The following is a 144,179-nucleotide window of genomic DNA, read 5'->3' on the forward strand; positions in this document are numbered from 1 at the left end:
GCCCTTTTTTCCATGGCCAAAGCTTTTCTTCCCTCACAGTCTGATCTACAAATCTCAGCCCCCTTTCTATGACCTCATTCCAGTTGCACTAATCCTCCGCACCTCTCCTCGTCTTAACTCTTTCTCCTCTCCTGGGTTTAGTTCTGGGTGACCAGGATGGTGGGCACAGTGACCAGTGGTATTGCGCTGGCATCACAATGCTTGCCGGAGGTCAGTCTCATTTCAATTCTCAGGTAAAGTATCAGGAGGCAACAACACCTGTGCCCACCGAGCACAGAGAAGGCACATGCTTCATTACCTTCTGAAGATGACCCATCATGGAGGCGCTCAGGGTCGTCGCACTCTAACTCAATGGCTACTCAGGTAAAGTATCAGGAGGCAACAACACCTGTGCCCACCGACCACAGACAAGGCACAGGCTTCATTACCTTCTGAAGATGACCCATCATGGAAGCACTCAATGGCTATCGCTGCTGTTCATTTGGATCTGGTTCTATTTGGTCATTAATGGGTCAGAGGTTCATTCCCTCAACATCACTGGAGGTCTTATCACAGGGGACATTGGGCTGGTCTGACGTTGGTTGGTGTCACACTTTAGCCACGGCAGCGTCATGTGACAGCCGTGAATGGCGATACCACACATCGCCTAGTACAGGAGACCGCTCCCTGGTGCAGCCTTTACGTGTTCGTCACCTCCACAATACTGTGTGTCTTCTCTCCCAGTGTTTACTGTAAGAGTTCTGTGGTCCCTGTGGCACCGATCCCCCCCCCCCCCCTCGGGAGGCTGCACTTCATCAATTAATCGGCTCCAGTTACGAGGCTGCAACGTGGAGATGTTGGTCCCCTAAGGGCCCAGTCACACATTGTGGTTGTGATACAATCTTATAGTAACACTGTGTCTTGACCACGGGATGTGACTTATCCCTCATTAACCCTATACAAGCTGCTGTGAGGGGCGTCTATAGGTCTGCACCGGTCTAGTGAGGCACCGGTGAGGTTCAGGTATCACGTGTCTGCAGCAGCCCCCACTATTACTGACCCCGGGGACGAGCGGTCCCTCCTTAACCCTATACATGCTGCTGTGAGGGGCGTCTATAGGTCTGCACCAGTCTAGTGAGGCATCGGTGAGGTTCAGGTATCACGTGTCTGCAGCAGCCCCCGCTATTACTGACCCCGGGGATGAGCGGTCCCTCCGTAACCCTATACATGCTGCTGTGAGGGGCGTCTATAGGTCTGCACCAGTCTAGTGAGGCACCGGTGAGGTTCAGGTATCACGTGTCTGCAGCAGCCCCCGCTATTACTGACCCCGGGGATGAGCGGTCCCTCCTTAACCCTATACATGCTGCCGTGAGGGGCGTCTATAGGTCTGCACCGGTCTAGTGAGGCACCGGTGAGGTTCAGGTATCACGTGTCTGCAGCAGCCCCCGCTATTACTGACACCGGGGATGAGCGGTCCCTCCTTAACCCTATACATGCTGCTGTGAGGGGCGTCTATAGGTCTGCACCGGTCTAGTGAGGCACCGGTGAGGTTCAGGTATCACGTGTCTGCAGCAGCCCCCGCTATTACTGACACCGGGGATGAGCGGTCCCTCCTTAACCCTATACATGCTGCTGTGAGGGGCGTCTATAGGTCTGCACCGGTGAGGTTCAGGTATCACGTGTCTGCAGCAGCCCCCGCTATTACTGACCCCGGGGACGCCTCCAGCAGCAGGGCCCTGGGAGAGGCACACAATGATGCCGCCTCAGCAATTACCAGCAGATTTAACACCTCACTAGACTCTAACAGCTCCGGAGCAGCTGACGAGGTGCGCAGTGGATCTCAGGGGTCTCCGGGGACCCCGTCTTCTAAATAACTGATTTCTCATCAGTCTGTTCTGGTGACGAGTGTGAATGGAGCGCGAGTCGGGACTTGTCCTGGAAGCAGCCGATACTGTGTGCGCCGAATTCCCCCGCGCTCCCGACCTGCAAGGTGTAATCTGCGCTCACAGGGGGCTGAATACAAAGTAGCGACACAGCTGCTGCGGCTCCTCATGTGTCATCGAAGCTGCCAGTAACCGACGCTGTAACCCCTTCACTGCCAGGGAGCTGAAGTCCAGTCACATCCTCCACCCAGGACAGCGGTGAGAACGTCGGGCCCCTCGCAGTACAAGTAACCTTCAAGTTAGCGGAGGAGGCCACGGCCGACTCTGCTCAGGTATGGCGGTCCTCCATGGTGTGTAAGGTCATGTGACTGGGGGTCAGCGACATATGGGGGGAGTGGGCGCCAGAACCTCAGACCGAGGAGCTACTAATATAACGGTATATACATACCCATCCTACACCGTGTATACATACCCATCCTACACCGTATATACATACCCATCCTACACCGTATATACATACCCATCCTACACCGTATATACATACCCATCCTACACCGTATATACATACCCATCCTACACCGTATATACATACCCATCCTACACCGTATATACATACCCATCCTACACCGTATATACATACCCATCCTACACCGTATATACATACCCATCCTACACCGTATATACATACCCATCCTACACCGTGTATACATACCCATCCTACACCGTATATACATACCCATCCTACACCGTATATACATACCCATCCTAAACCGTATATACATACCCATCCTACACCGTATATACATACCCATCCTAAACCGTATATACATACCCATCCTACACCGTGTATACATACCCATCCTACACCGTATATACATACCCATCCTACACCATATATACATACCCATCCTACACGGTGTATATACATACCCATCCTACACCGTATATACATACCCATCCTACACCGTGTATACATACCCATCCTACACCGTATATACATACCCATCCTACACCGTATATACATACCCATCCTACACGTGTATACATAGCCATCCTACACCGTGTATACATACCCATCCTACACCGTATATACATACCCATCCTACACCATATATACATACCCATCCTACACTGTATATACATACCCATCCTACACCGTATATACATACCCATCCTACACCGTATATACATACCCATCCTACACCGTGTATACATAGCCATCCTACACTGTATATACATACCCACCCTACACCGTATATACATACCCATCCTACACCGTATATATAGAGTTGAGCGAACACCTGGATGTTCGGGTTCGAGAAGTTCGGCCGAACTTCCCGTAAATGTTCGGGTTCGGGATCCGAACCCGATCCGAACTTCGTCCCGAACCCGAACCCCATTGAAGTCAATGGGGACCCGAACTTTTGGGCACTAAAAAGGCTGTAAAACAGCCCAGGAAAGAGCTAGAGGGCTGCAAAAGGCAGCAACATGTAGGTAAATCCCCTGCAAACAAATGTGGATAGGGAAATGAATTAAAATTAAAATAAAAAAAATAAAAATGAACCAATATCAATTGGACAGAGGTCCCATAGCAGAGAATCTGGCTTCACGTCAGCAGAGAATCAGTCTCTTCATGCCATAGCAGAGAATCTGGCTTCATGTCAGCAGAGAATCAGTCGCTTCATGCCATAGCAGAGAATCTGGCTTCATGTCAGCGCAGAATCAGTCTTCATGTCATAGCAGAGAATCAGGCTTCACGTCACCCACCACTGGAACAGGCCACTGTCACACATTTAGGCCCCGGCACCCAGACAGAGGAGAGCGGTCCCGTAACAGAGAATCTGGCCTTATGTCAGCGCAGAATCAGTCTTCATGTCATAGCAGAGAATCAGGCTTCACGTCACCCACCACTGGAACAGGCCACTGTCACACATTTAGGCCCCGGCACCCAGACAGAGGAGAGCGGTCCCGTAACAGAGAATCTGACCTTATGTCAGCGCAGAATTTGTCTTCATGTCATAGCAGAGAATCAGGCTTCACGTCACCCACCACTGGAACAGGCCACTGTCACACATTTAGGCCCCGGCACCCAGGCAGAGGAGAGCGGTCCCGTAACAGAGAATCTGGCCTTATGTCAGCGCAGAATCTGTCTTCATGTCATAGCAGAGAATCAGGCTTCACGTCACCCACCACTGGAACAGGCCACTGTCACACATTTAGGCCCAGGCACCCAGGCGGAGGAGAGAGGTCCCGTAACAGAGAATCTGGCCTTATGTCAGCGCAGAATCTGTATTCATGTCATAGCAGAAAATCAGGCATCACGTCACCCACCACTGGAACAGGCCACTGTCACACATTTAGGCCCCGGCACCCAGACAGAAGAGAGCGGTCCCGTAACAGAGAATCTGGCCTTATGTCAGCGCAGAATCTGTCTTCATGTCATAGCAGAGAATCAGGCTTCACGTCACCCACCACTGGAACAGGCCACTGTCACACATTTAGGCCTCGGCACCCAGGCAGAGGAGAGAGGTCCCGTAACAGAGAATCTGGCCTTATGTCAGCGCAGAATCTGTATTCATGTCATAGCAGAGAATCAGGCTTCACGTCACCCACCACTGGAACAGGCCACTGTCACACATTTAGGCCCCGGCACCCAGGCAGAGGAGAGAGGTCCCGTAACAGAGAATCTGGCCTTATGTCAGCGCAGAATCTGTATTCATGTCATAGCAGAGAATCAGGCTTCACGTCACCCACCACTGGAACAGGCCACTGTCACACATTTAGGCCCCGGCACCCAGACAGAGAAGAGCGGTCCCGTAACAGAGAATCTGGCCTTATGTCAGCGCAGAATCTGTCTTCATGTCATAGCAGAGAATCAGGCTTCACGTCACCCACCACTGGAACAGGCCACTGTCACACATTTAGGCCCCGGCACCCAGACAGAGGAGAGCGGTCCCGTAACAGAGAATCTGGCCTTATGTCAGCGCAGAATCTGTCTTCATGTCATAGCAGAGAATCAGGCTTCACGTCACCCACCACTGGAACAGGCCACTGTCACACATTTAGGCCCAGGCACCCAGGCAGAGGAGAGAGGTCCCGTAACAGAGAATCTGGCCTTATGTCAGCGCAGAATCTGTATTCATGTCATAGCAGAGAATCAGGCTTCACGTCACCCACCACTGGAACAGGCCACTGTCACATATTTAGGCCCCGGCACCCAGACAGAGGAGAGCGGTCCCGTAACAAATAATCTGGCTTCATGTCAGCGCAGAATCAGTCTTCATGTCATAGCAGAGAATCAGGCTTCACGTCAGCCAACACTGGAACAGGCCACTGTCACACATTTAGGCCCAGGCACCCAGGCAGAGGAGAGAGGTCCCGTAACAGAGAATCTGGCCTTATGTCAGCGCAGAATCTGTCTTCATGTCATAGCAGAGAATCAGGCTTCACGTCACCCACCACTGGAACAGGCCACTGTCACACATTTAGGCCCAGGCACCCAGGCGGAGGAGAGAGGTCCCGTAACAGAGAATCTGGCCTTATGTCAGCGCAGAATCTGTATTCATGTCATAGCAGAAAATCAGGCATCACGTCACCCACCACTGGAACAGGCCACTGTCACACATTTAGGCCCCGGCACCCAGACAGAGGAGAGCGGTCCCGTAACAGAGAATCTGGCCTTATGTCAGCGCAGAATCTGTCTTCATGTCATAGCAGAGAATCAGGCTTCACGTCACCCACCACTGGAACAGGCCACTGTCACACATTTAGGCCTCGGCACCCAGGCAGAGGAGAGAGGTCCCGTAACAGAGAATCTGGCCTTATGTCAGCGCAGAATCTGTATTCATGTCATAGCAGAGAATCAGGCTTCACGTCACCCACCACTGGAACAGGCCACTGTCACACATTTAGGCCCCGGCACCCAGGCAGAGGAGAGAGGTCCCGTAACAGAGAATCTGGCCTTATGTCAGCGCAGAATCTGTATTCATGTCATAGCAGAGAATCAGGCTTCACGTCACCCACCACTGGAACAGGCCACTGTCACACATTTAGGCCCCGGCACCCAGACAGAGGAGAGCGGTCCCGTAACAGAGAATCTGGCCTTATGTCAGCGCAGAATCTGTCTTCATGTCATAGCAGAGAATCAGGCTTCACGTCACCCACCACTGGAACAGGCCACTGTCACACATTTAGGCCCCGGCACCCAGACAGAGGAGAGCGGTCCCGTAACAGAGAATCTGGCCTTATGTCAGCGCAGAATCTGTCTTCATGTCATAGCAGAGAATCAGGCTTCACGTCACCCACCACTGGAACAGGCCACTGTCACACATTTAGGCCCAGGCACCCAGGCAGAGGAGAGAGGTCCCGTAACAGAGAATCTGGCCTTATGTCAGCGCAGAATCTGTATTCATGTCATAGCAGAGAATCAAGCTTCACGTCACCCACCACTGGAACAGGCCACTGTCACATATTTAGGCCCCGGCACCCAGACAGAGGAGAGCGGTCCCGTAACAAATAATCTGGCTTCATGTCAGCGCAGAATCAGTCTTCATGTCATAGCAGAGAATCAGGCTTCACGTCACCCACCACTGGAACAGGCCACTGTCACACATTTAGGCCCCGGCACCCAGACAGAGGAGAGCGGTCCCGTAACAGAGAATCTGGCCTTATGTCAGCACAGAATCTGTCTTCATGTCATAGCAGAGAATCAGGCTTCACGTCAGCCAACACTGGAACAGGCCACTGTCACACATTTAGGCCCAGGCACCCAGGCAGAGGAGAGAGGTCCCGTAACAGAGAATCTGGCCTTATGTCAGCGCAGAATCTGTATTCATGTCATAGCAGAGAATCAGGCTTCACGTCACCCACCACTGGAACAGGCCACTGTCACACATTTAGGCCCCGGCACCCAGACAGAGGAGAGCGGTCCCGTAACAGAGAATCTGGCCTTATGTCAGCGCAGAATCTGTCTTCATGTCATAGCAGAGAATCAGGCTTCACGTCACCCACCACTGGAACAGGCCACTGTCACACATTTAGGCCCCGGCACCCAGGCAGAGGAGAGAGGTCCCGTAACAGAGAATCTGGCCTTATGTCAGCGCAGAATCTGTATTCATGTCATAGCAGAGAATCAGGCTTCACGTCACCCACCACTGGAACAGGCCACTGTCACACATTTAGGCCCCGGCACCCAGGCAGAGGAGAGAGGTCCCGTAACAGAGAATCTGGCCTTATGTCAGCGCAGAATCTGTATTCATGTCATAGCAGAGAATAAGGCTTCACGTCACCCACCACTGGAACAGGCCACTGTCACACATTTAGGCCCAGGCACCCAGGCAGAGGAGAGAGGTCCCGTAACAGAGAATCTGGCCTTATGTCAGCACAGAATCTGTCTTCATGTCATAGCAGAGAATCAGGCTTCACGTCACCCACCACTGGAACAGGCCACTGTCACACATTTAGGCCCAGGCACCCAGGCAGAGGAGAGAGGTCCCGTAACAGAGAATCTGGCCTTATGTCAGCGCAGAATCTGTATTCATGTCATAGCAGAGAATCAGGCTTCACGTCACCCACCACTGGAACAGGCCACTGTCACACATTTAGGCCCCGGCACCCAGACAGAGGAGAGGGGTCCCGTAACAGAGAATCTGGCCTTATGTCAGCGCAGAATCTGTCTTCATGTCATAGCAGAGAATCAGGCTTCACGTCACCCACCACTGGAACAGGCCACTGTCACACATTTAGGCCCAGGCACCCAGACAGAGGAGAGCGGTCCCGTAACAGAGAATCTGGCCTTATGTCAGCGCAGAATCTGTATTCATGTCATAGCAGAGAATCAGGCTTCACGTCACCCACCACTGGAACAGGCCACTGTCACACATTTAGGCCCAGGTACCCAGGCAGAGGAGAGAGGTCCCGTAACAGAGAATCTGGCCTGATGTCAGCGCAGAATCTGTCTTCATGTCATAGCAGAGAATCAGGCTTCACGTCACCCACCACTGGAACAGGCGACTGTCACACATTTAGGCCCAGGCACCCAGACAGAAGAGAGCGGTCCCGTAACAGAGAATCTGGCCTTATGTCAGCGCAGAATCTGTATTCATGTCATAGCAGAGAATCAGGCTTCACGTCACCCACCACTGGAACAGGCCACTGTCACACATTTAGGCCCAGGTACCCAGGCAGAGGAGAGAGGTCCCGTAACAGAGAATCTGGCCTGATGTCAGCGCAGAATCTGTCTTCATGTCATAGCAGAGAATCAGGCTTCACGTCACCCACCACTGGAACAGGCCACTGTCACACATTTAGGCCCAGGCACCCAGGCAGAGGAGAGAGGTCCCGTAACAGAGAATCTGGCCTGATGTCAGCACAGAATCTGTCTTCATGTCATAGCAGAGAATCAGGCTTCATGTCACCCACCACTGGAACAGGCCACTGTCACACATTTAGGCCCCGGCACCCACACAGAGGAGAGAGGTCGCGTAACAGAGAATCTGGCCTTATGTCTGCACAGAATCTGTCTTCATGTCATAGCAGAGAATCAGGCTTCACGTCACCCACCACTGGAACAGGCCACTGTCACACATTTAGGCCCAGGCACCCAGGCAGAGGAGAGAGGTCCCGTAACAGAGAATCTGGCCTTATGTCAGCACAGAATCAGTCTTCATGTCATAGCAGAGAATCAGGCTTCACGTCACCACCCACTGGAACAGGCCACTGTCACACATTTAGGCCCCGGCACCCAGACAGAGGAGAGGTTCATTCAACTTTGGGTTGCCCCGCAATATAATGGTAAAATGAAATTAAAAATAGTATTGAATGAGGAAGTGCCCTGGAGTAGAATAATATATTGTTAAGGGGAGGTAGTTAATATCTAATCTGCACAAGGGATGGACAGGTCCTGTGGGATCCAGGCCTGGTTCATTTTTATGAATGTCAGCTTGTCCACATTGGCTGTAGACAGGCGGCTGCGTTTGTCTGTAATGACGCCCCCTGCCGTGCTGAATACACGTTCAGACAAAACGCTGGCCGCCGGGCAAGCCAGCACCTCCAAGGCATAAAAGGCTAGCTCTGGCCACGTGGACAATTTGGAGACCCAGAAGTTGAATGGGGCCGAACCATCAGTCAGTACGTGGAGGGGTGTGCACAGGTACTGTTCCACCATGTTAGTGAAATGTTGCCTCCTGCTAACACGTTCCGTATCAGGTGGTGGTGCAGTTAGTTGTGGCGTGTTGACAAAACTTTTCCACATCTCTGCCATGCTAACCCTGCCCTCAGAGGAGCTGGGCGTGACACAGCTGCGTTGGCGACCTCTTGCTCCTCCTCTGCCTTCGCCTTGGGCTTCCACTGGTTCCCCTGTGACATTTGGGAATGCTCTCAGTAGCGTGTCTACCAACGTGCGCTTGTACTCGCGCATCTTCCTATCACGCTCCAGTGCATGAAGTAAGGTGGGCACATTGTCTTTGTTCCGGGGATCCAGCAGGGTGGCAACCCAGTAGTCCGCACACGTTAAAATGTGGGCAACTCTGCTGTCGTTGCGCAGGCACTGCAGCATGTAGTCGCTCATGTGTGCCAGGCTGCCCAGAGGTAAGGACAAGCTGTCCTCTGTGGGAGGCGTATCGTCATCGTCCTGTGTTTCCCCCCAGCCACGCACCAGTAATGGGCCCGAGCTGCTTTGGATGCCACCCCGCTGTGAACATGCTTCATCCTCATCCTCCTCCACCTCCTCCTCATCCTCGTCCTCCTCGTCCTCCAGTAGTGGGCCCTGTCTGGCCACATTTGTACCTGGCCTCTGGTGTTGCAAAAAACCTCCCTCTGAGTCACTTCGAAGAGACTGGCCTGAAAGTGCTAAAAATGACCCCTCTTTCTCCTCCTCCTCCTGGGCCACCTCCTCTTCCATCATCGCCCTAAGTGTTTTCTCAAGGAGACATAGAAGTGGGATAGTAACGCTGATAACGGCGTCATCGCCACTGGCCATGTTGGTGGAGTACTCGAAACAGCGCAACAGGGCACACAGGTCTCGCATGGAGGCCCAGTCATTGGTGGTGAAGTGGGGCTGATCCGCAGTGCGACTGACCCGTGCGTGCTGCAGCTGAAACTCCACTATGGCCTGCTGCTGCTCGCACAGTCTGTCCAGCATGTGCAAGGTGGAGTTCCACCTGGTGGGCACGTCGCATATGAGGCGGTGAGCGGGAAGGCCGAAGTTACGCTGCAGCGCAGACAGGCGAGCGGCGGCAGGGTGTGAACGCCGGGAGCGCGAACAGACGGCCCGCACTTTATGCAGCAGCTCTGACATGTCGGGGTAGTTGCGAATGAACTTCTGCACCACCAAATTCAGCACATGCGCCAGGCAAGGGATGTGCGTCAAACCGGCTAGTCCCAGAGCTGCAACGAGATTTCGCCCATTATCGCACACCACCAGGCCGGGCTTGAGGCTCACCGGCAGCAACCACTCGTCGGTCTGTTGTTCTATACCCCCCCACAACTCCTGTGCGGTGTGGGGCCTGTCCCCCAAACATATGAGTTTCAGAATGGCCTGCTGACGTTTACCCCGTGCTGTGCTGAAGTTGGTGGTGAAGGTGTGTGGCTGACTGGATGAGCAGGTGGAAGAAGAGGAGGAGGAAGCTGAGTAGGAGGAGGAGGAGACAGGAGGCAAAGAATGTTGCCCTGCGATCCTTGGCGGCGGAAGGACGTGCGCCAAATAGCTCTCCGCCTGGGGCCCAGCCGCCACTACATTTACCCAGTGTGCAGTTAGGGAGATATAGCGTCCCTGGCCGTGCTTACTGGTCCACGTATCCGTGGTTAGGTGGACCTTGCCACAGATGGCGTTGCGCAGTGCACACTTGATTTTATCGGACACTTGTTTGTGCAGGGAAGGCACGGCTCTCTTGGAGAAGTAGTGGCGGCTGGGAACAACATACTGTGGGACAGCAAGCGACATGAGCTGTTTGAAGCTGTCTGTGTCCACCAGCCTAAATGACAGCATTTCATAGGCCAGTAGTTTAGAAATGCTGGCATTCAGGGCCAGGGATCGAGGGTGGCTAGGTGGGAATTTACGCTTTCTCTTAAATGTTTGTGAGATGGAGAGCTGAACGCTGCCGTGTGACATGGTTGAGATGCTTGGTGACGCAGGTGGTGGTGTTGGTGGTACATCCCATGTTTGCTGGGCGGCAAGTGCCAACGTCCCTCCAGAGGCGGAGGAAGAGGCCGAGGCGGCGGCAGCAGCAGAAGAGGCCGAGGCGGCGGCAGCAGCAGCAGAAGAGGCCGAGGCGGCGGCAGCAGCAGCAGAAGAGGCCGAGGCGGCGGCAGCAGCAGAAGAGGCAGAGGCAGCAGAAGAGGCCGAGGCAGCAGCAGCAGAAGAGGCAGCAGGGGGAGCCTGAGTGACTTCCTTGTTTTTAAGGTGTTTACTCCACTGCAGTTCATGCTTTGCATGTAGATGCCTGGTCATGCAGGTTGTGCTAAGGTTCAGAACGTTAATGCCTCGCTTCAGGCTCTGATGGCACAGCGTGCAAACCACTCGGGTCTTGTCGTCAGCACATTGTTTGAAGAAGTGCCATGCCAGGGAACTCCTTGAAGCTGCCTTTGGGGTGCTCGGTCCCAGATGGCGGCGGTCAGTAGCACGCGGAGTCTCTTGGCGGCGGGTGTTCTGATTTTGCCCACTGCTCCCTCTTTTGCTACGCTGTTGGCTCGGTCTCACCACTGCCTCTTCCTCCGAACTGTGAAAGTCAGTGGCACGACCTTCATTCCATGTGGGGTCTAGGACCTCATCGTCCCCTGCATCGTCTTCCACCCAGTCTTGATCCCTGACCTCCTGTTAAGTCTGCACACTGCAGAAAGACGCAGCAGTTGGCACCTGTGTTTCGTCATCATCAGAGACGTGCTGAGGTGGTATTCCCATGTCCTCATCATCAGGAAAAATAAGTGGTTGTGCGTTAGTGCATTCTATCTCTTCCACCCCTGGGGAAGGGCTAGGTGGATGCCCTTGGGAAACCCTGGCAGCAGAGTCTTCAAACAGTATAAGAGACTGCTGCATAACTTGAGGCTCAGACAGTTTCCCTGATATGCATGGGGGTGATGTGACAGACTGATGGGCTTGGTTTTCAGGCGCCATCTGTGCGCTTTCTGCAGAAGACTGGGTGGGAGATAATGTGAACGTGCTGGATCCACTGTCGGCCACCCAATTGACTAATGCCTGTACCTGCTCAGGCCTTACCATCCTTAGAACGGCATTGGGCCCCACCAAATATCGCTGTAAATTCTGCTGGCTACTGGGACCTGAGGTAGTTGGTTCACTAGGACGTGTGGCTGTGGCAGAACGGCCACGTCCTCTCCCAGCACCAGAGGGTCCACTAACACCACCACGACCATGTCCACGTCCGCGTCCCTTATTAGATGTTTTCCTCATTGTTCCCGTTCACCACAATTTTGAGAATGGCAAATTTGGTTGAATAGAGATGTGAGACCTGTTTTTTTTTTGCGCTGTGTGACAGGTATAGGTTTAATCACAGAATCAGACTTCTATCTGCACGCTAGCGTGTGTCTTAGGTTTTTCTGAATGACACTATCAATACCTTCAATGTAAGATTTTCTTTTTGGGATAGATTTCAAGTAGGCCTCAAATACCACAAACTAGTTATTTTGAGAATGGCAAATTTGGGAATGCTTTTTCAACCCAGAAAAAAAAGTCTGCTTTTACGGTCAATACAAATAACTTGACCAGCTAAAACTGTGCAGATTTTGTTGAATAGAAATGTCAGGTCTATTTTTTAGGCGCTGGGTGACAGGCTCAACTTGCCCCTGATGTAATATATGGCCAAAAAATAACCACACTGTTGATGGTTAAATGCACTTGGGTGACACAGGCTCAGCCTGCACCAGATGTAGTATATGGCCAAAAAATAATCAGACTGTTGATGGTTAAATGCACTTCGGTGACACAGGCTCAGCCTGCAGCTGATGTAGGATATAGCACAAAATAACCACACTATCGATGGTTAAATACACTTGGATGATACAGGCTCAGCCTGCAGCTGATGTAGTATATGGCCAAAAAATAATCAGACTGTTGATGGTTAAATGCACTTGGGTGACACAGGCTCAGCCTGCAGCTGATGTAGTATATGGCCAAAAAATAACCAGACTGTTGATGGTTAAATGCACTTGGGTGACACAGGCTCAGCCTGCAGCTGATGTAGTATATGGCCAAAAAATAACCAGACTGTTGATGGTTAAATGCACTTCGGTGACACAGGCTCAGCCTGCAGCTGATGTAGGATATAGCACAAAATAACCAGACTATTGATGGTTAAATACACTTGGTGATAGCTCGTGCTGGCGCACCACAAGTCACAAAATGGCCGCCGATCACCCCAGAAAAAAAGTGATATAAAAACGCTCTGGGCAGCCTCAAAAAAGTGAGCAAGTCAATAATAGCACTTCAATGATCCACAGCTGCAGATTGATCACAGAATGAAGTCTTTTGGAGGAGTTAATCTGCCTAATCTCGCCCTAACGTCGCAGCTGCAACCTCTCCCTACACTGATCATAGCAGAGTGACGTGCGGCGCTACGTGACCCAAGCTTAAATAGAGGCTGGGTCACATGCTGCACTGGCCAATCACAGCCCTGCCAATAGTAGGCATGGCTGTGATGGCCTCTCGGGCCAAGTAGTATGACGCTTGTTGATTTGCTGCTTTGCAGCCTTTCAAAAAGCGCCAAGAAAGCGCCGAACACCGAACCCGAACCCAGACTTTTCCGAAAATGTTCGGGTTCGGGTCCGTGTCACGGACACCCCAAAATTCGGTACGAACCCGAACTATACAGTTCGGGTTCGCTCATCCTACACCGTATGTACATACCCATCCTACACCGTATATACATACCCATCCTACACCGTATATACATACCCACCCTACACCGTATATACATAGCCATCCTACACTGTATATACATACCCATCCTACACTGTATATACATACCCATCCTACACCGTATATACATACCCATCCTACACCGTATATACATACCCATCCTACACCGTATATACATAGCCATCCTACACTGTATATACATACCCATCCTACACCGTATATACATACCACTATATACCCATCCTGCACCGTATATACATACCCCTATATACCCACCCTACACTGTTTATACATACCCCTATATACCCATCCTACACCATATTTACATACTCATATACCCATCCTACACCGTATATACATACCCCTATATACCCATCCTACACTGTATATACTGTATATACAGTGTAGGATGGGTATATAGGGGTATGTATATACGGTGTAGGATGGGTATATAGGGGTATGCACATACAGTACAGACCAAAAGTTTGGACACACCTTCTCATTCAAAGAGTTTTCTTTATTTTCATGAAGGCATCAAAACTATGAATTAACACATGTGGAAATATATACATAACAAACAAGTGTGAAACAACTGAAAATATGTCATATTCTAGGTTCTTCAAAGTAGCCACCTTTTGCTTTGATTACTGCTTTGCACACTCTTGGCATTCTCTTGATGAGCTTCAAGAGGTAGTCCCCTGAAATGGTCTTCACTTCACAGGTGTGCCCTGTCAGGTTTAATAAGTGGGATTTCTTGCCTTATAAATGGGGTTGGGACCATCAGTGGCGTTGAGGAGAAGTCAGGTGGATACACAGCTGATAGTCCTACTGAATAGACTGTTAGAATTTGTATTATGGCAAGAAAAAAGCAGCTAAGTAAAGAAAAACGAGTGGCCATCATTACTTTAAGAAATGAAGGTCAGTCAGTCAGCCGAAAAATTGGGAAAACTTTAAAAGTAAGGGTTATTTGACCATGAAGGAGAGTGATGGGGTGCTGCGCCAGATGACCTGGCCTCCACAGTCACCAGACCTGAACCCAATCGAGATGGTTTGGGGTGAGCTGGACCGCAGAGTGAAGGCAAAAGGTCCAACAAGTGCTAAGCATCTCTGGGAACTCCTTCAAGACTGTTGGAAGACCATTTCAGGGGACTACCTCTTGAAGCTCATCAAGAGAATGCCAAGAGTGTGCAAAGCAGTAATCAAAGCAAAAGGTGGCTACTTTGAAGAACCTAGAATATGACATATTTTCAGTTGTTTCACCCTTGTTTGTTATGTATATAATTCCACATGTGTTAATTCATAGTTTTGATGCCTTCATAGTCATGAAAATAAAGAAAACTCTTTGAATGAGAAGGTGTGTCCAAACTTTTGGTCTGTACTGTATATATATATATATATATATATATATATATACACATATAGACTGAGGTGATTATATATATATATATATACACATATAGACTGAGGTGATTATATATATAGACTGAGGTGTATATATATATATATATATATATATATATATATACACAGTTGCAAGAAAAAGTATGTGAACCCTTTGGAATGATATGGATTTCTGCACAAATTGGTCATAAAATGTGATCTGATCTTCATCTAAGTCACAACAATAGACAATCACAGTCGGCCTAAACTAATAACACACAAAGAGTTAAATGTTACCATGTTTTTATTGAACACACCATGTAAACATTCACAGTGCAGGTGGAGAAAGTATGTGAACCCTTGGATTTAATAACTGGTTGAACCTCCTTTGGCAGCAATAACTTCCACCAAACGTTTCCTGTAGTTGCAGATCAGACGTGCACAACGGTCAGGAGTAATTCTTCACCATTCCTCTTTACAGAACTGTTTCAGTTCAGCAATATTCTTGGGATGTCTGGTGTGAATCGCTTTCTTGAGGTCATGCCACAGCATCTCCATCGGGTTGAGGTCAGGACTCTGACTGGGCCACTCCAGAAGGCGTATTTTCTTCTGTTTAAGCCATTCTGTTGTTGATTTACTTCTATGCTTTGGGTCGTTGTCCTGTTGCAACACCCATCTTCTGTTGAGCTTCAGCTGGTGGACAGATGGCCTTAAGTTCTCCTGCAAAATGTTTTGATAAACTTGGGAATTCATTTTTCCTTCGATGATAGCAATTCGTCCAGGCCCTGACACAGCAAAGCAGCCCCAAACCATGATGCCCCCACCACCATACTTCACAGTTGGGATGAGGTTTTGAGGTTGGTGTGCTGTACCTCTTTTTCTCCACACATAGTGTTGTGTGTTTCTTCCAAGCAACTCCACTTTGGTTTCATCTGTCCACAGAATATTTTGCCAGTACTGCTGTGGAACATCCACGTGCTCTTGTGCAAACTGTAAACGTGCAGCAATGGTTTTTTTGGACAGCAGTGGCTTCCTCTGTGGTATCCTCCCATGAAATCCATTCTTGTTTAGTGTTTTACGTATCGTAGATTCACTAACAGGGATGTTAGCATATGCCAGAGACTTTGTAAGTCTTTAGCTGACACTCTAGGGTTCTTCTTCACCTCATTGAGCAGTCTGCGCTGTCCTCTTCCAGTCATCTTTACAGGACGGCCGCTCCTAGGGAGAGTAGCAGCAGTGCTGAACGTCCTCCATTTATAGACAATTTGTCTTACCGTGGACTGATGAACAGCAAGGCTTTTGGAGATACTTTTATAACCCTTTCCAGCTTTATGCAAGTCAACAATTCTTAATCGTAGGTCTTCTGAGAGCTCTTTTGTGCGAGGCATCATTCACATCAGGCAATGCTTCTTGTGAAAAGCAAACCCAGAACTGGTGTGTGTTTTTTATAGGGCAGGGCAGCTGTAACCAACACCTCCAATCTCATCTCATTGATTGGACTCCAGTTGGCTGACACCTCACTCCAATTAGCTCTTAGAGATGTCATTAGTCTAGGGGTTCACATACTTTTTCCACCTGCACTGTGAATGTTTACATGGTGTGTTCAATAAAAACATGGTAACATTTAACTCTTTGTGTGTTATTAGTTTAATCCGACTGTGATTATCTATTGTTGTGACTTAGATGAAGATCAGATCACATTTTATGACCAATTTGTGAAGAAATCCATACAATTCCAAAGGGTTCACATACTTTTTCTTGCAACTGTATATAAAAAAGAAAAACCACCAGCAGCACCATCCAGGAGAGAGAAAAAAAAAAAAAGGACAAAAAGGGAGGGTGCAATTCCCAAGTATGGCAATAGGTGCTTACCCACTTGTATATGACAGAAATTGGACTGCACTCCAAAGGACTTTCCAATGAGTCAATGTACTTTATTTACCCATCAAGTGACACAGAGCGACGTTTTGGCTCATACATGAGCCTTTCTCAAGCGCTTGAGAAAGGCTCATGTATGAGCCGAAACGTCGCTCTGTGCCACTTGATGGGTGAATAAAGTACATTGACTCATTGGAAAGTCCTTTGGAGTGCAGTCCAATTTTTGTCGTATATATATATATATATATATATATATATATATATATATATAGTGGGGACTCGCTCTAGTAGGCAGGATTAGCGGACGCAGTACAGAGGCAACAACAAGTTCTTTGGACCAAACAGTTCAGTGTTTTATTCACACTTTAGGCAAGTGACAAAACAAGCCGTCATAATCAAGCAAAAAGTCACCTTGCGGTGTTGGTGGTAATTCACACCATGCGGCAATTCTGCCTCAAAGAGTCCTTGCTGACAGCAGCACCAACCTGTGTTCACGCCAAACAGGTAGCAAGCCTTCATCCAGACACAAGGCTCCTAGATCCCAACACAGAGACCTGGCTTCTGAGCCCAGCTGCCTATTTAAGGACAGCCAGGTGCTGACAAAACCCGGAACGGCATTTAAAATCCAGTCCACTATTTGACCTCACCTGGCTGTAAATCCGCCCAGCAGCACATGCTGGGAGGAAAATACCTGTTTTCCCAGACAAAACCTCTCACTGTGTCACAATACATAGACTGAGGTGTGTATATATATATATATATATATATATATATATATATACACTCACCTAAAGAATTATTAGGAACACCTGTTCTATTTCTCATTGATGCAATTATCTAGTCAACCAATCACATGGCAGTTGCTTCGATGCATTTAGGGGGGTGCTCCTGGTCAAGACAATCTCCTGAACTCCAAACTGAATGTCAGAATGGGAAAAAAAGGTGATTTAAGTCATTTTGAGCGTGGCATGGTTGTTGGTGCCAGACGGGCCGGTCTGAGTATTTCACAATCTGCTCAGTTACTGGGATTTTCACGCACAACCATTTCCAGGGTTTACAAAGAATGGTGTGAAAAGGGAAAAACATCCAGTATGCGGCCGTCCTGTGGGCGAAAATGCCTTGTGGATGCTGGAGGTCAGACGAGAATGGGCCGACTGATTCAAGCTGATAGAAGAGCAACGTTGGCTGAAATAACCACTCGTTACACCCGAGGTCTGCAGCAAAGCATTTGTGAAGCCACAACACGCACAACCTTGAGGCGGATGGGCTACAACAGCAGAAGACCCCACCGGGTACCACTCATCTCCACTACAAATAGGAAAAAGAGGCTACAATTTGCACGAGCTCACCAAAATTGGACTGTTGAAGACTGGAAAAATGTTGCCTGGTCTGATGAGTCTCGATTTCTGTTGAGACATTCAAATGGTAGAGTCCGAATTTGGGGTAAACAGAATGAGAACATGTACCCATCCTCTGATGGCTACTTCCAGCAGGATAATGCACCATGTCACAAAGCTCCAATCATTTCACATTGGTTTCTTGAACATGACAATGAGTTCACTGCACTAAAATGGCCCCACAGTCACCAGATCTCAACCCAATAGAGCATCTTTGGGATGTGGTGGAACGGGAGCTTCGTGCCCTGGATGTGCATCCCTCAAATCTCCATCAACTGCAAGATGCTATCCTATCAATATGGGCCAACATTTCTAAAGAATGCTATCAGCACCTTGTGGAATCAATGCCACGTAGAATTAAGGCAGTTCTGAAGGCAAAAGGGGGTCCAACACCGTAATAGTATGGTGGCACTAATAATTCTTTAGGTGAGTGTATATACACTGAACAAAAATATAAACACAGCACTTTCAGTTTTGCTCCCATTTTGCATGAGCTGAAACATTTTCTACAGACACAAAAGACCCATTACTCTCAATATTGTTCACTAATCTGTCTGAATCTGTGTCAGTGAGCGCTTCTCCTTTGCCGAGATAATCCATCCCACCTCACAGGTGTGGCATAGCAAGGTGCTGATTAGACAGCATGAATATTGCACAGGTGTGCCTGAGACTGCCCACAATAAAAGGCCACTCTGAAATATGCACAGTTTTGCCTTACTGGGGGTGGGTCAGAAAACCAGTCAGTATCTGTGTGGCCACCATTTGCCTGACACAGTACAACACATCTCCAGCATAGAGTTGATCAGGTTGTTGATTGTGGCCTGTGGAATGTTGGTCGACTTCTGTGAGAAGTTGCAGAATATTGTCAGGAACTGGAACGCGCGTCGCAGGCCTTCATCTACTACCATGTGTGGGGGCGAGACCTCCACAGATGTGAAGACACGGCTAAACAATCGCCGACTGTCCATACGTAGAAAACGACGTGACTTATTTGTCCCCAAACACTTCACAGACCTGAATCATTCAGAAAAAGACTTGAAATGTTAGATAATTGATCACAGACCGTTACCTAGGAGAGGTGGGAATAGAACGCCGTTACTAACGAAGATGGGATATATCCACTGAACACTCTCCGATCCTTTGGTTTGAACTTGGACTATAACAGGCTGCTTTGCCTTCTCAGCTTTGCGCAATGTGTTTCCGTAGCCTCAGGCGTAGAACCTGATTTGTAAAGAACACACTTTGAAACATAAAGAAAATTCTTCAGAATATTTTTATTTCATATATTTTTTCTTTTCCTTGCAGACACTGTGATGATCCTAGATATTGATTGGGAGGAGGATGTCTGGACATGTATCCGCCGGATGTATACTGGGACTTACGTCTACACTGGGATCTTGATTATGAATTTTTTCCTGACACCATGGTTGCGCCAATGTTATATCTGGCGTTTATCTAGCCCTAACAATATGAACCCTCCTGTTCATGGGAGCAGGTCCTGGTTTGTGGACCTGAGATATTAACGTACACTGTCGGTCCCTCAGGGGTGAGGTTTGTCTTCTTTGACAAGAGGTCACCTCCCCTATTCCAGGATGCACCTCAGTATACATCTGTGCCTCTAGAACAGAGGAGCGTTGGGCGATTTACCTACTCCAAGATGGCGCTCTATACAGCATCTGGCAGGTGCGCATGCGCCACTGAGTCAAACTACTAGTACCACTTCAACGATGGAAGAGCGCACACTCCTGCGACGGCTGCCGTGACTGGTTCCGGGGTGGAGGTTTGACGTAATGTGGCGCAAGCGCACTGAAGTGTTTGGTACGCTGAGTTTTCGGCTTTGGAGTACTCGAGGTCCCCGTCACATACATCATTCCCTTGATTTGTCCCTGACCATCATGTGTCACCCTAATTTGTATCACTTGTGATTAATGAACGCACAGATGAGGGCACTAATGATGTCTAGATATCTCTACGCCGCCACTTCTGCTATGTCTATAATATTATGTAGATGTCTATAGTCACTCGTTATTATGTCACTTTTTAACATGATTTTATCAATGAATTTTCACTTTTATCACTTATGTATTTGCTTGATTGATTAATTGGTTTGGCCATATATATCACTCGTGTTTTTTGCTTGAGAAAGGCTCTATGGATGAGCCGAAACGTCGCTGTATTGTACCACATGGGTAAATACATTTTTCCAGTTTTTCATATTTTTGGAAGTGCTGTCCATTTTTTGTTTTGGGTCATTTAGCCTGCACCCTGGGACATGGCACCCATTTGTAATTTGGATAGTCGGTGCAGCCATTTTTTTCATTTTACATATATACAGTACAGACCAAAAGTTTGGACACACCTTCTCATTCAAAGAGTTTTCTTTATTTTCATGACTATGAAGGCATCAAAACTATGAATTAACACATGTGGAATTATATACATAACAAACAAGTGTGAAACAACTGAAAATAGGTCATATTCTAGGTTCTTCAAAGTAGCCACCTTTTGCTTTGATTACTGCTTTGCACACTCTTGGCATTCTCTTGATGAGCTTCAAGAGGTAGTCCCCTGAAATGGTCTTCCAACAGTCTTGAAGGAGTTCCCAGAGATGCTTAGCACTTGTTGGCCCTTTTGCCTTCACTCTGCGGTCCAGCTCACCCCAAACCATCTCGATTGGGTTCAGGTCCGGTGACTGTGAAGGCCAGGTCATCTGGCGCAGCACCCCATCACTCTCCTTCATGGTCAAATAGCCCTTACTTTCAAAGTTTTCCCAATTTTTCGGCTGACTGACTGACCTTCATTTCTTAAAGTAATGATGGCCACTCGTTTTTCTTTACTTAGCTGCTTTTTTCTTGCCATAATACAAATTCTAACAGTCTATTCAGTAGGACTATCAGCTGTGTATCCACCTGACTTCTCCTCAACGCCACTGATGGTCCCAACCCCATTTATAAGGCAAGAAATCCCACTTATTAAACCTGACAGGGCACACCTGTGAAGTGAAGACCATTACAGGGGACTACCTCTTGAAGCTCATCAAGAGAATGCCAAGAGTGTGCAAAGCAGTAATCAAAGCAAAAGGTGGCTACTTTGAAGAACCTAGAATATGACATATTTTCAGTTGTTTCACACTTGTTTGTTATGTATATAATTCCACATGTGTTAATTCATAGTTTTGATGCCTTCATAGTCATGAAAATAAAGAAAACTCTTTGAATGAGAAGGTGTGTCCAAACTTTTGGTCTGTACTGTATATAAACTGAGGTGATTATGGTATATATATATTTATGGTCAGGGCTAGAGATAGCGAGAAGCGGGGGAGAGGGAACCCTAACCCTGAACCTAGTGGCTGGGGTGTGCCGGGAGCCACGACCGCGGGTACGCCAAGAAAAGGGGCCAAAGACTCCGAATAGGTAAATACAGATTTATTGAACATTACAAAGCCAGTGTACAGAAAGCCTGAGAAATTTCTGCCTGGGGGTCTGGTATATAACGGGCGAAACAAGACGAACGCCAACGCCACATGCAGCGAATAACATGTGCAGGGACCTGATGTTTAGAAGCTGCCGTTGCTGCCCCAATGCGGAAAGAATGACCTGAAATAGTACTGGGGTCGTGACCCAACCCCTGCATCAGAGACCGGACGAGGGACATGAATTTTGATGTGGTAAGTGGCTTACCTACGCACGGCAGAAGAGGGGAGTCTAGTGGAGAGACCATGAAGCAGGACGACAACTGCCACAGAACCTTGACCGGGCACCATTGATTATTTGAAGGGAAAAACCTAATCTCCGTGGGTGGACCAGACTGGTTGGTTTTGGAGGACGGGAGAAAGAGGACAAAATGGTCTTTGTTCCAGACTAGGTGGCGTTTCTTGAGGAAGCTATGATGCCCGGGGCCGGACGTGAATTCGCCAGGCCTGAGAAAGCCATAGAACCCGAGGTAAATAGCAGCCTTCAGAACCGTGCTAAGAGAGGGCCCAAAATGACTGACGTCTAAGGCCGAGGATAGGGCTCTGAACAACTCCCCTGACACTGGCTGTCTGCGGGTGCACGGACCTCTCCCCTTTTTCTGCAGACCCCTGAGCGTTGCCTTGATGGCTTGTGTGGCAAGGATGGAACCCCCATCTGACTTGGCGATCATGCGATGATGCTGGAGCCCCGCTAAATATAGCTTGATGGTAATGTGAGATAAAGACAGGTGGGTGTGGCAAAATGCAATGAACGCCATGACATATGAGGTTTCCTCCAGCTGACCCCTTGAAAACTCTCGAGAAAACTTGCTGAAAGCTGTGAACCCGGCCCGATAATTCCTGGCTGTGTTGCGAGATAATGAACCCTCGACCAGTCTCTCTGCCTGGACCACCAAGGATGCTAATCCAGGATGAATGAGCTGAGCGGTGGGACCTGAGTGCCAGTACGATCCGCTTTGGGCATTTCCTGGAAAAAAGCGGAAAAACAGAATCGGGACAGGGCGTCAGCGGCAGTGTTGGATTCCCCTGGAATGTGAGCACACCGAACATGGAAGTTGTGGGTGAGGGATAGCCACACTAATTTCCGCAGCAGGGCCATGACCCTGTGTGATCTGGACCTGCCGGAATTGATGATATCGACCAGGGACTGGCTATGCGTGACGAACAGAACTGGCAAGTTGGACCAGGAGCTTCCCCAAACCAAGGCAGCAGCCACGATGGGATATAGTTCCAGGAGGGGAGAAGAACTAATGGCACCTGGGTCCGCCCGGATTTCCGGAGGCCACCTGACCGCTAGCCAGTGGGACCTGAAGATTGCAGCAAAACGATGGAACCGACGGCGTCCGAGAAGATAATCGGGGAAGCCGAGTCCCAGCGGGGAACAAAGAGGGAAATGCCGTTCCAATCTGAAAGGAAGGTGTTCCACATGGCAAGGTCCGAGATGGCGTGGCAATCCAGGTGGACCACAGAATCCTGGTCATGAACTGTGGAGAGAAGATGCAACAGGCTGGCCAAAAAAGACCGGCCCTGGGGCATGATCTTCATGGCATGATTCAGCAGACCCAGCAAGGACTGAAGCTCCGCCTTGGTCAGGGACAGAGCGCTGACCGCCCTAGAGATGGCAGAGCGGATCTTGGCCAACTTTTCTGGTGGCAGACTAGCCTCCATCTTAACGTAATGCCTAGGAAGGTCACCTTGGTGGCTGGGCCCTCAGTCTTGGCGGAGGCCACAGGCACCTGGAGGAGGGAGAAGATATCCAGAAGAGTGGCGAGAATTGAGGGGACCAGATAACATAGTAACATAGTACATAAGGCCGAAAAAAGACATTTGTTCGGCCTGTCATCCTGCAAGTTGATCCAGAGGAAGGCAAAAAAAAACCCTGTGAGGTAGAAGCCAGATGGGGGTGTTCAATGAGCAAAAAGTCGTCCAGGTAATGAATTACCATGGGAAGACCGCCGTGGTGCACCAGGATCCAATGGAGAGCCCTGGCAAACTGGTCGAACAGCCAGGGGCTGCTTTTGGACCCGAAGGTTAAGCGATTGGCAAAATAAAACCTGTTCAACCAATTGATACCATAGTACCTCCAAAGATGCGAGTGGACTGGCAGAAGCTTAAAGGCGTCAGCTAGATCAACCTTGGCAAGCCAAGACCCAACCCCAGACTAGAGGATGAGCTGTATTGCCTCCTCTACTGACAAGTATTGCATAGAATACTCCTCAGACGGAATGAGAGAATTCAGGCTTGGGGTGGATGACATATGAGGCGCTGACAGGTCGTAGATGAGGCGTTTTTTTATTGGAAGATTGTTTAACAACCAGCCCAATAGTCCGCCAGGACTGAAACGGAATATGGAGGAAAGGACCAATAATGAAACCCTTCTCGACTTCGGAGCGAAGGAGGGCATCCACGGCCTCAGGGTCACTGAAGGCCGAACGCAAATTGGGACCCTCCCAGGACCGGTGAGGCAGGGTGATGAGTCCTGTGTGGAAGCCCTCCCAGAACTCGGTCAAGAGGAAAGCCACAAAAAGACGGTCTGGGTGATCCTGCAGCAGAACAGCCAGAAGGTCTACATCAATGTCGGCTAGTCAGGAGCTCTTAGATTTCCTGGTACAGGCCGAACGCGGATGAGCCCGAAAGCACGCCGAGCAGATATGAAGAGCTCGACAAGCGTTAAAGGCACAACCTCCCGCGTTGAAGTTGTTGCAGACCTGGCTGCTACCTAAATAGACAATTGGTCTGCCTAGCTTGTCTAAAGTCGCCGAGCTCTTGGCGGCCCCTGAAGTACTAGGAGCAGCTCCTGGCTGGGAAGGATGAGCCTGATCGGGACACCAGTCAGAGGAATGGAAGATAAACTGACAAGAGGCACAGGAGGGAGCTCTGAGACCGGCAAAATGACAGCAGAACAGTTCCATGTCGAGATCGGCCCAATTAGTTATGAACTGAAACTGCGACAGGGCTGCTGCAGCCTTGGCTGAAAAAGACCTGTGGTGATCGTAGAACGCTGAGCTTGTGGCCCAGGTCCGAAACCCGATACAGGTAGGTATCAAGCTCCTCCCTCCTGGAAGGATGGGCCGAACAGACAATGTCCCGATACAGGCTAAACGCCAGGACAAACTCGGCAATGGACAGTTTGCGGTTAAGTCTGGGGTCTTTGGCTTTCAAGACCACCGAGACCTCCCCGCAATTAATGATCCGATTCTCCGAGATGTCCTGGGAGGCGATGAGGATGGAGGCTAAATTCACATCCTTCCCAGCCAAGATGTCCCTTTTAATATGCTCGGGGATGAAGTGAGATGGGGCAATTTGAGGACCAGGAGCTGGCCTACCTGCCACATCCGGAGGTGGGGTGGGTACCACCACCACCGGCGAGGATGGTGCTGCATAAGGACTGGCCTCGAGAGCTGCAACCCTGGCCTGAATGTCAGATATAGAACAGGCCAGCCTGCTAATGGAGGACTGAATCTGGGACAGGGCTTGCTGGATGGAAGGCGAGCTAGACTGATCTTCTGCTGAACTCGGGGCCGTCATTAATAAGTGGTATAATTCCGCCTTGCGGGCTGATGCGGGATGACGGATCCCCCGACGGTTGAGCTCGGTGATCAGCCTAGGCACAGTCCAGTTCCTCAAGGGAGCGCTGCCGGAGTGACCAGAAGCCAATGTACCAGGAAGGGAAATATTGTCTTCCATCTCTGACACGTGAGACATCCTTGACCTGCGGAAAAGCCAATGAGAGAGGGAACGAAGCTGAAGGAGAGAGCGAAAGAACAGCCGAGAAGAAGATGAACGTGAAAGAAACGAGACAAATTAAGATACTTACCCGAAGAAGCCTAAGACCGCAGAACTGGAGACCCGATTCCGCTTGCGGACCGGCAAGCTAGAGAAAAAACCCAGACCTTCAGAAGAGGGGAAAAAGGAACACCGCCCTCAGCTGGACCGAGCTGAGCCTGAACTTACCTTAAAGAAAATTTAAACCTCGACGGAACGCAGGATAAAAACGGACCGAACCCATGATCTGAAGATAACACACATGAGGACCAGTTAATCGACAGCTGGGAAGAAAACGGGAGGCGATCTCCCAGAAGGAGCAGTGACAGGTGAAGGCACAGAAGAACGAACCGACTGGAAAAAAGAAGCATAGACAACCTGGACCCGTGACCCGCAGAGAAACGGGGCGGCCGAGGAAGCTGAAAACAGACCTGGACGATCCAGGAGGAAAGAAGAACCCTAGGCGAACTAGGGAAACAGAACCTGGGCGATCCAGGAGAAAAAGAAGAACCCTAGGCGAACTAGGGAAAGAGGACCTGGGCGATCCAGGAAGAAAGAAGAACCCTAGGCGAACTAGGGAAACAGGACCTGGGCGATCCAGGAGGAAGGAAGACCCCTAGGCGACCCTGGGCGATCCAGGAGATGAAGACGTGAACTGGGCGAACCGGGAAGAAACGGCCCTGAGTGATTCAACCTAGAACAGGACGACCCCCGTTAAAGAGAGTGACCCCGGGCGAACCGAGAAACCCAAGCCAATGATAAGTAATAGAGAGGGGACGCTGTGAGCCGGCAATACTTGGGAGAACCGGGAACCGAGGTGTAGAGAGGACAGAAGACCTGAAGAGAGCTGACACGGGAGGAAGCTAGAACGCAGGCCTGGATGACCCTGACAATACCGGGATGTGGAAACTAGAAACCAGGAGGCGGAACTACCCCAAGTGACGTGAGGTGACAAGAGGAACACAAAAAAAAAAAAACTGTACATACCAGGATATCCTGTGGAAGTGGCGGAGCCGGAGCGGCGACCAGAACGCACCGGGTGAGGGCGCTGGAGCGGTGGACAGCCGGAGCAGTGGAGGCCGGAGCGGTGACCAAAACGTACCGGGTGGGGGCGCTGGAGCGGTGGACAGCCGGAGCGGTGACCAGGACGTACTGGGTGAGGGCGCTGGAGCGGTGGACAGCCGGAGCGGTGGAGGCCGGAGCGGTGACCAGGACGTACCGGGTGAGGGCCCTGGAGCGGTGGACAGCCGGAGCGGTGACCAGAACGTACCGGGTGAGGGCGCTGGAGCGGTGGACAGCCAGAGCGGTGGAGGCCGGAGCGGTGACCGGAACGAGCTGGGGAGAGCGCCGGAGCGATGGTGAGCCGAACGATGAACTTGTCAGGAGGAAGCAGAAGGGGCGGACCCGGAAGTGAGGTAGCTGCTTGAGCGTGACCGGACAAGATGGCACGCCGCAGGAACGCCAGGCTGGAGTGAGGTAAGCGCGGGGCTAAATACTCCATGCCCCTCCTACAACTACAGGCTGAGCTTCAGCCTTAACTATATAAAATCACCTCTGTCCCCCAGGATTTCTCTTTTCCCCCAGGATTTCTCATTTTTCCCAGGATTTCTCTTTTCCCCCAGGATTTCTCTTTTCTCCTGGATTTCTCTTGTCCCCCAGGATTTCTCTTGTCCCCCAGGATTTCTCTTTTCCCCTGGATTTCTCATTTTTCCCAGGATTTCTCTTTTCCCCTGGATTTCTCTTTTCCCCTGGATTTCTCTTTTCCCCCAGGATTTCTCTTTCCCCCTTGGATTTCTCTTTTCCCCCAGGATTTCTCTTTTCCCCCAGGATTTCTCATTTTTCCCAGGATTTCTCTTTTCCCCTGGATTTCTCTTTCCTCCCTGGATTTCTCTTTTCCCCTGGATTTCTCTTTTCTCCTGGATTTCTCTTTTCCCCTGGATTTCTCATTTTTCCCAGGATTTCTCTTTTCCCCTGGATTTCTCTTTTCTCCTGGATTTCTCTTTTCCCCCAGGATTTCTCTTTTCCCCCAGGATTTCTCTTTTCCCCCAGGATTTCTCTTTTCCCCCAGGATTTCTCTTTTCCCCTGGATTTCTCTTTTCTCCTGGATTTCTCTTTTCCCCCAGGATTTCTATTTTCCCCCAGGATTTCTCTTTTCCCCTGGATTTCTCTTTTCCCCAGGATCTCTCTTTTCCCCAGGATCTCTCTTTTCCCCTGGATTTCTCTTTTCTCCTGGATTTCTCTTTTCCCCTGGATTTCTCATTTTTCCCAGGATTTCTCTTTTCCCCTGGATTTCTCTTTTCTCCTGGATTTCTCTTTTCCCCCAGGATTTCTCTTTTCCCCTGGATTTCTATTTTCCCCTGGATTTCTCTTTTCCCCTGGATTTCTCTTTTCCCCAGGATCTCTCTTTTCCCCAGGATCTCTCTTTTCCCCAGGATCTCTCTTTTCCCCAGGATCTCTCTTTTCCCCTGGATTTCTCTTTTCCCCTGGATTTCTCGTTACATTTAGGATTGTCGTTATCCATTCACAGCATGGACACACAGCTGAGTGGCAGGTGTGTAGACGGGCAGCTTGCTCTGTGGGCAGCCAATGACAGCGCTCTGCTCAGATCTGGGAGAAGCCAATCGTGTCTGGCCTTTTATGTTCTGCCTGGAGAAGCAGGAAGTGGGATGCAGAGCTCGGAGTCACCTTAGCATCATGGCTGCTGGTCCTGGAGATTGCAGGAGGAGACTCTGCTTCTTCTAGGCTCCGTCCAGCCTCACTGTGTGCTGAGGCAGTGGCTGCAGTGCTGGATCAATGCAGAGCCTGACAGGAGGAGGATGATGTCAAGACCCTGAAGGGTATATCAGTGATCAGCTGGAGATGTCCCTGCACACATCAGGGTGAGCTTCACTCCATCTCCTCAGGACAAGGCTGACAATAGACGTAGCCATGTTGGAAGAAGCAGAACAGAGGTGGCATCCCACCCATGTCCAGGTGACAGTGCTACAGGCCCGAGACCTCCACCCAAAAGGCAAGCATGGCACTAACGACACCTACACCATCATCCAGCTGGGCAAGGAGAAGTATTCCACCTCAGTGGTGGAGAAAAGCCTCAGTCCGGTATGGAAGGAAGAGGCGTCCTTTGAGCTGCCCGGCCTCATGTCCGAGGACAGCCCCGATCAGTACCAGCTGCTGCTGACCGTCATGCACCGCTCTCTGGTGGGCCTCGACAAGTTCCTGGGACAGGTGTCCATCAACCTCAACAGCATCTTCGAGAAAAGGGAGCGACAGAAGACAGAGTAAGTCAGGACTAATGCCCGGGTACATGGGGGATCGGCGCACGCCCAGCTGGTATACAGGCCTCCGGAATGTGGACCACGAAGCGGAAAAACCAGCTCCACAAGAGCTGAAATTCTTTCTGCCCCGGCCACATTCCTGACCCATCTCTTATCACTGCCGGACTCCGGCCACATTCCTGACCCATCTCTTATCACTGCCGGACTCCGGCCACATTCCTGACCCATCTCTTCTCACTGCCGGACTCCGGCCACATTCCTGACCCATCTCTTATCACTGCCGGACTCCGGCCACATTCCTGACCCATCTCTTATCACTGCCGGACTCCGGACACATTCCTGACCCATCTCTTATCACTGCCGGACTCCGGCCACATTCCTGACCCATCTCTTATCACTGCCGGACTCCGGCCACATTCCTGACCCATCTCTTATCACTGCCGGACTCCGGCCACATTCCTGACCCATCTCTTATCACTGCCGGACTCCGGCCACATTCCTGATCCATCTCTTACCACTGCCAGACTCCGGCCACATTCCTGACCCATCTCTTATCACAGCCGGACTCCGGCCACATTCCTGACCCATCTCTTATCACTGCCGGACTCCGGCCACATTCCTGACCCATCTCTTATCACTGCCGGACTCCGGCCACATTCCTGACCCATCTCTTCTCACTGCCAGACTCCGGCCACATTCCTGACCCATCTCTTATCACAGCCGGACTCCGGCCACATTCCTGACCCATCTCTTCTCACTGCCGGACTCCGGCCACATTCCTGACCCATCTCTTCTCACTGCCGGACTCCGGCCACATTCCTGACCCATCTCTTACCACTGCCGGACTCCGGCCACATTCCTGACCCATCTCTTATCACTGCCAGACTCCGGCCACATTCCTGACCCATCTCTTATCACTGCCGGACTCCGGCCACATTCCTGACCCATCTCTTCTCACTGCCGGACTCCGGCCACATTCCTGACCCATCTCTTATCACTGCCGGACTCCGGCCACATTCCTGACCCATCTCTTATCACTGCCGGACTCCGGCCACATTCCTGATCCTTCTCTTATCACTGCCGGACTCCGGCCACATTCCTGACCCATCTCTTCTCACTGCCGGACTCCGGCCACATTCCTGACCCATCTCTTATCACTGCCGGACTCCGGCCACATTCCTGACCCATCTCTTACCACTGCCGGACTCCGGCCACATTCCTGACCCATCTCTTATCACTGCCGGACTCCGGCCACATTCCTGACCCATCTCTTCTCACTGCCAGACTCCGGCCACATTCCTGACCCATCTCTTATCACTGCCGGACTCCGGCCACATTCCTGACCCATCTCTTCTCACTGCCGGACTCCGGCCACATTCCTGACCCATCTCTTATCACTGCCGGACTCCGGCCACATTCCTGACCCATCTCTTACCACTGCCGGACTCCGGCCACATTCCTGACCCATCTCTTATCACTGCCGGACTCCGGCCACATTCCTGACCCATCTCTTATCACAGCCAAACTCCGGCCACATTCCTGACCCATCTCTTATCACAGCCAAACTCCGGACACATTCCTGACCCATCTCTTATCACAGCCAAACTCCGGCCACATTCCTGACCCATCTCTTATCACAGCCAAACTCCGGCCACATTCCTGACCCATCTCTTATCACAGCCGGACTCCGGCCACATTCCTGACCCATCTCTTATCACTGCCGGACTCCGGACACATTCCTGACCCATCTCTTATCACTGCCGGACTCCGGACACATTCCTGACCCATCTCTTCTCACTGCCGGACTCCGGCCACATTCCTGACCCATCTCTTATCACAGCCGGACTCCGGCCACATTCCTGACCCATCTCTTCTCACTGCCGGACTCCGGACACATTCCTGACCCATCTCTTACCACTGCCTGACTCCGGCCACATTCCTGACCCATCTCTTCTCACTGCCGGACTCCGGCCACATTCCTGACCCATCTCTTATCACTGCCGGACTCCGGCCACATTCCTGACCCATCTCTTATCACTGCCGGACACCGACCACATTCCTGACCCATCTCTTACCACTGCCGGACTCCGGCCACATTCCTGATCCATCTCTTCTCACTGCCGGACTCCGGCCACATTCCTGATCCATCTCTTCTCACTGCCGGACTCCGGCCACATTCCTGACCCATCTCTTATCACTGCCGGACTCCGGCCACATTCCTGACCCATCTCTTATCACTGCCGGACTCCGGCCACATTCCTGACCCATCTCTTATCACTGCCGGACTCCGGCCAAATTCCTGACCCATCTCTTATCACTGCCGGACTCCGGCCACATTCCTGACCCATCTCTTATCACTGCCGGACTCCGGACACATTCCTGACCCATCTCTTATCACTGCCGGACACCGACCACATTCCTGATCCATCTCTTATCACTGCCGGACACCGACCACATTCCTGACCCATCTCTTATCACAGCCGGACTCCGGCCACATTCCTGACCCATCTCTTATCACTGCCGGACTCCGGACTCATTCCTGATCCATCTCTTATCACTGCCGGACTCCGGACACATTCCTGACTCATCTCTTATCACTGCCGGACTCCGGCCAAATTCCTGACCCATCTCTTATCACTGCCGGACTCCGGCCACATTCCTGACCCATCTCTTATCACTGCCGGACTCCGGACACATTCCTGACCCATCTCTTATCACTGCCGGACACCGACCACATTCCTGATCCATCTCTTATCACTGCCGGACACCGACCACATTCCTGACCCATCTCTTATCACAGCCGGACTCCGGCCACATTCCTGACCCATCTCTTATCACTGCCGGACTCCGGACTCATTCCTGATCCATCTCTTATCACTGCCGGACTCCGGACACATTCCTGACCCATCTCTTATCACTGCCTGACTCCGGCCACATTCCTGACCCATCTCTTATCACTGCCGGACTCCGGCCACATTCCTGACCCATCTCTTATCACTGCCGGACTCCGGCCACATTCCTGACCCATCTCTTATCACTGCCGGACTCCGGCCACATTCCTGACCCATCTCTTATCACTGCCGGACTCCGGCCACATTCCTGACCCATCTCTTATCACTGCCGGACTCCGGACACATTCCTGACCCATCTCTTATCACTGCCGGACTCCGGCCACATTCCTGACCCATCTCTTATCACTGCCGGACTCCGGCCACATTCCTGACCCATCTCTTACCACTGCCGGACTCCGGACACATTCCTGACCCATCTCTTATCACTGCCGGACTCCGGACACATTCCTGACCCATCTCTTATCACTGCCGGACTCCGGCCACATTCCTGACCCATCTCTTATCACTGCCGGACTCCGGCCACATTCCTGACCCATCTCTTATCACTGCCGGACTCCGGCCACATTCCTGACCCATCTCTTATCACTGCCGGACTCCGGCCACATTCCTGACCCATCTCTTATCACTGCCGGACTCCGGCCACATTCCTGACCCATCTCTTATCACTGCCGGACTCCGGCCACATTCCTGACCCATCTCTTATCACTGCCGGACTCCGGCCACATTCCTGATCCATCTCTTATCACTGCCGGACTCCGGCCACATTCCTGATCCATCTCTTATCACTGCCGGACTCCGGCCACATTCCTGACCCATCTCTTACCACTGCCGGACTCCGGACACATTCCTGACCCATCTCTTATCACTGCCGGACTCCGGACACATTCCTGACCCATCTCTTATCACTGCCGGACTCCGGCCACATTCCTGACCCATCTCTTATCACTGCCGGACTCCGGCCACATTCCTGACCCATCTCTTATCACTGCCGGACTCCGGCCACATTCCTGACCCATCTCTTATCACTGCCGGACTCCGGCCACATTCCTGACCCATCTCTTATCACTGCCGGACTCCGGCCACATTCCTGACCCATCTCTTATCACTGCCGGACTCCGGCCACATTCCTGACCCATCTCTTATCACTGCCGGACTCCGGCCACATTCCTGATCCATCTCTTATCACTGCCGGACTCCGGCCACATTCCTGACCCATCTCTTATCACTGCCGGACTCCGGCCACATTCCTGACCCATCTCTTATCACTGCCGGACTCCGGCCACATTCCTGACCCATCTCTTACCACTGCCGGACTCCGGCCACATTCCTGATCCATCTCTTATCACTGCCGGACTCCGGCCACATTCCTGACCCATCTCTTATCACTGCCGGACTCCGGCCACATTCCTGACCCATCTCTTCTCACTGCCGGACTCCGGCCACATTCCTGACCCATCTCTGATCTGCTGAGACACCCCGAGTGTTTGGCCCCTTTCACACGGGCTCCATTTACTTCAATCGGGCTGTGTACATGAGCGTTGGTTTTCACAAATCACTTTTGCGTTGCGTGAAAATCGCAGCATGTTTTTTCACGCAACGCAGGCCCCATAGAAATGAATGGGGCTGCTTGAAAATCGCATCACATCCGCAGGCAAATGCGTGCGCGATGCGTTTTCACAGATGGTTGCTAACAGATGTTTGTAAACTTGAGTTTTTTATCACGTGTGTGAAAAACGCATCAAAACGCATTGCACCCGCGCGGAAAAAACTGAACGCAATCGCAGACAAAACTGACCGACTTTGCTTTCGAAATTGCGCATTTTTCACTGAACGCATTCGCAACGCATCGGACCTAATCCGCTCACGCGCCTTAGAGATCCACCGAGACACCCCGAGTGTTAGAGATCCACCGAGACACCCGGAGTGTTAGAGATCTACCGAGACACCTGGAGTGTTAGAGATGTACCGAGACACCCCGAGTGTTAGAGATGTACCGAGACACCCTGAGTGTTAGAGATGTACCGAGACACCCCGAGTGTTAGAGATGTACCGAGACACCCCGAGTGTTAGAGATGTACCGAGACACCCCGAGTGTTAGAGATGTACCGAGACACCCGGAGTGTTAGAGATGTACCGAGACACCCCGAGTGTTAGAGATCTACCGAGACACCCCGAGTGTTAGAGATGTACCGAGACACCCGGAGTGTTAGAGATGTACCGAGACACCCCGAGTGTTAGAGATCTACCGAGACACCCCGAGTGTTAGAGATGTAACGAGACACCCCGAGTGTTAGAGATGTACCGAGACACCCCGAGTGTTAGAGATGTACCGAGACACCCCGAGTGTTAGAGATGTACCGAGACACCCCGAGTGTTAGAGATGTACCGAGACACCCCGAGTGTTAGAGATCCACCGAGACACCCCGAGTGTTAGAGATCCACCAAGACACCAGAAGTTCAGTGGAGCTTTGGAGGTGACTGGAGCATTAGACATGATGTTCCAGCAGAGGATCAGTGGAGCTTTGGAGGTGACTGGAGTAGAAGACGTGATGTACCAGCAGAGGTTCAGTGGAGCTTTGGAGGTGACTGGAGCATTAGACATGATGTACCAGCAGAGGTTCAGTGGAGCTTTGGAGGTGACTGGAGCATAAGACATGATGTACCAGCAGAGGATCAGTGGAGCTTTGGAGGTGACTGGAGCAGAAGACATGATGTACCAGCAGAGGATCAGTGGAGCTTTGGAGGTGACTGGAGTAGAAGATATAATGTACCAGCAGATGTTCAGTGGAGCTTTGGAGGTGACTGAAGTAGAAGACATGATGTACCAGTAGAAGTTCAGTGGAGCTTTGGAGGTGACTGGAGTAGAATACATCATGTACCAGCAGAGGTTCAGTAAAGCTTTGGAGGTGATTGGATTAGAAGACATGATGTACCAGCAGAAGTTCAGTGGAGCTTTGGAGGTGACTGGAGCAGAAGACATGAAGTACCAGCAGAGGTTCAATGGAGCTTTGGAGGTGACTGGAGTAGAAAACATGATGTATCAGCAGAAGTTCAGTGGAGCTTTGGAGGTGACTGGAGTAGAAGACATGATGTACCAGCAGAGGATCAGTGGAGCTTTGGAGGTGACTAGAGTATAAGACATGATGTACCAGCAGAGGTTCAGTTGAGCTTTGGAGGTGACTGGAGCATTTGACATGATGTACCAGCAGAAGTTCAGTTGAGCTTTGGAGGTGACTGGAGCATTAGACATGATGTACCAGCAGAAGTTCAGTGGAGCTTTTGAGGTGACTGGAGCATAAGACATGATGTACCAGCAGAGGTTCAGTGGAGCTTTGGAGGTGACTGGAGTAGAAGACGTGATGTACCAGCAGAGGTTCAGTGGAGCTTTGGAGGTGACTGGAGCATAAGACATGATGTACCAGCAGAGGATCAGTGGAGCTTTGGAGATGACTGGAGCAGAAGACATGAAGTACCAACAGAGGTTCAATGGAGCTTTGGAGGTGACTGGAGTATAAGACATGATGTACCAGCAGAGGTTCAGTGGAGCTTTGGAGGTGACTGGAGTAGAAGACATGATGTATCAGCAGAGGTTCAGTGGAGCTTTGGAGGTGACTGGAGCATAAGACATGATGTACCAGCAGAGGATCGGTGGAGCTTTGGAGGTGACTAGAGTATAAGACATGATGTACCAGCAGAGGATCAGTGGAGCTTTGGAGGTGACTGGAGCATAAGACATGATGTTCCAGCAGAGGATCAGTGGAGCTTTGGAGGTGACTGGAGTAGAAGACATGATGCACCAGCAGAGGTTCAGTGGAGCTTTGGAGGTGACTGGAGCATTAGACATGATGTACCAGCAGAGGTTCAGTGGAGCTTTGGAGGTGACTGGAGCATAAGACATGATGTACCAGCAGAGGATCAGTGGAGCTTTGGAGGTGACTGGAGTAGAAGATATGATGTACCAGCAGATGTTCAGTGGAGCTTTGGAGGTGACTGGAGTAGAAGACATGATGTACCAGCAGAAGTTCAGTGGAGCTTTAGAGATGACTGGAGCAGAAGACATGAAGTACCAACAGAGGTTCAATGGAGCTTTGGAGGTGACTGGAGTATAAGACATGATGTACTAGCAGAAGTTCAGTGGGGCTTTGGAGGTGACTGGAGTAGAAGACATGATGTACCAGCAGAGGTTCAGTGGAGCTTTGGAGGTGACTGGAGCATAAGACATGATGTACCAGCAGAGGATCAGTGGAGCTTTGGAGGTGACTGGAGTAGAAGATATGATGCACCAGCAGATGTTCAGTGGAGCTTTGGAGGTGACTGGAGTAGAAGACATGATGTACCAGCAGAAGTTCAGTGGAGCTTTGGAGATGACTGGAGCAGAAGACATGAAGTACCAACAGAGGTTCAATGGAGCTTTGGAGGTGACTGGAGTATAAGACATGATGTACCAGCAGAGGTTCAGTGGAGCTTTGGAGGTTACTGGAGTAGATGACATGATGTACCAGCAGAGGTTTAGTGGAGCTTTGGAGGTGACTAGAGTATAAGACATGATGTACCAGCAGAAGTTCAGTGGGGCTTTGGAGGTGACTGGAGTAGAAGACATGATGTACCAGCAGAGGTTCAGTGAAGCTTTGGAGGTGACTGGAGTAGACACATGATGTAACAGCAGAGGTTCAGTCCTGAGGTCCCAGCCCCCGCACACACATAATGGTATAATGGGGGGATTTGCGCCTTCCTTTCATGGCCCTGGGGGGCTCCAGCTTCTGTGATGAAGTGTATTCTGGGTAATGACTCCTCTCGGTGGCGGAGCAGCACTCGCTCTGGGCTCCATTACAAAGGGCTGGAATTTAACCCTTAATTAGTTCTGAGCAGGAATAATAGGGAGCAGCCGCCGCCACCGTGTGAACTGCGCTCTAAGGGGCCACAAGTATCGGCCCCTGTAAATGAGGGCGAGACGATGGCTGCAGAGGGGAGAGGATACATTGTTACTGGTGGAGTAGATACATAGTTACTGGAGTAGATACATTGTTACTGGTGGAGTAGATACATAGTTACTGACGGAGTAAATACATAATTACTGGTGGAGTCGAGAAGTGATGATACATTGTTACTGACGGAGTAGATACATAGTTACTGGTGGAGTAGATACACAGTTACTAGGGTAGATACATTGTTACTGGTGGAGTAGATACATTGTTACTGGTGGAGTAGATACATAGTTACTGGTGGAGTAGATACATAGTTACTGGTGGAGTAGATACATAGTTACTGGTGGAGTAGATACATAATTACTGGTGGAGTAGATACATTGTTACTGGTGGAGTAGATACATAATTACTGGTGGAGTAGATACATAGTTACTGGTGGAGTAGATACATTGTTACTGGTGGAGTAGATACATAGTTACTGGTGGAGTAGATACATTGTTACTGGTGGATCAGATACATAGTTACTGGTGAAGATACATTGTTACTGGTGGAGTAAATACATTGTTACTGGTGGAGTAATTACATTGATACTGGTGGAGTAAATACATTGTTACTGGTGGAGTAGATACATTGTTACTGGTGGAGTAAATACATTGTTACTGGTGGAGTAAATACATTGTTACTGGTGGAGTAGATACATTGTTACTGGTGGAGTAAATACATTGTTACTGGTGGAGTAGATACATTGTTACTGGTGGAGTAAATACATTGTTACTGGTGGAGTAGAGGAGTGAAGATACATTGTTACTGGTGGAGTAAATACATTGTTACTGGTGGAGTAAATACATTGTTACTGGTGGATCAGATACATTGTTACTGGTGGAGTAAATACATTGTTACTGGTGGAGTAGATACATTGTTACTGGTGGAGTAGATACATAATTGCTGGTGGAGTAGATACATTGTTACTGGTGAAAATACATTGTTACTGGTGGAGCAGATATATACAGTCAGGTCCATAAATATTGGGACATGGACACAATACTAACATTTTTGGCTCTATACTCCACCACAATGGATGTGAGATGAAACGGACAAGATGTGCTTTACCTGCAGACTGTCGGCTGTAATCTGAGGGATTTACATCCAGATCAGGTGAACGGTGCAGGAATTACAGCAGTTACATCTGTGCCTCCCACTTGTTAAGGGACCAAAAGTAATGGGACAATTGTCTTCTCGGCTGTTCCATGGCCGGTGTGTGTTATTCCCTCATTATCCCAATTACAATGAGCAGATAAAGGTCCAGAGGTCATTTCCAGTCTGATATCTGCATTTGGAATCTGTTGCTGTCAACTCTCAAGATGAGATCCAAAGAGCTGTCACTATCAGTGAAGCCATCATTAGGCTGAAAAACACTACAAACCCATCAGAGAGATGGCAAAAACATTAGGCACGGCCATAACAACTGTTTGGAACATTCTTAAAAAGAAGGAACGCACTGGTGAGCTCAGCAACACCAAAAGACCCGGAAGACCACGGAAAACAACTGTGGTGGATGAGCGAAGAATTCTTTCCCTGGTGAAGAAAACGCCCTTCACAACAGTTGGCCAGATCAAGAACACTCTCCAGGAGGTAGGTGTATGTGTGTCAAAGTCAACAATCAGGAGAAGACTTCACCAGAGTGAATACAGAGGGTTCACCACAAGATGGAAACCATTGGTGAGCCTCAAACAGGAAGGCCAGATTAGAGTTTGCCAAACGACATCTAAAAAAGCCTTCACAGTTCTGGAACAACATCCTATGGAGAGATGAGACCAAGATCAACTTGTACCAGAGCGATGGGAAGAGAAGAGTATGGAGAAGGAAAGGAGCTGCTCATGATCCTAAGCATACCACCTCATCAGTGAAGCATGGTGGTGGTAGTGTCATGGCGTGGGCATGTATGGCTGCCAATGGAACTGCTTCTCTTGTATTTATTGATGATGTGACTGCTGACAGAAGCAGCAGGATGAATTCTGAAGGGTTTCGGGCAATATTATCTGCTCATATTCAGCCAAATGCTTCAGAACTCATTGGACGGCGCTTCACAGGGCAGATGGACAATGACCCAAAGCATACTGCAAAAGCAACCAAAGGGAATGTTCTGCAATGGCCGAGTCAATCCCCGGACCTGAATCCGATTGAGCATTTCACTGCTGAAGACAAAACTGAAGGGAAAATGCCCCAAGAACAAGCAGGAGCTGAAGACAGTTGCAGTAGAGGCCTGGCCGAGCATCACCAGGGATGAGACCAGCGTCTGCTGATGTCTATGCGTTCCAGACTTCAGGATGTAATTGACTGCAAAGGATTTACAACCAAGTATTAAAAAGTGAAAGTTTGATTTATGATTATTATTCTGTCCCATTACTTCTGGTCCCTTAACAAGTGGGAGGCACATATGTAACTGCTGTAATTCCTGCACCGTTCACCTGATTTGGATGTAAATCCCCTCAGATTACAGCTGACAGTCTGCAGGTAAAGCACATCTTGTCCGTTTCATTTCACATCCATTGTGGTGGTGTATAGAGCCAAAGATGTTAGAATTGTGTCTATGTCCCAATATTTATGGACCTGGCTGTAGTTACTGGTGTAGATACATTGTTACTGGTGGAGTAGATAACCCTAACCGGTTATGATTGCTCCTCACTAGGGTCACCACCTTTCCAAACAAAAAATAACGGCCAAACTATGGGGTGTTAATGTCATGATGTGGCTCCCAGTAATAGTAATGCCCCCTTTAGTGCCCCCAGTAATAGTAATGCCCCCATTAGTGCTTCCAGTAATAGTAATGCCCCCTTTAGTGACCCCAGTATTAATGATGCCTCCATTAGTACCCCCAATATTATAAATGCCCCATTAGTGCCTCCCAATATTATAAATGCCCCATTAGTGCCCCCCAATATTAGAAATGCCCCCATTAGTGCCCCCCAATATTATAAATGCCCCATTAATGCCCCCCAATATTATAAATGCCCCATTAATGCCCCCCAATATTATAAATGCCCCATTAGTGCCCCCTTCTCTGTGCAACAGAAAATAAAGTCCTCCCCTCCTCCATTTGCTCGCGCCGCTGTGCACGCCCCTGGAAGCTCAGGACAGGTCCTGTCCTCCAGTCAGCAGTGTTCACAGCGGCGCCATCTAATGGAGGAGGGGGGTTAGTGGCTGTGCTGATGAGCGCCCCCCAATGGAAGCCTCATTACTAACAGTCCGCACTGGAAAATACTGGCAATTATTATTATTACCGACCTGGAGGCAGCACAACTCCCAGCATGTCTGGACCATGATTATGTAATATCTGAGCATGTTACAGGAGGTATAGGAGGAGAGGACTACAACTCCCAGCATGTCTGGACCATGATTATGTAATATCTGAGCATGTTACAGGAGGTATAGGAGGAGAGGACTACAACTCCCAGCATGTCTGGACCATGATTATGTAATATCTGAGCATGTTACAGGAGGTATAGGAGGAGAGGACTACAACTCCCAGCATGTCTGGACCATGATTATGTAATATCTGAGCATGTTACAGGAGGTAAAGGAGGAGAGAACTACAACTCCCAGCATGTCTGGACCATTATGTGATAGAGCACACTACATAAGGTATAGGAGGAGAGGACTACAACTCCCAGCATGTCTGGACCATGATTATGTAATATCTGAGCATGTTACAGGAGGTATAAGAGGAGAGGACTACAACTCCCAGCATGTCTGGACCAAGATTATGTAATATCTGAGCATGTTACAGGAGGAGAGGACTACAACTCCCAGCATGTCCGGACCATGATTATGTAATATCTGAGCATGTTACAGGAGGTATAGGAGGAGAGGATTACAACTCCCAGCATGTCTGGACCATGATTATGTAATATCTGAGCATGTTATAGGAGGTAAAGGAGGAGAGGACTACAACTCCCAGCATGTCTGGACCATGATTATGTAATATCTGAGCATGTTACAGGAGGTATAGGAGGAGAGAACTACAACTCCCAGCATGTCTGGACCATGATTATGTAATATCTGAGCATGTTACAGGAGGTATAAGAGGAGAGGACTACTACTCCCAGCATGTCTGGACCATGATTATGTAATATCTGAGCATGTTACAGGAGGTAAAGGAGGAGAGGACTACAACTCCCAGCATGTCCGGACCATGATTATGTAATATCTGAGCATGTTACAGGAGGTAAAGGAGGAGAGGACTACAACTCCCAGCATGTCCGGACCATGATTATGTAATATCTGAGCATGTTACAGGAGGTAAAGGAGGAGAGGACTACAACTCCCAGCATGTCCGGACCATGATTATGTAATATCTGAGCATGTTACAGGAGGTATAGGAGGAGAGGACTACAACTCCCAGCATGTCCGGACCATGATTATGTAATATCTGAGCATGTTACAGGAGGAGAGGACTACAACTCCCAGCATGTCCGGACCATGATTATGTAATATCTGAGCATGTTACAGGAGGAGAGGACTACTACTCCCAGCATGTCTGGACCATGATTATGTAATATCTGAGCATGTTACAGGAGGAGAGGACTACAACTCCCAGCATGTCCGGACCATGATTATGTAATATCTGAGCATGTTACAGGAGGAGAGGACTACAACTCCCAGCATGTCCGGACCATGATTATGTAATATCTGAGCATGTTACAGGAGGAGAGGACTACTACTCCCAGCATGTCTGGACCATGATTATGTAATATCTGAGCATATTACAGGAGGTATAAGAGGAGAGGACTACTACTCCCAGCATGTCTGGACAATTATTATGTAATATTTGAGCATGTTACAGGAGGAGAGGACTACAACTCCCAGCATGTCTGGACCATGATTATGTAATATCTGAGCATGTTACAGGAGGAGAGGACTACTACTCCCAGCATGTCTGGACCATTATGTGATAGAGCACACTACATAAGGTATAGGAGGAGAGGACTACAACTCCCAGCATGTCCGGACCATGATTATGTAATATCTGAGCATGTTACAGGAGGTAAAGGAGGAGAGGACTACTACTCCCAGCATGTCTGGACCATTATGTGATAGAGCACACTACATAAGGTATAGGAGGAGAGGACTACTACTCCCAGCATGTCTGGACCATGATTATGTAATATCTGAGCATGTTATAGGAGGTATAGGAGGAGAGGACTACTACTCCCAGCATGTCCGGACCATGATTATGTAATATCTGAGCATGTTACAGGAGGTATAGGAGGAGAGGACTACAACTCCCAGCATGTCTGGACCATGATTATGTAATATCTGAGCATGTTACAGGAGGTATTGGAGGAGAGGACTACAACTCCCAGCATGTCTGGACCATGATTATGTAATATCTGAGCATGTTACAGGAGGTATAGGAGGAGAGGACTACAACTCCCAGCATGTCTGGACCATGATTATGTAATATCTGAGCATGTTACAGGAGGTAAAGGAGGAGAGGACTACAACTCCCAGCATGTCCGGACCATGATTATGTAATATCTGAGCATGTTACAGGAGGAGAGGACTACAACTCCCAGCATGTCCGGACCATGATTATGTAATATCTGAGCATGTTACAGGAGGAGAGGACTACAACTCCCAGCATGTCCGGACCATGATTATGTAATATCTGAGCATGTTACAGGAGGTATAGGAGGAGAGGATTACAACTCCCAGCATGTCCGGACCATGATTATGTAATATCTGAGCATGTTACAGGAGGTAAAGGAGGAGAGAACTACAACTCCCAGCATGTCCGGACCATGATTATGTAATATCTGAGCATGTTATAGGAGGTATAGGAGGAGAGGACTACAACTCCCAGCATGTCTGGACCATGATTATGTAATATCTGAGCATGTTATAGGAGGTATAGGAGGAGAGGACTACTACTCCCAGCATGTCCGGACCATGATTATGTAATATCTGAGCATGTTATAGGAGGAGAGGACTACTACTCCCAGCATGTCCGGACCATGATTATGTAATATCTGAGCATGTTATAGGAGGAGAGGACTACAACTCCCAGCATGTCTGGACCATTATGTGATAGAGCACATTACATAAGGTATAGGAGGAGAGGACTACAACTCCCAGCATGTCTGGACCATTATGTGATAGAGCACATTACATAAGGTATAGGAGGAGAGGACTACAACTCCCAGCATGTCTGGACCATTATGTGATAGAGCACATTACATAAGGTATAGGAGGAGAGGACTACAACTCCCAGCATTTCCCTGGCCCTTACACTGAATCCATGTGTCTTCCCTTCTCCTCACAGACGCCATCACAAGTCTACAGCAGGACTCCTCTGTACTGCTAAGCTCCACCCCTCTGGGCGGGTCACATGACGATGACGTCATCAAAGGTCCTTCAGCAGGACTTCTCTGCACTGTTTAGCTCCACCCCCTGAATGGGTCACATGACGGTTACGTCATCACAGGTCCTTCAACTCTGAAGATGCTGCTTGTGTCAGAACTTCTAAATAGATTGCAGAGCGCAGCGCTGAGGTAGAGATAACTATATACAGGTGTAGTCGGGGTCAGAGGTCGTGATTGGTCCTAACTCTCTCTGTATATAATGCAGGCGTCCTATATACAGGTGTAGTCGGGGTCAGAGGTCGTGATTGGTCCTAACGCTCTCTGTATGTAATGCAGGTGTCCTATATACAGGTGTAGTCGGGGTCAGAGGTCGTGATTGGTCCTAACGCTCTCTGTATATAATGCAGGCGTCCTATATACAGGTGTAGTCGGGGTCAGAGGTCGTGATTGGTCCTAACGCTCTCTGTATATAATGCAGGTGTCCTATATACAGGTGTAGTCGGGGTCAGAGGTCGTGATTGGTCCTAACGCTCTCTGTATATAATGCAGGCGTCCTATATACAGGTGTAGTCGGGGTCAGAGGTCGTGATTGGTCCTAACGCTCTCTGTATGTAATGCAGGTGTCCTATATACAGGTGTAGTCGGGGTCAGAGGTCGTGATTGGTCCTAACGCTCTCTGTATATAATGCAGGCGTCCTATATACAGGTGTAGTCGGGGTCAGAGGTCGTGATTGGTCCTAACGCTCTCTGTATATAATGCAGGTGTCCTATATACAGGTGTAGTCGGGGTCAGAGGTCGTGATTGGTCCTAACGCTCTCTGTATGTAATGCAGGCGTCCTATATACAGGTGTAGTCGGGGGTCAGAGGTCGTGATTGGTCCTAACGCTCTCTGTATATAATGCAGGCGTCCTATATACAGGTGTAGTCGGGGTCAGAGGTCGTGATTGGTCCTAACTCTCTCTGTATGTAATGCAGGCGTCCTATATACAGGTGTAGTCGGGGTCAGAGGTCGTGATTGGTCCTAACGCTCTCTGTATATAATGCAGGCGTCCTATATACAGGTGTAGTCGGGGTCAGAGGTCGTGATTGGTCCTAACGCTCTCTGTATGTAATGCAGGCGTCCTATATACAGGTGTAGTCGGGGTCAGAGGTCGTGATTGGTCCTAACGCTCTCTGTATATAATGCAGGTGTCCTATATACAGGTCTAGTCGGGGGTCAGAGGTCGTGATTGGTCCTAACGCTCTCTGTATGTAATGCAGGCATCCTATATACAGGTGTAGTCGGGGTCAGAGGTCGTGATTGGTCCTAACGCTCTCTGTATATAATGCAGGCGTCCTATATACAGGTGTAGTCGGGGGTCAGAGGTCGTGATTGGTCCTAACGCTCTCTGTATATAATGCAGGCGTCCTATATACAGGTGTAGTCGGGGTCAGAGGTCGTGATTGGTCCTAACGCTCTCTGTATATAATGCAGGCGTCCTATATACAGATGTACTCGGGGTCAGAGGTCGTGATTGGTCCTAACGCTCTCTGTATATAATGCAGGCGTCCTATATACAGATGTACTCGGGGTCAGAGGTCGTGATTGGTCCTAACTCTCTCTGTATATAATGCAGGTGTCCTATATACAGATGTACTCGGGGTCAGAGGTCGTGATTGGTCCTAACGCTCTCTGTATATAATGCAGGCGTCCTATATACAGGTGTAGTCGGGGTCAGAGGTCGTATTTGGTCCTAACTCTCTCTGTATATAATGCAGGCGTCCTACATACAGGTGTAGTCGGGGTCAGAGGTCGTGATTGGTCCTAACGCTCTCTGTATGTAATGCAGGCGTCCTATATACAGGTGTAGTCGGGGTCAGAGGTCGTGATTGGTCCTAACGCTCTCTGTATATAATGCAGGCGTCCTATATACAGGTGTAGTCGGGGTCAGAGGTCGTGATTGGTCCTAACGCTCTCTGTATGTAATGCAGGTGTCCTATATACAGGTGTAGTCGGGGGTCAGAGGTCGTGATTGGTCCTAACGCTCTCTGTATGTAATGCAGGCGTCCTTCATACAGGTGTAGTCGGGGTCAGAGGTCGTGATTGGTCCTAACGCTCTCTGTATGTAATGCAGGCGTCCTATATACAGGTGTAGTCGGGGTCAGAGGTCGTGATTGGTCCTAACGCTCTCTGTATATAATGCAGGTGTCCTATATACAGGTGTAGTCGGGGTCAGAGGTCGTGATTGGTCCTAACGCTCTCTGTATATAATGCAGGCGTCCTATATACAGTTGTAGTCGGGGTCAGAGGTCGTGATTGGTCCTAACGCTCTCTGTATATAATGCAGGCGTCCTATATACAGGTGTAGTCGGGGTCAGAGGTCGTGATTGGTCCTAACGCTCTCTGTATGTAATGCAGGCGTCCTATATACAGGTGTAGTCGGGGTCAGAGGTCGTGATTGGTCCTAACGCTCTCTGTATATAATGCAGGCGTCCTATATACAGGTGTAGTCGGGGTCAGAGGTCGTGATTGGTCTTAACGCTCTCTGTATGTAATGCAGGCGTCCTATATACAGGTGTAGTCGGGGTCAGAGGTCGTGATTGGTCCTAACGCTCTCTGTATATAATGCAGGCGTCCTATATACAGGTGTAGTCGGGGTCAGAGGTCGTGATTGGTCCTAACGCTCTCTGTATATAATGCAGGCGTCCTATATACAGGTGTAGTCGGGGTCAGAGGTCGTGATTGGTCCTAACGCTCTCTGTATGTAATGCAGGCGTCCTATATACAGGTGTAGTCGGGGTCAGAGGTCGTGATTGGTCCTAACGCTCTCTGTATGTAATGCAGGCGTCCTATATACAGGTGTAGTCGGGGTCAGAGGTCGTGATTGGTCCTAACGCTCTCTGTATATAATGCAGGCGTCCTATATACAGGTGTAGTCGGGGTCAGAGGTCGTGATTGGTCCTAACGCTCTCTGTATGTAATGCAGGCGTCCTATATACAGGTGTAGTCGGGGTCAGAGGTCGTGATTGGTCCTAACGCTCTCTGTATATAATGCAGGCGTCCTATATACAGGTGTAGTCGGGGTCAGAGGTCGTGATTGGTCTTAACGCTCTCTGTATGTAATGCAGGCGTCCTATATACAGGTGTAGTCGGGGTCAGAGGTCGTGATTGGTCCTAACGCTCTCTGTATATAATGCAGGCGTCCTATATACAGGTGTAGTCGGGGTCAGAGGTCGTGATTGGTCCTAACGCTCTCTGTATGTAATGCAGGCGTCCTATATACAGGTGTAGTCGGGGTCAGAGGTCGTGATTGGTCCTAACGCTCTCTGTATGTAATGCAGGTGTCCTATATACAGGTGTAGTCGGGGTCAGAGGTCGTGATTGGTCCTAACTCTCTCTGTATATAATGCAAGCGTCCTATATACAGGTGTAGTCGGGGTCAGAGGTCGTGATTGGTCCTAACGCTCTCTGTATGTAATGCAGGCGTCCTATATACAGGTGTAGTCGGGGTCAGAGGTCGTGATTGGTCCTAACGCTCTCTGTATATAATGCAGGCGTCCTATATACAGGTGTAGTCGGGGTCAGAGGTCGTGATTGGTCCTAACGCTCTCTGTATATAATGCAGGCGTCCTATATACAGGTGTAGTCGGGGTCAGAGGTCGTGATTGGTCCTAACGCTCTCTGTATGTAATGCAGGCGTCCTATATACAGGTGTAGTCGGGGTCAGAGGTCGTGATTGGTCCTAACGCTCTCTGTATATAATGCAGGTGTCCTATATACAGGTCTAGTCGGGGGTCAGAGGTCGTGATTGGTCCTAACGCTCTCTGTATGTAATGCAGGTGTCCTATATACAGATGTACTCGGGGTCAGAGGTCGTGATTGGTCCTAACGCTCTCTGTATATAATGCAGGCGTCCTATATACAGGTGTAGTCGGGGTCAGAGGTCGTGATTGGTCCTAACGCTCTCTGTATATAATGCAGGTGTCCTATATACAGGTGTAGTCGGGGGTCAGAGGTCGTGATTGGTCCTAACTCTCTCTGTATATAATGCAGGCGTCCTATATACAGGTGTAGTCGGGGTCAGAGGTCGTGATTGGTCCTAACTCTCTCTGTATATAATGCAGGCGTCCTATATACAGGTGTAGTCGGGGTCAGAGGTCGTGATTGGTCCTAACGCTCTCTGTATATAATGCAGGCGTCCTATATACAGGTGTAGTCGGGGTCAGAGGTCGTGATTGGTCCTAACGCTCTCTGTATATAATGCAGGCGTCCTATATACAGGTGTAGTCGGGGTCAGAGGTCGTGATTGGTCCTAACGCTCTCTGTATATAATGCAGGCGTCCTATATACAGGTGTAGTCGGGGTCAGAGGTCGTGATTGGTCCTAACGCTCTCTGTATATAATGCAGGCGTCCTATATACAGGTGTAGTCGGGGTCAGAGGTCGTGATTGGTCCTAACGCTCTCTGTATATAATGCAGGCGTCCTATATACAGGTGTAGTCGGGGTCAGAGGTCGTGATTGGTCCTAACGCTCTCTGTATGTAATGCAGGCGTCCTATATACAGGTGTAGTCGGGGTCAGAGGTCGTGATTGGTCCTAACGCTCTCTGTATATAATGCAGGCGTCCTATATACAGGTGTAGTTGGGGTCAGAGGTCGTGATTGGTCCTAACGCTCTCTGTATGTAATGCAGGCGTCCTATATACAGGTGTAGTCGGGGTCAGAGGTCGTGATTGGTCCTAACGCTCTCTGTATGTAATGCAGGCGTCCTATATACAGGTGTAGTCGGGGTCAGAGGTCGTGATTGGTCCTAACGCTCTCTGTATATAATGCAGGTGTCCTATATACAGGTCTAGTCGGGGGTCAGAGGTCGTGATTGGTCCTAACGCTCTCTGTATGTAATGCAGGTGTCCTATATACAGATGTACTCGGGGTCAGAGGTCGTGATTGGTCCTAACGCTCTCTGTATGTAATGCAGGCATCCTATATACAGGTGTAGTCGGGGTCAGAGGTCGTGATTGGTCCTAACGCTCTCTGTATATAATGCAGGTGTCCTATATACAGGTGTAGTCGGGGGTCAGAGGTCGTGATTGGTCCTAACTCTCTCTGTATATAATGCAGGCGTCCTATATACAGGTGTAGTCGGGGTCAGAGGTCGTGATTGGTCCTAACTCTCTCTGTATATAATGCAGGCGTCCTATATACAGGTGTAGTCGGGGTCAGAGGTCGTGATTGGTCCTAACGCTCTCTGTATGTAATGCAGGTGTCCTATATACAGGTGTAGTCGGGGTCAGAGGTCGTGATTGGTCCTAACGCTCTCTGTATGTAATGCAGGCGTCCTATATACAGGTGTAGTCGGGGTCAGAGGTCGTGATTGGTCTTAACGCTCTCTGTATGTAATGCAGGCGTCCTACATACAGGTGTAGTCGGGGTCAGAGGTCGTGATTGGTCCTAACGCTCTCTGTATATAATGCAGGCGTCCTATATACAGGTGTAGTCGGGGTCAGAGGTCGTGATTGGTCCTAACGCTCTCTGTATATAATGCAGGCGTCCTATATACAGGTGTAGTCGGGGTCAGAGGTCGTGATTGGTCCTAACGCTCTCTGTATGTAATGCAGGCGTCCTATATACAGGTGTAGTCGGGGTCAGAGGTCGTGATTGGTCCTAACGCTCTCTGTATATAATGCAGGCGTCCTATATACAGGTGTAGTCGGGGTCAGAGGTCGTGATTGGTCCTAACGCTCTCTGTATATAATGCAGGTGTCCTATATACAGGTGTAGTTGGGGGTCAGAGGTCGTGATTGGTCCTAACGCTCTCTGTATATAATGCAGGCGTCCTATATACAGGTGTAGTCGGGGTCAGAGGTCGTGATTGGTCCTAACGCTCTCTGTATGTAATGCAGGTGTCCTATATACAGGTGTAGTCGGGGTCAGAGGTCGTGATTGGTCCTAACGCTCTCTGTATATAATGCAGGCGTCCTATATACAGGTGTAGTCGGGGTCAGAGGTCGTGATTGGTCCTAACGCTCTCTGTATATAATGCAGGCGTCCTATATACAGGTGTAGTCGGGGTCAGAGGTCGTGATTGGTCCTAACGCTCTCTGTATGTAATGCAGGCGTCCTATATACAGGTGTACTCGGGGTCAGAGGTCGTGATTGGTCCTAACGCTCTCTGTATGTAATGCAGGTGTCCTATATACAGGTGTAGTCGGGGTCAGAGGTCGTGATTGGTCTTAACGCTCTCTGTATGTAATGCAGGTGTCCTATATACAGGTGTAGTCGGGGGTCAGAGGTCGTGATTGGTCCTAACGCTCTCTGTATGTAATGCAGGTGTCCTATATACAGGTGTAGTCGGGGTCAGAGGTCGTGATTGGTCCTAACGCTCTCTGTATATAATGCAGGTGTCCTATATACAGGTGTAGTCGGGGTCAGAGGTCGTGATTGGTCCTAACTCTCTCTGTATATAATGCAGGTGTCCTATATACAGGTGTAGTCGGGGTCAGAGGTCGTGATTGGTCCTAACTCTCTCTGTATATAATGCAGGTGGTACAAGTTGGAGTCAAAGCAAGGGAAGAGGAAGAAGGAGAGGGGGGAGCTTATGGTCAACGTGCAGTTCATGAGGAATAACCTGACGGCCAGTATGTTTGACCTCTCCATGAAGGATAAGACCCGCTCTCCGTTTGCACGTCTCAAGGACAAAATGAAAGGAAGGAAACCAGATGGATCGGACACCTCGTCGGCCATCGTCCCCGGCAGCGTCAGCGAGCGGCACAGCGTCTGTGAGCCCAGGGCTTCCGAAATCCAGATGAAGAGTAAGCCCAAGAAGCCGTTCCTCCTGGGAGCTCAGCGCCTGTCCTCGGCTCATTCCATGTCGGATTTATATGGTCCTCAGCCGAGCTCTGGAGGACTCCCACCAAAACATACTCTGGACTCCATCAGCTCTGCAGATGAGAATGGTAAGACTTCATCTGGATTTACCCGAGCCCACTGAGCGGCCGATTGTCAGGATGAAGCCTTCCTTTCCGACAGTCGTCTGCTCGTCAGTGGAGGAGACACATTTACATGCAGCGATCCGCTCCACAGTATAGGGAGCAGCGATCCCCTCCACAGTATAGGGTAATGTCCTCTGTGTATATACAGTATACTGTCCTCTGTAGTGTGTGTGTGTATACACAGTCCTGATCAAAAGCTTAAGACCACTTGATAAATGGCAAACAATCCTATGTATCATGGCTGGATCTTCACAAGACTCCAAGTGGAGCTCCAACATGCAAGAAGAAGAAATGGGAGGGAGACAGGACATTTTTTGAGCATTCAATTTAATGAAAACAACGAATAAACTGAAACAGGCTGTTTTTCAGCTGATCAAAAGTTTAGGACCAGACCTCCAAAAAAAACTAAACCCCCCAAAACCGAAATCCAACCTCCAAACATGAGCTCAGTAATGAGTAGCTCCGCCGTTATTGTTTCGGCATGCTTGATGCAAGCGTTTCCATGAGGTGAGTGGGAACATTTCTCCAAGTGGTGAAGACGGCCGCACGAAGGCCATCTACTGTCTGGAACTGTTGTCCATTTTTGTAAACTTCCCTTGCCATCCATTCCCTGATGTAAATCCAATTGAGAACCTTTGGGGAACACGCAGGATGGGCCAAAAGAGTGATGTTATTCTCCTGGAAGAAGTCCCTTGTCCTGCGGGCATTGTGTCCTGTAGCGTTGTCCTGTCACCACACAGATGAGGGCCCTCAGTCATGAGGAATGACCTCTGCCACATCTGGACATAGCCAGCGGCCGTTTGACGCCCCTGCACTTCCTGAAGCTCCATTGTTCCACTGAAGGAAAAAGCCCCCCAGACCATTATGGCGCCCCCTCCACTGTGGCGCGTAGAGAACGTCTCAGGTGGGATCTGCTTGTCGTGCCAGTAACGTTGGAAACCATCAGGACCATCAAGGTTTCTCATCAGAGAATAAACCTTTCTTCCACCTTTGAATGTCCCATGTTCGGTGCTCTCTTACAAAGTCCAAACGAGCAGTTCTGTGGCGTTCAAGGAGACGAGGTCTTTGAAGACGGTTTTTGTTTTTGAAGCCCTTCAGTCTCAGATGCCGTCTGATGGTTATGGGGCTGCAGTCAGCACCAGTAAGGGCCTTAATTTGGGTCGAAGATCGTCCAGTGTCTTGACGGACGGCCAATTGGATCCTCCGGCTCAGTGCTGAGGACATTTTTTTGGGTCTTCCACTTGACTTTTTTGTTCCATAACCCTCAGGATCATTTAAGAAATTCCAAATGACTGTCTTACTGCGTCCCACCTCAGCAGCGATGGCGGCTGTGAGAGACCCTGCTTATGCAGCTCAACAACCCGACCACCTTCAAAAAAGGAGAGTTTTTTTGCCTTTACCATCACAACGTGTGACTACCTGACAGAAAGTGACAATGAATCCACATCTTTGCACAGATTTGGCCTTTTAAAGGCATGTGGTCCTAAACTGTGGATCAGCTGAAAAACAGCCTGTTTCAGTTTATTCGTTGTTTTCAATAAATTGAATGCTCAAAAAATGTTCTGTCTCCCTCCCACTTCTTCTTGTTGCAGGTTGAAGCTCTACTGGGAACCTTGTGAAGATCCAGCCATGATACATAGGAGTGTCTGCCATTTATCAAGTGGTCTTAAACTTTTGATCAGGACTGTGTATATATATATATATACAGTATACTGTCCTCTGTAGTGTGTGTGTGTGTATAGATATATATATACAGTATACTGTCCTCTGTAGTGTGTGTGTGTATATAGATATATATATATATATACAGTATACTGTCCTCTGTAGTGTGTGTGTGTATATAGATATATATATATATATACAGTATACTGTCCTCTGTAGTGTGTGTGTATATATATATGAAAACGGACAGCACATCCAATAGAATAAAGTGGACATGTATTCAGTGGCGCAGTGAGGCGACGTTTCGGCTGAAAACACAGAGTCTTTCTCAAGCATCAAACAGAAGTGTAACATATGGTATAAATAATGTACATGATTAGAGGGTGGAGTGATCAATAATTACAAATGAAAGAATACAAAGTCATCTAGGGATAGAAATGGTGATACATAATCAGATAGGAGACGTTATCCAAACACTGTACAGTAATGTGATATAATGACTGTATAAGTACAAGCAGCGCCAATATACATCAGCTGTTGTGTATACACATAATTACATTAATTTATAAACAGGAGGAGCAAGCGATGGGTAGAATGGCGCACCAAATGGAAGCAGCGTATTCTCACATGTCCGCAATGGCCGAAGTTGGCGTCTACCTCTGGGAAGTGCGCAGGCGTCAGGATGTCTCGTCCCCAACAGGCGCGCCGCTCGGCTAAGTGACGTCACGCTACGTCCAATATGGGACACAGCAGGAGCGGAAGACTCTGACATCTCTCCAACGCGCATGCTCACATCAATACGTGTGTAGAAGCGCCATATTGGATACTGGCAGAAGACCACAGTTGTATGATTTATATAATACAGGGCTCAAAGGAGGCAAAAGCAGGAGCCGGACTCCCCTGTCAAGGGCGTACCGTATCCGTACATCGGGCAAACAAGAGGAGCACAATCGGCATTGCCATGTCGATGGGGTATACAAGTTATACCTCCTGTCTATGCCACAATTAGGGATCTCCTGACAACTGTTGGATCTAGGTCTATAGGTTTTATTTGTTCGCACATAGTCTGTCGAGACACAACCTAAACCTGACCACAACATACTCAAAATTATTCAAAATGATAAAAAGCAGACATGGGGGTGTTTTCCACTGTGACAGATCAGCATCCCATACACATTGCTCTTCATCTTGTATAGTATCAAATCATCCATCAATAAAACAGATGGAAAAAAGGAGAAAGTTAGAATCACGAAATAGATCTTCTATAAAACACGTCTGCCCAACTACCATCACCTACTGCAGGAGAAGAGAGCGATCCGACGCCACCGGGAGACATCACAGGGCAATAGAAATGTATTACTGAAAAAGAAGGAACTTTTCTGGATTTACACACTAAATACTCTGAGACCAAACGGTCTAAATGTAGATGACAATTGGGGCGGCACTTGTATACCCCATCGACATGGCAATGCCGATTGTGCTCCTCTTGTTTGCCCGATGTACGGATACGGTACGCCCTTGACAGGGGTGTCCGGCTCCCAGGGCCGGTACAAGGCAGGGGCCGAAGGAGCGGGTGCCCTGGGCGCTACCATTTGCGGACAGGAGGGGGGCGCAGGTGAAGTGCCAGCCACGGCCCCCCCTACATCATGCTGTGCCCCCCCATGTGCCCCCCCAACTAAAATGACCCCCCCCCCCCCCCAAGTGAGCAGCCGCCGCCGGGCACAGGGAGATGAGCGCTTCCATTGCGCTCATCTCCATTGTAAACTGTCTGTGCCAGCGGAGGTGCAGGGGAGGGAGAGGCGTGTCCCTTCCCTTTCCTCTGATAGGCTGCAGGCAGGCACCGAAGTGGAGGAGAGGCCCCGCCCCCTAATTACTCCTGTTTACCTTTCTAAAGCTAAAGGACCTTTGATGATGTCATCACAGGTCCTGTAAGGGAACTGCACAGTGTAAAGTGTAGTTCCCAGGTTAGAACAGTGCATCTGCCAGGACCTGTGATGACATCATCTTCAACATCACAGGTCCTGCAGAATCTAGCAAAGTAACTGCACCAAAAATGGTGTAGTTCCTAGGTTTCAAAGGTACATCTGCCAGGACCTGTGATGACATCATCACAGGTCCTTCAACCCCTAACAGCAAGTATTAAAAGTTCACAAGCAGCTCTGTATTGATCCATACAGACTGGAATGGAGAGGTAAGAGGAGGTCCTCCACTTTTCATCATTTATTCCCCCCCCCCCCTCCATGCCCTGTTTTTACTCATTGCTCACTCATGTATACTACTTCAGACAGTTACCACTACCTCATGTACCTCACAGTGACTATAATGCATAACTGACCACATATTTCTATAAACACTGCATCTACAGTATTATACCTTCTATGTGTCACATCAATACACTGCTCTGTATATATATATACACACACATACATGCACACACACTGCATATATTACACAGTATTATACATGCAATATGTACAGATATATAGTATATACCGCAGTGCACTGATATGTGAGGTATGAGGTATAATAGATGCTGTGTGTACAGATATCAGTACACTTCTGTATATACTATATATGTGAGGTACGAGGTATAATAGATGCAGTGTGTACAGATATATAGTATATACAGCAGTGTACTGATATGTGAGGTACGGGGTATAATAGATGCAGTGTGTACAGGTATATAGTATATACAGCAGTGTACTGATATGTGAGGTACTAGGTATAATAGATGCAGTGTGTACAGATATATAGTATATACAGCAGTGTACTGATATGTGAGGTATAATAGATGCAGTGTGTACAGATATATAGTATATACAGCAGTGTACTGATATGTGAGGTACGAGGTATAATAGACGCAGTGTGTACAGATATATAGTATATACAGCAGTGTACTGATATGTGAGGTACGAGGTGTCAATACACTGCTGTATTTACTATATATCTGTACACACCTCATCTATTATACCTCGTACCTCACATATCAGTACACTGCTGTATATACTATATATCTGTACACACCTCATCTATTATACCTCGTACCTCACATATCAGTACACTGCTGTATTTACTATATATCTGTACACACTGCATCTATTATACCTCGTACCTCACATATCAGTACACTGCTGTATATACTATATATCTGTACACACCTCATCTATTATACCTCGTACCTCACATATCAGTACACTGCTGTATATACTATATATCTGTACACACCTCATCTATTATACCTCGTACCTCACATATCAGTACACTGCTGTATTTACTATATATCTGTACACACCTCATCTATTATACCCCGTACCTCACATATCAGTACACTGCTGTATATACTATATACCTGTACACACTGCATCTATTATACCTCATACCTCACATATCAGTACACTGCTGTATATACTATATATCTGTACACACTGCATCTATTATACCTCGTACCTCACATATCAGTACACTGCTGTATATACTATATACCTGTACACACTGCATCTATTATACCTCATACCTCACATATCAGTACACTGCTGTATATACTATATATCTGTACACACTGCATCTATTATACCCCGTACCTCACATATCAGTACACTGCTGTATATACTATATACCTGTACACACTGCATCTATTATACCCCGTACCTCACATATCAGTACACTGCTGTATATACTATATATCTGTACACACTGCATCTATTATACCTCGTACCTCACATATTACACTACTGTATATACTGTATACACTGCATATATTATACCCCGTACCTCACATATCAGAACACTAGGGAATATACTATATACCTGTACACACTGCATCTATTATACCGCGTACCTCACATAACTGTACACTGCTGTATATACTATATACCTGTACACACTGCATCTATTATACCCTGTACCTCACATATCAGTACACTGCTGTATATACTATATACCTGTACACACTGCATCTATTATACCGCGTACCTCACATAACTGTACACTGCTGTATATAATATACATCTGCATCTATTATACCTCTTTTGTGTGCCAGGGCTGTTTTGTAATCCCATTCCGGCCCTGATGGCATAAATTATAAAACGCAGCAGCAAGAATAGTTCATGGAACAAAGGGAGGGGCTATAAAAGGGGAATGGGGGCCCAATTTAGATTCCTGCTATGGGGCCCAGTGATTTTTATGTACGCCCCTGGCTGCAGGCACTAGGCCGGCAGCCTATCAGAGGCCGGCGCAATGACGTCATCGTGCCGCCTGAGCCTTACATTACAGCGTGGGACACAGGAAGAGGCTGCATCGCATCGCTGACACTTAGGTAAGTATAAGTGTTTTTTTTTACAATAGTGTTACTGGCACATTGGGGGGGCTTATTACAAAACTGGCACATGATGATGGGGGGGACTTTATACTGGCACATGATGATGGGGGGGAACTTTATAGTGTCTGTGACTTTCAAAGTCCCACAGTCCTTTGTTCTATTGCTTTAAGTATATTCTTGTTTTGAAACAACATTGATTCTTTCTTAAAAACGGGGGGGGGGGGGGGGGGGCGCAGTTTGCCATCTTCGCCCTGGGCACCAAATGGCCTTGTCCCAGCCCTGGCTCCTGCTTTTGCCTCCTTTGAGCCCTGTATTATATAAATCATACAACTGTGGTCTTCTGCCAGTATCCAATATGGCGCTTCTACACACGTATTGATGTGAGCATGCGCGTTGGAGAGATGTCAGAGTCTTCCGCTCCTGCTGTGTCCCATATTGGACATAGCGTGACGTCACTTAGCCGAGCGGCGCGCCTGTTGGGGACGAGACATCCTGACGCCTGCGCACTTCCCAGAGGTAGACGCCAACTTCGGCCATTGCGGACATGTGAGAATACGCTGCTTCCATTTGGTGCGCCATTCTTCCCATCGCTTGCTCCTCCTGTTTATAAATGAATGTAATTATGTGTATACACAACAGCTGATGTATATTGGCGCTGCTTGTACTTATACAGTCATTATATCACATTACTGTACAGTGTTCGGATAACGTCTCCTATCTGATTATGTATCACCATTTCTATCCCTAGATGACTTTGTATTCTTTCATTTGTAATCATGTTACATTTGTTTTTACACATGTTTTCACTATATTGATTGTAATTATTGATCACTCCACCCTCTAATCATGTACATTATTTATACCATATGTTACACTTCTGTTTGATGCTTGAGAAAGACTCTGTGTTTTCAGCCGAAACGTCGCCTCACTGCGCCACTGAATACATGTCCACTTTATTCTATTGGATGTGCTGTCCGTTTTCATCTACATACTCATGGGTAAGTAGTGACAACCCTGGACATAGCACCCGCCATTGTATTTTGTGAATTGGTGCTGCCACACTTTTTCTTTTATATTTTTATATATATATATATATATATATATATATATATATACAGTATACTGTCCTCTGTAGTATATATAGTATACTGTCCTCTGTAGTATATATACAGTATACTATCCTCTGTAGTATATATACAGTATACTGTCCTCTGTAGTGTATATACAGTATACTGTCCTCTGTAGTGTATATACAGTATACTGTCCTCTGTAGTATATATACAGTATACTGTCCTCTGTAGTATATATAGTATACTGTCCTCTGTAGTATATATACAGTATACTGTCCTCTGTAGTATATATACAGTATACTGTCCTCTGTAGTGTATATACAGTATACTGTCCTCTGTAGTGTATATACAGTATACTGTCCTCTGTAGTATATATACAGTATACTGTCCTCTGTAGTATATATAGTATACTGTCCTCTGTAGTATATATACAGTATACTGCCCTCTGTAGTATATATACAGTATACTGTCCTCTGTAGTATATATACAGTATACTGTCCTCTGTAGTATATACACAGTATACTGTCCTCTGTAGTATATACACAGTATACTGTCCTCTGTAGTGTGTATATATACAGTATACTGTCCTCTGTAGTATATATATACAGTATACTGTCCTCTGTAGTATATATATACAGTATACTGTCCTCTGTAGTATATATATACAGTATACTGTCCTCTGTAGTATATACACAGTATACTGTCCTGTGTAGTATATATATACAGTATACTGTCCTCTGTAGTATATATATATATACACGGTATACTGTCCTCTGTAGTATATATACAGTATACTGTCCTCTGTAGTATATATACACAGTATACTGTCCTCTGTAGTGTATATACAGTATACTGTCCTCTGTAGTATATATATATAGTATACTGTCCTCTGTAGTATATATACAGTATACTGTCCTCTGTAGTGTATATACAGTATACTGTCCTCTGTAGTATATATACACAGTATACTGTCCTCTGTAGTGTATATACAGTATACTGTCCTCTGTAGTATATATATATAGTATACTGTCCTCTGTAGTATATATACAGTATACTGTCCTCTGTAGTATATATACTGTATACTGTCCTCTGTAGTATATATATACAATATACTGTCCTCTGTAGTATATGTGTGTGTATATATATATATATATATATATAGTGTACTATCCTCTGTAGTGTGTATGTGTGTATATATATATATATATACAGTACACTGTCCTCTATAGTATATATACAGTATACTGTCCTCTATAGTGTATATATATTCAGTATACTGTCCTCTGTAGTATATATATACAGTGTACTGTCCTCTGTAGTATATATACACAGTATACTGTCCTCTGTAGTATATATACAGTATACTGTCCTCTGTAGTATATATACAGTATACTGTCCTCTGTACTATATATACAGTATACTGTCCTCTGTAGTATATATACAGTATACTGTCCTCTGTAGTATATATACAGTATACTGTCCTCTGTAGTATATATACAGTATACTGTCCTCTGTAGTATATATATACAGTATACTGTCCTCTGTAGTATATATATACAGTATACTGCCCTCTGTAGTATATATACAGTATACTGTCCTCTGTAGTATATATATACAGTATACTGTCCTCTGTAGTATATATACAGTATACTGTCCTCTGTAGTATATATATACAGTATACTGTCCTCTATAGTGTATATATATTCAGTATACTGTCCTCTGTAGTGTATATACAGTATACTGTCCTCTGTAGTATATATATACAGTATACTGTCCTCTGTAGTATATATATACAGTATACTGTCCTCTGTAGTATATATATACAGTATACTGTCTTCTGTAGTATATATATAAAGTATACTGTCCTCTGTAGTATTTACACAGTATACTGTCCTCTGTAGTATATATGCAGTATACTGTCCTCTGTAGTATATATATACAGTATACTGTCCTCTGTAGTGTGTATATATATACAGTATACTGTCTTCTGTAGTGTATATATATACAGTATACTGTCCTCTGTAGTATATATACAGTATACTGTCCTCTGTAGTATATATATACCGTATACTGTCCTCTGTAGTATATATACAGTATACTGTTCTCTGTAGTATATATACAGTATACTGCCCTCTGTAGTATATATACAGTATACTTCCCTCTGTAGTATATATACAGTATACTGTCCTCTGTAGTATATATACAGTATACTGTCCTCTGTAGTATATATACAGTATACTGTCCTCTGTAGTATATATACAGTATACTGTCCTCTGTAGTATATATACAGTATACTGTCCTCTGTAGTATATATACAGTATACTGTCCTCTGTAGTATATATACAGTATACTGTCCTCTGTAGTATATATATACAGTATACTGTCCTCTGTAGTGTATATATACTGTATATTGTCCTCTGTAGTATATATACAGTATACTGTCCTCTGTAGTATATATACAGTATACTGTCCTCTGTAGTGTATATACAGTATACTGTCCTCTGTAGTATATACACAGTATAGTGTCCTCTGTAGTATATATACAGTATACTGTCCTCTGTAGTATATATATATACAGTATACTGTCCTCTGTAGTATATATACAGTATACTGTCCTCTGTAGTATATACACAGTATACTGTCCTCTGTAGTATATATACAGTATACTGTCCTCTGTAGTATATATACAGTATACTGTCCTCTGTAGTATATATACAGTATACTCTCCTCTGTAGTATATATACAGTATACTGTCCTCTGTAGTATATATATATATACAGTATACTATCCTCTGTAGTATATATGCAGTATACTGTCTTCTGTAGTATATATACAGTATACTGTCCTCTGTAGTATATATATACAGTATACTGTCCTCTGTAGTATATATATACTGTCCTCTGTAGTATGTGTATATATATATATATATATATATATACACAGTATACTGCCCTCTGTAGTATATATACAGTATACTGTACTCTGTAGTATATATACAGTATACTGTCCTCTGTAGTATATATACAGTATACTGTCATCTGTAGTATATATATATATATACAGTATACTGTCCTCTGTAGTATATACAGTATACTGTCCTCTGTAGTATATATACAGTATACTGTTCTCTGTAGTGTATATATACAGTATACTGCCCTCTGTAGTATATATACAGTATACTGTCCTCTATAGTATATATACAGTATACTGTCCTCTGTAGTATATATACAGTATACTGTCTTCTGTAGTATATATACAGTATACTGTCCTCTGTAGTATATATATACAGTATACTGCCCTCTGTAGTGTATATACAGTATACTGTCCTCTGTAGTATATATATACAGTATACTGTCCTCTGTAGTATATATACAGTATACTGTCCTCTGTAGTATATATGCAGTATACTGTCCTCTGTAGTATATATGCAGTATACTGTCCTCTGTAGTATATATACAGTATACTGTCCTCTGTAGTATATATGCAGTATACTGTCTTCTGTAGTGTATATATATACAGTATACTGTCCTCTGTAGTATATATATATACAGTATATTGTCCTCTGTAGTATATATACAGTATACTGTCCTCTGTAGTATATATACAGTATACTGTCCTCTGTAGTATATATACAGTATACTGTCCTCTGTAGTATATATACAGTATACTGTCCTCTGTAGTATATATACAGTATACTGTCCTCTGTAGTATATATACAGTATACTGTCCTCTGTAGTATATATATATATATACAGTATACTGTCCTCTGTAGTGTATATATACTGTATACTGTCCTCTGTAGTATATATACAGTATACTGTCCTCTGTAGTATATATACAGTATACTGTCCTCTGTAGTATATATACAGTATACTGTCCTCTGTAGTATATATACAGTATCCTGTTCTCTGTAGTATATATACAGTATACTGTCCTCTGTAGTATATACACAGTATAGTGTCCTCTGTAGTATATATACAGTATACTGTCCTCTGTAGTATATATATTTATACAGTATACTGTCCTCTGTAGTATATATACAGTATACTGTCCTCTGTAGTATATACACAGTATACTGTCCTCTGTAGTATATATACAGTATACTGTCCTCTGTAGTATATATACAGTATACTGTCCTCTGTAGTATATATACAGTATACTCTCCTCTGTAGTATATATACAGTATACTGTCCTCTGTAGTATATATATATACAGTATACTATCCTCTGTAGTATATATGCAGTATACTGTCTTCTGTAGTATATATACAGTATACTGTCCTCTGTAGTATATATACAGTATACTGTACTCTGTAGTATATATACAGTATACTGTCCTCTGTAGTATATATACAGTATACTGTACTCTGTAGTATATATACAGTATACTGTCCTCTGTAGTATATATACAGTATACTGTCCTCTGTAGTGTATATATACAGTATACTGTCTTCTGTAGTGTATATACAGTATACGGTCCTCTGTAGTATATATACAGTATACTGTCCTCTGTAGTGTATATACAGTATACGGTCCTCTGTAGTATATATACAGTATACGGTCCTCTGTAGTATATATACAGTATACTGTCCTCTGTAGTATATATATACAGTATACTGTCCTCTGTAGTATATATACAGTATACTGTCCTCTGTAGTATATATACAGTATACTGTCCTCTATAGTATATATACAGTATACTGTCCTCTGTAGTATATATATACAGTATACTGTCCTCTGTAGTATATATATACAGTATACTGTCCTCTGTAGTATATATATACAGTATACTGTCCTCTGTAGTATATATATACAGTATACTGTCCTCTGTAGTATATATACACAGTATACTGTCCTCTGTAGTATATATACACAGTATACTGTCCTCTGTAGTATATATACAGTATACTGTCCTCTGTAGTATATATACAGTATACTGTCCTCTGTAGTATATATACACAGTATACTGTCCTCTGTAGTATATATACACAGTATACTGTCCTCTGTAGTATATATACACAGTATACTGTCCTCTGTAGTATATATATACAGTATACTGTCCTCTGTAGTATATATACAGTATACTGTCCTCTGTAGTATATATACAGTATACTGTCCTCTGTAGTATATATACAGTATACTGTCCTCTGTAGTATATATACAGTATACTGTCCTCTGTAGTATATATACAGTATACTGTCCTCTGTAGTATATATACAGTATACTGTCCTCTGTAGTATATATACACAGTATACTGTCCTCTGTAGTATATATACACAGTATACTGTCCTCTGTAGTATATATACAGTATACTGTCCTCTGTAGTGTATATACAGTATACTGTCCTCTGTAGTATATATATACAGTATACTGTCCTCTGTAGTATATATACAGTATACTGTCCTCTGTAGTATATACACAGTATACTGTCCTCTGTAGTATATATACACAGTATACTGTCCTCTGTAGTATATATACAGTATACTGTCCTCTGTAGTGTATATACAGTATACTGTCCTCTGTAGTATATATATACAGTATACTGTCCTCTGTAGTATATATACAGTATACTGTCCTCTGTAGTATATATACAGTATACTGTCCTCTGTAGTATATATATACAGTATACTGTCCTCTGTAGTATATATATACGGTATACTGACCTCTGTAGTATATATACAGTATACTGTCCTCTGTAGTATATATATATACCGTATACTGTCCTCTGTAGTATATATATACAGTATACTGTTTTCTGTCTATGGGGTGACTTCTAGACAAAGGGGAGGTCTATGGGGTCACTTTGGTCTCACGGGCAGGGGTAGTCCCCATATCTAGTCATTAGTAGCCTTGCAGGTAGTGTAGTAATGTGACAACTGCAGCCAGCACAGGAGGCAACATGGAGAAACACCAGACTCGGTGCCTGGATTAACTGCATCTCCAGGATTAAGGCCGTCTGCTGAAGTGAGAGGACCCCTTTAAATAGCTGAACGTCCTGTACCTCCCCCTATAGCAGATTGGGGGAAGGTCACTATAGACAAAGGACCGTTTGATATTCTTCGCTGCTGTAGTTCCACAATAACGATCCTTGGACAGTTCAAGATGAGCTCAATCTCCATGTAACAGTAACCCCGTGGATGCCAAATATGTCCAGCCTCGATCCTTTTAATTCCCCTTTCCATGTAGTATTGCGCACGGCTCACTTGCCATTTCCTCTTAATTAACCCTTTTGTGACCTTTTCATTACACTAAGGGACACCATGCACATTACGTGCTTCCCATTATGCATGTTCTCCACACTAGTACTGATCATGTTCTAGATATCATTAGGGATCATGGTCGGTGTTCTTGATATTTATACTTGCTTGCTGCTACTTCGATTATGTGTACTGTGGACTAAATGTTAATGTGTTGTCGCTATGTCCAACTCTAAGTCATATATTTCTGTCACGTTTAGTATCTGCTCCTGGGTTGTGACCAATGATCCTCCATCATTACTGTCTTGTCCATCTTCTCAAATGGCTCTTTCTTCCAGGAAGCCTTAATTCTCCTCACAGAAGAACCATGAGTGTTGACACCTCAAGGCATCACCCCCCAGAAATCCAAGACCATGTAGTGAGCTGGACTGGTGGGAACAACAAAGACCCAGTTCCTGGCACTTCTCTGCCTCAGAAATTTGCCACACTGCCCAGACAATGGGCCCCGGGGGACGAGCGAACATCTGGGATCATCTCCAGAACAGCTGACGGAAAGAAAGATGGGAAGAAGAAGGAGAAGGTCAGCTTATTTGAGAGAGTAACTGGCAAGAAGGAAGGGAAGAGGCCTGAGCGGCACAGCCAGGACATCTCTGACTGGACTCAGGAGAGCAGAACCCAAGGAGGTGTAACCCTACCCACCACAAACTATGAGTCCACCAATCCCTTCTGGGGGGGAAGTCGCACTCAGGAACAATGGTAATCCAGGCGCATGTCTAGTGATAGCTCCATTTCTAACACCACTTAATAATGGAAACCTACACAAACTATATACACATCATAAACTGCCATGTCCATACTGTCCCATCATGTGCCTCTGATTTTACATGATCACATATAGAGAGCAGTGTGCTAGATAGAGCGCTTCATAGGATGTCCCATAGAGTGGTCCACAGAGTTCTTCAAAGAATGCTCCATAAAGTGCTCCATGAAGTTCCTATAGAGTGCTCCATATAGTCCTTATAGAGTGCTCCATAGAGTGCTCCATAGAGTCCTTATAGAGTGCTCCATAGAGTCCTTATAGAGTGCTCCATAGAGTCCTTATAGAGTGCTCCATAGAGTCGATATAGAGTGATCTATAGAGTCCCTATAGAGTGCGCCATAGAGTGTTCCATAGAGTCCCTATAGAGTGCTCCATAGAGTCCCTATAGAGTGATCCACAGAGTCCCCGTAGAGTGATCCCCAGAGTCCCTATAGAGTGCGCCATATAGTCCCTATAGAGTGCGCCATATAGTCCCTATAGAGTGCGCCATAGAGTCCCTGTAGAGTGCGCCATAGAGTCCCTGTAGAGTGCGCCATAGAGTCCCTGTAGAGTGCGCCATAGAGTCCCTATAGAGTGCGCCATAGAGTCCCTATAGAGTGCTCCATAGAGTCCCAGTAGAGTGATCCATAGAGTCCCCGTAGAGTGCTCAATAGAGTCCCTATAGAGTGATCCATAGAGTCCCAGTAGAGTGATCCATAGAGTCCCCGTAGAGTGATCCATAGAGTCCCCGTAGAGTGATCCATAGAGTCCCCGTAGAGTGATCCCTAGAGTCCCCGTAGAGTGATCCCTAGAGTCCCCGTAGAGTGATCCATAGAGTCCCCGTAGAGTGATCCATATAGTCCCTATAGAGTGCGCCATATAGTCCCTATAGAGTGCGCCGTAGAGTCCCTATAGAGTGCGCCATAGAGTCCCTATAGAGTGCGCCATAGAGTCCCTGTAGAGTGCGCCATAGAGTCCCTGTAGAGTGCGCCATAGAGTCCCTGTAGAGTGCGCCATAGAGTCCCTATAGAGTGCTCAATAGAGTCCCTATAGAGTGCTCAATAGAGTCCCTATAGAGTGATCCCTAGAGTCCCCGTAGAGTGATCCCTAGAGTCCCCGTAGAATGATCCCTAGAGTCCCCGTAGAGTGATCCCTAGAGTCCCCGTAGAGTGATCCCTAGAGTCCCCGTAGAGTGATCCCTAGAGTCCCCGTAGAGTGATCCCTAGAGTCCCCGTAGAGTGATCCCTAGAGTCCCCGTAGAGTGATCCCTAGAGTCCCCGTAGAGTGATCCCTAGAGTCCCCGTAGAGTGATCCCTAGAGTCCCCGTAGAGTGATCCCTAGAGTCCCTATAGAGTGCCTCATCAGCTGTTTTCATTCCTAAACTCTGGAAAACCTCCGGAGTTTGCCTTTCACACATGCAGCCAGGGGATGTTCTATGTTACGCGCACTCTATGTTCCGGGTGCCTAGACATGGGGCGGGTACTTCAATGTGAGTGTGTGGAACATGTACTGCTGTGTTCACACATGTCTTACTCGAAGAAAACCCAGATTTAGTGCTAGGGCACTTGGGAGAAAAAGTCTGGATGTTTGCGTTCTCACATACAGCTCCTCCGGATAAACTCCATAAAATATCTTGGTTACCTTGTAGGTGTAAATTGGGCTATAGAGCGCTCTATAAAGTGTTTCGTAGAGTACCTCATAGTGTGCTTCATATGGTGTTTCATGAGTGCTGCACAGAGTACGTCATAGACTGCTCCATAGAGTGCTTTATAGAATGCTCCAAAGAATGCTTTATTGAATGATCCATAGTGCTTCATAGAATGTTCCATAGAGTGCTTTACAGAATGCTGCATAGGGTGCTTTATAGAATGTTACATAGGGTGCTTTATAGAATGTTCCACGGGGTGCTTTATAGAATGTTCCACGGGGTGCTTTATAGAATGTTCCACGGGGTGCTTTATAGAATGTTCCACGGGGTGCTTTACAGAATGCTGCATAGGGTGCTTTATAGAATGTTCCATAGAGTGCTTTACAGAATGCTCCAAAGAATGCTTTATTGAATGATCCATAGTGCTTCATAGAATGTTCCATAGAGTGCTTTACAGAATGCTGCATAGGGTGCTTTATAGAATGTTCCACGGGGTGCTTTATAGAATGTTCCACGGGGTGCTTTATAGAATGTTCCACGGGGTGCTTTATAGAATGTTCCACGGGGTGCTTTATAGAATGTTCCACGGGGTGCTTTATAGAATGTTCCACGGGGTGCTTTATAGAATGTTCCACGGGGTGCTTTACAGAATGCTGCATAGGGTGCTTTATAGAATGTTCCATAGAGTGCTTTACAGAATGCTCCAAAGAATGCTTTATTGAATGATCCATAGTGCTTCATAGAATGTTCCATAGAGTGCTTTACAGAATGCTGCATAGGGTGCTTTATAGAATGTTCCACGGGGTGCTTTATAGAATGTTCCACGGGGTGCTTTATAGAATGTTCCACGGGGTGCTTTATAGAATGTTCCACGGGGTGCTTTATAGAATGTTCCACGGGGTGCTTTATAGAATGTTCCATAGGGTGCTTTATAGAATGTTCCACGGGGTGCTTTATAGAATGTTCCACGGGGTTCTTTATAGAATGTTCCATAGGGTGCTTTATAGAATGTTCCATAGGGTGCTTTATAGAATGTTCCATAGGGTGCTTTATAGAATGTTCCATGGGGTGCTTTATAGAATGTTCCACGGGGTGCTTTATAGAATGTTCCACGGGGTGCTTTATAGAATGTTCCATAGGGTGCTTTATAGAATGTTCCACGGGGTGCTTTATAGAATGTTCCATAGGGTGCTTTATAGAATGTTCCACGGGGTGCTTTATAGAATGTTCCATAGGGTGCTTTATAGAATGTTCCACGGGGTGCTTTATAGAATGTTCCATAGGGTGCTTTATAGAATGTTCCACGGGGTGCTTTATAGAATGTTCCACGGGGTGCTTTATAGAATGTTCCACGGGGTGCTTTATAGAATGTTCCATGGGGTGCTTTATAGAATGTTCCACGGGGTGCTTTATAGAATGTTCCACGGGTGCTTTATAGAATGTTCCACGGGGTGCTTTATAGAATGTTCCACGGGGTGCTTTATAGAATGTTCCACGGGGTGCTTTATAGAATGTTCCACGGGGTGCTTTATAGAATGTTCCACGGGGTGCTTTATAGAATGTTCCACGGGGTGCTTTATAGAATGTTCCACGGGGTGCTTTATAGAATGTTCCATGGGGTGCTTTATAGAATGTTCCACGGGGTGCTTTATAGAATGTTCCACGGGGTGCTTTATAGAATGTTCCACGGGGTGCTTTATAGAATGTTCCACGGGGTGCTTTATAGAATGTTCCACGGGGTGCTTTATAGAATGTTCCACGGGGTGCTTTATAGAATGTTCCACGGGGTGCTTTATAGAATGTTCCATAGGGTGCTTTATAGAATGCTCCATAGGGTGCTTTATAGAATGTTCCATGGGGTGCTTTATAGAATGTTCCACGGGGTGCTTTACAGAATGCTGCATAGGGTGCTTTATAGAATGTTCCATAGGGTGCTTTATAGAATGTTCCATAGGGTGCTTTATAGAATGTTCCATAGGGTGCTTTATAGAATGTTCCATAGGGTGCTTTATAGAATGTTCCATAGGGTGCTTTATAGAATGTTCCATGGGGTGCTTTATAGAATGTTCCATGGGGTGCTTTATAGAATGTTCCATGGGGTGCTTTATAGAATGTTCCACGGGGTGCTTTATAGAATGTTCCACGGGGTGCTTTATAGAATGTTCCACGGGGTGCTTTATAGAATGTTCCACGGGGTTCTTTATAGAATGCTCCAAAGAGTCCTTTATAGAATGTTCCACGGGGTTCTTTATAGAATGTTCCACGGGGTTCTTTATAGAATGTTCCATGGGGTTCTTTATAGAATGCTCCAAAGAGTCCTTTATAGAATGTTCCACGGGGTGCTTTATAGAATGTTCCACGGGGTGCTTTATAGAATGTTCCACGGGGTTCTTTATAGAATGTTCCATGGGGTGCTTTATAGAATGTTCCACGGGGTGCTTTACAGAATGCTGCATAGGGTGCTTTATAGAATGTTCCATAGGGTGCTTTATAGAATGTTCCATAGGGTGCTTTATAGAATGTTCCATAGGGTGCTTTATAGAATGTTCCATAGGGTGCTTTATAGAATGTTCCATAGGGTGCTTTATAAAATGTTCCATAGGGTGCTTTATAGAATGTTCCATGGGGTGCTTTATAGAATGTTCCATGGGGTGCTTTATAGAATGTTCCATGGGGTGCTTTATAGAATGTTCCACGGGGTGCTTTATAGAATGTTCCACGGGGTGCTTTATAGAATGTTCCACGGGGTGCTTTATAGAATGTTCCACGGGGTGCTTTATAGAATGTTCCACGGGGTGCTTTATAGAATGTTCCACGGGGTTCTTTATAGAATGCTCCAAAGAGTCCTTTATAGAATGTTCCACGGGGTTCTTTATAGAATGTTCCACGGGGTTCTTTATAGAATGTTCCATGGGGTGCTTTATAGAATGTTCCACGGGGTTCTTTATAGAATGCTCCAAAGAGTCCTTTATAGAATGTTCCACGGGGTGCTTTATAGAATGTTCCACGGGGTGCTTTATAGAATGTTCCACGGGGTTCTTTATAGAATGTTCCACGGGGTTCTTTATAGAATGTTCCACGGGGTGCTTTATAGAATGTTCCATGGGGTTCTTTATAGAATGTTCCATGGGGTGCTTTATAGAATGCTCCAAAGAGTCCTTTATAGAATGTTCCATAGACTGCTTTATACAGTATAATGCCCCATAGACTGCTTAGTAGAATGCTCCATAGAGAGACCCATAGAGTGCTTTATATTGTTTCATAGAGTGTCCCATTGTATGCTTCAAAGGCTGTTTAATGGAGTGCTTCAAAGAATGCTCCCTAGAGTGCTTTATGGAATGCTTAATAGACTGCCCATAGAGTGCTTTATAGATTGCTCCATAGACTGCCCAATAGAGTTCTTTATTGAAGGCCCCATAGACTGCTCCACAGACTGCTGTTATAGACTGCTCCATAAATTGCTCCACAGACTGCCCCTTAGAGTGCTCCATAAATTGCTCCACAGACTGCTGTTATAGACTGCTCCATAAATTGCTCCACAGACTGCCCCTTAGACTGCTCCATAAATTGCTCCACAGACTGCCCCTTAGACTGCTCCATAAATTGCTCCACAGACTGCTTTTATAGACTGCTCCATAAATTGCTCCACAGACTGCCCCTTAGAGTGCTCCATAAATTGCTCCACAGACTGCGCCATAAATTGCTCCACAGACTGCCCCTTAGAGTGCTCCATGAATTGTTCCACAGACTGCCCCTTACAGTGCTCCATGAATTGCTCCACAGACTGCCCCTTAGAGTGCTCTATGAATTGTTCCACAGACTGCCCCTTAGACTGCTCCATGAATTGCTCCACAGACTGCCCCTTAGAGTGCTCCATAAATTGCTCCACAGACTGCCCCTTAGACTGCTCCATAAATTGCTCCACAGACTGCTTTTATAGACTGCTCCATAAATTGCTCCACAGACTGCCCCTTAGACTGCTCCATAAATTGCTCCACAGACTGCCCCTTAGACTGCTCCATAAATTGCTCCACAGACTGCTTTTATAGACTGCTCCATAAATTGCTCCACAGACTGCCCCTTAGAGTGCTCCATAAATTGCTCCACAGACTGCGCCATAAATTGCTCCACAGACTGCCCCTTAGAGTGCTCCATGAATTGTTCCACAGACTGCCCCTTACAGTGCTCCATGAATTGCTCCACAGACTGCCCCTTAGAGTGCTCTATGAATTGTTCCACAGACTGCCCCTTAGACTGCTCCATGAATTGCTCCACAGACTGCCCCTTAGAGTGCTCTATGAATTGTTCCACAGACTGCCCCTTAGACTGCTCCATGAATTGCTCCACAGACTGCCCCTTAGAGTGCTCCATAAATTGCTCCACAGACTGCCCCTTAGACTGCTCCATAAATTGCTCCACAGACTGCTTTTATAGACTGCTCCATAAATTGCTCCACAGACTGCCCCTTAGACTGCTCCATAAATTGCTCCACAGACTGCCCCTTAGACTGCTCCATAAATTGCTCCACAGACTGCTTTTATAGACTGCTCCATAAATTGCTCCACAGACTGCCCCTTAGAGTGCTCCATAAATTGCTCCACAGACTGCGCCATAAATTGCTCCACAGACTGCCCCTTAGAGTGCTCCATGAATTGCTCCACAGACTGCCCCTTAGAGTGCTCTATGAATTGTTCCACAGACTGCCCCTTAGACTGCTCCATGAATTGCTCCACAGACTGCCCCTTAGAGTGCTCCATAAATTGCTCCACAGACTGCCCCTTAGACTGCTCCATAAATTGCTCCACAGACTGCCCCTTACAGTGCTCCATAAATTGCTCCACAGACTGCCCCTTACAGTGCTCCATAAATTGCTCCACAGACTGCCCCTTAGAGTGCTCCATGAATTGTTCCACAGACTGCCCCTTAGACTGCTCCATGAATTGCTCCACAGACTGCCCCTTAGAGTGCTCCATAAATTGCTCCACAGACTGCCCCTTAGAGTGCTCCATAAATTGCTCCACAGACTGCCCCTTAGAGTGCTCCATGAATTGCTCCACAGACTGCCCCTTAGAGTGCTCTATGAATTGTTCCACAGACTGCCCCTTAGACTGCTCCATAAATTGCTCCACAGACTGCCCCTTAGAGTGCTCCATAAATTGCTCCACAGACTGCCCCTTAGACTGCTCCATAAATTGCTCCACAGACTGCCCCTTAGAGTGCTCCATGAATTGCTCCACAGACTGCCCCTTAGAGTGCTCTATGAATTGTTCCACAGACTGCCCCTTAGAGTGCTCCATGAATTGCTCCACAGACTGCCCCTTAGAGTGCTCCATGAATTGCTCCACAGACTGCCCCTTAGAGTGCTCCATGAATTGCTCCACAGACTGCCCCTTAGAGTGCTCCATAAATTGCTCCACAGACTGCCCCTTAGAGTGCTCCATAAATTGCTCCACAGACTGCCCCTTAGACTGCTCCATAAATTGCTCCACAGACTGCCCCTTAGAGTGCTCCATGAATTGCTCCACAGACTGCCCCTTAGAGTGCTCCATGAATTGCTCCACAGACTGCCCCTTAGACTGCTCCATGAATTGCTCCACAGACTGCCCCTTAGAGTGCTCCATGAATTGCTCCACAGACTGCCCCTTAGACTGCTCCATGAATTGCTCCACAGACTGCCCCTTAGACTGCTCCATGAATTGCTCCACAGACTGCCCCTTAGACTGCTCCATGAATTGTTCCACAGACTGCCCCTTAGACTGCTCCATGAATTGCTCCACAGACTGCCCCTTAGACTGCTCCATGAATTGTTCCACAGACTGCCCCTTAGACTGCTCCATAAATTGCTCCACAGACTGCCCCTTAGAGTGCTCCATGAATTGCTCCACAGACTGCCCCTTAGAGTGCTCCATCAATTGCTCCACAGACTGCCCCTTAGAGTGCTCCATGAATTGCTCCACAGACTGCCCCTTAGAGTGCTCCATGAATTGCTCCACAGACTGCCCCTTAGAGTGCTCCATGAATTGCTCCACAGACTGCCCCTTAGAGTGCTCCATCAATTGCTCCACAGACTGCCCCTTAGAGTGCTCCATGAATTGCTCCACAGACTGCCCCTTAGAGTGCTCCATGAATTGCTCCACAGACTGCCCCTTAGAGTGCTCCATGAATTGCTCCACAGACTGCCCCTTAGAGTGCTCCTTGCAGAGGCCCTGTACAAGGTGAGGACGCCATATGGCAGTATACGGGCCCACCTCCCAGGCAGATGGTGTACACCGTATACATGGAGCCCTGGTGGGGACATCTATATGACGGGAATGTATGTTCTGCGGCAGCGTCACGTCGCTATCAGGAGACGAACCGTTTGACTAATCAGCTGATGTGAAAATTTCTCAATTTGCAGCCGGCGACAGGTGTGAATGCAGAGAGCGGCGATAATTTAAATGTGTCGTCAGAACCGCCACTCAGAACACGGGAAAGTTATTAGCGAGGTCACTAGGGGCAGGGAAGGGGTAATTAGCCAGACCCTGGGAGATGGAGTTTAGGTAATTAAAGTGCGGCAGAGGCGCTGGACACGGGGAGTGTGATGTAACTGGAGCCAGGCGACGCAGTCCGGTTTACATACCGCCATATACAGACGGCCAGCCATGACAGCTGCTCTGTGGGGTCAGCCTCCCCTCAGTCCCTCCTCCTTCCCCATATACATTGTGTCCAGCAGAGATGTCTATGGATGGGGGAGGGGCGTATGGCGTCACCCCACACCGCCCTATATGTGCATCATGACGCTTCCTATGTAATCAATGTCCATCACTTCACCTTTCAGCTCCAGTACACAGTATTCATCATCTGATGTCTCCGAACCACTGGGCCGGAGGAGCGGAGGGCTGGAGAGGTACGCCCCCCTGCACGGACCACCGGTGAGAACCAATATACAAGATGTGCCGCCGATAGGTGTCATAGCCATGATGTTATATACAGGTAACACTATATACAGTATTACAGGTGAGGTCCGGTTATATACAGGTAACACTATATACAGTATTACAGGTGAGGTCCGGTTATATACAGGTAACACTATATACAGTATTACAGGTGAGGTCCAGTTATATACAGGTAACACTATATACAGTATTACAGGTGAGGTCCGGTTATATACAGGTAACACTATATACAGTATTACAGGTGAGGTCCGGTTATATACAGGTAACACTATATACAGTATTACAGGTGAGGTCCGGTAATATACAGGTAACACTATATACAGTATTACAGGTCAGGTTATATACAGGTAACACTATATACAGTATTACAGGTCAGGTTATATACAGGTAACACTATATACAGTATTACAGGTCAGGTTATATACAGGTAACACTATATACAGTATTACAGGTGAGGTCCAGTTATATACAGGTAACACTATATACAGTATTACAGGTGAGGTCCAGTTATATACAGGTAACACTATATACAGTATTACAGGTGAGGTCCGGTAATATACAGGTAACACTATATACAGTATTACAGGTGAGGTCCGGTTATATACAGGTAACACTTTATACAGTATTACAGGTGAGGTCCGGTTATATACAGGTAACACTATATACAGTATTACAGGTGAGGTCCAGTTATATACAGGTAACACTATATACAGTATTACAGGTGAGGTCCGGTTATATACAGGTAACACTATATACAGTATTACAGGTGAGGTCCGGTAATATACAGGTAACACTATATACAGTATTACAGGTCAGGTTATATACAGGTAACACTATATACAGTATTACAGGTGAGGTCCGGTTATATACAGGTAACACTATATACAGTATTACAGGTGAGGTCCGGTTATATACAGGTAACACTATATACAGTATTACAGGTGAGGTCCGGTTATATACAGGTAACACTATATACAGTATTACAGGTGAGGTCCGGTTATATACAGGTAACACTATATACAGTATTACAGGTGAGGTCCGGTTATATACAGGTAACACTATATACAGTATTACAGGTGAGGTCCAGATATATACAGGTAACACTATATACAGTATTACAGGTGAGGTCCGGTTATATACAGGTAACACTATATACAGTATTACAGGTGAGGTACGGTTATATACAGGTAACACTTTATACAGTATTACAGGTGAGGTCCGGTTATATACAAGTAACAATATATACAGTATTACAGGTGAGGTCCGGTTATATACAGGTAACACTTTATACAGTATTACAGGTGAGGTCCGGTTATATACAGGTAACACTATATACAGTATTACAGGTGAGGTCCGGTTATATACAGGTAACACTATATACAGTATTACAGGTGAGGTCCGGTTATATACAAGTAACTATATACAGTATTACAGGTGAGGTCCGGTTATATACAGGTAACACTTTATACAGTATTACAGGTGAGGTCCGGTTATATACAGGTAACACTATATACAGTATTACAGGTGAGGTCCGGTTATATACAGGTAACACTATATACAGTATTACAGGTGAGGTCCGGTTATATACAGGTAACACTATATACAGTATTACAGGTGAGGTCCGGTTATATACAGGTAACACTTTATACAGTATTACAGGTGAGGTCCGGTTATATACAGGTAACACTTTATACAGTATTACAGGTGAGGTCCGGTTATATACAGGTAACACTATATACAGTATTACAGGTGAGGTCCGGTTATATACAGGTAACACTATATACAGTATTACAGGTGAGGTCCGGTTATATACAGGTAACACTATATACAGTATTACAGGTGAGGTCCGGTAATATACAGGTAATATACAGTATTACAGGTGAGGTCCGGTTATATACAGGTAACACTATATACAGTATTACAGGTGAGGTCCGGTTATATACAGGTAACACTATATACAGTATTACAGGTGAGGTCCGGTTATATACAGGTAACACTATATACAGTATTACAGGTGAGGTCCGGTTATATACAGGTAACACTTTATACAGTATTACAGGTGAGGTCCGGTTATATACAAGTAACAATATATACAGTATTACAGGTGAGGTCCGGTTATATACAGGTAACACTTTATACAGTATTACAGGTGAGGTCCGGTTATATACAGGTAACACTATATACAGTATTACAGGTGAGGTCCGGTTATATACAGGTAACACTATATACAGTATTACAGGTGAGGTCCGGTTATATACAGGTAACACTATATACAGTATTACAGGTGAGGTCCGGTTATATACAGGTAACACTATATACAGTATTACAGGTGAGGTCCGGTTATATACAGGTAACACTATATACAGTATTACAGGTGAGGTCCGGTTATATACAGGTAACACTATATACAGTATTACAGGTGAGGTCCGGTTATATACAGGTAACACTATATACAGTATTACAGGTGAGGTCCGGTTATATACAAGTAACACTATATACAGTATTACAGGTGAGGTCCGGTTATATACAGGTAACACTTTATACAGTATTACAGGTGAGGTCCGGTTATATACAGGTAACACTATATACAGTATTACAGGTGAGGTCCGGTTATATACAGGTAACACTATATACAGTATTACAGGTGAGGTCCGGTTATATACAGGTAACACTATATACAGTATTACAGGTGAGGTCCGGTTATATACAGGTAACACTATATACAGTATTACAGGTGAGGTCCGGTTATATACAGGTAACACTATATACAGTATTACAGGTGAGGTCCGGTTATATACAGGTAACACTATATACAGTATTACAGGTGAGGTCCGGTTATATACAGGTAACACTATATACAGTATTACAGGTGAGGTCCGGTTATATACAAGTAACACTATATACAGTATTACAGGTGAGGTCCGGTTATATACAGGTAACACTATATACAGTATTACAGGTGAGGTCCGGTAATATACAGGTAACACTATATACAGTATTACAGGTCAGGTTATATACAGGTAACACTATATACAGTATTACAGGTCAGGTTATATACAGGTAACACTATATACAGTATTACAGGTGAGGTCCGGTAATATACAGGTAACACTATATACAGTATTACAGGTCAGGTTATATACAGGTAACACTATATACAGTATTACAGGTGAGGTCCGGTTATATACAGGTAACACTATATACAGTATTACAGGTGAGGTCCGGTTATATACAGGTAACACTATATACAGTATTACAGGTGAGGTCCGGTTATATACAGGTAACACTATATACAGTATTACAGGTGAGGTCCGGTTATATACAGGTAACACTATATACAGTATTACAGGTGAGGTCCGGTTATATACAGGTAACACTATATACAGTATTACAGGTGAGGTCCGGTTATATACAGGTAACACTATATACAGTATTACAGGTGAGGTCCGGTTATATACAGGTAACACTATATACAGTATTACAGGTGAGGTCCGGTTATATACAGGTAACACTATATACAGTATTACAGGTGAGGTCCGGTTATATACAAGTAACACTATATACAGTATTACAGGTGAGGTCCGGTTATATACAGGTAACACTATATACAGTATTACAGGTGAGGTCCGGTTATATACAGGTAACACTATATACAGTATTACAGGTGAGGTCCGGTTATATACAGGTAACTATATACAGTATTACAGGTCCGGTTATATACAGGTAACACAATATACAGTATTACAGGTCAGGTTATATACAGGTAACACTATATACAGTATTACAGGTGAGGTCCGGTTATATACAGGTAACACTATATACAGTATTACAGGTGAGGTCCGGTTATATACAGGTAACACTATATACAGTATTACAGGTGAGGTCCGGTTATATACAGGTAACACTATATACAGTATTACAGGTGAGGTCCGGTTATATACAGGTAACACTATATACAGTATTACAGGTGAGGTCCGGTTATATACAAGTAACACTATATACAGTATTACAGGTGAGGTCCGGTTATATACAGGTAACACTATATACAGTATTACAGGTGAGGTCCGGTTATATACAAGTAACACTATATACAGTATTACAGGTGAGCCCTGGTTATATACAGGTAACTATATACAGTATTACAGGTGAGGTCCGGTTATATACAGGTAACACTATATACAGTATTACAGGTGAGGTTCGGTTATATACAAGTAACACTATATACAGTATTACAGGTGAGCCCTGGTTATATACAGGTAACTATATACAGTATTACAGGTGAGGTCCGGTTATATACAGGTAACACTATATACAGTATTACAGGTGAGGTCCGGTTATATACAAGTAACACTATATACAGTATTACAGGTGAGGTTCGGTTATATACAGGTAACACTATATACAGTATTACAGGTGAGCCCTGGTTATATACAGGTAACTATATACAGTATTACAGGTGAGGTCCGGTTATATACAGGTAACACTATATACAGTATTACAGGTGAGGTTCGGTTATATACAGGTAACACTATATACAGTATTACAGGTGAGCCCTGGTTATATACAGGTAACACTATATACAGTATTACAGGTGAGGTCCGCTTATATACAGGTAACACTATATACAGTATTACAGGTGAGGTCTGGTTATATACAGGTAACACTATATACAGTATTACAGGTGAGGTCTGGTTATATACAGGTAACACTATATACAGTATTACAGGTCCGGTTATATACAGGTAGCACTATATACAGTATTACAGGTGAGGTCCGGTTTTATACAGGTAACACTATATACAGTATTACAGGTGAGGTCCGGTTATATACAGGTAACACTATATACAGTATTACAGGTGAGGTCTGGTTATATACAGGTAACACTATATACAGTATTACAGGTCAGGTCCGGTTATATACAGGTAACACTATATACAGTATTACAGGTGAGGTCCGGTTATATACAGGTAACCCTATATACAGTATTACAGGTGAGGTCCGGTTATATACAGGTAACACTATATACAGTATTACAGGTGAGGTCCGGTTATATACAGGTAACACTATATACAGTATTACAGGTCCGGCTATATACAGGTAACACTATATACAGTATTACAGGTGAGGTCCGGTTATATACAAGTAACTATATACAGTATTACAGGTGAGGTCCGGTTATATACAGGTAACACTATATACAGTATTACAGGTGAGGTCAGGTTATATACAAGTAACTATATACAGTATTACAGGTGAGGTCCGGTTATATACAGGTAACACTATATACAGTATTACAGGTGAGGTCCGGTTATATACAGGTAACACTATATACAGTATTACAGGTGAGGTCCGGTTATATACAGGTAACACTATATACAGTATTACAGGTGAGGTCCGGTTTTATACAAGTAACACTATATACAGTATTACAGGTGAGCCCTGGTTATATACAGGTAACTATATACAGTATTACAGGTGAGGTCCGGTTATATACAGGTAACACTATATACAGTATTACAGGTGAGGTTCGGTTATATACAGGTAACACTATATACAGTATTACAGGTGAGCCCTGGTTATATACAGGTAACACTATATACAGTATTACAGGTGAGGTCCGGTTATATACAGGTAACACTATATACAGTATTACAGGTGAGGTCTGGTTATATACAGGTAACACTATATACAGTATTACAGGTGAGGTCTGGTTATATACAGGTAACACTATATACAGTATTACAGGTCCGGTTATATACAGGTAGCACTATATACAGTATTACAGGTGAGGTCCGGTTATATACAGGTAACACTATATACAGTATTACAGGTGAGGTCTGGTTATATACAGGTAACACTATATACAGTATTACAGGTCAGGTCCGGTTATATACAGGTAACACTATATACAGTATTACAGGTGAGGTCCGGTTATATACAGGTAACCCTATATACAGTATTACAGGTGAGGTCCGGTTATATACAGGTAACACTATATACAGTATTACAGGTGAGGTCCGGTTATATACAGGTAACACTATATACAGTATTACAGGTCCGGCTATATACAGGTAACACTATATACAGTATTACAGGTGAGGTCCGGTTATATACAAGTAACTATATGCAGTATTACAGGTGAGGTCCGGTTATATACAGGTAACACTATATACAGTATTACAGGTCAGGTTATATACAGGTAACACTATATACAGTATTACAGGTGAGGTCTGGTTATATACAGGTAACACTATATACAGTATTACAGGTCCGGCTATATACAGGTAACACTATATACAGTATTACAGGTGAGGTCAGGTTATATACAAGTAACTATATACAGTATTACAGGTTAGGTCCGGTTATATACAGGTAACACTATATACAGTATTACAGGTCAGGTTATATACAGGTAACACTATATACAGTATTACAGGTGAGGTCTGGTTATATACAGGTAACACTATATACAGTATTACAGGTGAGGTCCGGTTATATACAGGTAACACTATATACTGTATTACAGGTGAGGTCCGGTTATATACAGGTAACACTATATACAGTATTACAGGTAAGGTTATATACAGGTAACACTATATACAGTATTACAGGTGAGGTTCGGTTATATACAGGTAACACTATATACAGTATTACAGGTGAGCCCTGGTTATATACAGGTAACACTATATACAGTATTACAGGTGAGGTCCGGTTATATACAGGTAACACTATATACAGTATTACAGGTGAGGTCTGGTTATATACAGGTAACACTATATACAGTATTACAGGTGAGGTCTGGTTATATACAGGTAACACTATATACAGTATTACAGGTCCGGTTATATACAGGTAGCACTATATACAGTATTACAGGTGAGGTCCGGTTATATACAGGTAACACTATATACAGTATTACAGGTGAGGTCTGGTTATATACAAGTAACACTATATACAGTATTACAGGTCAGGTCCGGTTATATACAGGTAACACTATATACAGTATTACAGGTGAGGTCCGGTTATATACAGGTAACCCTATATACAGTATTACAGGTGAGGTCCGGTTATATACAGGTAACACTATATACAGTATTACAGGTGAGGTCCGGTTATATACAGGTAACACTATATACAGTATTACAGGTGAGGTCCAGTTATATACAGGTAACACTATATACAGTATTACAGGTGAGGTCCGGTTATATACAGGTAACACTATATACAGTATTACAGGTGAGGTCCGGTTATATACAGGTAACACTATATACAGTATTACAGGTGAGGTCCGGTTATATACAGGTAACACTATATACAGTATCCCAGGTGAGGTCCGGCTATATACAGATAACACTATATACAGTATTACAGGTGAGGTCCGGTTATATACAAGTAACTATATACAGTATTACAGGTGAGGTCCGGTTATATACAGGTAACACTATATACAGTATTACAGGTGAGGTCAGGTTATATACAGGTAACACTATATACAGTATTACAGGTCCGGCTATATACAGGTAACACTATATACAGTATTACAGGTGAGGTCAGGTTATATACAAGTAACTATATCCAGTATTACAGGTGAGGTCCGGTTATATACAGGTAACACTATATACAGTATTACAGGTCAGGTTATATACAGGTAACACTATATACAGTATTACAGGTGAGGTCTGGTTATATACAGGTAACACTATATACAGTATTACAGGTCCGGCTATATACAGGTAACACTATATACAGTATTACAGGTGAGGTCAGGTTATATACAAGTAACTATATACAGTATTACAGGTGAGGTCCGGTTATATACAGGTAACACTATATACAGTATTACAGGTCAGGTTATATACAGGTAACACTATATACAGTATTACAGGTGAGGTCTGGTTATATACAGGTAACACTATATACAGTATTACAGGTGAGGTCCGGTTATATACAGGTAACACTATATACAGTATTACAGGTGAGGTCCGGTTATATACAGGTAACACTATATACAGTATTACAGGTCAGGTCCGGTTATATACAGGTAACACTATATACAGTATTACAGGTCAGGTTATATACAGGTAACACTATATACAGTATTACAGGTCAGGTTATATACAGGTAACACTATATACAGTATTACAGGTTAGGTTATATACAGGTAACACTATATACAGTATTACAGGTCAGGTTATATACAGGTAACACTATATACAGTATTACAGGTGAGGTCCGGTTATATACAGGTAACACTATATACAGTATTACAGGTCAGGTTATATACAGGTAACACTATATACAGTATTACAGGTCAGGTTATATACAGGTAACACTATATACAGTATTACAGGTCAGGTTATATACAGGTAACACTATATACAGTATTACAGGTCAGGTTATATACAGGTAACACTATATACAGTATTACAGGTCAGGTTATATACAGGTAACACTATATACAGTATTACAGGTCCGGTTATATACAGGTAACACTATATACAGTATTACAGGTGAGGTCCGGTTATATACAGGTAACACTATATACAGTATTACAGGTGAGGTCCGGTTATATACAGGTAACACTATATACAGTATTACAGGTGAGGTCTGGTTATATACAGGTAACACTATATACAGTATTACAGGTGAGGTCCGGTTATATACAGGTAACACTATATACAGTATTACAGGTGAGGTCCGGTTATATACAGGTAACACTATATACAGTATTACAGGTCAGGTCCGGTTATATACAGGTAACACTATATACAGTATTACAGGTCAGGTTATATACAGGTAACACTATATACAGTATTACAGGTCAGGTTATATACAGGTAACACTATATACAGTATTACAGGTCAGGTTATATACAGGTAACACTATATACAGTATTACAGGTCAGGTTATATACAGGTAACACTATATACAGTATTACAGGTCAGGTTATATACAGGTAACACTATATACAGTATTACAGGTCCGGTTATATACAGGTAACACTATATACAGTATTACAGGTCCGGTTATATACAGGTAACACTATATACAGTATTACAGGTCAGGTTATATACAGGTAACACTATATACAGTATTACAGGTCCGGTTATATACAGGTAACACTATATACAGTATTACAGGTCAGGTTATATACAGGTAACACTATATACAGTATTACAGGTCCGGTTATATACAGGTAACACTATATACAGTATTACAGGTCCGGTTATATACAGGTAACACTATATACAGTATTACATGTCAGGTTATATACAGGTAACACTATATACAGTATTACAGGTCAGGTTATATACAGGTAACACTATATACAGTATTACAGGTCAGGTTATATACAGGTAACACTATATACAGTATTACAGGTCCGGTTATATACAGGTAACACTATATACAGTATTACAGGTCCGGTTATATACAGGTAACACTATATACAGTATTACAGGTCCGGTTATATACAGGTAACACTATATACAGTATTACAGGTCCGGTTATATACAGGTAACACTATATACAGTATTACAGGTCAGGTTATATACAGGTAACACTATATACAGTATTACATAACACTTCTAAAAGTGTTTTGAGGGGGACAGAGGAGACTGGAGACGTACAGGGGTCTGAAGACGACAGAGAGGTTCTACAGGGGACATATGGGCCTGGGGAGGACTCCTCTGTTTGAAAAGGACAAAGAAGTCTAGAGGAGTCTGAATTGTACACACAGTAAGTGTGGAGGTGACAAGGGGGTCCTGAAGGGATAGAGCAGTCTGGAGGATACAGAGAGTCTGTAGAGGACAGATGTGCCTGGAGGGGTCAAATGAATCTGGAAAGGACAGTGTTTACTGGAGGGGGGCAGAGGATAGTGGAGTCTGGAGGTGACAGACAAGTCTGCAGGAAGACAAAGAAATCTATAGGAGAACTGAGGAGCCTGGAGTGGACAGAGGAGTATGGAAGGGCACAGAGGAGTTTGGAGAAGAGAAAAGAGGTCTGAAGAGGACAAAAGACTCTGGAAGGGATCAAGGAGCCTGGTGATAACAGAGGATTCTGGATTTGGAGAAGTATTGTTGTTATTGCAGTTTTCAGGGTTCCTGCTTGCTTGCACCCTTCTATAATTGGTTTGCTCTTGGCTTTACTGGTGGGGGTTATCCGCAGCTGCTCGCTGTCTGTTCTCCGGTGATGTCTCAGATATGTGTTTTTGGCCTCCTCCTGAGGGTCTTCACAGCTGCAGATTCCTGGGCTGACCCCCATCTCCATCCTGCTCCATTGTGTCTGCTCACTCTCAGCTTTAATTGAAACTTGGAGACAAAAAATCCTGGACAAAGTCTCTTCCATACCTTTCTCCTTGGTGTCAGGTTTCCTTCATATCTCTCTCCTTGGTGTCAGGTCTCCTTCATATCTCTCTCCTCGGTGTCAGGTCTCCTTCATATCTCTTTCTTTGGTGTCAGGTCTCAACCGTATCTCACCCCTAGGTGTTTGGTCTCCTCCATATCTCCTTTCTTGGTGTCAGGTCTCCATCTCTCTCTTCTCAGTGTCAGGTCTCCTCCAAATCTTTCTCCTTGAATCTGGTCTTCTCCGTATCTCCTTGGTGTCAGGTCCTCTCTATATTTCTCTCTTTGGTGCCAGGTCTCCATAACTTCCTCCTTGGAGTCAGGTCTCCATATCTCTTTTTGGCCTCCTCCTGAGGGTCTTTACAGCTGCAGATTCCTGGGCTGACCCCCATCTCCATCCTCCTCCATTGTGTCTGCTCACTCTCAGCTTTAATTGAAACTTGGAGACAAAAAATCCTGGACAAAGTCTCTTCCATACCTTTCTCCTTGGTGTCAGGTCTCCTTCATATCTCCCTCTTTGGTGTCAGGTCTCCTCCATATCTTTATCTTTGGGGTCAGGTCTCCTTCTTATCTCTCTCCTTGATGTCAGGTCTCCATATCTCTCGCCTTGGTGTCAGCTCTCCTTCATATCTCCTTTCTTGGTGTCAGGTCTCCATCTCTCTCTTCTCAGTGTGAGGTCTCCTCCAAATCTTTCTCCTTGACTCTGGTCTTCTCCATATCTCCTTGGTGTCAGGTCCTCTCTATATTTCTCTCTTTGGTGCCAGGTCTCCATAACTTCCTCCTTGGAGTCAGGTCTCCATATCTCTCTCCTTGGTGTCAGGTCTTCTCTATATCTCTCTCGTCAGTGTCGTATCTCATTCGTATCTCCCTCCTTGGTGTCTGGTCTCCCCTATATCTCTCTTCTTGGTATCTGGTCTCCCCAATATCTCTCTCCTTGGTGTCAGGTCTCCTCAGGACCTCTCTCCTTGGTGTCCGGTCTTCTCCATATCTTTCTTCTTGGTGTCTGGTCTCCTCCATCGCTCTCTCCTTAGTGTCTGGTCTCCTCCATCTCTCTCCTTGGTGTCATGTCTCCTCAGTATCTCTAATCTTGGTGTCAGGTCTTTTTAGATCTCTCTCCTTAGTGTAAGATCTCCTCCATATCTTTTTGCTCAGTGTCAGGCCTCTCCATATCTCTCTCATTGGTGTTAGGTCTCCCCCATATCTTTCTCCTCAGTGTCAATTCTCCTCCATTTCTCTCTCACTGATGTCAGGTCTCATTCATATCTTCCTCCTTGGTGTCAGGTCTCCCCCATATCTCTCTCCTTGGTGTCAGCTCTCCTCCATATCTCTCTCCCTGGTGTAACATCTCCTTCATATCTCTCTCCTTAGTGTCAGGTCTCCGCCATATCTTTCTTCTTGGTTTTGGGGTACTATCTCTCCTTGGGGAGAAAGCGCCTTAATAGGCCTGAGGAGACTTATAGGCCATACTGTACATGCTTCTCTGGAATTATGGGAAGAAAGGGATGCAAATGAGTTCTCAACAAGCTCTGGTGCCATTAGAGGCAGGGCTTGTTAAAGAGTTCATTTGCATCCCTTTCTTTTCCCCTTGGTGTCAGGTCTCCTCCATACTGTATATCTCTCCTTGGTGTCAGGTCTCCTCCATATCTCTCTCCTTGGTGTCAAGTCTCCTCCATATCTCTCTCCTTGGTGTCAGGTCTCCCCTATATCTCTCTCCTTGGTGTCAAGTCTCCTCCATATCTCTCTCCTTGGTGTCAGGTCTCCTCCATATCTCTCTCCTTGGTGTCAGGTCTCCTCCATATCTCTCTCCTCGGTGTCTGGTCTCCTCCATATCTCTCTCCTCGGTGTCTGGTCTCCTCCATATCTCTCTCCTCGTGGTCTGGTCTCCTCAGGATCTCCCTTCTAGGTGCCTGGTGTCCTCAGGGTATCTGTTTTTGGTGTCAGTATCACTCTCCTCAGTGTCAGGTTTCCTCCGTATCTCCCTCCTTGGTGTCAGGCGTCCTCCATATTTCTACTCCATGTGTCAGTTCTTCTACATATGTCCTTGTGTCAGTTCTCTAACATATCTTGGTGTCAGGTCCCCTTAATGTCTCTCTTCTCAGTGTCAGATCTTCTCCATATCTCTCTTCTTAGTGTCAGGTCTCCTCCATATCTCCCTCCCTCCTTGGTGTCAGGTCTCCTCCATATCTCTCTTCTTTGTCAGGTCTCCATATCTCTCTCCTTGGTGTCAGGTCTCCTCCATATCTCTCTCCTTGGTGTCAGGTCTCCTCCATATCTCTCTCCTTGGTGTCAGGTCTCCTCCATATCTCTCTCCTTGGTGTCAGATCTCCTCCATGGCTCTCTCCTTGGTGTCAATTCTCCTTCATTTCTCTCTTCTCAGTGTCAATTCTCCTCCTTACCTCTCTTCTCAGTGTCAAGTCTCCTCCCTATCTCACTTCTCAGAGTCAGGTCTCCTCCGTATCTCCCTCTTTGGTGTCTGGTGTCCTCCATATTTCTCTCCTCAGTGTCAGGTCTCCTCAGTATATCTCTCCTTGATGTCAGGTCTCCTCCATCTCTCTCTTCTTGGTATCAGGTCTCCTCCATATTTCTATCCTTGAGGTCAGGTCCCCTCCACATCTCTCTCCTTGGTGTCAGGTCTCCTCAGTACCTCTCTCCTCCGTATCTCCCTCCTTGGTCAGGTCTCCTCTGTGTCTCTCTCCTTGGTGTCAAGTCTTCTCAGTATTTCTCTCCTCAATGCCAGGTCTCCTTCATATCTCTCTCCTTGGTGTCAGGTCTCCTCAGGATCTTTCTCTTTGGTGTCAGGTCTCAGGTTACAATGGGTAGTGGACGATGGGGGTCTTGATAACGCAGCTGTAGGTCAACATCACTGTGCTCCACCACAACCTCATCATACATTCTGGTTACGATGCTGCTTACAGGATCTGTCAGAAAGATCTCAGACTACGCTCAGAGGCGACAGGAATCTGACGGAGTTGAGACTGACGCCGACTTATGGTGAAATTAACTGAATGAAAGCTGCTGACAGTGTGCTAGCCTCAAATGACACAATCACATGACCTCCTGTCCATTTCCTCATGTGGCCCACGACATACCTAGCCAACGGCCAGGAGTCATGTCCCTCCACAGGTCACGACCTCACGTCCACTGCAGACTGAAACAATTGACGTAAATGGACTAGAATTGGAAGAACATGTCCACTTCTTCAGAAACAGCGCCTCACGTGCCCACAGGTTGTGTCTGATACTGCATTTCACCTCCATTGAAGTGGATATAGTGAACTGCAGTAGCACACGCAATCAGTTTCCTCTGTTCCGCCACCTGATGCAATATATGATGAGAGGAACTACTGATCTCAGCAGACCATGTGACTGTTTAATTACGTGACCATTTGACATTACACAAGGGCCACAGGGCGTCAAACTGCAAATTTACATCCAGGGACCCGAGTGGAGCAGCTGGACAGCGCAGGAGCCGTGTACCAGCATTGAGAAGCAGGTAGTATGGAGACCTTACGGTGTAAGGGTATGGCGACACTAGTCGGGCAGGATTGCAGAGTATCGGTGATCCCATAGAAATGAATGAGATCGCTGCGGCCCTCACAGGAGATCCAGCAGTGTTAGATTTCTTGCGACTTAGGTGGTGATCCCATTCATTTCTACTCTGCAACTAGTGCCGCAATATCCCAATAATATGTGTGATCCCCCGAAAATCTTCTGACCGACCCACATACAAGACGCAGAATATACCGAGGAGTGAAATGTCTGTGCTCCGCCACTTGATAATGGGGTTCTGCCTGTGATGAGTGCAGTGTGGCGGCATGATATTATCAGACGGGTGTGTCCCTACATGTGGGGTGGCTGCGGGGTGACCCCCAGTGACCCTTTATGTCATGCAGCCTCTGCTGGTACCGGTCGGTATCAGTGGGAGCCATCACTTATAATTGGTTTCTCACACACCTGCAGCCTGTAATGATGTGTGCGGGCGAGCATGAGGCGGGGCGGCGGCGGGCGGCCTCCATCTGCCTCCTCCGTGCTGCTCCTGCCCATCCTCTGAACTCACACTCAGGAATGTTCCCTCGTTAGGGCCCTAATTATACATCACGATGTAGTATCTGCTCAAGGACACTGCTCTCAGAGCACTACACCTCCCAACATCACCATGACTGTCCTGAAAGTAGTCCCCACGAAGGGTCATAATAGATACCACTATGCTCTACCGCTATCTAACGCTGCTATCCTCCACCGCCATCTAACATCGCTATCCTCCACCACCATCTAACACCGCTATCCTCCACTGCCATCTAACACCGCTATCCTCCACCACCATCTAACACCGCTATCCTCCACTGCCATCTAACACCGCTATCCTCCACTGCCATCTAACACCGCTATCCTCCACCGCCATCTAACACTTCTATCCTCCACCGCCATCTAACACCGCTATCCTCCACCGCCATCTAACACCGCTATCCTCCACTGCCATCTAACACCGCTATCCTCCACCTCTATCTACCGCCGCTATCCTCCACCACCATCTAACACTTCTATCCTCCACCACCATCTAACACCGCTATCCTCCACCGCCATCTAACACCGCTATCCTTTACTGCCATCTAACATCGCTATCCTCCACCTCTATCTACCGCCGCTATCCTCCACCACATCTAACACTTCTATCCTACACCGCTATCCTCCACTGCCATCTAACACCGCTATCCTCCACTGCCATCCAACACCTCTATCCTCCACCGCGATCTAACATCTCTATCATCCACCGCGATCTAACACCGTTATCCTCCACCGCCATCTAACACTGGTATCCTCCAAAACCAATATCCTCCACCGCCATCTTACTCCTCTATACTCCACCTCCATTTAACACCGCTATCCTCCACCGTCATCTAATGCCTCTATCCTCCGCCACCATCTAACACCTGTATCCTCCGCCATCTAACGTCTGTATCCTCCGCCGCCATCTAACATCGATATCCTCCTCCACATCTAACACCACTATCCTCCTCCGCATGTAACGCCGCTATCCTTCACCACCATCTAACGCTGCTATCCTCCACCGCCATCTGATGCTGCTATCCTCCACCGCCATCTGACGCTGCTATTCTCCACCGCCATCTAACGCTGCTATCCTCCACCGCCATCTAACGCTGCTATCCTCCACCACCATCTAACACCGCTGTCCTCCATTTCTATTCTTCACCGCTGTCCTCCATTTCTATTCTTCACTGCCGTCCTTCACTTCTATTCTTCACTGTTGTCCTTCACCTCTATTCTTCACTGCCATCCTTCACCTCTATTCTTCACTGTTGTCCTTCACTTCTATTCTTCACTGCCGTCCTTCACTTCTATTCTTCACTGCCATCCTTCACCTCTATTCTTCACTGTTGTCCTCCACTTCTATTCTTCACCGCCGTCCTTCACCTCAATTCTTCACCGCCGTCCTTCACCTCTATTCTTCACTGTTGTCCTTCACCTCTATTCTTCACTGTTGTCCTTCACCTCTATTCTTCACTGTTGTCCTTCACCTCTATTCTTCACTGTTGTCCTTCACCTCTATTCTTCACTGTTGTCCTTCACCTCTATTCTTCACTGTTGTCCTTCACCTCTATTCTTCACCGCCGTCCTTCACTTCTATTCTTCACTGTTGTCCTTCACCTCTATTCTTCACCGCCGTCCTTCACTTCTATTCTTCACTGTTGTCCTCCACTTCTATTCTTCACTGTTGTCCTTCACCTCTATTCTTCACTGTTGTCCTTCACCTCTATTCTTCACCGCTGTCCTTCACTTCTATTCTTCACTGTTGTCCTCCACTTCTATTCTTCACTGTTGTCCTCCACTTCTATTCTTCACTGTTGTCCTTCACCTCTATTCTTCACCGCCATCCTTCACCTCTATTCTTCACTGTTGTCCTCCACCTCTATTCTTCATTTCCATCCTTCACTTCTATTCTACACCGCCGTCCTTCACCTCTATTCTTCACTGCCGTCCTTTACTTCTATTCTTCACTGTTGTCCTTCACCTCTATTCTTCACCGCCGTCCTTCACCTCTATTCTTCACTGTTGTCCTTCACCTCTATTCTTCACCATCGTCCTTCACTTCTATTCTACACCTCCGTCCTTCACTGCTTTTCTTCACCCCCGTCCTCCACTTCTATTTTTCAGCGTTGTCCTTCACTTCAATTCTTCACCTCCGTCCTTCACCTCTATTCTTCACCGTTGTCCTCCACTTCTTTTCTTCACCGTTGTCCTTCACCATTATTCTGTATCATTTTGATCTTCCACTACCAGCTAACACCTGTATCCTCCACGACTATTTTCCACCGCTGTCCTCCACCTCTATTCTTCACTGCTGTCCTCCACCTCTATTCTTCACCTCTAGTCGGCACTCGCAGCCTCCCCCTGTTTACATGCCACCACTGGCACATTATTATATTATTTTAGCAGAGACATGTTGGCTTACTCCTTGTGTTTGGTCTTCTGGATTTCACCAGGTCTGTCCTGGTCCAGATTATTCTGCTTTTGGTTGGACTCACATCTTCTCCTGCTGTGTGGCCTCCTCTGGAGGTATCTTTCAGCACCATCTCTGGGGCACTTGGGTCATTGCTGAGTGCACCTCTCTGGTTGGGCCAGTATGCGATGTAGAGGCAGGTGATTATGACATATGAGTGCTGTCCCAGTCATTACATCAGATTACCGTTTCCTTCCTAGGAGCAGAATCCATTTGAGGGTTCGGTCCTCTACAGTCATCTGACTCGCATGGAGGTGGAGCGAGAGTTAATGAAGCACAAGGAGCTGCTGAAGAAGAAGGACAGTCATATCCGGGAGCTGGAGGACTACATAGACAACCTGCTGGTGCGGGTGATGGAGGAGACCCCCAGCATCCTTCGGGTGCCCTATGTGCCTTCCAGGAAAGCGGGTAAATTCCCTCAGAGCTAGTCAACAAAGCCAAGAGAGCATGCAGGACGCATGGTGGCCATGGTCTCCTGGTGGAGGCTGTGACTGACTCCTGTGAAGACTCAAGTACAACCCAGAAAAGTACAATAGTAGGAACTGTAAACTGGCTGCCCTGTCCCGTATGGGGACCGGACCCTGCAGCCTCTGGTGCTATCCTGTGGGACTGGTTCATGAAGAGCATGATGAGAGTGTTGGAGGCCGAGGCTTGGGTCTGTGGAGTGGTGGTCACAGCGGTGCTCCACCCTGGCCTCATGGCTCCTGGCGGCCTCCCGAGTACTCGCAGCGGGCAGAACTGATGGAGAATGTAATATTCTAATTATTATAAGGTATTAATTACGTGCTCAGTGCACCCCCAGCCAGGTGTCCTCCCATAATGCACCCGCCACGGGGAGTGGCCTCTATTAATACTAGTGTGCCACGCCCGCTCACTCCGATAATGCACCTGCCACGGGGTGTGGCCTCCATTAATACTGGTGTGCCATACCCGCTCCCTCCCATAATGAACCTGCCACGGGGAGTGGACCCCATTAATACTGATGTGCCACGCCCGCGCACTCCCATAATGCACCTGCCACGGGGTGTGGCCTCCATTAATACTAGTGTGCCACGCCCCTCAATCCCATAAGGAACTCTTCAGCGCCCCCTTTGAGATTCAGGTCTCTCATACAGTGTCAGTCGGTAGGGTGACCTGTGTACTGACGCCTGTGATGCCAAACATGACCGCATACAGTATTAATGTCCGCACCTGCGAAGTAACTGGCAGCAACTAGCGGTTGCCGTTTCCTCAGGAGCCTCTAGGGGGTGGACATGAGGTGGCTCCAGGTGCCATTTTGTGATAAACTATGCAAGAGCTGCATGTCATCCAGCGGCGGCGGTGGCCCCTGATCAGAACTCGGAAGGAACGTGTGATGGAAATCTTCCAGGAAACAAGCCGCTACAAGCCGTGCACGGGATGACGGCTGCCATGTAGCAGAGGCGGAGTGCGGGCTCCTCACCATGCACTGTTATTACACACACTCTTTCCAGATCCTCCGGACGAGTCGAGGCTTGTAGAGCGCGGCGCCTCATATCCCGTCTGCAGGCTGATGGAAATGAGACGCCTCGCATACTGCTGTCATCAGAAGGGGGGTGGGGTGACCCTAGGTCCCATCTCCTGGTGCTGGATCCATGGTCTGGTTCTGATCCGGAGAACCATCTGCAGCGCTCTTACTGCAGAGAACCCTTCCGTCTCCTGGACGCCCTCTGGAGGGTCTGCGCTGCGCCTCACGCCTCATAAGCTGTAAACTGTACGTGAAATCCACGGCTTCGCCTCCTCCAGGCTCATAAAGTCTCCACAAAACCTTGTGTCCTGTCATTGTGTCATACACAGACCGGGGCCTCTACATACCTCCGCAAACACGCTGTGCAGCGGTCAAACCACACGCCTGCACGACACACGCCCGTATACAGGAGCTGTACGGTCATACATGCGCCCGTATATAGGAGCCGTACCTTTATACACATGCCCGTATACAGGAGCTGTACGGTCATACACCCGCACATATACAGGAGCTGTACGTTAATACACATGTCCGTATACAGGAGCTGTACGTTAATACACATGTCCGTATACAGGAGCTGTACGGTCATACACCTGCACATATACAGGAGCTGTACGGTCATACACCCGCACATATACAGGAGCTGTATGGTCATACACACTCCCATATACAGGAGCTGTACGTTAATTCACACGCCCGTATACAGGAGCTGTACGTTCATACACATGTTCGTATACAGGAGCTGTACGTTCATACACACGCCCATATACGGGAGCTGTACGTTCATACACACACCCATATACAGGAGCTGTACGTTCATACACATGTCCGTATACAGGAGCTGTACGTTAATACACATGTCCGTATACAGGAGCTGTACGTTCATACACACGCCCGTATACAGGAGCTGTACGTTAATACACATGTCCGTATACAGGAGCTGTACGGTCATACACACGCCCATATACGGGAGCTGTACAGTCATACACCCGCACATATACAGAAGCTGTACGTTAATTCACACGCCCGTATACAGGAGCTGTACGTTAATTCACACGCCCGTATACAGGAGCTGTACATTCATACACACGCCCGTATACAGGAGCTGTATGTTAATACACATGTCCGTATACAGGAGCTGTACGGTCATACACACGCCCATATACAGGAGCTGTACGTTCATACACATGTCCGTATACAGGAGCTGTACGTTAATACACACGCCCGTATACAGGAGCTGTACGTTAATTCACACGCCCGTATACAGGAGCTGTACGTTCATGCACACGCCTGTATACAGGAGCTGTACGTTCATACACACGCCCCCATACACAGGAGCTGTACATTCATACACACGCCCGTATACAGGAGCTGTACGTTCATACACATGCCCATACACAGGAACTGTACGTTCATACACACGCCTGTATAAAGAAGCTGTACAGTCATATACACGCCCGGATACAGGAGCTGTACAGTCATACACACGCTCATATACACGAGTTGTACGTTCATACACATGCCCGTATACAGGAGCCGTACCTTCGTACATAGGGTCGTATACAGGAGCTGTATGTTCATCCACACGCCCATATAGAGAAGCTGTACATTAATTCACACGCCCGTATACAGGAGCTGTACGTTCATACACACCCCCATACACAGGAGCTGTACATTCATACACACGCCCGTATACAAGAGGTGTACGTTCATACACTTGCCCATACACAGGAGCTGTACGGTCATACACACGCCCATACACAGGAGCTGTACATTCATACACACGCCCGTATACTGGAGCTGTACAGTCATACACAAGCCAGTATACAGGAGGCGTACGTTCATATATGCGCCTATATGCAGGAGCCATACCTTCATACACACGACCGTATACAGGAGCCGTACCTTCATACACACGCCCATATACAGGAGCTGTACGGTCATACACACGCCCGTATACAAAAGGTATACGTTCATACACACACCCATATATAGGAGCTGTACGTTTATACACACGCCCGTATACAGGATCTGTACGTTCAAACACACTCCCGTATACAGGAGCTGTACGTTCATACACGCCCGTATAAAGGAGATGTACGTTCATACACACTTTCGTATACAGGAGCTGTACGTTCATATACACGCACGTATACAGGAGCTGTATGTTCATATACATGCACGTATACAGGAGCTGTACGGTCAGACACACGCCCGTTTACAGGAGCTGTACGTTCATACACACAGCCATATAGAGGAGCTGTAGGTTCATACACAAGCCCGTATACAGGAGCCATACTTTAATACACACGCACGTGTACAGGAGCTGTACTTTTATACACACGGCTGTATACAGGAGCCGTACGTTTATACACGCCTGTATATACAGGAGCTGTACGTTCATAAACCTGGCCGTATACAGGAGCTGTACGTTTATACATACAGTCGTATACAGGATGTGTACGTTCATACACACGCCCATATACAGAAGCTGTACGTTCATACACACGCCCGTATACAGGAGATGTACGTTCATATACACGCCCGTATACAGGAGCTGTACGGTCAGACACACGCCCGTTTACAGGAGCTGTATGGTCATACACACGCCCATGTACAGAAGCTGCACGTTCATACACACAGCCATATAGAGGAGCTGTAGGTTCATACACACGGCCGTATACAGGAGCTGTACGTTCATACACACGGTCGTATACAGGAGCTGTACGTTCATACACATGCCCATATACAGGAGCCGTACGTTCATAGACGGCCGTATACAGGAGCTGTACAGTCATACACACGCCCATATACAGGAGCTGTACCTTCATACACATGCCCATATACACAAGATGTACATTCATACACACGCCTGTATACAGGAGCCGTAATTTCATACACGTGCCGGTATCCAGGAGCCATACCTTTAAACACATGCCCATATACAGGAGCTGTATGGTCATACACACTCCCATATACAGGAGCTGTACGTTCATACACACACCCGTATACAGGAGCTGTACGTTCATGCACACGCCCATACAATGGAGCTGTTTGTTCATACACACGGCCGTATACAGGAGCTGTACGTTCATACACACACCCGTATACAGGAACTGTACGTTCATACACCTGCCTGTATACAGGAGCCGTACATTCATATACGCCCGTATACAGGAGCTGTACAGTCATACACACGACCGTATACAGGAGCTGTACAGTCATACCCACGCCCGCATGCAGGAGCCGTATGCTCATAGACGCACCCGTATACAGGAGCTGTACGTTCATACACGCCCGTATAAAGGAGATGTACGTTCATACACACTTTCGTATACAGGAGCTGTACGTTCATATACACGCACGTATACAGGAGCTGTATGTTCATATACATGCACGTATACAGGAGCTGTACGGTCAGACACACGCCCGTTTACAGGAGCTGTACGTTCATACACACAGCCATATAGAGGAGCTGTAGGTTCATACACAAGCCCGTATACAGGAGCCATACTTTAATACACACGCACGTGTACAGGAGCTGTACTTTTATACACACGGCTGTATACAGGAGCCGTACGTTTATACACGCCTGTATATACAGGAGCTGTACGTTCATAAACCTGGCCGTATACAGGAGCTGTACGTTTATACATACAGTCGTATACAGGATGTGTACGTTCATACACACGCCCATATACAGAAGCTGTACGTTCATACACACGCCCGTATACAGGAGATGTACGTTCATATACACGCCCGTATACAGGAGCTGTACGGTCAGACACACGCCCGTTTACAGGAGCTGTATGGTCATACACACGCCCATGTACAGAAGCTGCACGTTCATACACACAGCCATATAGAGGAGCTGTAGGTTCATACACACGGCCGTATACAGGAGCTGTACGTTCATACACACGGTCGTATACAGGAGCTGTACGTTCATACACATGCCCATATACAGGAGCCGTACGTTCATAGACGGCCGTATACAGGAGCTGTACAGTCATACACACGCCCATATACAGGAGCTGTACCTTCATACACATGCCCATATACACAAGATGTACATTCATACACACGCCTGTATACAGGAGCCGTAATTTCATACACGTGCCGGTATCCAGGAGCCATACCTTTAAACACATGCCCATATACAGGAGCTGTATGGTCATACACACTCCCATATACAGGAGCTGTACGTTCATACACACACCCGTATACAGGAGCTGTACGTTCATGCACACGCCCATACAATGGAGCTGTTTGTTCATACACACGGCCGTATACAGGAGCTGTACGTTCATACACACACCCGTATACAGGAACTGTACGTTCATACACCTGCCTGTATACAGGAGCCGTACATTCATATACGCCCGTATACAGGAGCTGTACAGTCATACACACGACCGTATACAGGAGCTGTACAGTCATACCCACGCCCGCATGCAGGAGCCGTATGCTCATAGACGCACCCGTATACAGGAGGTGTACGTTCATACACACGCCCATACAATGGAGCTGTTTGTTCATACACACGGCCGTATACAGGAGCTGTACGTTCATACACACACCCGTATACAGGAACTGTACGTTCATACACCTGCCTGTATACAGGAGCCGTACATTCATATACGCCCGTATACAGGAGCTGTACAGTCATACACACGACCGTATACAGGAGCTGTACAGTCATACCCACGCCCGCATGCAGGAGCCGTATGCTCATAGACGCACCCGTATACAGGAGGTGTACGTTCATACACACGCCCATACAATGGAGCTGTTTGTTCATACACACGCCTGTATACAGGAGCTGTACGTTCATACACACGGCCGTATACAGGAGCTGTACGTTCATACACATGGCCGTATACAGGAGTTGTACGTTCATACACATGCCTGTATACAGGAGCTGTACAGTCATACACACGCTAGTATTCACGAGCTGTAGGTTCATACACACACCAGTATACATGAGCTGTACGGTCATACACACACCAGTATACAGGAGCTGTACGGTCATACACACGACCGTATACAGGAGCCGTATGCTCATAGACGCACCCGTATACAGGAGGTGTATGGTCATACATATGCTCAAATACAGGAGCTGTACGTTCTGTGACAGTGTCTGGAGAAGTAGTGGACGGGTCTATGTCTGCCCAAGATTCCTCACTTCTGTCATTTAAAAGCAACCAGGGAAATGTTCAGGAGAGGTCTCTGCATAAAACCTGTTTTTAGGGCCTGTGTTGCTGGGGAGAGAAGGGTGGGCCCCACTCCGTCCGGACAGTCCGGGTTTTGGGCTGTCAGGTAATTACTCCTCAGGTGTGCTGGCCTGATATAAGGCTGAGAATGCAGACACGGCTCTCTCTACCTGCATGGAGCCCGTGAGAGCACTTCCAGAGGTACGGACTCAGCTGTTTGGGTGCTTGGTATTAGGCCGCACTGGGTCAGGGAGGCTTCATGCTGTACAGTTAGAGCCGGACCGGCTTAGGGCTTGTGTTTGTTATGTTTTATGTTCTGTACCTCAACCTGATGATAACGCTGGCTGAGGTCAGGTAGAGGAAGATCCTGCCGTGTGGACTGTGCCTGTCTACCCAGGAGACCACCGCCCGCTACCTGACCCCTTACAGTTCATACACGACTGTATCCGGGAGTCCTACTCTCATACACACGCCCGTATACAGGAGCTGTACGGTCATACACACACCAGTATACATGAGCTGTACGGTCATACACACACCAGTATACAGGAGCTGTACGGTCATACACACACCAGTATACATGAGCTGTACGGTCATACACACACCAGTATACAGGAGCTGTACGGTCATACACACACCAGTATACATGAGCTGTACGGTCATACACACACCAGTATACATGAGCTGTACGGTCATACACACACCAGTATACATGAGCTGTACGGTCATACACACACCAGTATACATGAGCTGTACGCTCATACACACACCAGTATACATGAGATGTACGTAGCACATGGGTGCCCTGTAACAATGTGCTGTGCCAGGATTAGTGAGCGGAGCGGCTCCTGCCTGTGCCCCTGAGGTTACTAACTGCTGGTATAGCACATGGGTGCCCTGTAACAATGTGCTGTGCCAGGATTAGTGAGCGGAGCGGCTCCTGCCTGTGCCCCCGAGGTTACTAAATGCTGGTATAGCACATGGGTGCCCTGTAACAATGTGCTGTGCCAGGATTAGTGAGCGGAGCGGCTCCTGTCTGTGCCCCCGAGGTTTACTAAATGCTGGTATAACACATGGGTGCCCTGTAACAATGTACTGTGCCAGGATTAGTGAGCGGAGCGGCTCCTGCCTGTGCCCCTGAGGTTACTAAATGCTGGTATAGCACATGGGTGCCCTGTAACAATGTGCTGTGCCAGGATTAGTGAGCGGAGCGGCTCCTGCCTGTGCCCCTGAGGTTACTAAATGCTGGTATAGCACATGGGTGCCCTGTAACAATGTGCTGTGCCAGGATTAGTGAGCGGAGCGGCTCCTGCCTGTGCCCCCCGAGGTTACTAAATGCTGGTATAGCACATGGGTGCCCTGTAACAATGTACTGTGCCAGGATTAGTGAGCGGAGCGGCTCCTGCCTGTGCCCCCCGAGGTTACTAAATACTGGTATAACACATGGGTGCCCTGTAACAATGTGCTGTGCCAGGATTAGTGAGCGGAGCGGCTCCTGCCTGTGCCCCCGAGGTTACTAAATGCTGGTATAGCACATGGGTGCCCTGTAACAATGTGCTGTGCCAGGATTAGTGAGCGGAGCGGCTCCTGCCTGTGCCCCCCGAGGTTACTAACTGCTGGTATAGCACATGGGTGCCCTGTAACAATGTGCTGTGCCAGGATTAGTGAGCGGAGCGGCTCCTGCCTGTGCCCCCGAGGTTACTAAATGCTGGTATAGCACATGGGTGCCCTGTAACAATGTACTGTGCCAGGATTAGTGAGCGGAGCGGCTCCTGCCTGTGCCCCCGAGGTTACTATATGCTGGTATAGCACATGGGTGCCCTGTAACAATGTACTGTGCCAGGATTAGTGAGCGGAGCGGCTCCTGCCTGTGCCCCCGAGGTTACTAAATGCTGGTATAGCACATGGGTGCCCTGTAACAATGTACTGTGCCAGGATTAGTGAGCGGAGCGGCTCCTGCCTGTGCCCCCGAGGTTACTATATGCTGGTATAGCACATGGGTGCCCTGTAACAATGTACTGTGCCAGGATTAGTGAGCGGAGCGGCTCCTGCCTGTGCCCCCGAGGTTACTAAATGCTGGTATAGCACATGGGTGCCCTGTAACAATGTGCTGTGCCAGGATTAATGAGCGGAGCGGCTCCTGCCTGTGCCCCCGAGGTTACTAAATGCTGGTATAGCACATGGGTGCCCTGTAACAATGTACTGTGCCAGGATTAGTGAGCGGAGCGGCTCCTGCCTGTGCCCCCGAGGTTACTAAATACTGGTATAGCACATGGGTGCCCTGTAACAATGTGCTGTGCCAGGATTAGTGAGCGGAGCGGCTCCGGCCTGTGCCCCCGAGGTTACTAAATGCTGGTATAGCACATGGGTGCCCTGTAACAATGTACTGTGCCAGGATTAGTGAGCGGAGCGGCTCCTGCCTGTGCCCCCGAGGTTACTAAATGCTGGCATAGCACATGGGTGCCCTGTAACAATGTGCTGTGCCAGGATTAGTGAGCGGAGCGGCTCCTGCCTGTGCCCCCCGAGGTTTACTAAATACTGGTATAGTACATGGGTGCCCTGTAACAATGTGCTGTGCCAGGATTAGTGAGCGGAGCGGCTCCTGCCTGTGCCCCCGAGGTTACTAAATGCTGGTATAGCACATGGGTGCCCTGTAACAATGTACTGTGCCAGGATTAGTGAGCGGAGCGGCTCCTGCCTGTGCCCCCCGAGGTTACTAAATACTGGTATAGCACATGGGTGCCCTGTAACAATGTGCTGTGCCAGGATTAGTGAGCGGAGCGGCTCCTGCCTGTGCCCCCGAGGTTACTAAATGCTGGTATAGCACATGGGTGCCCTGTAACAATGTGCTGTGCCAGGATTAGTGAGCGGAGCGGCTCCTGCCTGTGCCCCCGAGGTTACTAAATGCTGGTATAGCACATGGGTGCCCTGTAACAATGTGCTGTGCCAGGATTAGTGAGCGGAGCGGCTCCTGCCTGTGCCCCCCGAGGTTACTAAATGCTGGTATAACACATGGGTGCCCTGTAACAATGTACTGTGCCAGGATTAGTGAGCGGAGCGGCTCCTGCCTGTGCCCTCCGAGGTTACTAAATGCTGGTATAGCACATGGGTGCCCTGTAACAATGTGCTGTGCCAGGATTAGTGAGCGGAGCGGCTCCTGCCTGTGCCCCCCGAGGTTACTAAATGCTGGTATAACACATGGGTGCCCTGTAACAATGTACTGTGCCAGGATTAGTGAGCGGAGCGGCTCCTGTCTGTGCCCCCGAGGTTACTAACTGCTGGTATAGCACATGGGTGCCCTGTAACAATGTACTGTGCCAGGATTAGTGAGCGGAGCGGCTCCTGCCTGTGCCCCCCGAGGTTACTAAATGCTGGTATAACACATGGGTGCCCTGTAACAATGTGCTGTGCCAGGATTAGTGAGCGGAGCGGCTCCTGCCTGTGCCCCCCCGAGGTTACTAAATGCTGGTATAGCACATGGGTGCCCTGTAACAATGTACTGTGCCAGGATTAGTGAGCGGAGCGGCTCCTGCCTGTGCCCCCGAGGTTACTAAATGCTGGTATAGCACATGGGTGCCCTGTAACAATGTGCTGTGCCAGGATTAGTGAGCGGAGCGGCTCCTGCCTGTGCCCCCCGAGGTTACTAAATGCTGGTATAGCACATGGGTGCCCTGTAACAATGTGCTGTGCCAGGATTAGTGAGCGGAGCGGCTCCTGCCTGTGCCCCCGAGGTTACTATATGCTGGTATAGCACATGGGTGCCCTGTAACAATGTGCTGTGCCAGGATTAGTGAGCGGAGCGGCTCCGGCCTGTGCCCCCTGAGGTTACTAAATGCTGGTATAGCACATGGGTGCCCTGTAACAATGTGCTGTGCCAGGATTAGTGAGCGGAGCGGCTCCTGCCTGTGCCCCCCGAGGTTACTAAATGCTGGTATAGCACATGGGTGCCCTGTAACAATGTACTGTGCCAGGATTAGTGAGCGGAGCGGCTCCTGCCTGTGCCCCCGAGGTTACTAAATGCTGGTATAGCACATGGGTGCCCTGTAACAATGTGCTGTGCCAGGATTAGTGAGCGGAGCGGCTCCTGCCTGTGCCCCCCGAGGTTACTAAATGCTGGTATAACACATGGGTGCCCTGTAACAATGTGCTGTGCCAGGATTAGTGAGCGGAGCGGCTCCTGCCTGTGCCCCCCGAGGTTACTAAATGCTGGTATAGCACATGGGTGCCCTGTAACAATGTGCTGTGCCAGGATTAGTGAGCGGAGCGGCTCCTGCCTGTGCCCCCGAGGTTTACTAAATGCTGGTATAGCACATGGGTGCCCTGTAACAATGTGCTGTGCCAGGATTAGTGAGCGGAGCGGCTCCTGCCTGTGCCCCTGAGGTTACTAAATGCTGGTATAGCACATGGGTGCCCTGTAACAATGTGCTGTGCCAGGATTAGTGAGCGGAGCGGCTCCTGCCTGTGCCCCCCGAGGTTACTAAATGCTGGTATAGCACATGGGTGCCCTGTAACAATGTGCTGTGCCAGGATTAGTGAGCGGAGCGGCTCCTGCCTGTGCCCCCGAGGTTTACTAAATGCTGGTATAGCACATGGGTGCCCTGTAACAATGTGCTGTGCCAGGATTAGTGAGCGGAGCGGCTCCTGCCTGTGCCCCCGAGGTTACTAAATGCTGGTATAGCACATGGGTGCCCTGTAACAATGTACTGTGCCAGGATTAGTGAGCGGAGCGGCTCCTGCCTGTGCCCTCCGAGGTTACTAAATGCTGGTATAACACATGGGTGCCCTGTAACAATGTGCTGTGCCAGGATTAGTGAGCGGAGCGGCTCCTGCCTGTGCCCCCGAGGTTACTAAATGCTGGTATAGCACATGGGTGCCCTGTAACAATGTGCTGTGCCAGGATTAGTGAGCGGAGCGTCTCCTGCCTGTGCCCCCGAGGTTACTAAATGCTGGTATAGCACATGGGTGCCCTGTAACAATGTACTGTGCCAGGATTAGTGAGCGGAGCGGCTCCTGCCTGTGCCCCCCGAGGTTACTAACTGCTGGTATAGCACATGGGTGCCCTGTAACAATGTGCTGTGCCAGGATTAGTGAGCGGAGCGGCTCCTGCCTGTGCCCCCCGAGGTTACTAAATGCTGGTATAGCACATGGGTGCCCTGTAACAATGTACTGTGCCAGGATTAGTGAGCGGAGCGGCTCCTGCCTGTGCCCTCCGAGGTTACTAAATGCTGGTATAGCACATGGGTGCCCTGTAACAATGTACTGTGCCAGGATTAGTGAGCGGAGCGGCTCCTGCCTGTGCCCCCCGAGGTTACTAACTGCTGGTATAGCACATGGGTGCCCTGTAACAATGTACTGTGCCAGGATTAGTGAGCGGAGCGGCTCCTGCCTGTGCCCCCGAGGTTACTAACTGCTGGCATAGCTTCTACTCATGGGCTTCCCAGTACCTATAGCACCCATACAGCCCTCACCCATGAAGGGGGGTCACCAGTACCTGTAGCACCCATACAGCCCTCACCCATGGGGGGTCACCAGTACCTATAGCACCCATACAGCCCTCATCCATGGGGGGTAACCAGTACCTATAGCACCCATACAGCCCTCATCCATGGGGGGGTCACCAGTACCTGTAGCACCCATACAGCCCTCACCCATGGGGGGTCACCAGTACCTATAGCACCCATACAGCCCTCATCCATGGGGGGTAACCAGTACCTATAGCACCCATACAGCCCTCACCTATGGGGGGGTCACCAGTATCTATATCAACCATATAGCCGCTACACTCCGCTCACCAGTACATATCACATCTATACAAAACCGACCAATGGGCTCCTCATTACATCTATCATCATGTGATCATGGGCTCAGGGATGATGGGAGTGATACATTGTGATTACACTGAGCTCCTGGGGACAGGGATGATGGGAGTGATACATTGTGATTACACTGAGCTCCTGGGGACAGGGATGATGGGAGTGATACATTGTGATTACACTGTGAGCTCCTGGGGCTCAGGGATGATGGGAGTGATACATTGTGATTACACTGTGAGCTCCTGGGCTCAGGGATGATGGGAGTGATACATTGTGATTACACTGTGAGCTCCTGGGGCTCAGGGATGATGGGAGTGATACATTGTGATTACACTGAGCTCCTGGGGACAGGGATGATGGGAGTGATACATTGTGATTACACTGAGCTCCTGGGGCTCAGGGATGATGGGAGTGATACATTGTGATTACACTGAGCTCCTGGGGACAGGGATGATGGGAGTGATACATTGTGATTACACTGAGCTCCTGGGGCTCAGGGATGATGGGAGTGATACATTGTGATTACACTGTGAGCGCCTGGGCTCAGGGATGATGGGAGTGATACATTGTGATTACACTGAGCTCCTGGGGACAGGGATGATGGGAGTGATACATTGTGATTAAACTGTGAGCTCCTGGGGCTCAGGGATGATGGGAGTGATACATTGTGATTACACTGTGAGCTCCTGGGGCTCAGGGATGATGGGAGTGATACATTGTGATTACACTGAGCTCCTGGGGACAGGGATGATGGGAGTGATACATTGTGATTACACTGAGCTCCTGGGGACAGGGATGATGGGAGTGATACATTGTGATTACACTGTGAGCTCCTGGGCTCAGGGATGATGGGAGTGATACATTGTGATTACACTGTGAGCTCCTGGGGCTCAGGGATGATGGGAGTGATACATTGTGATTACACTGTGAGCTCCTGGGGACAGGGATGATGGGAGTGATACTCTGCATGTGATTAGAGATGGTGACACCTGATGATGATGATGATGCTGAGGTTGATGATGAAGGTGAGGACGCCTCGCGCCTCTTGTCTGCTAAGCCTGTCATCTGGCAATGGCGGTAGCTGTGAAATATTTATCCTGGAGGCAGCGCGTCTGTCGGGACGAGGGCTGATGGATTGGCGCCTCAGGGCAGCACGCGTCCTGACACAAAGCTGCCACTTGCTTCCTATACAACTTGACACCTATCCCTTTAATAGGGTCAGACCTGTAATGTGACCCGCAGACACATAAAGGGCTGAGGAGCAGCGAGCGTCGCACCTTTGTGCAGTGAATGACACGCGTGTCGGAGGAAACCTCATCACCCCCTGCAGATGGGCCTGGGGCACACACGTCCCGCCACGTGTCCGGCTGTTAATGATTCATGTCACCTGCTCATTTCCAGCCTCAGGCTCCTCCACCAGGTGATGATGAGAGTTGTATGTACCGTAGATGGACGATAGGTGCTGCAGGTGATCTGCGATCATCACTGGAGGGGGCACCGCAGGCTTCATATTATTCCTGGGGACTGAGGCGTCTGCACCGGAACAGGAAGAAGCTGTAATCCTACCCTCAGACACAGAAGCGATATGAGCGCTGCATTACTTATACACAGAGAGATCGGCACCTTCCTGCCTCTAAAACATGCTTCTATAAAAAAGCTAAGCCAGCGTCACATCTGCAACTGGTTCATCAGGACAAAAGTCCTTAATCAGAAAAAAGCAGATGGGAACATTTCTAGTTGCAAGGCCTTAGGGGGAACCTCTGGGTTGGTACTATTTGTATTATGGAGACCAGTTGATATATGTGACGACTTTTGTAGGCTAGAAAACGATCCTCTGGATTTCTGTGTAAAATATGTACAAATTATCATATCTAACATCTGTCAGCATCAGGGTTCAGAAAGCTAATTTCAATATCTTTCCCAGAAACCCAGAGGTGCATCACCTGGCCTACAATAATGCACACACGTGCTCTTGTACTAGGCTCTCTATCTCCATCCACAGAGACCATTCTGTCTGGTGGTTCTGCACCTATAGATTATCATGCCTGGTGGTTCAACACCTATAGAGGATTCTGTCTGGTGGCTCTGCGCATATAGATCATTCTGTCTGGTGGCTCTGCGCATATAGACCATTCTGTCTGGTGGTTCTGCACCTATAGACCATTATGGCGGGTGGTTCTGCACCTATAGTCAATTCTGCCGGATGGTTCTGCACCTATAGATTATCATGTCGGATTGTTCTGCACCTATATATTATCCTGCCTGTGGTTCTGCGCCTATAGATCTTTTTTTTTTTCTCTCTCACATAAACAGAAAAATATCACGGATGGTGTTGCAGAAAACTGGAAGTTATAAATAAACATCCGACTGGCTTTATCCCAAACTAAGGAACATATGGGTGAGCCCTATAAAACCCCTAGAGCTCTCCCTGACTGCTCAGCCCATGCAAAGGTCTTTATGGTAGACGATTGCATGCCCACGTACCTTATACTATGTGACACCTGAAAACCCTATAATAGTGAGGGGACACGACCACCGGCTCCCTGTACTTAATACGGAGGGAGTCAGGGTCACCTAGAATCAAGCCAGCACGGAAACACAAATAAAGGAAAAGACTTATCTGAGGAACCAGCAGTTGCAGCATCTAGCAGTGAACACAATCCAGGAAGTAGTATAAACCGCAAAGTGAGGCAGTATGGGAGGGAATATAAAGGGAGGCAATCAGTGTAAATAGATGACAGCTGGGAGAAGGAAAGGAGATGACAAAGTGAAACCAAAACAAAGAACATCATACAAGAGGTACAGAAGAACGTCTGCTAGAGCTTCTCATAGAGCTGGCGGTGACAGTACCCCTCCCTCTACGAGTGGACTCCGGACACTCAGAGCCCACCTTCTCAGGATGGGACCTATGGAAAGCCCTGATAAGACGAGTGGCCTTAATGTCCGCCACTGGGACCCACATCCTCTCCTCAGGACCATAACCCTCTCAATGAACGAGATACTGGAGAGAACCGCGGATAATGCAAGAATCCACAATCCTATAGACCTGAAATTCAAGATTACCATCAACAACAATCGGAGGAGGAGGCAAAGAGGAGGGTACAGTGGGTTGGACATACGGTTTTAATAGGGACCTGTGAAAAACATTATGGATCTTCCAAGTCTAAGGAAGATCAAGACGGAAGGCAACGGGATTGATGACGGACAAGATCTTGCAAGGCCCAATAAACCTAGGACCCAACTTCCAGGAGGGAACCTTCAGCTTGATATTCTTTGTAGACAACCACACCAGATCACTAACATTCAGGTCCGGACCAGGCACACGTCTCTTATCCGCCACACGCTTATCTCTCACTTATCCACTTCAGATTACCCTGAATCATTGCCAAATAAATGACAAAGACGAGGAAAATCTCTCCTCATCAGGTAAACCAGAAGACCCCTCTCCAGAGAATGTCCCAAACTGCGGATGAAACCCATATGCACCAAAAAATGGTGACTTATCCGAGGACTCCTGGCGACGGTTATTTAAAGCAAACTCAGCAAGGGACAAAAAAGAATACCAATCCTCCTGATTCTCCGCCACAAAACAGCGCAGATATGTCTCCAGATTCTGATTGACACGCTCTGTCTGGCCATTCGACTGCGGATGGAAAGCAGAAGAGAATGACAACCGAACCCCCAAGCGAGAACAGAAGGCCTTCCAGAATCTGGAAACAAATTGCGTGCCCCTATCAGAAACGATGTCTGAAGGAATGCCATGCAATTTGACAATGTGATCAACAAATGCTTGCGCCAGCGTTTTAGCATTGGGTAACCCAGGAAAGGGAATGAAATGCGCCATTTTGCTAAAACGGTCTACTACTACCAGAATCAGAGTTTTCCCCAAGGAACGAGGCAGGTCCGTAATGAACTCCATGGAGAGATGCTTCCAAGGACGGGAAGGAATGGGTAACGGGAGGAGAGAACCCGATGGCCGTGAATGAGGGATCTTGGCATGAGCGCAGGTCTCGCAAGGCTGCCACAAAACCCTAAACCGTCTTAGGAAGAGCCGGCCACCAGAATCTCCGAGCAATGAGATCCACTGTGGCTCTACTCCCCGGGTGCCCAGCAAGGACAGTATCGTGGTGCTCCTTAAAAACCTTGTGTCGTAAAGCGAGAGGCACAAACAACCTCCCAGGAGGACAAAGATCAGGAGCCTCTGCCTGGGCTGCCTGAACCTCTGCCTCCAAATCAGGATAAATAGCAGAGATGACCACCCCTTCAGCCAAAATGGGACCCGGGTCTTCAAAGTTCCCCCCTCCCGGAAAACAATGTGACAGGGCATCTGCCTTCACATTTTTAACCCCAGGGCGGAACGTGACAACAAAATTAAACCTAGAAAAGAATAAAGACCATCTGGCCTGGCTCGGGTTCAGACGCTTGGCTGATTCCAAGTAGGCCAGATTCTTATGGTCGGTAAACAAGGTAATAGGGTGTCTGGCTCCCTCTAAACAATGGCGCCATTCTTTAAAAGCTAATTTGATGGCCAACAACTCCCTATCTCCCACATCATAATTTCCCTCTGCAGAGGAGAGTTTCCTTGAGGAAAAAGGCACACGTCGCCATTTGGCAGGAGAGGGACCCTGAGATAAGACCGCACCCACACCCACCTCAGAAGCGTCCACCTCAACTATGAAAGGTAGAGAGACAACAGGTTGTACCAAGATGGGAGCGGAAGCAAAACTCTCTTTGATACTAGAAAAGGCTTTAAGCGCATCTACCGACCAGGAAGAAAAATCTACCCCCTTTTTAGTCATATCAGTGAGTGGCTTAACAGAGGAATAATTCAAAATGAACTTTCTGTAATAATTGGCAAAACCCAAAAACCCCATCAGCGTCTTCTGATTCTCAGGTAGCTCCCAATCAAGCACAGCGCGGACCTTTTCTGGTTTTCGCATGGACCCTGAGGAGGAGAGAAGAAAGCCCAGAAATTGAATTTCCGGAACCGCAAACACACATTTCTCCAGTTTAGCGTACAATTTATTCTCCCGCAGAATCAGCAAGACCTGACATAGGTGGTCCCGATGAGTTTTGAAATCAGGAGAAAAAAATCAAAATGTCATCTAGATACACCAGTACAAATTTCCCCATTAAATGATGAAAAATGCTGTTCACAAAATGTTGGAAAATGGCCGGAGCATTCATCAAACCAAAGGGCATAACCAAATTCTCGAAATGACCCTCAGGGGTATTGAAGGCCGTCTTCCATTCGTCCCCTTCCCTGACCCTGACCAGGTTGTATGCCCCTCTTAAATCCAACTTAGAAAAAACTTTAGCCCCCACAATCTGGTTAAACAGGTCCGGGATCAGAGGAAGCGGATATGGGTCACGAATCGTGATACGGTTCAGCTCCCTGAAATCCAGACAAGGTCTTAAAGAACTATCTTTTTTCTTAACAAAAAAACCCAGCGGCAACAGGTGACTTCGAGGGTCGGATGTGTCCCTTTCTCAGGCTCTCAGAGATATAAGTACGCATAGCGACTCTTTCAGGTTGGGAGAGATTGTATAAACGTGATTTTGGCAGCTTGGCGCCTGGGATGAGATTAATAGGGCAGTCGTACTCCCGGTGAGGGGGCAACTCCTGGACACCACTCTCGGAAAACACATCCGAAAATTCAGAGAGAAAAGATGGCACAGTCTTGGTAGAAACCTCTGAAAGAGACGCCGTGAGGCAATTCTCTCTGCAAAACTCACTCCAACCATTTATTTGCCTTGCTTGCCAATCAATGGTGGGGTTATGTTTAGTGAGCCAGGGTAGCCCCAACACTAGAGGAGTAGGTAATCCGCTTAGGACGAAACATGACATATCCTCAACATGAGCGTCACCCACAGTCAAACGGATATTGTGAACTATGCCCTTTAACGATCTTTGAGAAAGTGGAGCGGAATCGATAGCAAAAACAGGTATATCCTTTCCCAAAGTGCATACCTGGAAACCATGCGTTATAGCAAATTGATTATCAATGAGATTGACAGCTGCTCCAGTATCTGCAAAAATCTCACAAACAATGTTCTTGCTGTCTAGCGCCACCCTGGAAGGTAGGAGAAAACGGGAACTACAAGCAAACGGCAAACCTTCAATTTCCGCATCAACCTTGCCAATAGTAGCAAATGGAAAGTTTTTAGAGGGTTTTTTTTCTTTTTGTTTCTTTATTACCCTCAGAAAACTCCCTGAATCTCCTAGAGGGGCAAACATTAGCCAAATAATTTATTCCCCCACAACAGAAACAAACCCTCCTCTGAGAGCTGAATCCTCTACTATCTGAGGCAAGCAAAACCAGCTGCATGGGCTCCTCCTCAGAGGGGATTGAGACAGACTGAGACCCCTGTGCACTGAATGAGACCGCCGCACTGTCCTTGGGCTGAATATGACAGGAAAGAGCAGTCTCCTCTCTCTCGAAGATGCCTGTCAATGCGAACAGCTAGAGACAAGGCTGACTCCAACGAGGCTGGTCTCTCATGAAAGGCAAATGCATCTTTCAATCTTTCTGAAAGACCATTGCAAAATTGACTTCGGAGTGCAGCATCATTCCAACCAGCATCAGCTGCCCATCTCCGAAATTCAGAACAATATATCTCTGCGGACTGTTTACCTTGGCATAAAAAACGCAGTTTAGATTCAGCCAGAGCAATACGATCCGGGTCATCATATATCTGCCCCAGGGCTACAAAAAATTCATCCACCGATCGGAGGTGCTGTGCCCCGACCGGCAGTGAAAAGGCTGAGCGTTATCCCTGAGCAGCGAGATGATGATCCCCACCTTCTGCTCCTCATCACCAGAGGAATGGGGAAGTAGGCGAAAATGGAGTTTGCAAGCCTCTCTAAAGCGAACAAAATTCTCACTACCCCCGGAGAACGTATCCGAGAGCGAGATCTTAGGCTCGGAACAAACTCCATGAACGCAAGCAGAACCGGTCACCTGAAACTGAGACACAGTTTTACGGAGATATGCTACCTCCAGTGAAAGATCTTGCATGCGGTCAATCAAGGCTGAAACCGGATCCATGCTTAAGACGGTAATGGCGGTTTATAATGTCACGGGTGGTGTTGCAGAAAACTGGAAGTTATAAATAAACATCCGACTGACTTGATCCCAAACTAAGGAACATATGCGTGAACCCTAATAAACACCTCGAGCTCTCCCTGACTGCTCAGCCCATGCAAAGATCTTTATGATAGATAATTGCATGCCCTCGTACCTAGATTGTGTGACACCTGAAAACCCTATAATAGTGAGGGGACACGACCACCGGCTCCCTGCACTTAATACGGACGGAGTCAGGGTCACCTAGAATCAAGCCAGCATGGAAACACAAATAAAGGAAAATACTTATCTGAGGAACCAGCAGTTGCAGCATCTGGCAGTGAACACAATCCAGGAAGTAGTATAAACCGCAAAGTGAGGCAGTATGGGAGGGAATATAAAGGGAGGCGATCACTGCTAGTAGATGACAGCTGGGAGAGGGAGAAGAGATGACAAAGTGAAACCAAAACAAAGAACATCATACAAGAGGTACAGAAGAACGTCTGCCAGATCTTCTCAGAGATCTGGCGGTGACAAAAAGTTGTAATGGACCAACATGTTCAGTATCACCAGATATCATAAATTTTCTATTATAACACATTTCATATTAGCTCTACTATAGGTTATGGTGTTCTATAATATCGGTTGTTTTGTTCTGTATATATACTATGTATACTATAGGTTATACCGTTCTGTATATACACCATGTATACTATAGCTTATACCGTTCTGTATATACACTATGTATACTATAGGTGATATTGTTCTGTATGTGCCGTGTATAGGTGATACTGTTCTGTATATACACTATGTATACTATAGCTTATACCGTTCTGTATATACACTATGTATACTATAGGTTATACCGTTCTGTATATACACTATGTATACTATAGGTTATACCGTTCTGTATATACACTATGTATACTATAGGTTATACCGTTCTGTATATACACTATGTATACTATAGGTTATACCGTCCTGTATATACACTATGTATACTATAGGTGATACTCCAGGTGATACCGTTCTGTATATACACTATGTATACTATAGGTGATACCGTTCTGTATATACACTATGTATACTATAGGTGATACCGTTCTGTATATACACTATGTATACTATAGGTTATACCGTTCTGTATATACACCATGTATACTATAGCTTATACCGTTCTGTATATACACTATGTATACTATAGCTTATACCGTTCTGTATATACACTATGTATACTATAGGTTATACCGTTCTGTATATACACTATGTATACTATAGGTGATACTCCAGGTGATATTGTTCTGTATGTGCCGTGTATAGGTGATACCCCTGGTTCTCCTGCTATGTGATATTTTGGGGGCAGGGGACTGGTGATACTGGCCGGGGCTGGAATATAATGCTGCAGTGTGTGTCGATGCTGCTGCGGATCTTGGCAGGTGTCTCGTCACACCAGGGTCATCTCCAGGTTTTAATCAGCTCCAGGTAATGGAGTTTTATCTTCTAACAATGAGGACACTTGAAGAACGTTTGCTATAGAATAGATCACAGGAGAGGGACCACCTGCACTTCAGACGGGGTCAGGTTTCGGTGATGTCCGTTCAGGTAACCTGTTACCACCTCACCTGAGACGTTAGCCCCTGTGGCTGCTGCATGCAGAGCCCGGTGGAGTCCGACCCCTCATTCCTGACTCTACAGTTTAACTAAGGATCATGGATGGGTCTATAAGGACCATCTCAAGTTTCTCATCCATCATGGCCCCAGTGCATTGGACGAGTGACCCCTTGGTGCCCGGACACAGCCAGTCCAGGGTGTGCCAGCTGTGGTACCATTCCAAGTCCAGGGCGTCTGGTCCATCAGCATGCAACGTTGCAGGATAGAAAGGGTCACCTCTGGTGGCACTGTCCAATGTCAAGACCCCAGTAGGTCCAATTCCACAGGGCCATATGGAGAGACACATTGGGGGGGGGGGCCCTCATGTGACCCATAAACTAGGGGGAAACATCCTCGCAGCCTCTGCCACTTATGTCCCAGCATTTCCTTCCAGTACCAGGACAGGACTGTAGCTGGGCAGTGTCCGCATCCGAGCCGGCTGGTGGAGCTCGTCCTCCGGGGCCACACTCCACACAAGATGGTGTCATCCCTGTATGAGACGCTTGTGGCTGTTGAGAATTGTCGTTAATCAGGAGAAAAGAGGCGACTGGTGGAAGCCGCAGTCATTAGTCCTAATTGGCTGCAGATGTGTGAGAAGAGCCGCGAGGAGCCGGTCATTAGCAGCAGCACGGACGCTACGCAATCCATTAAAACCCGTAACACCATGACCTGCCGACTTAACTGAAGGTTTCACTGACAGTGGCTCAGTCCCATACGACCCCGGAAACCGTCACAAGGTCCCGACAGGAGTTTCATCTACCAGGGGCCACAACCGAGGGCCAAAATGGGAACCTATAGAAACATATAGTAGAGAAATCCCACCACTGGAGCAGGCCCAGAACCCAAAAGGAGTTCTACACCACCCACACGTATATCACTGCACTACAGAAGCTACAACAATATCCCAGCCTCCACATAAATAATGAAATCAACGCCATGTTTATATCAACACACATTTATTAGTATCTGATATTACATGGTCACCGCACCAATGACTGCAGATAGAAAACGACATATAAAGTGCTAGTGCAAATATAGGATGTAGTCAGGGAAAGTAATACTATAGCGGAATCCGGTGGCCACACGCTGCCCACATACAGTGGGATACAAATGTAATGGTGGATGCTCGGATTCACACCGCCCTACAGAATAGCACAGAGGGATTATAGATCATGAGCAGGAATACGCCAGGCTGAGGACGGATCACAACACTAAATGGTAACGACCCACACGATAAGCACTGAGCAGGAAAGCGCGTTCCACTACAGGCACCACCAGTCCACTCCCCTTGAGGAAGCAGGACGCGAAACGCGTGTCGGGGAGTGGACTGCTCAGTATTATGCCTCTCATGACCTACTGTATGTGGGTCCATTAGTCACGTCCTCAGCCTGGCGTATTCCTGCTCATGATCTATAATCCCTCTGTGCTATACTGTACGGCGGTGTGAATCCGAGCATCCACCATTACATTTGTATGTACCCGAACCCCTCATCTACAGCAGGATGACCCCCGAACCCCTCTTCTACAGCAGGATTACCCGCAAACCCCTCATCTACAGCAGGATTACCCCTAAACACCTAATCTACAGCAGGATGACCCCCGAACCCCTCATCTACAGCAGGATGACCCCCAAACACCTCATCTACAGCTGGATTACCCGCAAACCCCTCATCTACAGCAGGATTACCCCTAAACACCTAATCTACAGCAGGATGACCCCCGAACCCCTCCTCTACAGCAGGATGACCCCCAAACACCTCATCTACGGCTGGATTACCCGCAAACCCCTCATCTACAGCAGGATTACCCCTAAACACCTAATCTACAGCAGGATTACCCCTAAACACCTAATCTACAGCAGGATTACCCCTAAACACCTAATCTACAGCAGGATTACCCCCGAACCTCTCATCTAATGCAGGAATATACCAAATCCTCTCATCTACTGCGGGACTACCCCGAAACCTCTCATCTACTGCGGGACTACCCCGAAACCTCTCATCTACTGCGGGATTCCCCCGAAACCTCTCTGTAACGGCACCGTTTCCGCAGACAAGGGGTTAAAATCCGTTTAGGCGATATGCCCCTTTCTGAGAGACAGGCCCAGCTACTGCAGAACACCAAACTCCCGAACTGGATACAAAGTAGCACTCCAAACTGGAACCTCACGAATAGCTGCTAGCAGACGAACAGGAATCAGCTTACACTCCTGGCAATCAGTCTCTAACAGCATACAGCGGATCCCCCCAATAACGAGACAAGGCTCCGTGTTGAGGGTCAAGCAGTGGTCTGCCTGTACTTCACGTACAGCCTCTTTTATTCATAAACCACAAACATAGTACTGCCCACAGGGGTTTGAAATACAACCAATCAGTAATTTACAACACATACAATGTAACTACAGCAACCAATCGTTCACGCCCCCAGAGGACCAGAATGAAGACTGTGACATAGGACAACATATCCCCACAATGCATCATAGTTTCCTCCTCTCTGTCCAGACAACCTGAGGAGCAATCCAATTATCTCTGAGGACAAAGGGAGATCGCCAATACACATGTGAGGACAACAGAACAGACATCACCATTTAAACACACAATGGGACAATGGCACAATAGAAACACACCCGCATATTCCTCCCAAGCTGACAAGTTACACTTATTATAAATTGTTACAACTTTGTGATTTTACATTGGCCATACATATAACTTACATCAATTTAAACAGTATAACTTGGGGACAAACCTATCCAAAATTCACTTGAATCGGTTCAGGGGTTTAAAAGTTAGTATATGGCCCATAATCCAGGGGCAAGAGGCCAGCAGCCAGTCCTCTCCAAAACCCAGTGGCGAGGTTGGTTTCGCCACACTCTCATCTACTGCATAACTACCCCGAAACCTCTCATCTACTGCGGGACTACCCCGAAATCTCTCATCTACTGCGGGACTACCCCGAAACCTCTCATCTACTGCGGGACTACCCCGAAACCTCTCATCTACTGCGGGACTACCCCGAAACCTCTCATCTACTGCGGGACTACCCCGAAACCTCTCATCTACTGCGGGACTACCCCAGATCCCCTCATCTACAGCAGGACTACCCTCCAACCCCGCATCCACTGCTGGATTACCCCTGAACCCCTCATTTGCAGCAGGGTTACCCCCGAACTTCTCATCTACTACAGGATTATCCCAGAACTTGTCAACTAATGCAGGACTACCCCGAAACCTCTCATCTACTGTGGGACTACCCCAAAACCTCTCATCTACTGCGGGACTACCCCAAAACCTTTCATCTACTGCGGGACTACCCCAAAACCTCTCATCTACTGCGAGACTACCCCGAAACCTCTCATCTACTGCGAGACTACCCCGAAACCTAATCTACTACAGGACTACCCTCCAACCCCGCATCTACTGCAGGACTACCCTCCAACCCCGCATCTACTGCAGGACTACCCCTGAACCCCTAATTTGCAGCAGGATTACCCCCAAACTTCTCATCTACTACAGGATTATCCCAGATCCTCTCATCTACTGCAGGATTATCCCAGATCCTCTCATCTACTGCAGGACTACCCCTGTACATGAAAAAACTGGGGGGTCTCAGTAGAAACTTCCAGGTGTCAGCTCGGCATTGTGCAGCGAGAATCAGATAATAGAACAAAGTTTGTCAAAGATTGTCTGTTTTTAATGATTTCCACGTACAAATGCGGAGAAACTAAATTTAGATGTAACCGGCGGCCAGTGAACTGAGACCAAGTGATCACAGCCACACAACAGAGGCTTTGTCTCTTCATTAATCAGAGTCATTCAGCCACGGAAATATCTGCAGCTCCACGGAACATTTTGATTAGTGAAGATATACGGTATTCATATTAACTATTTCTGTACCAGGAACCAGCACAATAAGGAAATGGCATCAAAGTCACTATCTGCAGCCTCTTCTACTCCAGTCTCAGAATCAGAATAAGGCCTCATGCACACGGTGGGTCGTCGATCCACGGCCGCCGGCCATGTGCACCCTGCATCACGGATGGGTCCACAATTCCGGGGATGCGGAATGGAGTCACGGAACGGAGCAACAGAAGCACTACAGAGTGCTTCCGTGGTGTTTATTTCCGTTGTTCTGCACCGCAAATAAATATGACGTCATATTTATTTGCGGTGCGGACAGACCACGGACCCATTCAAGTTGACTGGTTCCGGCCCGCTGCAAGGATGTTGCCCGTGCATTGGGGACCACAATTGGGCCTAAGATTGAAGATTCAGAAACCTGGATCTTTGTACATATGTCACTTTGTACATATATTCCTAATCCTGTACTGATCCTGAGTTACATCCTGTATTATACTCCAGAGCTGCACTCACTATTCTGCTGGTGCAGTCACTTTGTACATATATTCCTAATCCTGTACTGACCCTGAGTTACATCCTGTATTATACTCCAGAGCTGCACTCACTATTCTGCTGGTGCAGTCACTGTGTACATACATTACTTATCCTGTACTGATCCTGAGTTACATCCTGTATTATACTCCAGAGCTGCACTCACTATTCTGCTGGTGCAGTCACTGTGTACATACATTACTGATCCTGAGTTACATCCTGTATTATACTCCACAGCTGCACTCACTATTCTGCTGGTGCAGTCACTGTGTACATACATTATTATCCTGTACTGATCCTGAGTTACATCCTGTATTATACTCCAGAGCTGCACTCACTATTCTGCTGGTGGAGTCACTGTGTACATACATTACTTATCCTGTACTGATCCTGAGTTACATCCTGTATTATACTCCAGAGCTGCACTCACTATTCTGCTGGTGGAGTCACTGTGTACATACATTACTTATCCTGTACTGATCCTGAGTTACATCCTGTATTATACTCCAGAGCTGCACTCACTATTCTGCTGGTGCAGTCACTGTGTACATACATTACTTATCCTGTACTGATCCTGAGTTACATCCTGTATTATACTCCAGAGCGGTATTCACTATTCTGCTGGTGCAGTCACTGTGTACATACATTACTTATCCTGTACTGATCCTGAGTTACATCCTGTATTATACTCCAGAGCTGCACTCACTATTCTGCTGGTGCAGTCACTGTGTACATACATTACTTATCCTGTACTGATCCTGAGTTACATCCTGTATTATACTCCAGAGCTGCACTCACTATTCTGCTGGTGCAGTCACTGTGTACATACATTACTTATCCTGTACTGATCCTGAGTTACATCCTGTATTATACTCCAGAGCTGCACTCACTATTCTGCTGGTGGAGTCACTGTGTACATACATTACTTATCCTGTACTGATCCGGAGTTACATCCTGTATTATACTCCAGAGCTGCACTCACTATTCTGCTGGTGCAGTCACTGTGTACATACATTACTTATCCTGTACTGATCCTGAGTTACATCCTGTATTATACTCCAGAGCTGCACTCACTATTCTGCTGGTGCAGTCACTGTGTACATACATTACTTATCCTGTACTGATCCTGAGTTACATCCTGTATTATACTCCAGAGCTGCACTCACTATTCTGCTGGTGCAGTCACTGTGTACATACATTACTCATCCTGTACTGATCCTGAGTTACATCCTGTATTATACTCCAGAGCTGCACTCACTATTCTGCTGGTGCAGTCACTGTGTACATACATTACTTATCCTGTACTGATCCTGAGTTACATCCTGTATTATACCCCAGAGCTGCACTCACTATTCTGCTGGTGCAGTCACTGTGTACATACATTACTTATCCTGTACTGATCCTGAGTTACATCCTGTATTATACTCCAGAGCTGCACTCACTATTCTGCTGGTGCAGTCACTGTGTACATACATTACTTATCCTGTACTGATCCTGAGTTACATCCTGTATTATACTCCAGAGCTGCACTCACTATTCTGCTGGTGCAGTCACTGTGTACATACATTACTTATCCTGTACTGATCCTGAGTTACATCCTGTATTATACTCCAGAGCTGCACTCACTATTCTGCTGGTGCAGTCACTGTGTACATACATTACTTATCCTGTACTGATCCTGAGTTACATCCTGTATTATACTCCAGAGCTGCACTCACTATTCTGCTGGTGCAGTCACTGTGTACATACATTACTTATCCTGTACTGATCCTGAGTTACATCCTGTATTATACTCCAGAGCTGCACTCACTGTTCTGCTGGTGCAGTCACTGTGTACATACATTACTTATCCTGTACTGATCCTGAGTTACATCCTGTATTATACCCCAGAGCTGCACTCACTATTCTGCTGGTGCAGTCACTGTGTACATACATTACTTATCCTGTACTGATCCTGAGTTACATCCTGTATTATACTCCAGAGCTGCACTCACTATTCTGCTGGTGCAGTCACTGTGTACATACATTACTTATCCTGTACTGATCCTGAGTTACATCCTGTATTATACTCCAGAGCTTCACTCACTATTCTGCTGGTGCAGTCACTGTGTACATACATTACTTATCCTGTACTGATCCTGAGTTACATCCTGTATTATACTCCAGTGCTGCACTCACTATTCTGCTGGTGCAGTCACTGTGTACATACATTATTTGTCCTGTGCTGATCCTGACTTACATCCTGTATTATACTCCAGAGCTGCACTCACTATTCTGCTGGTGCAGTCACTGTGTACATACATTACTGATCCTGTACTGATCCTGAGTTACATCCTGTATTATACTCCAGAGCTGCACTCACTATTCTGCTGGTGCAATCACTGTGTACATACATTACTTATCCTGTACTGATCCTGAGTTACATCCTGTATTATACTCCAGAGCTGCACTCACTATTCTGCTGGTGCAGTCACTGTGTACATACATTACTTATCCTGTACTGATCCTGAGTTACATCCTGTATTATACTCCAGAGCTGCACTCACTATTCTGCTGGTGCAGTCACTGTGTACATACATTACTTATCCTGTACTGATCCTGAGTTACATCCTGTATTATACTCCAGAGCTTCACTCACTATTCTGCTGGTGCAGTCACTGTGTACATACATTACTTATCCTGTACTGATCCTGAGTTACATCCTGTATTATACTCCAGTGCTGCACTCACTATTCTGCTGGTGCAGTCACTGTGTACATACATTATTTGTCCTGTGCTGATCCTGACTTACATCCTGTATTATACTCCAGAGCTGCACTCACTATTCTGCTGGTGCAGTCACTGTGTACATACATTACTGATCCTGTACTGATCCTGAGTTACATCCTGTATTATACTCCAGAGCTGCACTCACTATTCTGCTGGTGCAATCACTGTGTACATACATTACTTATCCTGTACTGATCCTGAGTTACATCCTGTATTATACTCCAGAGCTGCACTCACTATTCTGCTGGTGCAGTCACTGTGTACATACATTACTTATCCTGTACTGATCCTGAGTTACATCCTGTATTATACTCCAGAGCTGCACTCACTATTCTGCTGGTGCAGTCACTGTGTACATACATTACTTATCCTGTACTGATCCTGAGTTACATCCTGTATTATACTCCAGAGCTGCACTCACTATTCTGCTGGTGCAGTCACTGTGTACATACATTACTTATCCTGTACTGATCCTGAGTTACATCCTGTATTATACTCTAGAGCTGCACTCACTATTCTGCTGGTGCAGTCACTGTGTACATACATTACTGATCCTGTACTGATCCTCAGTTACATCCTGTATTATCCTCCAGAGCTGCACTCACTATTCTACACTTGTGAGGCAGATGTTCTCAGATGACATCAGGACATGAGGGTCATTACAGCCATAATATGAGACCCGCCCGCACAGATAGTTGGGATATCGGCGATGCTTCTCAGGGGTCACGTATTTACAATCTGTGCAGATGACTCCTTGTACCTACCTCATGTATAGCAGGCGGAGTATGCTGAGTGTAATAAGTGGGGGATGGGTGTACGGCTGGGGTACAAGTTAATTAAGAGGATTTGGCGGTGTGGAAGCTGATCTATATAATGGGATTAATGCGGGATCACGTCCTGTGAGCGGTAAGCCATCTCCCGGCCTCTCCGCTGCCGGGGCTATGTGAAGGGCTTATTTCTTCAGCTGTAATCGAGCCTCTTCCTATATGGTCCAGCACATAGACGGTGTTTGCTCAGCAGGAACAGAGCAGGGTTTTCTTCATGGCTCGCTCCGGCCTACAAGGAGGTCTCTTCCTGCACTTCCTCCCCCTCCACAGGGGGCGCAGCAGCACAATACCCCAGAAGTCAACCTTATAGGGACAGGTCAGTGCCTGCCCCGCATGACGGGCGGTGGAGAGCACCTTGTGGATAGGCATATATATATATATATAGGGCCCGGGGGGAGTTCAGCGGTCCTTACAGCATACAGGTGCTCGCTGGGAAAGGATAATGGTGGTGTATAGAATATAGGTGCCCATGTAGTATATGCAATTGGTAATATAACATATAGGTGGCATAGTATATAGGTGGTGGTATAGTATATAGGTGGTATAGAATATAGGTGGTGGAATAGTATATAGGTGGTGGTATAGAATATAGGTGGTGGAATAGACTATAGGTGGTGGTATAGAATATAGGTGGTGGTATAGTATATGGGTGGTGTATAGAATATAGGTGGTGGAATAGACTATAGGTGGTGTATAGAATATAGGTGGTGGTATAGTATATGGGTGGTGGTATAGTATATAGGTGGTGGTATAGAATATAGGTGGTGGAATAGTATATAGGTGGTGGAATAGACTATAGGTGGTGTATAGAATATAGGTGGTATAGTATATGGGTGGTGGTATAGTATATAGGTGGTATAGAATATAGGTGGTGGTATAGACTATAGGTGGTGGTATAGTATATAGTTGGTGGAATAGACTATAGGTGCCTATGTAGTATATGCAATAGGTAACACCACAAACCCATCAGAGAGATAGAAAAAACATTAGGCGCGGCCAAAACAACTGTTTGGAACATTCTTATAAAGAAGGAACGCACCGGTGAGCTCAGCAACACCAAAAGACCCGGAAGACCACGGAAAACAACTGTGGTGGATGAGCGAAGAATTCTTTCCCTGGTGAAGAAAACGCCCTTCACAACAGTCGGCCAGATCAAGAACACTCTCCAGGAGGTAGGTGTATTTGTGTCAAAGTCAACAATCAGGAGAAGACTTCACCAGAGTGAATACAGAGGGTTCACCACAAGATGTAAACCATTGGTGAGCCTCAAAAACAGGAAGGCCAGATTAGAGTTTGCCAAACGACATCTAAAAAAGCCTTCACAGTTCTGGAACAACATCCTATGGACAGATGAGACCAAGATCAACTTGTACCAGAGCGATGGGAAGAGAAGAGTATGGAGAAGGAAAGGAGCTGCTCATGATCCTAAGCATGCCACCTCATCAGTGAAGCATGGTGGTGGTAGTGTCATGGCGTGGGCATGTATGGCTGCCAATGGAACTGCTTCTCCTGTATTTATTGATGATGTGACTGCTGACAGAAGCAGCGGGATGAATTCTGAAGGGTTTGGGGCAATATTATCTGCTCATATTCAGCCAAATGCTTCAGAACTCATTGGACGGCGCTTCACAGTGCAGATGGACAATGACCCAAAGCATACTGCAAAAGCAACCAAAGAGTTTATAAGGGAAAGAAGTGGAATGTTCTGCAATGGCCGAGTCAATCCCCGGACCTGAATCCGATTGAGCATTTCACTTGCTGAAGACAAAACTGAAGGAAAAATGCCCCCAGAACAAACAGGAACTGAAGACAGTTGCAGTAGAGGCCTGGCAGAGCATCACCAGGGATGAGACCAGCGTCTGGTGATGTCTATGCGTTCCAGACTTCAGGATGTAATTGACTGCAAAGGATTTGCAACCAAGTATTAAAAAGTGAAAGTTTGATTTATGATTATTATTCTGTCCCATTACTTTCGGTCCCTTAACAAGTGGGAGGCACAGATGTAACTGCTGTAATTCCTGCACCGTTCACCTGATTTGGATGTAAATTCCTCAGATTACAGCTGACAGTCTGCAGGTAAAGCACATCTTGTTTGTCTCATTTCACATCCATTGTGGTGGTGTATAGAGCCAGAAATGTTAGAATTGTGTCCATGTCCCAATATTTATGGACCTAACTGTATATAATAAACTGTACGCAGGACTTTGTAACGCACTGGACGCAGGGTGGACGCAGGAGTCTAACGCACTGGACGCAGGGCTTTGTAACGAACTGGACGCAGTGCTTTGTAACGAACTGGACGCAGGAGTCCGTAACGAACTGGACGCAGGGCTTTGTAACGAACTGGACGCAGGGCTTTGTAACGAACTGGACGCAGTGCTTTGTAACGAACTGGACGCAGGAGTCCGTAACGAACTGGACGCAGGGCTTTGTTACGCACTGGACGCAGGGCTTTGTAACGAACTGGACGCAGGGCTTTGTAACGAACTGGACGCAGGGCTTTGTAACGAACTGGACGCAGGAGTCCGTAACGCACTGGAAGAAGGACTTTGTAACGTACTGGATTCTATGGAATGCAAAGCGGATACTATTTTTCCCGAACACCGCTGAAAGCCGCCAGCCTCCCTTCTTGGTTCGTTCCTGTATACGAACGCCGGCCCGTCCGGTACGTACCACATGAAAGACATTACCCTCAGATAGCTGTGCCATGGAGACCTGCATACCAAAAGACTATGTGAAAGACTTTGGCTCCCTGGCGATTGGACTATGTGCCTCGTGTGACAAGAACGGTGTCATGATATGATCGTTGGAATGGTGAAACATAAGGCTGTGGACAGACAGTGAGGGGAAGAGGTGTCACAGCAGTGCAGAGTATTTCCGCAGTGTTATCTGTCCACTCATATGGTTAAATGCACGAGGAAGGGAATGGAGACAAGTGGGGGGGGGGGCATAGATTTCAATGGAAGGGGCTTCACAGCAGTACAGAGTGTTTCAGTGCAGTGGTGTAGCGAGATGCAGTATTATGTTAACTCATCTGATTAAATGCATATTAGGAGGGGGATGGAGACAACATGGAGATCACAGACAATCTGTGAATGGAAGGGTCGTCACAGCAGCACATAGAATGTCAGGACTCCAGGAGTCCAACTAGTGCTCACTCTCACTATCAAAGTAGCGCAGCAGGCCGGGCGGACGGCAGCGTAACGTCCCTCGCTGCGTCACCTGCTCCTCCCACTATATTAATGAAGGAGGCAGAGCAGGCGCGTGACGCAGTGAGTGACGTTACGCTGCCGTCCGTCCGTCCGGCTGCGCTACATAATAGTGAGTAGGACAGACCCAGGTCAGCTGCACACGTTAAAGACGGCCCTGCAGGAGGAGCCTCTCACGGGGCCCCCTAGTGGCCGTGGGCCCTAGATCCGTACCCGAATGGTCAGTCTGATCCTAACACAGAGTAATCTCTCATATATTCTATAGATACATTATACACAGTGATCTCTCATATATTCTATAGATACATTATACACATTGATCTCTCATATATTCTATAGATACATTATACACAGTGATCTCTCATATATTCTATAGATCATTATACACAGTGATCTCTCATATATTCTATAGATACATTATACACAGAGATCTCTCATATATTCTATAGATACATTATACACAGTGATCTCTTATATATTCTATAGATACATTATACACAGTGATCTCTCATATATTCTATAGATCCATTATACACAGTGATCTCTCATATATTCTATAGATACATTATACACAGTGATCTCTTATATATTCTATAGATACATTATACACAGTGATCTCTCATATATTCTATAGATACATTATACACAGTGATCTCTCATATATTCTATAGATACATTATACACAGTGATCTCTCATATATTCTATAGATACATTATACACATTGATCTCTCATATATTCTATAGATACATTATACACAGTGATCTCTCATATATTCTATAGATCATTATACACAGTGATCTCTCATATATTCTATAGATACATTATACACAGAGATCTCTCATATATTCTATAGATACATTATACACAGTGATCTCTTATATATTCTATAGATACATTATACACAGTGATCTCTCATATATTCTATAGATCCATTATACACAGTGATCTCTCATATATTCTATAGATACATTATACACAGTGATCTCTCATATATTCTATAGATACATTATACAAAGTGATCTCTCATATATTCTATAGATACATTATACACAGTGATCTCTCATATATTCTATAGATACATTATACACAGTGATCTCTCATATATTCTATAGATACATTATACACAGTGATCTCTCATATATTCTATAGATACATTATACACAGTGATCTCTCATATATTCTATAGATACATTATACACAGTGATCTCTCATATATTCTATAGATACATTATACACAGTGATCTCTCATATATTCTATAGATCATTATACACAGTGATCTCTCATATATTCTATAGATACATTATACACAGAGATCTCTCATATATTCTATAGATACATTATACACAGTGATCTCTTATATATTCTATAGATACATTATACACAGTGATCTCTCATATATTCTATAGATCCATTATACACAGTGATCTCTCATATATTCTATAGATACATTATACACAGTGATCTCTTATATATTCTATAGATACATTATACACAGTGATCTCTCATATATTCTATAGATACATTATACAAAGTGATCTCTCATATATTCTATAGATACATTATACACAGTGATCTCTCATATATTCTATAGATACATTATACACAGTGATCTCTCATATATTCTATAGATACATTACACACAGTGATCTCTCATATAATCTATAGATCCATTATACACAGTGATCTCTCATATAGTCTATAGATCCATTATACACAGTGATCTCTCATATATTCTATAGATACATTATACACAGTGATATATCATATATTCTATAGATACATTATACACAGTGATCTCTCATATATTCTATAGATCCATTATACACAGTGATCTCTCATATAGTCTATAGATCCATTATACACAGTGATCTCTCATATATTCTATAGATCCATTATACACAGTGATATATCATATATTCTATAGATCCATTATACACAGTGATCTCTCATATATTCTATAGATCCATTATACACAGTGATATATCATATATTCTATAGATACATTATATACAGTGATCTCTCATATATTCTATAGATCATTATACACAGTGATCTCTCATATATTCTATAGATACATTATATACAGTGATCTCTCATATCTTCTATAGATCCATTATACACAGTGATCTCTCATATATTATATAGATACATTATACACAGAGATCTCTCATATATTCTATAGATACATTATACACAGTGACCTCTCATATATTCTATAGATCCATTATACACAGTGACCTCTCATATATTCTATAGATACATTATACACAGTGATCTCTCATATATTCTATAGATCCATTATACACAGTGATCTCTCATATATTCTATAGATACATTATACACAGTGATCTCTCATATATTCTATAGATCCATTATACACAGTGACCTCTCATATATTCTATAGATACATTATACACAGTGATCTCTCATATATTCTATAGATACATTATACACAGTGATCTCTCATATATTCTATAGATCCATTATACACAGTGATCTCTCATATATCCTATAGATACATTATACACAGTGATCTCTCATATATTCTATAGATACATTATACACAGTGATCTCTCATATAATCTATAGATACATTATACACAGTGATCTCTCATATATTCTATAGATACATTATACACAGTGATCTCTCATATATTCTATAGATACATTATATACAGTGATCTCTCATATATTCTATAGATACATTATACACAGTGATCTCTCATATATTCTATAGATACATTATACACAGTGATCTCTCATATATTCTATAGATCATTATACACAGTGATCTCTCATATATTCTATAGATACATTATACACAGTGATCTCTCATATATTCTATAGATCATTATACACAGTGATCTCTCATATATTCTATAGATACATTATACACAGTGATCTCTCATATATTCTATAGATCATTATACACAGTGATCTCTCATATATTCTATAGATACATTATACACAGTGATCTCTTATATATTCTATAGATACATTATACACAGTGATCTCTCATATATTCTATAGATACATTATATACAGTGATCTCTCATATCTTCTATAGATCCATTATACACAGTGATCTCTCATATATTATATAGATACATTATACACAGAGATCTCTCATATATTCTATAGATACATTATACACAGTGACCTCTCATATATTCTATAGATCCATTATACACAGTGACCTCTCATATATTCTATAGATACATTATACACAGTGATCTCTCATATATTCTATAGATCATTATACACAGTGATCTCTCATATATTCTATAGATACATTATACACAGAGATCTCTCATATATTCTATAGATACATTATACACAGTGATCTCTCATATATTCTATAGATCATTATACACAGTGATCTCTCATATATTCTATAGATACATTATACACAGAGATCTCTCATATATTCTATAGATACATTATACACAGTGATCTCTTATATATTCTATAGATACATTATACACAGTGATCTCTCATATATTCTATAGATCCATTATACACAGTGATCTCTCATATATTCTATAGATACATTATACACAGTGATCTCTTATATATTCTATAGATACATTATACACAGTGATCTCTCATATATTCTATAGATACATTATACAAAGTGATCTCTCATATATTCTATAGATACATTATACACAGTGATCTCTCATATATTCTATAGATACATTATACACAGTGATCTCTCATATATTCTATAGATACATTATACACAGTGATCTCTCATATATTCTATAGATACATTATACACAGTGATCTCTCATATATTCTATAGATACATTATACACAGTGATCTCTCATATATTCTATAGATACATTATACACAGTGATCTCTCATATATTCTATAGATCATTATACACAGTGATCTCTCATATATTCTATAGATACATTATACACAGAGATCTCTCATATATTCTATAGATACATTATACACAGTGATCTCTTATATATTCTATAGATACATTATACACAGTGATCTCTCATATATTCTATAGATCCATTATACACAGTGATCTCTCATATATTCTATAGATACATTATACACAGTGATCTCTTATATATTCTATAGATACATTATACACAGTGATCTCTCATATATTCTATAGATACATTATACAAAGTGATCTCTCATATATTCTATAGATACATTATACACAGTGATCTCTCATATATTCTATAGATACATTATACACAGTGATCTCTCATATATTCTATAGATACATTACACACAGTGATCTCTCATATAATCTATAGATCCATTATACACAGTGATCTCTCATATAGTCTATAGATCCATTATACACAGTGATCTCTCATATATTCTATAGATACATTATACACAGTGATATATCATATATTCTATAGATACATTATACACAGTGATCTCTCATATATTCTATAGATCCATTATACACAGTGATCTCTCATATAGTCTATAGATCCATTATACACAGTGATCTCTCATATATTCTATAGATCCATTATACACAGTGATATATCATATATTCTATAGATCCATTATACACAGTGATCTCTCATATATTCTATAGATCCATTATACACAGTGATATATCATATATTCTATAGATACATTATATACAGTGATCTCTCATATATTCTATAGATCATTATACACAGTGATCTCTCATATATTCTATAGATACATTATATACAGTGATCTCTCATATCTTCTATAGATCCATTATACACAGTGATCTCTCATATATTATATAGATACATTATACACAGAGATCTCTCATATATTCTATAGATACATTATACACAGTGACCTCTCATATATTCTATAGATCCATTATACACAGTGACCTCTCATATATTCTATAGATACATTATACACAGTGATCTCTCATATATTCTATAGATCCATTATACACAGTGATCTCTCATATATTCTATAGATACATTATACACAGTGATCTCTCATATATTCTATAGATCCATTATACACAGTGACCTCTCATATATTCTATAGATACATTATACACAGTGATCTCTCATATATTCTATAGATACATTATACACAGTGATCTCTCATATATTCTATAGATCCATTATACACAGTGATCTCTCATATATCCTATAGATACATTATACACAGTGATCTCTCATATATTCTATAGATACATTATACACAGTGATCTCTCATATATCCTATAGATACATTATACACAGTGATCTCTCATATAATCTATAGATACATTATACACAGTGATCTCTCATATATTCTATAGATACATTATACACAGTGATCTCTCATATAATCTATAGATACATTATACACAGTGATCTCTCATATATTCTATAGATACATTATACACAGTGATCTCTCATATATTCTATAGATACATTATATACAGTGATCTCTCATATATTCTATAGATACATTATACACAGTGATCTCTCATATATTCTATAGATCATTATACACAGTGATCTCTCATATATTCTATAGATACATTATACACAGTGATCTCTCATATATTCTATAGATCATTATACACAGTGATCTCTCATATATTCTATAGATACATTATACACAGTGATCTCTCATATATTCTATAGATCATTATACACAGTGATCTCTCATATATTCTATAGATACATTATACACAGTGATCTCTTATATATTCTATAGATACATTATACACAGTGATCTCTCATATATTCTATAGATACATTATATACAGTGATCTCTCATATCTTCTATAGATCCATTATACACAGTGATCTCTCATATATTATATAGATACATTATACACAGAGATCTCTCATATATTCTATAGATACATTATACACAGTGACCTCTCATATATTCTATAGATCCATTATACACAGTGACCTCTCATATATTCTATAGATACATTATACACAGTGATCTCTCATATATTCTATAGATCATTATACACAGTGATCTCTCATATATTCTATAGATACATTATACACAGTGATCTCTCATATATTCTATAGATCATTATACACAGTGATCTCTCATATATTCTATAGATACATTATACACAGTGATCTCTCATATATTCTATAGATCATTATACACAGTGATCTCTCATATATTCTATAGATACATTATACACAGTGATCTCTTATATATTCTATAGATACATTATACACAGTGATCTCTCATATATTCTATAGATACATTATATACAGTGATCTCTCATATCTTCTATAGATCCATTATACACAGTGATCTCTCATATATTATATAGATACATTATACACAGAGATCTCTCATATATTCTATAGATACATTATACACAGTGACCTCTCATATATTCTATAGATCCATTATACACAGTGACCTCTCATATATTCTATAGATCCATTATACACAGTGATCTCTCATATATTCTATAGATCCATTATACACAGTGATCTCTCATATATTCTATAGATACATTATACACAGTGATCTCTCATATATTCTATAGATCCATTATACACAGTGACCTCTCATATATTCTATAGATACATTATACACAGTGATCTCTCATATATTCTATAGATCCATTATACACAGTGATCTCTCATATATTCTATAGATACATTATACACAGTGATCTCTCATATATTCTATAGATCCATTATACACAGTGATCTCTCATATATCCTATAGATACATTATACACAGTGATCTCTCATATATTCTATAGATACATTATACACAGTGATCTCTCATATATCCTATAGATACATTATACACAGTGATCTCTCATATAATCTATAGATACATTATACACAGTGATCTCTCATATATTCTATAGATACATTATACACAGTGATCTCTCATATAATCTATAGATACATTATACACAGTGATCTCTCATATATTCTATAGATACATTATACACAGTGATCTCTCATATATTCTATAGATACATTATATACAGTGATCTCTCATATATTCTATAGATACATTATACACAGTGATCTCTCATATATTCTATAGATCATTATACACAGTGATCTCTCATATATTCTATAGATACATTATACACAGTGATCTCTCATATATTCTATAGATCATTATACACAGTGATCTCTCATATATTCTATAGATACATTATACACAGTGATCTCTCATATATTCTATAGATCATTATACACAGTGATCTCTCATATATTCTATAGATACATTATACACAGTGATCTCTTATATATTCTATAGATACATTATACACAGTGATCTCTCATATATTCTATAGATACATTATACACAGTGATCTCTCATATATTCTATAGATACATTATACACAGTGATCTCTCATATATTCTATAGATCCATTATACACAGTGATCTCTCATATATTCTATAGATCATTATACACATTGATCTCTCATATATTCTATAGATACATTATACACAGTGACCTCTCATATATTCTATAGATACATTATACACAGTGATCTCTCATATATTCTATAGATACATTATATACAGTGATCTCTCATATATTCTATAGATACATTATACACAGTGATCTCTCATATATTCTATAGATACATTATACACAGTGATCTCTCATATATTCTATAGATCCATTATACACAGTGATCTCTCATATATTCTATAGATACATTATACACAGTGATCTCTCATATATTCTATAGATCCATTATACACAGTGATCTCTCATATTCTATAGATACATTATACACAGTGATCTCTCATATATTCTATAGATACATTATACACAGTGATCTCTCATATATTCTATAGATACATTATACACAGTGATCTCTCATATATTCTATAGATCCATTATACACAGTGATCTCTCATATATTCTATAGATACATTATACACAGTGATCTCTCATATATTCTATAGATACATTATACACAGTGATCTCTCATATATTCTATAGATACATTATACACAGAGATCTCTCATATATTCTATAGATACATTATACACAGTGATCTCTCATATATTCTATAGATCATTATACACAGTGATCTCTCATATATTCTATAGATACATTATACACAGTGATCTCTCATATATCCTATAGATACATTATATACAGTGATCTCTCATATATCCTATAGATACATTATACACAGTGATCTCTCATATATTCTATAGATCATTATACACAGTGATCTCTCATATATTCTATAGATACATTATACACAGTGATCTCTCATATAATCTATAGATCCATTATACACAGTGATCTCTCATATATTCTATAGATACATTATACACAGTGATCTCTCATATATTCTATAGATACATTATACACAGTGATCTCTCATATATTCTATAGATCCATTATACACAGAGATCTCTCATATATTCTATAGATCCATTATACACAGTGATCTCTCATATATTCTATAGATACATTATACACAGAGATCTCTCATATATTGTTGAATGCCAGAATAATGAGAGAATGTTTTAAGGCATTTTTATTACTTTCTGCAAAATGAATAGTTTACATACATTTCATGAATTTTTGGTAGAAAACAGAAGATATTTTGTGTGGTCTTCCAAGCGGCACAATCAGCCGCAGTCCCAAACAACAGGAGTCGATCTCTTCTTCTTTAACTAAAATAAACTGATATTCAGGGTCGGCGCTCGGACGTCCTCAGTCAGGAGCCGTTCGCACACAGCAGAATTTCCAGAAGACGATTTCATCTCGATTCCAAACACTTCCAGCTCCTCGGTCTCAGGATCCACCAGCAATCTCAGCTCTTTTATCCTATAAAAGGAACACGACACAGTGCAATACCCGCGGGTTACTGAAACACTACATATTTTATTTTACTTACAAGATGGACACTTTGTTCACATCACATATAAAAGCTGTGATTGCTGGTGGATACTGAGACCGAGGAGCTGGAATAGTTTTGAATCGAGATAAAATCGTCTTGTGGAAGTGCTGCTGTGTGTGAACGGCTCCTGACTGAGGAAGTTCAAGCGCGGACCCTGAATTGCATTATTTTTGGTACCATTGCCCTTAGGCTGTATGACTCGAGTCAAACGTTTTGGATGTCCTTCCACAAGCTTCTCACAATAGTTGCTTAGAATTTGGGCCCGTTCCTCCTAGAAATACTGGTGTAACTGAGCCATGTTTGTTGGTCGCCTTGCTCTCACCTGCCTTTTCAGCTTTGCCCATAAATTTCCAATAGGATGGAGATCAGGGCTTTCAGATCTCCGCTCCAGAACACTGACTTTGTTATCCTTAAGCCACTTTGTAACCATTTTGGCAGTACGCTTCGGGTCATTGTCTATTTGGAAGACCCATTTCCGCCCAAGCTTTAACTTCCGGGCTGATGTCTTGAGATGTTGCTTCAGAATATCCACATAATCTTCTTTCCTCCAGTCAGGGGGATGTCGGCTCCAGTAAGCAGGGGCCAGGAGAGCAGGGCAGACGGGTGCTGGTAGTGGGGGACTCCATTATTAGGGGAACAGATAGGGCGATCTGTCACAAAGACCGGGATCGTCAAACGCTGTGCTGTCTTCCTGGCGCTCGAGTTCGACACATCGCGGATTGGTTCGACTGTTTATAGGGGGGGGGGGGGGGCTGGAGAAGATCCAGCGGTCATGGTCCACATCAGAACCAATGACAAAGTTAGAGGAAGGTGGAGAGTCCTTAAAAAAGATTTTAGGGATTTAGGTCACACGCTCAGGGCAAGGACCTCAGAGGTAGTGTTTTCTGAAATACAACTGTTACCACGAGCCACAGAAGAAAGGCAGCGGGAGATTAGGGAGGGGAACAAGTGGCTCCAGAACTAGTGCAGGAAGGAGGGGTTTGGGTTCCTGGAGAACTGGGCTGACTTCTCTGTACAGGCTCCATCGTAGGGACGGGCTGCACCTCAATGGGGAAGAAGATGGCTAGAATGATGGGGGGGTGTTTAAAGTAGGGACTGGGGGGAAGGGAAATTACATTATAGGAGGGGAAGATAGTGCAGATAGAGACCGAAGGCGAGGTAGTGGGACTGGGGGGGTAATTACATCATAGGATGGGAAGATAGTGCAGATAGAGACCGGGGGCAAGGTAATGAGACTGGGGGGGGGGGGGGGGGTAACTAGATTACGGAAGGGGAAGATAGTGCCAATAGAGACCTTGGGGGAGGTAATAGGACTGGGGGGGGTAATTACATTATAGGAGGGGAATATAGTGCAGATAGAGACCTGAGGGGAGGTAATGGGACTGGGGGGGTAATTACATTATAGGAGGGGAAGATAGTGCAGATAGAGACCGGGGGCGAGGTAGTGGGACTGGGGGGGTAATTACATCATAGGATGGGAAGATAGTGCAGATAGAGACCGGGGGCAAGGTAATGAGACTTGTGGGGTGGGGTGGGGGTAACTAGATTACGGAAGGGGAAGATAGTGCCAATAGAGACCTTGGGGGAGGTAATAGGACTGGGGGGGGGGGGGGTAATTACATTATAGGAGGGGAAGATAGTGCAGATAGAGACCTGGGGGGGGGGTAATGGGACTGGGTGTCACGGACGTTCCCGTGGCAGGTACCAGGAGATCGGAGAGACTGGCAACTCGTGGGTTATATCAACTGAAACGCATAAATTGGCATAGGTGTAGTCCAACACTCTCAGTTGCAGTGTGTATCCTGTTAAATCATATTGGGGATACTGTCTCTTTAAATGTAAATAAAAATGGTAACCGAGTCTGTTTGTATCAAATCTCAATGTCCACAGTATAATGGTTCACTTGGCTCTGTGTCCCAAACGAACTGCACTCTGCAATCACTGCAAATGCTGTTAGGGAATATCCCTGTATGTAATTTTATCTTCAATAGTCTTTTCGCCGACTTGTGATGCGGCCTTCAACAGTGTATTACAGACTCTATTTCAGGGAGATGTAGCTTACCCCTATAGATGCGTCTTCCGCGTCCTCAGCCGTCCGATATGACCGCTCGTTCCGCCGCTCACTCTTGGCGTCCTCGCTCTCTGGTTTGAATACGTCACACGTGATGTCCCAGAGATATCGCGAGGCTTGGCAGCTTATTTCCAATACACCTGGAAGTAGGTGCTTTTGATGAGGTGAACAAATGGAGCGCTCCACTTATGAAGATTAATCCGAATCTGTTAGATGATATCCAGAATGTTGCTGTAGACAGGGATATAACGCTAAACGCGTTTCGAAGACTTCCGTCCTCTTCCTCAGTAGCTATATCCCTGTTAGAATATCCTCCCCTTTTATACCATCACAGGTAAACCACAAAATCTGGTTTGGAATCTCAAATTTGCATCATGCGATTTTCATGCGTTTTTGTTGCGGTTTTAAAAACGCATATGCGTTTTTCATTGTATTCAAACCGCAACCTTTTAATTAGTCCTTATGACCCCAAAGCATGATAGTAATACAGTCTAAAATCTATAAAACATCTAAAAATGTAAAATACTGTGTTAAAAATGTAGGAAGTGCATGTTTATACACAGACAAATAAGAACAAGGTAATAATTTTTGTAAAACGACTACAGTGTAGAAATATCTTCTCATATATCTTATATTCAATATATTCAGTAGAATTGGAAAAAAATACTAAACACTGGAAGACTGACTGATTTGAAAGGTTTCTATAAATGCGGGCAGTGCATCTGCTGCAAAACTACTAAAATTCCAAGAAACACCAAGAAGGTTTCTTCCACACAAAATGCCTTTGAATGGGAGACAGAACACTTCCTCACGTGTAACTCCGTGAGTGTGATCTACTTAGCCCAATGTCCATGCTCAAGACAGTATATTGGACGGACCAAGAGGGCCTTGAGAGTGAGGATATCCCAACACATTTCTAACATCAAGAAAGGACATGACAAACACTCACTCTCAAGACACTTTAAAGAGTCCCACGGACAAGACCCCACAGGCTTGTCCTTTGTGGCTTTAGAAAAAATAGACAAACACTGGAGGGGTGGAAACCACATTGAGCGGATGTCAAGGGCAGAATCGAAACAAATCTACAATTTCGGAAGTTTGATGCCAGCCGGTTTAAATGCAGAACTGGAAATTTTTGGTTTTCTATAGAATGGGGGGTGTGCCCCTCATGCAATTGGGGATCATATTTCTGCCGTTTACCGGCGGTGTGATCCCCTCTTGTTGATGGGCCCACCTCCCCTAACACCATTTCCAATTCTACTGAATATATTGAATATAAGATATATGAGAAGATATTTCTACACTGTAGTCGTTTTACAAAAATTATTACCTTGTTCTTATTTGTCTGTGTATAAACATGCACTTCCTACATTTTTAACACAGTATTTTACATTTTTAGATGTTTTATAGATTTTAGACTGTATTACTATCATGCTTTGGGGTCATAAGGACTAATTAAAAGGTTGCGGTTTGAATACAATGAAAAACGCATATGCGTTTTTAAAACCGCAACAAAAACGCATGAAAATCGCATGATGCAAATTTGAGATTCCAAACCAGATTTTGTGGTTTACCTGTGATGGTATAAAAGGGGGGGGGGATATTCTAACAGGGATATAGCTACTGAGGAAGAGGACGGAAGTCTTCGAAACGCGTTTAGCGTTATATCCCTGTCTACAGCAACATTCTGGATATCATCTAACAGATTCGGATTAATCTTCATAAGTGGAGCGCTCCATTTGTTCATCTCATCAAAAGCACCTACTCCCAGGTGTATTGGAAGTAAGCTGCCAAGTCTCGCGATATCTCTGGGACATCACGTGTGACGTATTCAAACCAGAGAGCGAGGACGCCAAGAGTGAGCGGCGGAACGAGCGGTCATATCGGACGGCTGAGGACGCGGAAGACGCATCTATAGGGGTAAGCTACATCTCCCTGAAATAGAGTCTGTAATACACTGTGAAGGCCGCATCACAAGTCGGCGAAAAGACTATTGAAGATAAAATTACATACAGGGATATTCCCTAACAGCATTTGCAGTGATTGCAGAGTGCAGTTCGTTTGGGACACAGAGCCAAGTGAACCATTATACTGTGGACATTGAGATTTGATACAAACAGACTCGGTTACCATTTTTATTTACATTTAAAGAGACAGTATCCCCAATATGATTTAACAGGATACACACTGCAACTGAGAGTGTTGGACTACACCTATGCCAATTTATGCGTTTCAGTTGATATAACCAGAGCATTATATTGCATTTTATTGTATCTTATCTTTTTAGGGGGGTTTTAAAGAATATGTTGTTATAGATTATATAACTTTCTGCGACCACTCCACTGTGAGCGGTTAGGCGTTTAATAAATTATTGTTTGATGTGTACCACATAGCGAGTGCCAGTCGTTCTTCCATTTTACTCACTTTGCATTTCTGGACTGTTTGAGTGAGCAGTCCCTCGACTAGAGCACCCTTACCTCACTGAGGAGGGTGGTGAGCTATCCACTAATTTTTTACAACTCGTGGGTTATATTGACAAGTTCCCTGTGGATCTTATTGTGCCTCTGTTTTGGTGAATGCCACACCCCTTGCTTCAGGTGTTGCTTGTTGGTAATTTACCTTCCCCATAAGTAGCCACTTCTTACTCTTGGAGGTGCGGTTTATAGATTTTCTTCCTGCCTTCTAACTAGCTGGTCGGTTGTACTCTGTGCTGCTTCTGGAGTCGCCAGTTTTCTACTTTCAGATAAGTCTTGTCTGTTCTTATTGTATTGTGTTTGTTTTATTCCCTGTTGTTTGTCTCTGGGCCTGAGACAGAGACTTCCATTCGTCCATCTGGGGAGGAAGGGGTTGTCTCTGGTCCTAACCTTTTCCAGGGCCTTCTAGGGAAATCCGGGCCTAGGTATCCTGCTTATGAATATTCCTACCTTCAAGGTCTATTCATATTGATAGGTAGTTAGGGCCCGGATTAGGGTTGTTTAGTAGGTGACCTGTTTCTTACCTAGTTTCCAGGCCCAGTTACTGTTCTCATTCCCTCCTGTGTTTAGTGTGGGGTTTTCCCCCCACACTGATTATGACATTATAAACCGCTGAATAACCGTCATTTTGTTGTCTGTATCAGTTCATCCATGGATGTTATCGCTGCACTGACCGGACAGCTACAGGGGCTGTCCCTGGAGGTGGATGACCTCCGCTCGAGCGTCTCACAGATGCAGAGACCACTGTTGGCTGATCCTAGTAGTAGTTACCGGACCTGTCCTGAACCTAAAGTTGCTCTCCCGGATAGATTCTCGGGGGGGGGGGGGGGGGGGGAGAAAGTGAATATTTCATTCAGTTCAGGGAAGTGTGCAAATGGTACTTTAAGCTGCGTCCACACTCCTCTGGGGACGAGAGCCAGACAGTGGTGTGATTATTTTGTTGCTTAAGGGGGACGCCCAGTCTTGGGCTTTTTCTCTGCCGACCGGATCACAGTCTCTCCGATCAGTAGATGCATTTTTCGGAGCTTTAGGTCTCATCTATGATGACCCGGACCGAACCTCCCTGGCTGAGACTAAATTACGCGGCCTGTGTCAGGGAGAGCGTTCGGCGGAGATCTATAGTTCTGAATTTAGGAGGTGGGCTACGGATACTGAGTGGAGCGATCCAGCTCTCGGTAGCCAGTTCTGTCAGGGATTATCTGAGAGGGTGAAGGACGCTTTGGCCTTTCATGAGAATCCTGAGTCTTTGGAAGCCGCTATGTCTTTGGCTGTACGTATTGATAGACGCCTGAGAGATCTAAGGGCCCGCTCTCTCAGGACGCTCTATTACATAACGTACCGTATTCCTTTGACTCTTTGGGTGAAGAGACTCCTGAGCTTATACCTGATGATGAACCCATGCAATTAGGGGGAGTGACTCCGGGATCTGCTTGCAAAAGTAGGAGTCGCATACAGGGAGTATGTTTTTTCTGCGGTCAAAGGGAACATTTTGTCAATATATGTCCAAGCATTCAGCGGCAAAAAGAGAAACAAAAAGGGGCGTCTAAATCCCATCTCACTATCGGAGGTGTGAGTGGGGAGTCAGAGAATGTGCATTTGTCCTTTGCTGGTAGTACCCGATTTCTCCTTACTGCCGAGGTGGCGCTAGAGTCAAAAACTGTGGGAATTGAGGTATTTATCGACAGCAGGGCCGGGGTGAACCTGATTGATGCTCAGTTTGTCCACATGCACAGGTTATCACCAAGTACATTAAAAAAAGACATTCCTGTATTTGCTACTGATTCTGCCGCTCTTACTCAGAGGAGCTTGTCGTAAGTTTTGCACAATATCAGATTAAGAGTGGGTGACTTTCATCAAGAAGTTATCTCGTGTTTTGTCTTGGAAGGTCTCCCTGCACCTATGGTTCTGGGTTTACCATGGCTTACCACACATAATCCAACTATCGATTGGCAAACTAGGCAGATTCTGATTGGGGGGGACTATTGCATTGATAATTGTCTCAATACATCCTTTTCTGTGGTTACTACAAAGGCTGCACCCTCTTTTATATCCGAGTTTGCCGATGTGTTTTCTGAGAGTGGATGTCAGGATTTACCTCCCCATCAGGAATATCATTGCCCTGTCAATCTTATTCCTGGGGCTATATTGCCTAAATCTAGGTTGTATAGTCTTTCTGGACCCGAAAGGCAGGCCATGAGAGAATATATTGCCAAGAGATTGAAGAAAGGGCACAGAAGACCTTCCAAGTCTCCAGTGGCTGCAGGGTTCTTTTTTGTAAAAAAAAAAAAAAAAAAAAGACGGAGGTCTTTGACCATGTCTGGATTTCCGTGAACTCAATCGGATTACTGTCCGTGATCCATACCCTCTTCCTTTGATTCCTGATTTGTTTAACCAGATTATTGGTGCCAAGGTGTCCTCTAAGTTGGACTTAAGGGGGGCATATAATCTGGTTAGGATCAAGGAAGGGGATGATTGGAAGACGGCTTCTAATACCCCTGAGGGGCACTTTGAGAACCTCACCATGCCTTTCGGGTTGACCAATGCCCCGGCGGTCTTCCAACATTTTGTGAATGACATCTTTCATCACCTTGTGGGGAGGTTTGTGGTTGTGTATTTGGATGACATTCTTATTTATTCTCCAGAGATGGAGACACATCAGGATCATGTGAGACAGGTGTTACAGATTCTACGGGATAATAAATTGTTCACAAAATTAGAGAAGTGTGTTTTTGCGGTACACCAGGTGCAGTTTTTGGGCTACTTGCTGTCATCTTCGGGTTTTCAAATGGATCCTGAGAAAGTCTGTGCTGTATTGGACTAGGATCGACCCGAAAATCTGAAGGCTCTTTTAGAATTCACCAACTATTACCGAAAATGTATTAAGAATTATTCGACAATAGTAAAAACCTTAACGGACATGACTAAGAAAGGGACGGATGTCTCAGTGTGGTCTGATTCGGCGTTGCAAGCCTTTTTTGCCATTAAGGAATGCTTCTCTTCTGTTCCCACATTGGTGCAGCCAGATGTGTCACAACCGTTTATTGTGGAAGTGGACGCATCCGAGGTGGGGGTAGGAGCAGTTTTGTCACAGGGCCCATCACCTGGTAAATGGTGACCATGTGCATTTTTCTCGAAAAAAAACTATCCCCCGCTGAGAAAAATTATGATGTGGGTAACAGAGTTGCTGGCCATTAAATTGGCTTTTGAGGAATGGAGTCATTGGTTGGAAGGGGCGATTCATCCGATCACGGTATTCACTGATCACAAAAATCTGGCTTATCTGGAGTCGGCGAAACGACTGAACCCAAGACAAGCCAGATGGGCCCTGTTTTTCATCAGATTCAATTTCACTGTCACCTATCGTCCTGGGATTAAGAATGTCAAGGCAGATGCCTTGTCATGTAGTTTCCCTGGAGGTGGTGATTTAGAAAACCCGAGTCCCATACTGTCTAAAGGGGTGGTGATATCCGCCCTCTACCCTGACCTTGAGGTGAAGGTGTTAGAGGCTCAGGGAGACGCACCGAACTTGTGTCCCTCTGGGAAACTATTTGTGCCACCGGAATTGCGTCACAAGGTGTTGGAGGAACATCATTGTACGGTTCTTACAGGACATCCTGGGAGTAGGTCCACTGCCAACCTCATATCTTGTAGATTCTGGTGGCCGGGGTGGCGTAAGTGTGTGAAGGACTATGTGTCAGCCTGTACTACGTGTGCACGGGCCAAAGTGACACATACTCGACCTTCTGGATCTTTACTTCCGTTACCCATTCCGTCCAGACCATGGACTGATGTATCCATGGACTTTATCACTGATCTACCTAACTCTTCAGGAAAGACAGTTATTCTGGTGGTAGATGATCGCTTTAGTAAAATGGTACATTTTATTGCATTACCAGGCCTACCTAATGCTAAAACCCTTGCATCGGTATTTGTTGACAACATTGTGAATCTCCATGGCATTCCCTCTGACATGGTCTCGGATCGTGGGACTCAGTTTATTTCCAGATTCTGGAAGGCGTTCTGTACTCGTCTGGAAATTCAACTGTCCTTTTCTTTGGCTTTTCATCGCACTAATCTGAGTCTGGAGACTTACTTGAGATGTTTTGTCTCTGAGAACCAGGAGGAGTGGTCTTCCTTTTTGTCTTTGGCAGAGTTTGCCATAAATAATCGTAGTCAGGAGTCCACTGGTGAGTCCTGTTTTTTGGGGCCTATGGATTTTACCTGCAGTTTGGCACATTTTCTGGTTCTAATACTTCTGGTATCTCTGAGGAAGAATGTTTTTCGTCATCATTGTCATCAATATGGCGAAAAATTCTAAATACCTTGAAAAATATGGGCAACAAATATAAACGTGTGGCTGACAGGAAACGTATGAATGGTCCGGACCTGAGAGTGGGTGATTCTGTGTGGCTGTCCACAAGAAACATTAAGTTGAAGGTACCTTCCTGGAAGTTGGGTCCGAGGTTTATTGGTCCATATAAGATCACGGCCATTATCAATCCTGTAGCTTTTCGTCTTGAGCTTCCTCAGGCTCTGAAAATTCATAATGTGTTCCATAGGTCTTTGTTGAAAAAATATGTGGAACCTTTACAGCCATCTTCCTTGCCCCCCACTCCGGTCATGGTGGACGGTAATTTGAAATTCGAGATTGTGAAAATAGTTGACTCTCGAGTTCTCAGTGGATCCCTTCAATATAGCCAGACCCTTATTTCTGATATTTATGGACTCTATACTGACAGGGAATGTTCCACAGGATTGGCGCATAGCAAATGTAGTGCCAATATTCTAAAACGGTCCAAAAACTATAGGCCGGAAACTATAGGCCGGTAAGTCTAACATCTGTTGTGGGTAAACAGTTTGAAGGTTTTCTAAGAGATGCTATGTTAGAGCATCTTAACGGAAATAAGCAAATACCGCCATATCAGCATGGCTTCGTGAGGGATCGGTCATGCCAAACCAATTTAATCAGTTCCTATCGGGAGGTAAGTTCTAGACTTGACAGCGGCGAATCAATGGATGTCGTATATCTGGACTTCTCCAAAGCATTTGACACTGTACCACATAAAAGGTTAGTATATAAAATGAGAATGCTCGGACTGGGAGAAAACGTCTGTAAGTGGGTAAGTAACTGGCTGAGGGATAGAAAACAGAGGGTGGTTATTAACGGTACACACTCAGATTGGGTCACTGTCACTAGTGGGGTACCTCAGGGGTCAGTACTGGAGGGGTCACTGTTAGAGTTGAGCAGTCATCTGGATGTTCGGGTTCGGCCAAACTTCGGAAAAAAGTTTGAGTTCGGAACCCGAACTTGACCCCGAACCCAAACCCCATTGAAGTCAATGGGGACCCGAACTTTTGAGCACTAAAATGGCTGTAAAAATGTCATGGAAAGGGCTAGAGGGCTGCAAATGGCGTCAAAATGTGGTTAAGAGCATGGCAAGTGCTCTGCAAACAAATGTGGATAGGGAAATGACTTAAAATAACATAAAATACGTTAAAAAAATAATAATAATCTTGATCTAGGAGGACGAGGAGGCGGTGGATGTGGCGGTGTAGGTGGAAGCGGCGGTGGAGGAGAAGGAGGTAGCCTACACTGCTTTTTGGTTTAAAATTTTATTTTTAAAATTAGGGTACACCCCAAAACATTGGGAAATATGACCTGTGATGACACCCCCAGCCGTGCTAAACACACGTTCAGACAATACACCGGCTGCAGGCCAGCACCTCCAAGGGGTAAAGGGCAAGCTCAGGCCATGTGCCCAATTTGGAGACCCAGAAGTTGAAGGGCGCAGACCCGTCATTCAGTACGTGTAGGCATGTGCACACATACTGCTCCACCATGTTGGTGGGTGAAATGCTGCCTCCTGCTAAGACGTTCCATATCAGCTGGTGGTGCTGGTTGTTGTGGCGTGCTGACAAAGCTTTTCCACATGTCGGCCATGCTAACCCTGCCTTCTGAGGTGTTGGCGGTGGCCCAGTTGCGTTGGCGACCTCTTCCTCCTCCTCTGCCTTCGCCTTGTACTTCCACTGTGCCCCTGGTGTCAGGGGGGAATGCCACCAGCAGCGCGTCTACCAGCGTGCGCTTGTACTCGCGCATCTTCTGTTCATGCTCCGGTGAGGGAAGTAAGGACGGTACGTTGTCCTTGTAACGGGGATCCAGCAGCGTGGCCACCCAGTAATCAGCACAAGTTAGAATGTGGGCAACTCGGCGGTCGTTGCGGAGACACTGCAGCATGTAATCGCTCATGTGTGCCAGGCTGCCCAGAGGCAACGAAAAGCTGTCCTCTGTGGGAGGTGTATCGTCTGTGTCCTCTGTATCCCCCCCATCCACGCACCAGTGATGGCCATGAGCTGGTCTGGGTGCCACCCTGCTGTGAACATGGTTCCTCCTCCTTCATCTCCTCCTCCTCATCCTCCAGAACTGTGCCCTGGCTGGACAATTGTGTACCTTGGGTTTGTGGGTGCAGGAACCCACCCTCGGAGCCACTTGGGAATGACTGGCCGGAAACCCTACGAAATGATCCCTCTTCCTCCTCCTCCTCCTGTGCCACATCCTCTTCCATCATCGCCCTAAGTGTTTTTTCAAGGAGACATAGAAGTGGGATAGTAACGCTGAGAACGGCGTCATCGCCACTGGCCATGTTGGCGGAGTACTCGAAACAGCGCAACAGGGCACACAGGTCTCGCATGGAGGCCCAGTCAATGGTGGTGAAGTGTTGCTGTTCCGCAGTGCGACTGACCCGTGCGTGCTGCAGCTGAAACCCCACTATGGCCTGCTGCTGCTCGCACAGTCTGTCCAGCATGTGCAAGGTGGAGTTCCACCTGGTGGGCACGTCGCATATGAGGCGGTGAGCGGGAAGGCCGAAGTTACGCTGCAGCGCTGACAGGCGAGCAGCAGCAGGGTGAGAACGCCGGAAGCGCGAACAGACGGCCCGCACTTTATGCAGCAGCTCTGACATGTCGGGGTAGTTTATAAGGAATCTCTGCACCACCAAATTCAGCACATGCACCGGCTAGTCCCAGAGCTGCTACGAGATTTCGCCCATTATCGCACACCACCAGGCCGGGCTTGAGGCTCACCGGCAGCAACCACTCGTCGGTCTGTTGTTCAAGGCCCGTCCACAGCTCCTGCGCGGTGTGGGGTTTGTCCCCCAAACAGATAAGTTTTAACACTGCCTGCTGTCGTTCCCCCTGGCTGTGCTGAAGTTGGTGGTGAAGGGGTTACTCTGACCGGATGAGGAGCCGGTAGAGGATGAGGAAGCGGAGTAGGAGGAGGAAGCAACAGGAGGCAAACTGAAGCGCCCTGCAATCCTCGGTGGTGGAAGGACATGCACCAAACTGCTATCCGCCTCAGGCCCAGCCGCCACTGCATTTACCCAGTGTGCTGTTATGGAGATATAGCGGCCCTGACCGTGCTTACTGGTCCACGTATCCGTAGTCAGGTGCACCTTGCCACAGATGGCGTTGCGCAGTGCAGACCTGATTTTGTCCCCCACTTGGTTGTGCAGGGAAGGGATGGCTCTCTTGGAAAAGTAGTGGCGGCTGGGCACGACGTACTGTGGGACAGCCACCGCCATAAGGCCTTTAAAACTATCCGTCTCCACCAGACGGAATGACAGCATTTCAAAGGCCAGTAATTTAGAAATGCTGGCATTCAGGGCTGGGGATCGCGGGTGGGTAGGGGGGTACTTCCTCTTCCTCTCCAGCGTTTGGGATATGGAGAGCTGAACGCTTCCGTGGGACATTGTGGAGATGCTTGGTGACCCAGGTGTTGCTGGCAGATCCTCTGCGGGGTGGCAGGTGGCACTGTCACTCCAGAGGTGGATGAAGAGGCCACGACTGCAGCAGAAGAGGAAGCAGGAGGAGCCAGAGACCTTTCTTGGTTTTTGAGGTGTCTTCTCCACTGCAGCTCGTGCATTGCACTTAGATGCCTGGTCATGCAGGTTGTGATCAGGTGGAGAACGTTTATGCCTCGCTTCAGGCTCTGATTGCACAGCGTGCAAACCACTCGTGTCTTGTCGTCAGCACATTGTCTGAAGAACTGCCACGCCAGGGAACTCCTTGGAGCTGGCTTTGGTGTGCTCGGTCCCTTGCTGCGGTGGGCAGTAGGAGGTGTACTGTCTAGAGGACGGCCGCTTTGCTTTTGCACCCTGCTCCCTTTTCTGCTGTGCTGGTGGCTCTGTGCGACCACCGCCTCTTCCTCCGAACTACATCGGTCACTCGCATGACCTTGATTCCATGTGGGGTCGAGGACCTCATCATCCTCCACATCATCTTCCACCCAGTCTTCACCCCTGCCCTCCTTGTCGGTCTGCACACTTTCGAAAGCCCCAGCAGTTGGCACTTGTGTTTCGTCATCATCCGAGACGTGCTGCGGTGGTCTTCCCATGTACTCATCCTGACAGATAAGTGGTTGGGCATCGGTGCACTCAATCTCTTCTACTTCTGGGGCAGGGCTAGGTGGATGGCCCTGGGAACCCCCATCAGCAGAGTCATCAAAAAGCAGAAGAGACTGCTGCATGACTTGGGACTCAGACTGCTTGGCTGATGTGCAAGGGGGTGAGGTGAAAGACTGATGGACATCGGCTGCAGGTGCCAACTGTGGTCTTTCAGCAGGAGACTGGGTGGGAGACAATGTGAAGGAACTGGATCCACTGTCAGCCACCCAATCTACTATCGCCTGTACTTGTTCAGGCCTCACCATTCGTAGAGCTGCATTAGGCCCGACCAAATACCGCTGCAGGTTCTGTCGCCTACTCGCACCTGAGGAAGGGGTTTCACTTGTGCGTGTAGCTGGCACAGATCGACCACGTCCTCTCCCTGCAACAGGAGATCCACCAGCAGCACCACGACCTGGGC

The 144,179-nt window shown here is 45.9% G+C and overlaps 1 protein-coding gene across 1 annotated transcript; it reads left to right on the forward strand.

Moving 5' to 3' along the window:
• The first annotated feature begins 28,285 nt into the window (after positions 1–28,285).
• On the forward strand, positions 28,286–90,520 carry RAB11FIP2 (RAB11 family interacting protein 2). The gene is made up of 5 exons (XM_040434915.1): positions 28,286–28,901; positions 49,561–49,973; positions 63,594–64,011; positions 72,520–72,613; positions 89,700–90,520. The coding sequence occupies exons 1-5, from the start codon at positions 28,552–28,554 to the stop codon at positions 89,925–89,927; spliced, it is 1,503 nt and encodes a 500-aa protein (XP_040290849.1). The 5' UTR covers positions 28,286–28,551; the 3' UTR covers positions 89,928–90,520.
• Positions 90,521–144,179: the final 53,659 nt, after the last annotated feature.

The sequence above is a fragment of the Bufo bufo genome, chromosome 6 (genome assembly GCF_905171765.1).
Source record: "Bufo bufo chromosome 6, aBufBuf1.1, whole genome shotgun sequence".
Taxonomy (NCBI): domain Eukaryota; kingdom Metazoa; phylum Chordata; class Amphibia; order Anura; family Bufonidae; genus Bufo; species Bufo bufo.

Bases quoted from the DNA above. Each gene is read 5' to 3' on its own strand.
- RAB11FIP2 (XM_040434915.1), top strand. From the start codon at position 28,552: ATGTTGGAAGAAGCAGAACAGAGGTGGCATCCCACCCATGTCCAGGTG. The intron at 49,974-63,593 runs GTAAGACTTCAT...TCTTTCTTCCAG, and splicing joins CAGCTCTGCAGATGAGAATG to GAAGCCTTAATTCTCCTCAC. The intron at 64,012-72,519 runs GTAATCCAGGCG...TTCACCTTTCAG, and splicing joins AGTCGCACTCAGGAACAATG to CTCCAGTACACAGTATTCAT.